Here is a 144,179-nt window from a genome sequence, read left to right on the forward strand (position 1 = left end):
GTTTACATAATTAGCATACAGCCATTTAGCTGTGACAAAGGCCCCAGACATGGAGAAGAAGTCAACATTCAGGGACAATTGGTGCATTAACATGTTTATCACAATCTAAACTGCAATTAGGAATACATTCAGACGTGTTATACTTCTATGCGATATGCTGTCAGAGGCAATTAAATCTCTCTTGACGCCAGCCCAAATTTAAACTCATGCTCTGTCAAACTCAGTTCCCAACACAATACAGAAATACAGTAAACACACCGGTATCTTAAGAGTTAAATATTTCACTACATACATACAGTATAACAAATGAAATCCTGAATAGACTATGGTAGGACACCAAATACATAGCAGCTTCCTTTGCAGCAGTAATAAATGCATTCAGATCATATTTCTGTGGGACTGAACAAATAACTGTAGAGGTTGTGCGAGTTCTCCGTCCAGGAAAACTGTCTGACTTCCTCAAACTGTCCATGGCAGCCTGAAGAAAGTATAATGTTGATGAAGATGTCAGATTAGAGTTTGATGAGTTCTTAGAAAAGGACAATAGAAAATGATAGCGTTATACATTCCATGTCCTATTTCAGAGCATGAGAGATCCCTCTCTACACGTTTCCTTGGGCGCGTTTTCCCCTCCCTCTCTGTACGTGTTCGTGAGAAGACGGTGCAACAGAAAGTTGTCAGGGCAGAGCCGCCACACGAGATATACTCTTCTATAACAATAACACTATGGCAGCTCCTCTTACCTCTGTAAACCTTGATGTGTGACTGACATAGAAACGTGTAAGTAGGCCAATCAACGGAGCCAGGAAAGGCACACATTCAAACACAACAATATATCACAGTATTCTATGACATAGTGAAGAGAGGATAGACGTTAGACGTTATAATTTATGACACATTTACTTTTGCATTTTGCATAATGCTATTTCCCCCACACTAAAAAATGCAAACAAACACAAAAAAGGCTTCCTTTTGAATCACTTGAAATGTTGATACATAAAGATATTATAAGACATTATAAAGTCTCATACAGTACATGCTTATAATAAATTATACTCCTAATAGCCAAGTATTTCTTACGTGTATTCCTGTCTTTAGAAATGAACTGAAGAGTGCGGGTCTGGTTCTGTTGTGAGGGGTGTGTTTGTAAATGTGTACGTGTTAGCGTGTTAGCGTGAGAGAGTCGGGAGATTAGAGAGCCCCCCATGTGTGTTTATCCCGCTGCGACCTTGCCATTCCAGTTTGCCGTGTTCTATTCAGCTGGACACAAAATCCATTTCCTGGTTACATAAACGAATGTAAACTACAAGGAATGTAATGAGCCCTACTGTAACAAAGGCACCGTCACATTCTACAGAGCACAATACTTTTATCAATGGAAACACCCCTAACCCCTAACCCTAACCTTAAACCTAAGTCTAACCCTAACCCCAAAGCCATAAAACTATATCAAATCCTAACTCTTAACCCTAACCCTAACCGTAACCCCTAACCTTATTGTAACCCTAATTGTAACCCTAACCCTAAAATAGCATTTTTCCTTGTGTGTCCGGCAAATTGGTCCCACCAGTGGAGACTGCTCCTCAGAGGAAGAAAATGACCATCCTCCTCAGTGAATTTTTATAAAAATAAAAATAGTGAATAATTAAAAAAATTATTATTTTTAGTTAAAACTATACTAAATATATTCACTCTATTAAATAATTGATTAAAACAATGGAGGTCTACAGTAGTCTCAACAGCACTCTGTAGGGTCGCACCATGGTGTTGACTTCAATACAAAACAGCGTGTTTTCATCCCTTTTCATAGACTTACACAGTAATCATGACAACTTCCAGAGGATGTCCTCCAACCTATCAGAGCTCTTGCAGCATGAACTGACATGTTATCCACCCAATCAAAGGATCAGTGATTGAATCTAGTACTGAAAGCTTAAGCTACAGCTAGCTAGCACTGCAGTGCATAAAATGTGTTGAGAAGTTGACTCAGAGAAAGAAAGACAACAGTTGAACAGTTTTGAACAAATGAATTACTTATAAAAAGGAAGGAGAAGCAAGAGCTCTCTCTCTCGCCATGTGTCACCTCAAAATGATCTTGACCTGTGTGCGCCTATGTTGCAAACTTCCATTCATAGGCCAGGTTGTAGCAACCTCATGATGTTTGTTACAGGGAAAATGTGAGTATCATGTAGTAGACTGCTACGGCATCTTGTTAATCCAAGATGGCGTAGCAGTCGGTCGTATGTTTGTCTTTTTCAAACATAAATTTGCATCCTGTAGAACAAATTCCAAAAGTTTTGGGACACTGTAAAGTCCATGGAGAGTAAGAGCACCTCCTCCCAGCTGCCCACTGCACTGAGGCTAGGGAACACTGTCACCACCGATAAATCCACGATAGTCGAGAATTTCAATTAGCATTTTTCTACGGCTGGCCATGCTTTCCACCTGTCTCCCACTAACCCGGCCAACAGCTCTGCACCCCCCGCAGCAACTTGCCCCCCGCTTCTCCTTCACCCAAATCCAGATAGCTGATGTTCTGAAAGAGCTACAAAATCTGGACCCCTACAAATCAGCTGGGATAGGGAATCTGGACCCTCTATTTCTAAAATGATCCGCCGCAATTGTTGCAACCCCTATTACTAGCCTGTTCAACCTTTCTTTCGTATCGTCTGAGATCCCCAAAGATTGGAAAGCTGCCGTGTTCTCCCCCCTCTTCTAAGGGGGAGACACTCTAGTCCCAAACTGCTACAGACCTATATCCATCCTGCCCTGGCTTTCTAAAGTCTTCGGAAGCCAAGTTAACAAACAGATCACCTACCATTTCAAATCCCACTGTACCTTCTCCGCTATGCAATCTGGTTTCCGAGCTGGTCATGGGTGCACCTCAGCCACGCTCAAGGTCCTACACGATATCACAACCGCCATCGATAAAAGACAGTACTGTGCAGCCGTCTTCATCGACATGGCCAAGGCTTTTGACTTTGTCAATCGCTGCATTCTTATCAGCAGACTCAACAGCCCTGGTTTCTCAAATCACTGCCTCGCCTGGTTCACCAACTACTTCTCAGATAGAGTTCAGTGTGTTAAATTGGAGGGCCTGTTGTCCAGACCTCTGGCAGTCTCTATGGGGGTGCCACAGGGTTCAATTCTTGGGTTGAATCTTTTCTCTGTATATATCAATGATGTCGCTCTTGCTGCTGGTGATTCTCGAATCCCCCTCTACGCAGACGACACCATTCTGTATACATCTGGCTCTTCTTTGGACACTGTTAACTTACCTCCAGACGAGCTTCAATGCCATACAACACTCCTTCCGTGGCCTACAGCTGTTCTTAAATGCAAGTAAAACTAAATGCATTGCTCTTCAACTGTTCTCTGCCCGCACCCGCCCGCCCGACATGCATCACTACTCTGGACGGGTCTGACTACAAATACCTAGGTGTCTGGTTAGACTGCAAATTCTCTTTCCAGACTCACATTAAGCATCTCCAATCCAAAATGAAATCTAGAATCGGCTTCCTATTTCGCAACAAAGCATCCTTCACTCATGCTGCTAAACATACCCTCGTAAAACTGACTATCCTACTGATCCTTGACTTTGGCAATGTCATTTTCAAAATAGCCTCCAACACGCTACTCATCCATTTTGTCACCAAAGCCCCATATACTACCCACCACTGCGATCTATATGCTCTCGTTGGCTGGCCCTCACTTCATATTCATCCCCAAACCCACTGGCTCCAGGTCATCTATAAGTCTTAGCAAGGTAAAGCCCCGCCTTAACTCAGCTCACTGGTCACCATAGCAACACCCACCCGTAGCACGCGCTCCAGCAGGTATATTTCACTGGTCATCCCCAAAGCCAACTCATCCTTTGGCCGCCTTTCCTTCCAGTTCTCTGCTGCCAATGAACGGAACGAATTGCAAAAATCACTGAAGCTGGAGACTTATATCCCCCTTACTAACTTTAAGAATCAGCTGTCAGAGCAGCTTACCAATCACTGCACCTGTACATAGCCCATCTGTAAATAGCCCACCCAACTACCTCATCCCCATATTGTTATTTATTTTTGCTCCTTTGCACCCCAGTATCTCTACTTGCACATCATCATCTGCAGATGTATCACTCCAGTGTTAATGCTAAATTGTAATTATTTTGCCACTATGGTCTATTTATTGCCTTACCTACCTAATCGTACTACATTTTCACACACTGTATATATATGTTCCTATTGTGTTATTGACTGTATGTTTGTTTATTCCATGTGTAACTCTGTGTTGTTGTTTTTGTCGCACTGCTTTGCTTTATCTTGTTCCAGGTTGCAGTTGTAAATGAGAACTTGTTCTCAACTGGCCTACCTGGTTAAATAAAGGTTAAATAAAACAAATATATAAAAAAGTAGCCTAACCCTATTGATGTTAAATTGAACTGGGTGAATGCAATATGAATGACAGTCACTACCAGGACTTCTGGTACTCACAAGGATAGTTAAACAAACAAACAAACAAACAAACAAAAAAACACACACACACACACACACACAGCAATGTCTTACTATATTTTAGGACTTTTTGTGGACCAACAATTAATTCCCATTCAAAATTATATTTTCCCTAAACCTAACCCTAAACCTAACACTAATCCCAATACCAACACTAATTCCTCACTTCTCTTTATTTTAGTAGGTTTACTATTCTTGTAAGGACTTCTTACTTGTAAGGACTTCTTCATACTCAAAAGTATAGTAAAAACATGCACACACACAACTGCTCTTCTCTTTCCCTCTCTCTGCTACAGATAGGAGCCAATCTAAACACTCGGGGAGGAAGCCTGTGTTCCACAGCATGTAAATGTTGTCTGCTGCTGTCACCATACATCAAAGCTTGTTTAGACAGAAGTGATCCCGACTAACAGGCCAGCCCTTACCTCCACGCTAGAGTACCAAAGCCATGACAGCCTCTTTATTTTAACTATGAGAAACAAAACAATCCCAGCAGCACAATCCTTCCTGGCACAACTCTACACACCTTGTTAACTTCTTAGTAACCGCCACAGCAGTGCTCCAAACACTGAAAGAGAGCATCCATGGTTCTCAAGGATGTGCAAAAAAGTGTGTGAAGCTCTAATCTCAATCCTAGAAATGAATAGATATTAAATGTAACATAAAACCCTCTATGCTCATCCTTTTCCAGTTCGGGCCTGTTTAAAGTAGACAGAAATTGAGGGTTTCCAATTTGTCCCTGGAGCTAGAGCAGTGAAGGTGGATTTTGACGAGGTACATTAGGGGTGTATTGGGGAGTAATGGGTGAGTGTTTGTGGAGGGTCGTGTGAAGGTGCTCCCTCTCCCTTTGATTGTGGCCATGCGAGGGCAGCTGTGTTTCTTCCGTGCACCCTATTCTATCGACCCTTCTGTCATTCCAGGGGAGAGTGAGGGAGAGACCAAACAAAGAAGAAGTTTCATACGTTTTCATTAGATACGGTACCGAGATGGCACCGAGTCCGGTACCGAGATGGCAGGAAGCGATGTACTGGGCCTGTCATGACAAATAATGTCCCCCGGCCAAATAGTGCACCCCTCATAATCACAATGGGATTCGATATACTATTAGCATCCGTTACTATATCAACACCGTGATGACCTAATGATTAGAATTTTGGAGATCATTACGGCCTAAATTACGTTCTTTTCATCATCGCTGTGCAAACAAGGCTGATTTTTGCGGCAATTTCGCTATTTAAACAAGTTTTGTTTAGCTAATAAAATGAAAACATGAATTCAAACTACTTTTGGGTAACCTTGTTAACATTACAACGTGAAATCCATGTCTTAAACATTGCTACGTTTCGGAAATGGTAAAGAAAACGTGTAATCTGCCTGAAACATTAAAGTTACTTACCTTACAGATCAGGAAGTCAGCTAATTTCCACCCCATTAATGTGCAAATCCATTTGATTCATACACTGGCTTGTCTGGCTGTCATGTTTAATTTGAACCTGCCCTTCCCTTATCTACACTGAGATAATGTCATTTCAGTAGTACTCTATTATGATAAAAAATATATATATATAATATATATATATAACTCACATAGCTCATTAGTACACCCTTGGGGTTGAATATATATGTATCTATTGTAGGTCCTAGGATACAACAATTAATAATGTAGAGAAAATAAATACAATCAAAGGAGAACTTACAACAATAAACACCTTGTGAAACAGCAGTGAAAACCAACCTGGCAATATTTAAGATTATAATACATCAACTTTGATAGTCTTTGGTACAATTGTGTTGTACACTCACATGGCAATCATAGACCAAAATACTGAATTCAGGTGGAATATAGAGGAGGCAGTTGCGAGGTTCTGCCAGTCACTTGTTCTCAACAGACAGCCAGTCTCAGAAGGGGGACTTGAAGAGGAGACTGCAAAGTCTAGGCAATGCTGCTCCCTTTGTTCTGAGTGTTCACAATGCTGCTGTTGTTAGTTAATCTGTGTATCTCACATATTATGTGCCTGGTATGACAAAGCAAGAAAACCTTCTTAGCAGATCATGACAACATGACACAACAGTAGCTGTAGATGATGTAATGAAAAGTTGGAGGGGGGTTGGTAATGGAGGACATCAGGTGGATCCACGTCTGGGTGTTGGGCAGAACCCCTAGGTCCTGAAGAACAGGAGCAGAGTTAAAGGGAACAGGGTAGGAGACAGAGACGCAAACAAGCAAACACACTTTACTGTGAGAGCGTTTGATGGATTAGTGCAGTGTTATAAATTGGAGATATGTACTTTTCAACCCTTTTTGGTTCCAAGCACCCTTTTTAATGGGTTTCAGAAGGGAATTTAGATTTAAGCACATACTCTTCCTTTACTGACCTTAATGGGTATTGCTTCCACCCACTTGGTAGTGATCGGTCGCCGTCAGACACCAGCTGTTGCCATTCCTGAATTTCGTGACGAGGTCCACCCCAACATTTAATTAAAGTGTTAGAGAGATTACTTTATTCTTACCCGTATCTGTGTCATACAGTATGCAGATTTTCATATTTGTAAGGATACTGACACACACATCCTATAATATTGAACTCTGCTGTGGTCAAATGAAGAAACCATTACAAAACAACTTATCAGGGCATAATTTGAATTGGGACACTTAGTGATCATGTTCCATAGTGAAAAAACTTTGACGGGCTTCAACTCCGGCTCCACAGCCTTCGCCATCTCAAACTTCTGGCAGGCTAGACAGGGCACTGACCTTTAAGCACAAAGTGACAAATTGAAACATTGTGTGCTCTCTGATATGACATTCATTGAAATTATAATAATTTCAGATATAATAGAATGTGATTGATCAACAAAAGGTTATTTCACTTGCCCAGCTGTCCACCTCCTTGACAATTCCCCGTCAGATGAAGCATAGGTTGATTAAGGCAATCATGCGCTTCACTCCGAAATGGCCAGCATGCATCTCGGTCAGCACGGCCTCCTTCTCCTCCTTAGTAAAAATCACCCTCCTGTGTGGCTAGCCATCCTTCCCCCGTAGGTAGATATGATTGCCTAACAAGTTGGAATAGAAGAGTTGTTGAAATACTCAAGTATAAGTATATTTGCACTGCTGCCTTTCTCTCTCTGTTTCTCTCTCTCCATCTGTCTCCCTGTCTGTCTTCTACTCTCTTCCCACCTCTCTCTCTCTCTCTCTCTCTCTCTCTCTCTCTCTCTCTCTCTCTCTCTCTCTCTCTCTCTCTCTCTCTCTCTCTCTCTCTCTCTCTCTCTCTCTCTCTCTCTCTCTCTCTCTCTCTCTCTCTCTCTCTCTCTCTCTCTCTCTCTCTCTCTCTCTCTCACTTCACCCCCCCCCCCCTGTGTCTGTCTAGAGAAGACACCTAGTTAAGGGCATTTGGAATTACCATCATTGCTTACACCTGTCCATTTGATTGATCAGGTTTAACTTATAGCTAGACACCTCAATATGGCAGACATAACCATATCAGTGGAGGCTGCTGAGGGGAGGACGGCTCATAATAATGTCTGGAATGGAGTCAATTGAATGGTATCATGTTTGATACCATTCCATTTAATCCATGTTATGAGCCATCCTCCCCTCAGCAGCCTACACTGAACTATATGTATAGCTAGCAACTAGCTAACGTTAGATGGAAAATGGTTGTTGAAAAATAGTTGGACATAGCTAAATCCGTCCAGTTATCCAATTGAAGTTAACTGCTTAACGTTACCCTGAATTGTGAATTTCTCTGAATGTTGTGCCTCTTGTCGAGATCAGTGGTGTCTTCATAGTATTTTGCCTGGTTGGAAAGATAGAAGAAAATTATGCTGTGAAATAGAACTAGAACTGCCCGCATCCTCCTTCCTTCGTGACTGCTATGAGGTAAAATAGAGCCAAGCAACCAGCATAGCATGGTCACTTTGGTTCATTACGTAATCTGGTCAGAATGTTGTAAGTTCTAGCAACAGCCCTAGCAACAGAAGTTAGAACTCATCGAATCCCATTGTGACGTATAGGGGGACACTATTTGGCATGACAGGCCATACGCACTACCCTCTGTAGCGCCTTGCGGTAAGATGCAGAGCATTTGCCATACCAAGTGGTGAGGCAACAAGTCAGGATGCCCTCGATGGTACAGCTGTAGAACTTTGAGGATCTGAGGACCTGTGCTCGGCCCTCCTTTTCCTATAATCCATGATCAGTTCACGTTGAGGGAGAGGTTGTTGTCCTGGAACAACACTGCCAGGTCTCTGACATCCTCCCTATAGGCTCTCGTCGTTGTCAGTGATCAGGCCTACCATTGTTGTGTCATCGGCAAACTTAATGATGGTGTTGGAGTCGTGGGTGGCCACGTAGTCGTGGGTGAACAGGGAGTACAGGAGGAGCCTAAGCACACACCCCTGAGAGGCCCCCATGTTGAGGATCAGCGTGGCAGACGTGTTGTTTCCTACCCTTACCACCTGGGGGGGGCCCGTCAGGATGTCCAGGATCCAGTTGCAGAGGAAGGTTTTGAGTCCCATGGTCATTGGCTTAGCAATGAGCTTTGAGGGCACTATGGTGTTGAACGCTGAGATGTAGTCAATGAACAGCATTCTAGCGTTTCTGGGATGATGGTGTTGATGTGAGCCATGATCTGCCTTTCAAAGCACTTCGTTGCTACAGATTTGAGTGCTATGGGCGGAAGTCATTTAGGCAGGTTACCTTTGCATTCTCGGGCACAGGGACTATGGTGGTCGGCTTGAAACATGTAGGTATTACAGATTCGGTCAGGGAGAGGTTGAAAATGTCAGTGAAGACAATTGGTCAGCGCATGCTCTGAGTATGCGTCCTGGTAATCCGTCTGTTCCTGCGGCCTTATGGAGGGCGTGATCACAGTCATAAGCATATGAACTGTGCGGTTTGCCATGCCAAATTTGACTTGGTATACGCCTGTTTCCTGGTCATGAGAGCATTTAAGATTCCCTTTCACATATACAACTACATCTTAACGAGTCATAACAGCACAACTGGGCTGAACGTTGCGCACAACAAATTACATCATGGTTTTGAATGAAAGCTCGCTGTGCCAGTAAAACGTGTTAACAGTCCGTGACCTTGCTGAAAATGTTTAACATTGCACCCTAATTACCTCAAGTCATGAGATGCTCATCGGGAGTCGGCTTGGACAACACACAGGTAACTGGCAAAATAAAGGAAACACCAACATAAAGTGTCTTCATTTGTTCACCACCAACCACCAGAACAGATTCAATGCGCCTTGGCATAGATTCTACAAGTGTCTGGAACTCTATTGGAGGGATGTGGCACCATTCTTCCAAAAGAAATTCCACCATTTGGTGTTTTGTTGATGGTGGTGGGAAACGCTGTCTCAGGCACCACTCCAGGATCTCCCAGAAGTGTTCCATTGGGGTTTCACCATAGGTTGAAGGTGCTCACTCAGAATGGCTGTGTATTTATTGCCATTTACCTTACCCTCTTAGGTAAGGTAAATCTAAACCATGCCAGGTAAATGCACCCCACACCATAACAGAGCCTCTAGAACCCTCATTCCTTCAACTGTTTCCATTATTTCGGCAGTTGGTGTAACGTGTATGCTAAGAATCGGGAAGCAAGTACAGGGAGTGAATTTAATAAATAACAGAACGTGATATGAAACACAAAAGCAGAGTCAATAACGCCTCGGGAAGGAACCAACGGAAGTGACAGATATAGGAGAGGTAATCAGGAAGGTGATGGAGTCCACGTGAGTCTCATGAGGCTCACACGAACACTTTTAGCAGTTTTTTTTGCATTGGCTGTAGTGCAATCCACTGCATCCACTGCATCCACTGCATCCACTGTATCCACTGCATCCACTGCATCCACCGCTTTAAGTCATTCGCCTGTTCGATGGACAGGTGCTTCCCAAAGTCAGTTTTTTTCAGACATGAGAGGATGCCAAAAAGTACATTTTCACTAAATCCTCTTTAAAGTCCGAATAGTTTGAGCTAGCAATAGTTTGGACCCGAGAATTGAAAGCTGAGACTCTCACGAGTCTAATAGCAGTAATGCCAAATTCAATATTTCATCAAATAATTTTTTACAAATGGATACCTACAGTGGTCCTAAAAATTCAAAATCAAGGCTCAGACTCACAAGGGTTTTAATGAATGGCTTTTACATTTGTTCATTCATAACGTTCCTACCCCTCTCTAGCTTTCCTCCTCTCATTGGACTAGCCCCACTGGGGCCCTCTAGTATTACTGTCGGGAGTGAGGAGTCTCTTGGCGAATGGGGACGTGGGTGGAAGGGAAGTGCCTTGTTTTCCACTGTGAAAGCTGGGGTATACAGAGGTGAGGTGGCACAATGATGGGGTGTGTGGGTGTGGGTGTGTGTGTGTTTCCATGCACTTGTGCATGTAGAGGTGGGGGTCATCGTCTGGCATTTTTTTTTCTGCAGCTCCAAAAGTCACACAGCTTCCTTCCTGTAGGGAACAGGCATGGCTAGCTGATCCATATTGTTGATATCAACATCCTACTGATCTAGGTCCACATTAAATGAATGAAAAATAGACCCCTCCTTTGCTCCTCCAGTCCATGAATGCAACAAGAGCAGGACAACAACCACAACAACGTACTCTGACTGCAAGTCACCTCTGAAGAAGTCTCCCAGGTCTGCTATTGACCCCTTGCCAAACGGAAGTTTGACCTCAACAATAGGTTTAAGACCAGAGACACTCGGTAAACCACTAAATCTGTCCAAATCTGCCACCACCTGATCAACTCTGACTGCCTTATCAGCAGCAACTAACAGCTCAGAGGAAGTATCAATCCCGCTGCCTTAGTGGAACAATAAGCTGAGAAAATGCAGTGCCTGAATGGAGACTGGCTGTCAACAGGGAGCTCTCTCTCCAAGGGGGGAATTTCTCTCCATTCCTCCTGGGGTCCAAACTCGTTGGCAAGGTGACTTCACATACAAGCACGAAACTCATGTGAGTCATGAATGATTCTATAAGTCAGGGAACAGACTAGAACCCTTCTGCTTCTGGTCTTTTGGACGCTAAGGAGGTATTTTAGAAATGATGACAACAAGGTTTAATGCAAAAGAAGCACTGTTAGCCTCCCGAGTGGCGCAGCGGTCTAAGGCACTGCATCGCAGCGTTTGAGGCGTCACTACAGCCCCTGGTTTGATCTCAAGTTGTGTCACAGTCGGCTGTGGCCGGGAGACCCATGAGGCGGTGCACAATTGGCCCAGCATTTTTAGATGGATGGTTTGGCCGGCCGGAATTTCCTTGTCCCTTCGCGCTCTATGAATCCTGATTGTCAAAGGCTCTCAGTCGGTTGGTGCATTCTCCTCAACCAGTACAACAAGAGGATTAACAATGAATCAGTCGACTCTGATCTTTCATTTAAAATAGACCCAATCCCCCAAAAAGTCAGTAAACAGCTGAGACACCAGAGAACAGATCATGTATTGTTCCAGGGTCGTCGTCTGTATTTTTTTATAGGGAGTTGTATAAAGTTATCTTAATGTTCTGAGAACATAACTTTAAATAGAACCATGAGGAAACCTGCAGAAAACATTATGTTGAAGTACTGATGCTCCCACAGAAGAACGTTATTTAATAACATTCTCAGAACAATGAGAACATTACTTTAAATGGAACCATGAGGAAACCTTATGCTGAAGTACTGAAATTCCCATCTCAGAAACATATGCTTCTCAGAACGTTGTGGGTTGTATGCAAAAATAACCATAGGACACTCAAACGCAACTCTGTGTTTTTCCATTGTTCCCCTCTAAATCAGAGACCGATTTAGACCTGGGACACCAGACAGGTGCAATTAGTTATCAGGTAGAACAGAAAACCAGCAGGCTCTGGACCTCGTTGGGTAAGTTGAATACCACTGCCATAGGACAACCACGATCTCACTATGCTCTAAGAAGCATATGGTTCTCAGAACGTTATATGCTAGCTGGGATAAGACTCATCTCGAGAACACTTCAGATTGTGCAACAGACAAGATGACTCAGGTACCTTGCTTGACTTCACCTCTGCAGGCTGTGGCCAATCGTGCGTGACTGTCTGACTGACTGACATCATTACCTGCTTGTAAAAACACCAAAGATGGGCTCAGGGAGGGGGTAGAGGGGAGGCTAAGCTCCCCTTTATAGTGATTATTCACCTCTGACCTCTCACATGGGGAGATAGATAAACAGAAGAGGGAGACCACTAGGCTACAATAACTGACTCGGTTAGGGTTAGAATAGCATCATCGTCATCATGCAGAGGCTAGATAAGATTAGGGCTCATCAGGCATGGTAACAAGCCTCTCAGTTGCTGCAGAACTATTTTATCTGTGTGCACAAGTGTTAACATTTTACTGCAGTGGGCTAAATCAGGGTAACAGAGTGATTCTTGGTAGTCTTAAATCTACTTTGTAACAAAAGTACAGACAGTTATGAGCTTAAAAAAAGAAGACACCCGTACCATGACAGATAGTTTTAATGTATTTAATTTTGAGTTTGCATCCCAATATTAAACATCACAGAAGACTGTAATATAACAACCATTTGACAAAGAAATACAATATTTGTCAGTTTTTTTGTAAATAGTCTAATTATGATTAATAACATTCCACATGTGGCCAAAGAGGGCATTCTTGGTCATTGACTGCAGGAAAGGGCTACAGAGTAACCTGCTATCACATAGAAAGTCTGAGATTCCACTTCAAATGGAGGCAGGGGATCAGCTTTCAGAACAGATCTACTGAAAACAGTCAAGGGCCAAACTAAGATCATGTGACTTGTAAGTGCTTCCTGAAGGAAGCAACCATTTGAAAAAGAAAAACATTCCTTTCTGATTGTTTTGTGCAAATAAAGTAGTGCCAATCCTCCATTTTAATGTCCTTTTTCTGACTTGCCTACTGGTTTACAAGTCACGCTTCAATCTAGAAGGACAGCTCAAAACAGAAACAATCTACCTTTACTTAACCTGTATGATATGCACAAAATATGTGTCTGAGACCAGGCAAAAATGATAAATCTTGCTAAATTGCCTCAGACTGGTTTATACTTAGCCTGAATATTTATTTTCGTAATCAGTTCACGAAGTACATTTACAAACAAAGTAGTTCTGGTCTCATTAAGAGCTCTCTTCCATGAATTTCTCTACATAGATCTTGTCAGTGTTTTCTATTAGGACAATGACCCGTGGCCACAGCGAAAGAAGGACAAGCGATGACAGCTACACCCCCTGATGTCAAAGAAAGGCCATAAAGTTCATCAAGGACAACAACCACCCGAGCCACTGCCTGTTCACCCCGCTATCATCCAGAAGGCGAGGTCAGTACAGGTGCATCAAAGCAGGGACCTCCAGTTCACTTTAATAATGGACATTTATGGAAATGTATGTAAAAAATCTATCACAATCCACTTTAAACAATGCCACTTAATATAATGTTTACATACCCTACATTACTCATCTCATAGGTATATGTATATACTGTACTCTATATTATCATACCCTGATGAAGACAGCTTGGCTGTCAAAATAGTTGGTAATTAAATGTTTGCATCTGAGCTCCTAGAGTGTGTGGCTCTCTTTTATTTTCAAGTTTTCTACTCCGCTAGCCAGCACCTCGCCTAAATAGGTGTGTGTTTCTTTTTCTTCTAGATTATACTGTACTCTATATCATCTACTGCATCTTTATGTAATACATGTATCACTAGCCACTTAAAACTATGCCACTTTTATGTTTACATACCCTACATTACTCATCTCATATGTATATACTGTCCTCGATACCATCTACTGCATCTTGCCTATGCCATTCTGTACCATCACTCATTCATATATCTTTATGTACATATTCTTTATCCCTTTACACTTGTGTGTATAAGGTAGTAAGTAGTTGTGGAATTGTTAGGTTAGATTGCTCGTTGGTTATTACTGCATTGTCGGAATTAGAAGCACAAGCATTTCGCTACACTCGCATTAACATCTGCTTATCATGTGTATGTGACAAATAAAATTTGATTTGATTTGAGTTTGTTTCCTGGCAACGACCACAAGGGCGTTTCAAAGAGCTGTCAGTCAAGGCGATTTCATGAATACCAACTCAGCCCATTCATTCAGGCTTCCTGATAGTTAGAGATGAGAGAAAAGGTACAATTTCCTTTCATTCTGAGCATTTTAATAGCGTAGAAATATTGATTTATGTTTTGGTCATTCAAAGTCTATTTTTTACATGGGAAATAAGATGACTGTGCGGGATCAACAGTTACAAAGTTATTGCATGGATGCTTGAAATCCGGTTATGTTCAAACCCGGTCTCTGTCATGTATTGCAGGCCTATATTATCAGGCCTCAATAAGGGAATAAAACAATGGACTATCAGCTTATAATTATAATTAAAAAAAATGTATGGTTATTATTCATAATTATGACCATTATCATGTTTGTATAGCCTAGAATATTAATGATTAATAATACAATTATAATTATAAATTAATACTGACATATTTTACTTGTTGAAAATTGTAGGCTATATTCCTGTATAATAAGAAATAAAACGACAAGAAAAACCCAGTCAGTGTTTTTGTTCTATTCATGAGTATGATCCTCTGTAGCCTATATGTAGGCTAAACACATTAGGACCCTTTTTTTATTCATAGCATATGAAAAATACATGTTCTTAGATCCATTTGAAACTCGCATTTAGCTCAACTGTAAATGACACAAATTCGTTTGAAATCCTTAATAAATTACAATATCAGATCATTTGAAAGAATGGATGAGTAGGCCCCTACACCCAAGCTTTATTTACGTAAATTCAACACCGTTCAAATTAAATAAGTCCTCTCTCATTTGCTGCATGTTAAGATATTGAATTTGAATAAACAATAGCTTTCATCAGACACTAACTATCATTTAAAAAAAATAATGATATTTCATTATGGTTGTGGATCATCAACTACATTCAGCAGCGGGACGATTTTTTTCTTGAGCGGATGGTCAGGTGGCCGGGACATAATTACAAATCATTTGTAGACTGAAATTTGACAGCAAGAATCCCAAAGAGATATCATATTTGACTAAACCATAATCATTTCAAACCTTGCATACGTTTGTAAATGTTCACTTGTTTCTCTCTAGTATGTGTGGGAATCCTTGAGAACAGATTTCCAAAATTAAAATTACTTGAGCTGATTTCCTGGTGTTTTTTTTTTTTTACAGTATTTTATGTTAAACAATTCTTTTTGTTATATGTTCTTAATCAAAAATATTTATTTTAGCTCAGAAAACTTTGGGGGACAAAGCCTCCCGCGGGCCAAATTCGCCCACCCGGCTGCCAGTTGGAGAACACTGGACTTGGTGGGTCGGAGAGACAGACAGAGAGGGAGAGAGAGAGGGGAGAGTAAGGGGGAGGGAGGGGAGCTGACAGCTCTACAACAAACCACGACTCAGACGCTGACGAGCTATGATGCTATTTGACACTTCTGTTTAAGATAAATCATAACTTGGGACAACAGAAGGCTATTCACATGTGGAGAGTGGAAGGTCTGGAACTGCACGATAATATAAATAAAGTTACTGGACATAATAACTGCATTTATTTTTCTGTCTATTGCGCAGGTTTTGCGGATTTCATTCTTCAATAATTCGTACTTTCAAGCAGGATCAGCTATATAAATAAGTGACACCTAATGAGCGCGCTTCTTGTGCTTACATTAAAACGTAGCCTTACAATCTGTATCGACGGGATAGGAGCTTATTCATCCAAACATTAGTAACAGACAAACTACAATTAACATCAGGCTGTTATTTTCTTAGAAGAAGCAACAAACGAACTGCAAGGTGGTGTTTATTTATTCCCGGTATTTTGTGCCATATTTTGCTCTGTAATAATATTTCCGCTAGACTATATTTGTGTCTCAAAATAATGATTTTTGGATTTACGTGTATTTTGCCCTATAATCAATTAATGATTTTTTTTATAGAACTAACTTATTGCTTTCTCTAGGCTCCATAATGGACTTGCAAGTCATATTCGAAGAGATGACTCGGCCAATGCCAAGGAGTATCGGCCTGCTATTGGCGTCTTTGACTTTTCTCTTTGCCATGCTCCTGTGGCGCAGGATCAGGCGGAGCTGGGAAGTACACAGCCCGCCTGGACCGTTCGCTTGGCCGGTCATTGGGAACGCAGTAGAGCTTGGCAACACTCCTCACCTCTATTTCTCTCGCATGTCACGGAAATATGGGGATGTCTTTCAAATCAAACTCGGCTGCCGGGACGTTGTGGTACTGAATTGCGACGCAATCAGGCAGGCGCTCATCAAAAAGGGATTTGATTTCGCAGGCAGACCTGACTTTGCCTCGTTTCAATATGTTTCCAATGGCGATGGCATTGCTTTTGGTACGTTTAGCGAATGGTGGAAAGTGCATCGAAAAGTGGCCCAATCTACTGTTCGGATGTTTTCTACCGGCAACATGCACACCAAAAAGGCCTTCGAAAACCATGTTGTCTGCGAAGTAAGGGAGCTGCTCCATATTTTCCTGGTAAAAACTAAAGAGCACCAATATTTCCAGCCGATGACATACTTGGTGGTATCAACCGCTAACGTAATGACCGCCGTGTGCTTTGGAAAGAGGTATTCATACGACGACGAAGAGTTTGCGCAAGTGGTGGGACGAAACTATCAATTCACCCAAACAGTGGGAGCTGGAAGCATCGTGGATGTTATGCCTTGGCTCCAGTATTTCCCCAACCCAATAAAAAACATATTTGAAAACTTTAAAGAGCTCAACCAGGAGTTCAGTAAATTTATCCTTAATAAAGTTGTCGAGCACCGAAAGACCATTCAGTCAAGCACCATCCGGGACATGACAGATGCTTTCATCATGGCATTGGACCATCCCAAGGACAGCTCACCAAGGGTCTCACCAGGCAAAGATTATGTGCCACCCACTATCGGTGATATTTTTGGAGCAAGCCAAGACACACTATCTACTGCTCTTCAGTGGATAATCCTGATACTTGTGAGGTAATACATATTAATTTTGAATCAGCTAAAGTGAAATGAAAGTACTATTTTTCTCACATGATATGTTCTGTTAACAATCACCTATGTGTAAAATTGAGAAAGCCCAACATGTAAAGTGAATAATTTATATGCGTAAAGTGGAGAAAACCTATGCCTAAAGTGGAGAAAGCTATTTTTTACTGGGACAATTACTTAACCTCCTAGTATGCCACCATCTCACAATCAACATAAAAAAAACGAAAGAGCACTTATGCTCTGCTCTTTCATTGTTGGTAGGGTCGATTCCTCATTGCTAGCTGGGTATAAAGTAAGGGATAAGAACGTTGCCAGCCAGTATGGAAATGAAACATTCAGAACTAACGACTGGGTCACGTCCATAAATACGGAGCAAAAAGACTGAACAACTGGGTCCCGTCTATGGCAACCAAACCAATAGAACAAATGACTAGCCGGCTTGGGTAGCAACACCAGATTAGTGTTGGGACAACATATAATGGAATGATGAAATAGTATGAATAAATTCATCAAAACAAAGTTTTTAATGAAAATATCTCAATCATTATCTGAATATGTTGGTAACCCATGTTTAAAAGTGATAATGCGATCGAATGTATCATTGGAGGATATATTGGCACGGTTTGCCGGCTCTTGACATCGTCTAGGGCCTAACAACAGCCATGCAAATATATCCTCAAAACACCGGGTTCTCTGCAATTACAGTGCATTCGGAAAGTATACAGACCCCTTGACTTTTTCCACATTTTGTTACGTTACAGCCTTATTCTAAAATTGATGAAATTGTTTTTTTTTACTCATCAATCTACACACAATACCCCATAATGTCAAAGCAAAATAAATTAAAAAACAACCGAAATATGACATTTACAGAAGTATTCAGACCCTTTACTCAGGAGTTTGTTGAAGCACTTTTGGCAGCGATTACGGTCTAGAGTCTTTTTGGGTAGAAAGCTACAAGCTTGGCACATCTGTATTTGGGGAGTTTCTCACATTGTTCTGTACAGATCCTCTCAAGCTCTGTCAGTTTGGATGGGGAGCGTCGCTGCACAGGTATTTTCAGGTTTCTCCAGAGATGTTTGATTGGGTTCAAGTCCGGGCCCTGGCGGGGCAACTCAAGGACATTCAGAGACTTGTCCCGAAGCGACTCCTGTATTGTATTGGCTGTATGCTTAGGGTCATTGTCCTGTTGGAAGGTGAACCTTTGCCACAGTCTGAGGTCCTGAGAGCTCTGGAGCAGGTTTTCATCAAGGATATCTTTGTACTTTGCTCTGTTCATCTTTCCCTCGATCCTGACTAGTCTCCCAGTCCCTGCCCCTGAAAACCATCCCCACAGCATGATGCTGCCATTACCATGCTTCACTGTAGGGATGGTGCCAGGTTTCCTCCAGAAGTGACGCTTGGCATTCAGGCCAAAGAGTTAAATCTAGGTTTCATCAGACCAGAGAATGTTGGTTGTTCAAAACTTCTTCCATTTAAGTATGATGGAGGCCACTGTGTTCAAGGGAGCTTTCAATGCAGCAGAATTATTTTGGTATCCTTCCCCAGATCTGTGCCTCGACATAATCCTGTCTCGGAGCTCTACAAACAATTCCTTCGACCTCATGACTTGGTTTTTGCTCTGACATGCACTGTCAATTGTGGGACCTTATGTAGACAATTGTGTGTATTTCCAAATCATGTCCAATCAATTGAATTTACCACAGGTTGACTCGAATGAAGCTGTAGAAACATCTCAAGGATGATCAATTGAAACAGGATGCACCTGAACTCAGTTTCGAGTGTTATAGCAAATGGTCTGAATACTTATGTAAATAAGGTATTTTTTAGATTTTGTTTATTGTTTTTGTTTATTTTTTATTTTAGGGGATAGATCCGTTTTAGTAGTGCAGATATATTGTAGATTCCATCAATGTAATTGTCTGCTTCATTTCGAATCCCGCATACATTTTTTTGTAAATATAGAAACATATCTTTTTGAAATATATTTTCCTTTCTTTTCCTCCCCTAACCCTACCACCCCTCAACTAATTTGAGTAAACTAATAAACAACACCACTTAGGCTTCTACTTCCAGCTTATACATACTATATACATTTTACAGACACAATTTATTTTACAATAGTTATATTTTGTTTGTTTTTAATTCCATCCTTCAGCTACCATCAACCCCTCCCATCTATGTCTGAAGCCCATCCAGTTTAATTTATATTTTGCCATGTATTTTTAACTGTGCTGTTTCACAAAAGTTTTGAACGTATATACATCTCTTAACACCATCCATTTTTATTTGTATTTGCCATATATTTTTCAACTGTGCTGTGATGTTTCACAAAAGTTCCAAACCTTTGTATTCTCATAGTTTCTACAGATTGTAAATTAAAGATAAACATTTTTGCTAAAAGTAGTATTATATTATTGATTGATTGATTATAACTTTTCAAATACCCCAGGAGTGCTATCTGCAGAGTTAGCTCCAGGTAAATGTTGCACTTCTTCAACCATTCATGGACCTGCGACCAAAAACAAGCTACATATGGACAGTACCAAAACAAATCATCTCTTCGCACCAAAATCTGCAGAGCTGGGATGGTTGTATCCCCCATATATATAACGTTCTATTGGTTACAATAATTTTGTATAATAATTTAAATAGATAAATTCAAAGTTTTGAATCTGGTGTTGTTTTGCATATCAGTTCATAAACTATGTGCCATGGAATCGGTACATCGAAAATCTCTTCCCAACTATTTTGCATTCTACAGTTTGTAGCACCTCTGCCAATTTTATGGTCCTTAAATGAAACTGGTATACTTTTTTATTTATCACAAATTTCTTTGAAAATCTTTAATGCAGGACTAACAGACAAGTTCCTTACTTTTTCCCGCTTCCACTTGCCTCTTCCATTTTTGTGGCAATGCTGCAATTAGTTGGTTGTAATTTTGGGTAGCACAGACATTTCCATATATTTTTGTTAGCTGCATGTGTGACATAACTCCACCAGTCCTATTTATGATAAAATTTACAAAGATTATACCTTTAAAAAAATAAATTTGTTGAAAAATAATGTTTTTTTGAATCAATTAGTTTAACCACAATATTTGCTGTATTATTTGTTCTGTCTTTTCTGACGGAGTGCTATATAAAAGGGAAGTAATCAGGGAGGTGATGAAGTCCAGGTGTGCCTAATGAGGCAATAATAATAATAATAATAATGCCAGGACCGGTGGTTACTAGACCGGCGATGTCGAGTGCTGAACAAGGGGAGCAGGAGTGGACGAAGAGGACAACGCTGGCCAGGAAGACGGCCCCAAGGACGAAGAGCGGGCCGGTCTGGACGGTGAAGGTGGAAATCTCTGATGAATTTGGGGTCTAGAATGTCGTCCACCGGAACCCAAAACCGCTCCTCTGGACTGTACCCCTCCCAGTCCACCAGGTACTGTAACCTACCTCCACGACATCTGGCGTTCAGGAGGGAACTGGCGGCATACGTGGGACTACCCTTGATGTCCAGGGGAGGCGGAGGGGTGGGAGACGGCATCAGCGAGGGGACCAGGAACCACCGGCCTGAGGAGGGAAACATGAAAAGAGGGTGAGATCCGGTAGTCATTGGGAAGCTGTAATTGGTAAGTTACCTCATTGACCCTCTGGAGGACCGGAACCACTCATCCATCGCAGGGGCTTTGGTTTGGCTCAAGGTCCACGGCGCCAGGCTGGTGCCCCAGGATGCACTGGAAGGTAGACAACCCCGTGGAGGAGTGAGAAAGTGAGTTCTGGGCGTACTCTGCCCAGGGAAGATACCGGGCCCACTTCCTCTGTGGGTCATGACTGTGACTCCTCAGCAACCTCCCCAGCACCTGGTTGGTCCTTTCCACCTGTATGTTGGACTGAGGCCGTTACCCGGATGTGATGCTCAATGTGACCCCCAGCTTCTCCATGAAGGCTCTCCATATATGTGATGTGAATTGGGGACCACGGGTGGCGACAAAGTCCTCCAGAAGGCCATAGTGCTGGTGTTTTGCAGGTACTATTTAATGAAGCTGCCAGTTGAGGAGATATGAGGTGTCTGTTTCTCAAACTAGACACTGTAATGTACTTGTCCTCTTGCTCAGTTGTGCACCGGGGCCTCCTACTCCTCTTTCTATTCTGGTTAGGGCCAGTTTGCGCTGTTCTGTGAAGGGAGTATTACACAGCGTTGTACGAGATCTTCAGTTTCTTGGCAATTTCTCACATGGAATATCCCTCATTTCTCAGAACAAGTATAGACTGACGAGTTTCAGAAGAAAGATATTTGTTTCTAGCCATTTTGAGCCTGTAATCGAACCCACAAATGCTGATGCTCCAGATACTCAACCTGTCTGAAGAAAGCCATTTTTATTGCTTCTTTAATCAGGACAACAGTTTTCAGCTGTGCTAACATAATTGCAAAAGGGTTTTCTGATAATGGGCATCTGTAGGCCTATGTAGATATTCCATTTTAAAAAATCTGCCATTTCTAGCAACAATAGTCATTTACAACATTAACAATGTCTACACTGTATTTCTGATCAATTTTATGTTATTTTAATGGACCAACAATTTGCTTTCCTTTAAAAAACAAGGACATTTCTATGTGACCCCAAACTTTTGAACGGTAGTGTAGGTCAACTGGAATATGACTAAAGAGTTTGTAGATCATCTATGAGGCTGTGGAGGGATCCAAATTATGGTTTAAAAAAAGCATGAATCATCAGCATACAATGACAACTTTGTTTTTAAGCCATTGATTTCTAACCCCTTGATATTATTGTTGAATCTGATTTTAATAGCTAACATTTAGATGGCCATAATAAATAGATATGGCGATAGTGGACAACCTTGTTTTACTCCTCTTGACAGTTTAATACTTTCAGAGAAGTAGACATTGTTTACTATTTTACACCTAGGGTTACTATTCATATTCATATTCATACTATTATTTATTTAACTAGGCAAGTCAGTTAAGAAAAAAATCTTATTTACAATGATGGCCTGCCCCTGCCAAACCCGGACGATGCTGGACCAATTGTGCTCCGAAATATTCCAGGCATACATTCCAGGCATCCCAGTCTTACTTTATCAAAAGCCTTTTCAGTGTCAGCTATGAAAACCAGGCCTGGTTTCCCATGTTTTTCATAATATTCTATTGTTTCCAGGACTTATATTATATTATCTCCAATGTATCGTCCATGTAAAAAACCTGTTTGATTACGATAAACAATATCTGACAATACCTTTTACATTTTATGCGCTATGGATTTGGAAGAATATTTGCATTACAACACTGAAGGGGCCTCCATTTTTTTTAAATGTACCGGATTTTCAGTAATAATGAAGTTAGATATTCTTGTTGAGCATTTTTTTAGGAGTGGTTAAAACATGCTAATAACAGTCCTCTGAGTATAACAAAACATGTTTATGTTATGTTTACGGGTATAACATCCAACCCTGGAGTTTTCCCAGGTTTTAAATGATTTAATTGCATCAAGAAGTTCCTCCTCTGTAATTTGGCCTTCACATGAGTCTTTCTGTATAGCTGTTAATTTTACATTATTAAAATAAATAAAATCCATACAGTTATCTTCGGTTGGTGGAGATGGAGGAGACTGAAATGAAAATGTGCTTAAAGTACTTTGATTCGTCTTTCAAAGTATTGTTTGGTAAATCATGGGTGACTCCATTTTTCACAAGTTTCAGTAAAACAAATTTGGTAGCATTTCTATGTTGAAGATTAAAAAATGTTTTGTTGATTTTTATCCCATGTTCCATCCAGTTCGCTTTATTTTTATAATATATTACAGTTGATCTTTCTTGAATAAGTTCCTCCGTTTCTTTTTGTTGTTCCTCTAACTTATTCTGTGCCTCTATAGTACAGTTTTATTGCTACTGTATCGATGTGTACTATTAGTTCTTCCATTTCCTTAATTAATATGGCTTCTTTTGACCAAAATTGCTTTTGTTTTAGATACAAGTACTGAATTGCATGGCCTCTAAAGGCACATTTAAAAGTGTCCCATACAATAAGGGGATCTGGTGTACCTATGTTATGTCCGGAAAAGTCTGTTATCATCCAATAAGCTTTGATTACATTTCCAATTTCCTCGCCCACGTGGATATTTTGTAAGAGTAATATATATCGCAATTATTTGATGGTCCGACTGCATTTTGTCCCCTATCAACACATTTTAAACTTTTGGTGCCAGTAAGAAGGACATAAGAAAGTAGTCAAGATGACAAGCTTGATTGAGCCTCCGCCATGTACAGTTGAAGTCGGAAGTTTACATACACCTTAGCCAAATACATTTAAACTCAATTTTTCACAATTCCTGACATTTAATTCTAGTAAAAATTCCCTGTCTTAGGTCAGTTAGGATCACCACTTTATTTTAAGAATGTGAAAGGTCAGAATAATAGTAGAGAGAGTTATTTATTTCAGCTTTTATTTCTTTCATCACATTCCCAATGGGTCAGAAGTTTACATACACTCAATTAGTATTTGGTAGCATTGTCTTTAAATTGCTTAACTTGGGTCAAAATTTTCAGGTAGCCTTCCAAAAGCTATCCACAATAAACCAAGATGGCGTAGCAGTGCAGATGTGGTTTGTCATCCTCTCGTTTACTTTTTGTATATATTTCAATTTATTTTTCAATCTTCTTTCCATTTTTAAATTAAATATACCTTCCGGTAACCTGCCTCACTCAATGTGACACGGATCCGCTATTTGTTTTAGACCTTATAGCCAGAACCTCCATCAGAAGCTAACCAGCTAATTAGCTACTAGCTATTTAGTCATTGTTAGCCACTGCTAGCAGCCTTTACCTTCTGCACAGGCACCAGCCGTTTTTTTAGCCAATTTTTTATTTCATTTTAGATAATACCTGCCAGCCTCGGACTGTTTTTCTCCACTACAATGCCGGATTCCTGCCGTAAACCCTGGACCATTACTCCTGATCATTGCCGCTAGCTAGCTGCCACAGAGTGACCCAGCCCCGAAGCTAGCCCTGAGCCAGGCCCCCCTCCCGGCCTACTCTGTGATCAACCGGCTACTCAGTTGTTGCCTCCTGGACTCTACCGCCAACACGGCTAGAATCCACTACTCCACCGGATACTTGCCGTAAGCTCTGGACCTTTGCATCGGATCATCGCTGCTAGCTAGCTGCTACCGAGTGGCTATAGTGGCTAACGCCCCTGCCCCGATGCTAGCACCAGGCTAAAGCCCCTGCCCGCGAGCCAGGCGCATCTCCCGGCTTCCAAAATAAATTACTACAACTACAATACCCCTTTCGCCATCTGGCCCAGACCCTTTGTCGACACAACGCCCCGCCGTACCACCACGACTGGTCTGCAGACGCAATTCCATCTGCTGTGCCCTCAACCGACCTTTGCCGGACATCGGAGCAGATGCTTCTACTTACCCGGGCCTGCTAACTTTAAACGCTGTGTCTCCCGCGTGCTAGCATGTTAACGACTACCCCGCGGCTTCCCTGTTCCATCTATTGCTGTTCACTGGACCCTATGATCGCTTGGCTACATAGCTGATGCCTGCTGGGCTGTTCATTAATCACGGTACTCCACTTTGTTTATTTTTTGTTTATCTGTCGGCCCTAGCCCCAAACTCAGACCCTGCGGGTAGTTAACCAACCCGCTCTGCCGATTCATTGCCACTTTACCTGTTGTTGTTGTCTTAGCTGATTAGCTGTTGTTGTCTTACACGTTGTTGTCTTAGTTAGCTCTCCCAATCAACACCTGTGATTGCTTTATGCCTCACTTTATGTCTCTCTCAAATGTCAATATGCCTTGTATACTGTTGTTGAGGATAGTTATCATTGTTTTAGTTTACTGCGGAGCCCCTAGTCCCACAACATGCCTCAGATACCTCCTTTGGCCAATCTCCCACACAGGCGGTGACCTCACCCAGCATAACCAGCGTGTCCAGAGATGCAACCTCTCTTATCATCTCTCAGTGCCTGTGCTTACCTCCACTGTATCTGCACCCCACCATACCCGTCTGCACATTATGCCCTGAATCTAATCTACCACGCCCAGAAATCTACTCTTTTTAATCTCTGTCCCCAATGCACTAGACGACCAGTTTTGATAGCCTTTAGCCGTACACTCATCCTACTCCTCCTCTGTTCCTCGGGTGACGTGGAGGTTAACCCAGGCCCTGCGTGTCCCCAGGCACTCTCATTTGTTGACTTCTGTAAACGAAAAAGCCTTGGTATCAGAAGCCTCCTCCCTAAGTTGGTTTTACTCACTGCTTTAGCACACTCCGCCAACCCTGATGTCCTTGCCATGTCTGAATCCTGGCTTAGGAAGGCCACCAAAAATTCTGAGATACCCAACTACAACATTTTCCATCAAGACAGAACTGCCAAAGGGGAAGGAGTTGCAATCTACAGCAGAGATAGCTTGCAAAGTTGTGTCATACTTTCCAGATCTATGCCCAAACAGTTCGAGCTTCAAATTTTAAAAATGAATCTCTCCAGAAATAAGTCTCTCACTGTTGCCACCTGTTATAGACCCCCCTCAGCTCCCAGCTGTGCCCTGGACATCATATGTGAATTGATTGCCCCTCATCTATCTTCAGCGTTTGTTCTGTAAGGTGACCTAAACTGGGATATGCTACAATTCGGCAGTCCTACAATCTAAGCTAGATGCCATCAATCTCACACATATTATCACGGAACCCACCAGGTAATACCCTGAATCCGTAAACATGGGCACCTTCATAGATATTATCCTGACCAACTTGCCCTCCAAATACACCTAAGCTGTTTTCAACCAGGATCTCAGCGATCACTGCCTCATTGCCTGCATACGCTATGGGTCCGCGGTCAAACGACCACCCCTCATCACTGTCAAATGCTCCCTAAAACACTTCAGCGAGCATGCCTTTCTAATTGACCTGGCCCGGGTATCCTGGAAAGATATTGACCTCATCCCATCAGTCCATGCCTGGTCGTTCTTTAAAAGTCTTCACTATCTTAAGCAAAAAATGTAGAACTAAGAACAGATGCTTTTGAGCCAATCAGTTGTGACAATTTTTATTTAACCAGGCAAGTCAGTTAAGAACAAATTCTTATTTTCAATGATGGCCTAGGAACAGTGGGTGCCTGTTCAGGGGCAGAACGACAGATTTGTACTGTGTCAGCTCGGGGGTTTGAACTTGCAACCTTCCGGTTACTAGTCCAACGCGCTAACCACTAGGCTACCCTGCCGCCCCACAATGTAGAGGTGGTATACAGAAGATAGCCCTATTTGTTAAAAGACCATAAAGTCCATATTATGTCAAGAACAGCTCAAATAAGCAAAGAAAAATTACAATCCATCATTACTTTCTTCAAGTAGGAACAGAAACAGATATAGCCCTTGGTTCACTCCAGACCTGACTGCCCTTGACCAGCACAAAAACATCATGTGGCGGACTGCACTAGCATCAAATAGTCCCCGCGATATGCAACTGTTCAGGGAAGTCAGGAAAAAAAATACATGCATTCAGTCAGGAAAGCAAAGGCTAGCTATTTCAAACAGAAATGTGCATCCTGTATCTCTAACTCCAAAAAGTTTTGGGACACTGTAAAGTCCATAGAGAACAAGAGCACCTCCTCCCAGCTGCCCACTGCACTGAGACTGAGACCAGCCATAAATCCATGATAATCGAAAATTTCAATAAGCATTTCTCTATGGCTGGCCATGCTTTCCTCCTGGCTACCCCGACACTGGCCAACAGCTCCACAACCCCCGCAGCTACTTTCCCGAGCCTCCCCAGCTTCTCCTTCACCCAAATCCAGATAGCAGATGTTCTGAAAGAGCTGCAAAACCTGCACCTGTACAAATCAGCATGGCTAGACAATCTGGACCCTCTCTTTCTAAAATTATCCGCCGCCATTGTTGCAACCCCTATTACCAGTCTGTTCAACCTCTCTTTCGTATCGTCCGAGATCCCTAAAGATTGGAAACCTGCCGCGGTCATTCCCCTCTTCAAAGGGGGTGACACTTTGAACAGTTGCATATCGCGGGGACAATTCGATGCTAGTGCAGTCCGCCACATTATGTTTTTGTGCTGGTCAAGGGCAGTTAAGTCTGGAGTGAACCAAAGGCTATATCTGTTCCTGTTCCCAAACTGTTATAGACCTATATCCATCCTGCCCTGCCTTTCTAAAGTCTTCGAAAGCCAAGATAATAAACAGATCACGAATCTCACTGTACCTTCTCCGGTGTTTCCGAGCTGGTCACGGGTGCACCTCAGCCATGCTCAAGTCACTAAACTATATCATAACCGCCATTGATAAAAGACAGTACTGTGCAGCCGTCTTCATCGACCTGGCAAAAGCTTTCGACTCTGTCAATCACCGTATTCTTATCGGCAGACTCAATAGCTTTGGTTTCTCAAATGACTGCCTCGCCTGGTTCACCAACTACTTCGCAGACAGAGTTCAGTGTGTCAAATCGGAGGGCCTGTTGTCCGGACCTCTGGCAGTCTCTATGAGGGTGCCACAAGGTTCAATTCTCGGGCCGACTCTTTTCTCTGTATATATCAACAATGTCGCTCTTGCTGCGGGTGATTCCCTGATCCACCTCTACACAGACGACACCATTCTGTATACATCTGGCCCTTCTTTGGACTATGTGTTAACAAACCTCCAAATGAACTTCAATGCCATACAACTCTCCTTCCATGGCCTCCAACTGCTCTTAAATGCAAGTAAAACTAAATTCATGCTCTTCAACCGATCGCTGCCCACACCTGCCCGCCCGTCCAGCATCACTACTCTGGACGGTTCTGACTTAGAATATATGGACAACTACAAATACCTAGGTGTCTGGTTAGACTGTAAACTCTCCTTCCAGACTCACATTAAGCATCTTCAATCCAAAATGAAATGTGGAATCGGCTTCCTATTTCGCAACAAAGCATCCTTCACTCATGCTGCCAAACATACCCTCGTAAAACGGACTATCCTACCGATCCTTGACTTTGGCGATGTCATTTACAAAATAGCCTCCAACACTCTACTCAGCAAATTGGATGCAGTCTATCACAGTGCCATCCATTTTGTCACCATATGTCACAAAAGCACCATATACTACCCAACACTGTGACCTGTATGCTCTTGTTGGCTGGCCCTCGCTTCATATTTGTTGCCAAACCCACTGGCTCCAGGTCATCTATAAGTCTTTCCTAGGTAAAGCCCCGCCTTATCTCAGCTCACTTGTCACCATAGCAGCACCCACCCGTAGCACATTCTCCAGCAGGTATATCACACTGGTCACCCCCAAAGCCAATTCTTCCTTTGGCTCCTTTCCATCCAGTTCTCTGCTGCCAATGACTGGAACGAACTGCAAAAATCACTGAAGCTGGAGACTCATATCTCCCTCACTAGCTTTAAGCACCACCTGTTAGAGCAGCTCACAGATCACTGCACCTGTACATAGCCCATCTGTAAATAACCCATCCAACTACCTCATCCCTCATACTGTGATTTTTTTTTTCTTCTCCTTTGCACCCCAGTATCTCTACTTGCACATTCATCTTCTGCACATCTATCACTCCAATGTTTAATTGCTATATTGTAATTATTTTGCCACTACAGCCTATTTATTGTCTTACCTCCCTCATCCTACCTCATTTGCACACACTGTATATATACTTTTTCTATTGTATTATTGACTGCATGTTTGATTATTTCATTTGTAACTCTGCGTTGTTGTTTGTGTCAAACTGCTTTGCTTTATGTTGGCCAGGTCGAAGATGTAAATGAGAACTTGTTCTCAACTAGCCTACCTGGTTAAATAAAGGTGAAATATATGTATATTTTTAATTATTAAACAAAAAGTGCAATTGCAAAAACTATCAAGCGCTATGATGAAACTGGCTCTCATGAGGACCGCCACAGGAAAGCAAGACCCAGAGTAATCTCTGCTGCAGAGGATAAGTTCACTAGAGTTACCAGCCTCACAAATTGCAGCCAAAATAAATGTTTGCCAGAGTTCAAGTAACAGACACATCTCGACATCAACTGAAGACTTTGTGAATCAAACCTTCATGGTCAAATTGCTGCAAAGAAACCACTACTAAAGGACACCAATAATAAGAAGAGACTTGCTTGGGCCAAGAAACACGAGCAATGGACATTAGACCAGTCCTTTGGTTTGATGAGTCCAAATTTTCAAGATATGGATCCAAACACCAGGGCTATTTGACCAAGAAGGAGAGTGGTGGAGTGCTGCATCAGATGACCTGGCCTCCACAATCACCCGACCTCAACCCAATTGAGATGGTTTGGGATTTGTTGGACCGCAGAGGGAAGGAAAAGCAGCCAACAAGTGCTCAGCATATGTGGGAACTCTTTCAAGACTGTTGGAAAAGCATTCCAGGTGGTTGAGAGAATTCCGAGAGTGTGCAAAACTTTCATCAACGCAAAGGATGGCTACTTTGAAGAATCTAAAATCTAAAATATATTTTGATTTGTTTAACACTTTGATTACTACATGATTCCATATGTGCTATTTCATAGTTTTGATCTCTTCACTATTATTCTACAATATACAAAATAGTAATAATAAAGAATAACCGTTAAATGAGTAGGTGTATCCAAACTTTTGACTGGTACTGTATATTTTCAAAGAAGCATGTTTCATCGTTATTTGGACCATATAGATTAATGAGCTGTATCTGTTTATGGTCCAATAACATACTTAAAATCATCCATCTACCTTGCAGATCTGTTTGGACAATTTGCACATTTGGATAAAAATTCTTGTTTATAAATTTAATCACCCATTTTGTGTTTCTTTGCACATGGGAGAAATCCTTTTTCCACACAACTTCATCTAAAATTGTTGCGAGTTTCCTGTAAACAGTAGATATTATTTTCCTTGTCTTTTAGCCAGGTAAATACTGATCGTCTTTTCTTATTATCTGCTAAGCCATTACAATTATAGCTGGCTATACTTATTTCACCATTTACCATACTGAGATACAAACTTAAATTCTATTTATCATTATATACAGTGCCTTGCGAAAGTATTCGGCCCCCTTGAACTTTTCGACCTTTTGCCACATTTCAGGCTTCCAACATAAAGATATAAAACTGTATTTTTTTGTGAAGAATCAACAACAAGTGGGATACAATCATGAAGTGGAACGACATTTATTGGATATTTCAAACTTTTTTAACAAATCAAAAACTGAAAAATTGGGCGTGCAAAATTATTCAGCCCCCTTAAGTTAATATTTTGTAGCGCCACCTTTTGCTGCGATTACAGCTGTAAGTCGCTTGGGGTATGTCTCTATCAGATTTGCACATCGAGAGACTGACATTTTTTCCCATTCCTCCTTGCAAAACAGCTCGAGCTCAGTGAGGTTGGATGGAGAGCATTTGTGAACAGCAGTTTTCAGTTCTTTCCACAGATTCTCGATTGGATTCAGGTCTGGACTTTGACTTGGCCATTCTAACACCTGGATATGTTTATTTTTGAACCATTCCATTGTAGATTTTGCTTTATGTTTTGGATCATTGTCTTGTTGGAAGACAAATCTCCGTCCCAGTCTCAGGTCTTTTGCAGACTCCATCAGGTTTTCTTCCAGAATGGTCCTGTATTTGGCTCCATCCATCTTCCCATCAATTTTAACCATCTTCCCTGTCCCTGCTGAAGAAAAGCAGGCCCAAACCATGATGCTGCCACCACCATGTTTGACAGTGGGGATGGTGTGTTCAGGGTGATGAGCTGTGTTGCTTTTACGCCAAACATAACGTTTTGCATTGTTGCCAAAAAGTTCAATTTTGGTTTCATCTGACCAGAGCACCTTCTTCCACATGTTTGGTGTGTCTCCCAGGTGGCTTGTGGCAAACTTTAAACGACACTTTTTATGGATATCTTTAAGAAATGGCTTTCTTCTTGCCACTCTTCCATAAAGGCCAGATTTGTGCAATATACGACTGATTGTTGTCCTATGGACAGAGTCTCCCACCTCAGCTGTAGATCTCTGCAGTTCATCCAGAGTGATCATGGGCCTCTTGGCTGCATCTCTGATCAGTCTTGGATACCTGGATATGTTTATTTTTGAACCATTCCATTGTAGATTTTGCAAAGTTCAAGGGGGCCGAATACTTTCGCAAGGCACTGTATGTTGGTAAACTTACTATTAAAAAATGCCATAGTAATTGAGTGTCCATATAGCTGTACCATGATATTTGCATTGCTACTAAGTAAACCTTCAATTTTCATCCACTATTCCACCCGCTAGACCCCCCCACCCCCCATCGGCAGACCATCTATGTCCCCCCGGATCCCAGGGCCCCGAGAGACCGGGACCCATCCTTCGAAAGAACACAGTACCACTCACAGAACAGAAGTAGATCAACCCCCAAAAACATTTCCAATGCCCTCACCTCGATTTGTATTATATATAGTTATCAATATAAATATTTATATTTATTTATATATATAAATAAAAATGAACTCCCCATGGGTTACTGCAGCTATTGTTGCCAGCATTGCCACTACCTGGGTGGAGGCACCCCGCCGGAATCCCCACCGGCTAGGTACAAGGTCGTCAAGTTTCTCATTAGCAGCTTTGAGAAATTCCTTGTATATTATACTCGCCCATCAGGGGGCTTTGGCTTTGTAAGACCCACTCTGCCAGGCAGGCCCAGAATCTTGAGGGGTTGGTACTGCTTTAGTGGGTCCATAAAACAGATAAGGCCTTCTCCTTATGGGTCGTATGGGTCGTTCAGGTGTGTGTCTAGGGTATAGGGTTGGGGACCGTTCCATCATGATAGAACAGTAAATAACTCAACTATATTAATCATTTATTAAAAAAAAAATGTATATCCAATATCTGCACAAAATTGAAAGCTCTCTCTTACAACCCCTGCTCACAGACACACATGGGCTTAGGTATTCGCTCCCATTTTCCAAACACAAAAACACACACCCCACCTTGCATCACAATACACCCACACATACCCACATACTGTGCTTTCTACAGTGCCTTGCGAAAGTATTCGGCCCCCTTGAACTTTTCGACCTTTTGCCACATTTCAGGCTTCCAACATAAAGATATAAAACTGTATTTTTTTGTGAAGAATCAACAACAAGTGGGATACAATCATGAAGTGGAACGACATTTATTGGATATTTCAAACTTTTTTAACAAATCAAAAACTGAAAAATTGGGCGTGCAAAATTATTCAGCCCCCTTAAGTTAATATTTTGTAGCGCCACCTTTTGCTGCGATTACAGCTGTAAGTCGCTTGGGGTATGTCTCTATCAGATTTGCACATCGAGAGACTGACATTTTTTCCCATTCCTCCTTGCAAAACAGCTCGAGCTCAGTGAGGTTGGATGGAGAGCATTTGTGAACAGCAGTTTTCAGTTCTTTCCACAGATTCTCGATTGGATTCAGGTCTGGACTTTGACTTGGCCATTCTAACACCTGGATATGTTTATTTTTGAACCATTCCATTGTAGATTTTGCTTTATGTTTTGGATCATTGTCTTGTTGGAAGACAAATCTCCGTCCCAGTCTCAGGTCTTTTGCAGACTCCATCAGGTTTTCTTCCAGAATGGTCCTGTATTTGGCTCCATCCATCTTCCCATCAATTTTAACCATCTTCCCTGTCCCTGCTGAAGAAAAGCAGGCCCAAACCATGATGCTGCCACCACCATGTTTGACAGTGGGGATGGTGTGTTCAGGGTGATGAGCTGTGTTGCTTTTACGCCAAACATAACGTTTTGCATTGTTGCCAAAAAGTTCAATTTTGGTTTCATCTGACCAGAGCACCTTCTTCCACATGTTTGGTGTGTCTCCCAGGTGGCTTGTGGCAAACTTTAAACGACACTTTTTATGGATATCTTTAAGAAATGGCTTTCTTCTTGCCACTCTTCCATAAAGGCCAGATTTGTGCAATATACGACTGATTGTTGTCCTATGGACAGAGTCTCCCACCTCAGCTGTAGATCTCTGCAGTTCATCCAGAGTGATCATGGGCCTCTTGGCTGCATCTCTGATCAGTCTTGGATACCTGGATATGTTTATTTTTGAACCATTCCATTGTAGATTTTGCAAAGTTCAAGGGGGCCGAATACTTTCGCAAGGCACTGTATGTTGGTAAACTTACTATTAAAAAATGCCATAGTAATTGAGTGTCCATATAGCTGTACCATGATATTTGCATTGCTACTAAGTAAACCTTCAATTTTCATCCACTATTCCACCCGCTAGACCCCCCCACCCCCCATCGGCAGACCATCTATGTCCCCCCGGATCCCAGGGCCCCGAGAGACCGGGACCCATCCTTCGAAAGAACACAGTACCACTCACAGAACAGAAGTAGATCAACCCCCAAAAACATTTCCAATGCCCTCACCTCGATTTGTATTATATATAGTTATCAATATAAATATTTATATTTATTTATATATATAAATAAAAATGAACTCCCCATGGGTTACTGCAGCTATTGTTGCCAGCATTGCCACTACCTGGGTGGAGGCACCCCGCCGGAATCCCCACCGGCTAGGTACAAGGTCGTCAAGTTTCTCATTAGCAGCTTTGAGAAATTCCTTGTATATTATACTCGCCCATCAGGGGGCTTTGGCTTTGTAAGACCCACTCTGCCAGGCAGGCCCAGAATCTTGAGGGGTTGGTACTGCTTTAGTGGGTCCATAAAACAGATAAGGCCTTCTCCTTATGGGTCGTATGGGTCGTTCAGGTGTGTGTCTAGGGTATAGGGTTGGGGACCGTTCCATCATGATAGAACAGTAAATAACTCAACTATATTAATCATTTATTTAAAAAAAAATGTATATCCCATATCTGCACAAAATTGAAAGCTCTCTCTTACAACCCCTGCTCACAGACACACATGGGCTTAGGTATTCGCTCCCATTTTCCAAACACAAAAACACACACCCCACCTTGCATCACAATACACCCACACATACCCACATACTGTGCTTTCTACAGTGCCTTGCGAAAGTATTCGGCCCCCTTGAACTTTGCGACCTTTTGCCACATTTCAGGCTTCAAACATAAAGATATAAAACTGTATTTTTTTTGTGAAGAATCAACAACAAGTGGGACACAATCATGAAGTGGAATGACATTTATTGGATATTTCAAACTTTTTTAACAAATCAAAAACTGAAAAATTGGGCGTGCAAAATTATTCAGCCCCTTTACTTTCAGTGCAGCAAACTCTCTCCAGAAGTTCAGTGAGGATCTCTGAATGATCCAATGTTGACGTAAATGACTAATGATGATAAATACAATCCACCTGTGTGTAATCAAGTCTCCGTATAAATGCACCTGCACTGGGATAGTCTCAGAGGTCCGTTAAAAGCGCAGAGAGCATCATGAAGAACAAGGAACACACCAGGCAGGTCCGAGATACTGTTGTGAAGAAGTTTAAAGCCGGATTTGGATACAAAAAGCTTTCCCAAGCTTTAACCTGTCTACGATACTGGTTCCCAATTGGGAATCAACCCTCCCACGTTCAGCTGAAACGGTGGCGCATGGAACGCAAAAATATTCTTAAAAATATTTAACCTCCACACATTAACAAGTCCAATAGCTCAAATGAAAGATAAACACCTTGTTCATCTAGCCAGCAAGTCAGATTTCTAAAATGTTTTACGGCGAAAACATAGCACATATATATGTAAAACCACCACCAGACACAGCTCATTTGAATAGCCAAAACATGCAATCAACAAACGCAGGATTAAAAAATAAATCGCTCACTAACCTTTTGAAAATCTTCATCAGATGACAGTAATATGACATGTTACACAGTACATTTTTTTTTTTTCAATAATATGCCATTTATATCCATAAATGTCCATTTACAGTGAGTTCACGTTCAGAAATTACTCAAAAATGCCCGCAGGAAATCTATGTAGCGCGGCAAGATAACGTAAATAGACATCATAAACTTTGACTAAATATACATGTTCTACATATAGTTAGAAAGATACACTGCTTCTTTATGCAACCGCTGTGTTAGATTTATTTTTAACGTTACAGAAATCGCACACTATTCCATATGCTGAGACAGCGCTCAGTTCCAAGCTACATTTCTACGTAATGTTGGAGTCAACAGAAACACAGATTTAAGCATAAATATTCCCTTACCTTCGATGGTCTTCGTTCAGAATGTTCTGGAAGGCTTCATACTTACCCAATACATCGTTTGGTTTCAAGTCTTGCGTCTTTGTATTAGCTACTGCTAATAACATCAGCTCAAATGCACCCAAAACGTCCTCTGGTCCGGAAAAGTTGCGCATCAAAACTTCAAAATTACATATTATATGTCGACTAAACAGGTCAAACTAAGTGCAGAAGCAAGCTTTATGATGTTTTAGACACGCAAAACAAACTTCAATTCAATCGGCCATCGTCTGCCCTTCTCCTGAGTGCTGGAACAAAGGAATGGCTGGGACCAATTCGCGTCCATACGCACAGCCTATTCTCTCGTGGCACGCACTAATTTCACTCCCATAGGGTCAATTCTCGCGCGATTTGAACGATTCAAAGCTCTACTGAAAGAGGACATCTAGCGGAAGAGATAGAAAGTGTCCCCAGAATCATAACTGGTTGGGAAGGGTGGGGGCCATGACGTCAAAGTTGCTCCAACTTTCATGGCCACAAAAACTAGTTTGGAAGAATGCCTGCCCTGTGAGTTCTGCTATACTTACAGACACAATTCCAACGGTTTTAGAATCTTTAGAGTGTTTTCTATCCAATAATAATTTTTATTTGCATATATTAGCAATTTTTGACAGATTTTTTTTCCAGTTTACTAGGGGTACCCAATCTCTCCAAAGGGGGCGTATGTCTGCCATATCCTTATCCCAAGGAGCACTGTGCAAGCGATAATATTGAAATGGAAGGAGTATCAGACCACTGCAAATCTACCAAGACCTGGCCGTCCCTCTAAACTTTCAGCTCATACAAGGAGAAGACTGATCAGAGATGCAGCCAAGAGGCCCATGATCACTCTGGATGAACTGCAGAGATCTACAGCTGAGGTGGGAGACTCTGTCCATAGGACAACAATCAGTCGTATATTGCACAAATCTGGCCTTTATGGAAGAGTGGCAAGAAGAAAGCCATTTCTTAAAGATATCCATAAAAAGTGTCGTTTAAAGTTTGCCACAAGCCACCTGGGAGACACACCAAACATGTGGAAGAAGGTGCTCTGATCAGATGAAACCAAAATTGAACTTTTTGGCAACAATGCAAAACGTTATGTTTGGCGTAAAAGCAACACAGCTCATCACCCTGAACACACCATCCCCACTGTCAAACATGGTGGTGGCAGCATCATGGTTTGGGCCTGCTTTTCTTCAGCAGGGACAGGGAAGATGGTTAAAATTGATGGGAAGATGGATGGAGCCAAATACAGGACCATTCTGGAAGAAAACCTGATGGAGTCTGCAAAAGACCTGAGACTGGGACGGAGATTTGTCTTCCAACAAGACAATGATCCAAAACATAAAGCAAAATCTACAATGGAATGGTTCAAAAATAAACATATCCAGGTGTTAGAATGGCCAAGTCAAAGTCCAGACCTGAATCCAATCGAGAATCTGTGGACAGAACTGAAAACTGCTGTTCACAAATGCTCTCCATCCAACCTCACTGAGCTCGAGCTGTTTTGCAAGGAGGAATGGGAAAAAAATGTCAGTCTCTCGATGTGCAAAACTGATAGAGACATACCCCAAGCGACTTACAGCTGTAATCGCAGCAAAAGGTGGCGCTACAAAGTATTAACTTAAGGGGGCTGAATAATTTTGCACGCCCAATTTTTCAGTTTTTGATTTGTTAAAAAAGTTTGAAATATCCAATAAATGTCGTTCTACTTCATGATTGTATCCCACTTGTTGTTGATTCTTCACAAAAAAATACAGTTTTATATCTTTATGTTGGAAGCCTGAAATGTGGCAAAAGGTCGCAAAGTTCAAGGGGGCCGAATACTTTCGCAAGGCACTGTATGTCCTCTGTTTGCTGTGTTTTCATCCCTACCATGTTGATTCTGAGTACTTTTTTTATTTGCAAAAATGTTTAAAAAAATGTTTTCGCTTTATTGTTATGGGGTATTGTTTGCAGATTAATGCGGCCATTTTTTGTATTTAATCCATTTTAGAATAAAGCTGTAATGTCACAAAATGTGGAAATAACCTGTAACCTGCAGCCCATAGTTACCCACCAAAAAGTATTTATCACTACTGTATTGAGAATGCCCTCAGTGTTGAAATAGAGGTTAGCTTCTCAATAGGAAATTATTTAGGAAATTATTGAATTACCTGTGATCTGAGTGTTCACCTTTGACCTTTTCCTATATAGGTTTCCTCATATTCAGCTGCGTCTCCAGGAGGAAGTAGACAAAGTGGTCGACCGGAGCCATCTGCCCATCATCGAGGACCTGTCCCAGTTGCCTTACGTGATGGCCTTCATCTACGAAATGATGCGCTTTACCAGCTTCGTGCCGCTCACCATCCCCCACAGCACCATCACTGACACCACCATCATGGGCTACACCATCCCCAAGGACACAGTGATCTTCATCAACCAGTGGTCCAGCAACCACGACCCCACCAAGTGGACACACCCGGAGACCTTTGACCCTCTGCGCTTCCTGGATCAGGACGGCTCACTGAACAAAGACCTGGCCAGCAGCGTGCTCATCTTCTCCTTGGGAAAGCGGCGGTGCATCGGAGAGGAACTGTCAAAGATGCATCTGTTCCTATTTACAGCATTGCTGGTGCACCAGGCCCACTTTAGTCCCGACCCAGACAAGCCGCCCACCATTGACTACACCTACGGACTAACCCTGAAGCCCAATAACTTCTCCATAGCAGTCAGTCTACGGGACAGCATGGAAGTCCTGGAGAAGGCTAGTCAAAAGCCCCTCTATGGGGGGACTCAGGAGGACACAGTCAACTCCAGATCAGACTGAGAATAGAGTCACTAAATTAAGCTTGAAAGAAAAAAACTCTGAAGAAGATTAATGAGCTGCAGTTCATCCTCATGTGCCATCAGATATCAGCTACTATATAGTTATTATAAATGTATTTATGATCTGAATGTAACGGATGTCACCAGGGACGGACCTGGACGTTCTGCTGCCCTAAGCGAGACAAAAATCTGCCGCCCCCTTGCTATCCCCGCTAAACTATGTACAGCAGTGGTCGGCAAAAGGTTATGCCTTGGGCAACAAAAAAAATGTCTCACCTGAAAGTCGGAGGAACAGAACATAATAGCAGCCCAATTCATAGGGCTACACTACAAATTAAATAAAAATGTTAACACATCTAGTTAGTAGGCAATATAATGAGTTCAATGTCATTAACATAGCCTAATATGATTTCATTGATAAAATCACCAATGTCTCTATTCAATTCGTTTGTCATATTTCTGTGTGCTTTGATTGGGGAAAAACATATTGCAATCAAAAGAAAGTAGTGAAAATATAGTGAATAGTGAAATATAGTGAAAATATAAGTTTCAGGGAAGAATGGACAGAGAAATAGGCTATCTTACCTTACTTATTCTTAATGTCAAACAGCTGTTTGCAAATAATTAAATCTTAGACATCCTTATGAATCTAAGCATGGCACTTTCAAAAGTTACCTTTCCATGCAGCTCTACCTACGCAGAAAAATATAGGCTTCAACTGTTGGCTACTCCTCCATTGCGTAACCCAAGAACAGAAGTGCTTCCCTAAAAGCTGCCTGGGTTACAACAAACATATATTTTCAGAGAGTGAAAATGACAATTAATAGGGACAGACTTTAGGGACAGAATAGCAACGTCAATGTGTTTGTCTCCTTGAATATTATAGGCTGCAGCTCCGCTTCAGAATGTCATAGAGAGGAATCAATATATCCCAATATGCATCGGAGTCATGTCTTTCGCGGGCATTTTAAAGCTTGTTTCTACCATAAGGCCTCACAGAGTTAAGCATCGTTATAGAACCCTTTATATAATCTGGATACTTTTTATTCATATATTTCAAAACATAAAGCAAACAACATATATCCTTTTTGCCATTTTCTTTAACAAATGGTATGGGATACCCTCACTCAATTTGAGCCCAAACACACAAACACACCAAGCCACACCCAGACACGTTATTTAAGGAGTTATTTAAGGAGTGCATGCGTATTGGAGGATTTGGCTATACCGACATCTATGCATAGCATAATTGTGTTAGGTCGGCCTATCACGTTTTTGAATAGGACGAAATAGGCTCCAATTATATATGTAATTCTATGATTAGGGCCATAAAAAATGTTGGTGGGCGCGTGCACATATATGAGGTCCCTTACCGGGTAGAAAGGACTTTTACTTTAACCCCTGCATCGGAGAGTTACAATGTTGCAATCACTATGCAGCCAGCTGCCTATAGGAGAAAACCGAGTTTCTTACTAATAATTTGCCACCTCTTATCACACATGGCACGACCCCACAATTGTTACAATTAGAATAAAAATAACACTTTTATTTAACATATTTAACATATCATTTAATATTACTGTAGAACTGTAAAAAGAGAGATCGTTTGAGCTCTTCATAAATGCATGGTGGGCCTCGTTTCGCTGGAGCAGTGTAAAATAAGCTTTCTGTCACTGACCCAGCTGTGACAAATTTTGTTTATTTACATATCGGATTTGATTGTCCAACATCAGTTTAAACATTTCTTCATTTTGTGGCCCGCCTAGAATGGCCTCTGCTGCATTGCAGTAAGTGATATTTTCTCTGGGCAGCTGTCCATGGTTCTGAAATCAAATCAAAGCTACACAGAATTTCCACAAACTTCAGAAAGTTGCCATTATTTGGCTCGTTCAGCCTGCCGGTGGTCCCACGTAGCGCAATGTTCTGGGTGGCCAATATGCGTATCAAGGCCTCTGCAGCACCTGTAGGGCTTGGGCATTAATAGTTTGCTTGAACACCAGACTGATCTCCAGCTCGTTCCACCTCTGAAAAATATCTAGGCGGTCATGCGACTTCTCGGGCGAGCTGAGGAGGTGGCACAGATTCTTCCAGTCCCTGGTTCCATCCCTGACCAGTGTAGATTTGTACTCGTGCGAGAAAAAAAACAGAAAGCTGCATTGTTTTTGCTTGGAATAAAAGAGCCATGGTCTCGCCCCTCTCTCCCCGTTCGCCATTATCCTATCGTATTGTGCCCCCGAAAATATTCGTTGCCCCTCATCTCTTTGGAAATTCCACTCCTTATCTTGATGTGGCCCAGCCTGCACTAACATATCCCGTAAATATGTTTTTTGTTGTTGTCTGGGAGTCGGATTTAGCATCACTGTCATCCGAGACATGGCGCGACAAATCTGAGTTGGGGTCCCACATAGTTGAGTCTCCGCTGACATTGTTTGGAGGTTTGGCTAGACTGGTGCGACAATCTGTTCTTGTCCACCCAGAGAGCTGTCATCATCGGTGGAAGTGGATGGCTCTGACTCCTCCGGCTCGCCTTCTTCTCTGCTAGAACCAGAGAACGGGGGCTCGTCTGTCTCTGTGAATTTATGGCCTGTCCTTGGAGGTTTGCAGTGTGGGTGCAATAATTGAATAACATGGATTTCTACATTTATTTTGCGACGCTCGCGACGTGTCCGGTCTGGTCAGCAGTGAGTTTCACACATCCCCATGTACTACATGAACACTATTTTCATACATCTATATTTTCTTTGTTTTACGGGATATCACGCAAATAACTATGGATCATATTTTTTTAAATCAAAATTGCACAAGTATTGGCATATATTTTACTGGAACCTGACATAACATACAGTAGCTTGCAGTGGGGGAAATGGTCTGTTCTTACACACAGCCAATTGGCCACTTCAGTAACTATATTTTCTGACATACTGACTGGAGTTGATTCAGTCTCTTCACTTGCATCCACCATCTCAACAAGTACCTTGTGTACCTTTTATGTCCCGAATATATCTCTAAATAAGGTCAATATGATACATTTTAATTTGCATATTTGGCACTAGCCCCAAAAAAACCAGGAAATTCAAATGCGCAGCCCTTTCCTAAATTTGACATGCATTATGCACTAAAGTTTTACAGCAAACTCAGCTTATTATACCTGCTACTGCTATTGATATGCATACGGTGTAAAACATTTGAAGTTGAATAAACGTTTAAAAAATCAAGGCAACCAGCTGCAACACGATTATAATATGATATTAAACAAAAAACACATTTTGGTAGTAATAACTTTTGTAACAATATTAACAAAAATATGTGATTTGACCAAGGAGAGTTCAATTTCTTTCCTCAACTGTGCTATAACAACACTGATTGGATGGACCAAGTAAGTGGTCAGACTTTACTTTGCTTAGGCCTTATACCTGAGTAACTAATTACCAATGTAACTATCTTGTACTTACTAGTACTTACTAACAGGCTAGTAAGTACTAGTAGTTACATGTAGTTATGCAGTACTACGTTATCCTGTTTCCTTTTGAAAAACAGAATTTGCAATAGTAAGTAGACTACTTGCAAACCTGTACTTACATACATATCTAAACGTATTTCCGTCACAGCTACACTGGAATAAGGCCATAATAGTTATGTGCTTCTGAATGCTGATTAACTTCTATTTTGTTACAGATCCATACTCTGTTCCAATAGGAAAGGCAAGGGTGCACTGTAACAGAAACCTGTAAATTATACAGAAATGTGTTGTATTATCAACAGTCACGTTTTTACTGCAGCATACTGTACATTATGGTGCATTGTGGGAAAATGTTGTGGGCGGGGAAATAATTGCTGTATTTTGAATGATACAGTACTTCTACCCCCCAAAATACAGTACTGTAGCGTATCTTTGGAATGCCAAAAACCGCTAGTGGGCTCCCGAGTGGTGCAGCGGTCTAAGGCACTGCATCTCAGTACTAGAGACTCACTACAGACCCTGGTTTGATTCCAGGCTGTATCACAACCAGCAGTGATTGGGAGTCCCATAGGGCAGCGTCGTCATTGTAAATAAGAATTTGTTCTTAACTGATTTGCCTAGTTAAATAAAGGTTAAATAAATACAAAATAGTGGGTGCATGGTATTGTTGTTTCTTGGGTATTAACATATTTTGAGGCGTGCCTTGTAAGATGCTATATATGATGTACCTGTGAGTGAGAATGCTGTACCAACGTAACTCCTATGTGGTTATAGTGACCCATCAATTTAAAATGTATTGGGGACAGATTGAAGTGGCAGAAATTCTTAAACTTTAAATGGTTTGGTCCCTTTTGCCCTGTAGTAGCTGCCAGTTTGGAAGAATTTGTTAAGGCCACTAGATGTGCAAGCGATATAAAGAACCAAATATCAATTAATATGCTGTAATGTTTGTAAAAACTTTACCTAGCAGCCAACCTGCTTGCACCAATTCCTTGTAATTACAGTAAAACACTGTACAATACAAAGTACTCCCCTCAATTAATTTCATTAATTCATGAATCTATTCATTTTTTACAATATAATACAGTACATTTTCTGGTATTACTGTGTGTCATTACATAGTACTTCCTTTTAAACCATATTTATATTGCAGAAGGTGTACTGTAATATGAAATAATGAACTTTACTTGCCACAAGCTGCTTGTAAACTACTGTCAATTTCACAGTAACACCTTTACAGTGTTACTAAGTGTACATTGTTTGCAAATGTAGCCTGTGTCTGTGAATTGCTGTAACATAAAGTACCAGTCAAAAGTTTGGACACACCTACTTAATTCAGGGTTTTTCTTTATTTGTACTATTTACTACATTGTAGAATAATAGTGAAGACATCAAAACTATGAAATAACACATATGGAATCATGTAGTAACCAAAAAAGTGTTAAACAAATCAAAATATATGTTATATTCTTCAAAGTAGCCACCCTTTGCCTTGGAATTCTCTCAACCAGCTTCATGAGGTAGTCACCAATCAGTTGTGTTGTGTTGGTTGGTGTACAGAAGATTGCCCTATTTGGCAAAAGACCAAGTCCATATTATGGCAAGAACAGCTCAAATAAGCAAAGAGAAACAACGAATGATGGACTGTCATTTATCTTTGCATATTTGAGCTGTTCTTGCCATAATATGGACTTGGTCTTTTACAAAATAGGGCTATCTTCTCTATACCACCCCTACCTTGTCACAACACAACTGATTGGCTCAAACGCATTAAGAAGGAAATGTCACGATTGTCGTCGGGAGAAGGAGAGGAGGACCAAAGTGCAGCGTGGTACGTATCCATAATACTTTTAATCCAGAATGAATACACAAACAAAAACAACAAAACGATAAACGAACAGTTCTGACAGGTGCAACAAACACTAACCAGAAAATAATCACCCACAACTCAAAATGGGAAAACAGGCTACCTAAGTATGGCTCTCAATCAGAGACAACAATAGACAGCTGCCTCTGATTGAGAACCATACCAGGCCAAACACATAGAAAACAAAAACCTAGACCTACAACATAGAATACCCACCCACATCACACCCTGACCAAACTAAAAATAGAAACATACAAAGCAATCTACGGTCAGGGCGTGACAGGAAAGAAGCTGATTGAGAGAATGCCAACAGTGTGCAAAGTTGTCATCAAGGCAAAGGGTGGCTACTTTGAAGAATCTCCAATGTAATATATATTTTTATTTGTTTAACACTTTTTTTGTTTACTACATAATTCCATATGTGTTATTTCATAGTTTTGATGTCTTCACTATTATTCTACAATGTAGAAAATAGTAAAATTAAGAAAAATCGTTGATTGAGTAGGTGTCCACATTTTTGACAGGTAGAGAAAGTATTCACACCCCTGAGTTTGTATATTTGGTATGGTGTTTTAGATTATTGTCCTACTGAAAGGTAAATTAATCTCCCAGCGGAGTCCACCAAGCTTAGGTCCATAATTTCTTCTCCTGAAAAACTCCCCCGTCCTTAAGAGCATACCCATAACATGATGCAGCCAGCAAAACACATGAAAATATGGAGAGTGGTACTCAGTAATGAGTTGCATTGGACATGCCCCAAACATAACACTTTGTATTCAGGGCAAAAAGTTAATTGCTTTGCCAATTTTTTTGCAGTATACTTTAATTCCTTGTTGCAAACAGGACGCATGTTTTGAAATATTTTTATTATGTACAGCCTTCCTTCTTTTCCCTCTGTCATTTGGGTTAGTATTGTTGAATAACTACAACGTTCATCCATCCTCAGTTTTTTTCTATCACAGCCATTAAGCTCTGTAATTGTTTTAAAATCACAATTGGCCTCTGTGAAATCCCTGAGCGGTTTCCTTCCTCTCACGCAACTGAGTTCGGAAGGACGCCTGTGTCTTTGTAGTGACTGGGTGTATTGATATACCATCCAAAATGTAAATAATAACTTTGCCATGTTCAAAGGAGTATTCAATGTCTGCTCTCTTTTTACCCATTTACAAATAGATGCCCTTCTTTGCGAGGCATTGGAAAACCTCTCTGGTCTTTGGGGTTGAATCTGTGTTTGAAATTCACTGCTCGACCGTGGGATCTTACATATAATTCTGTGTGTTGGGCACAGAGATGAGGTAGTCATTCAAGAATCATCTCTATTATTACACACATAGTGAATCCTTGCAACATATGTGACTCAAGGTCCTTTTTTACTCCAGAACTTATTTAGGCTTGCCATAACAAAGGGGTTGAATACTTATTGAGTCAAGACATTTCAGCTTTTCCTTTTTAATTGTGTGTAAACCAGTGACACAAAATCAAAATGTAATCCATTTTAAACTGTAATACAACAAAATGTGGAAAAAGTTAAAGGGGTGTGAATACTTTATGAAGGCACTGTGTATCTAACCAGCTCTTTAGTAAGTAGGGGTTCATTCTAACCAAAGAAAAAGTATAGTGTCAGAATAAAAAATAGAATGTATATTCCTAAACACTGCAGTATCAGCAAAGGTATTTTTAAAAGTGACAACACTCTCTCAAATTGACTATGGCTGAGATTTCATATTTTTAAATAACAGGTTGAATTGTTTCAGAATATAAAGGTTGCCCTATTTTCTGAAATAGCATCATTCTATGAATACAGTGTCTGATACTTTGCATGACTTTCTAATTTCAGCAAGCGAAGGTATTGTATTATGGGCACATAGCCATGTAATGTTGGAACAAAGGGGAAGTGTTTTGGTGAGTCCTTTCTCTGTGTTATGTTTTATATCGCCCAGAAGATCCTGTACTTGATCAGTGAGAGGTTTGCAGCCAGACAGCCAGCTTGGAGTGCGTGACAAATTCAGATAAAGCCAGATGATCGCTGATAAGCCACTTCTCAGGCTCTCCCCTTCACTGAATAGAAAAGGAGGAGAGTCAAAGAAAAATATTGGCCTCAGATCTCAGAGCTAGCGGGAAAGAAAAGTGTGGAAAGATAAGACTCAGGGAATTGGGGGGGGGGGGGTAGATTTTATGGAAAGACTTTTCAAAACAAACAAGCCATATTCCAACATACAGCAGCACTATGGATGCATGGTTCAAAGCTCTTATCAGTCCTCATCCTGTACACATGACCCAGTTGGAATATGACTATCAATGGTCGTGGACATGTTGAATGCACTGTAAACATCATAGTGCAGGCAGACAACATTTGGCATTGAATGTTAACCCTGACAATGTCAGCCTCAGGGTTATTACTACAGCACAATACAGCCTCTGCTAAGCCTCTCCTACTACTGCACACATTATTACCCACACAAGCCAGGAGAGAGTAATGAGTGTCCGGCCTTGCATCTGCAAAGGAAAGAAGAAGCCGTATAACTCTGAAAATCCAAGCCACTGCCTGAAATGATCACAAACATCTGTGATGAGGGTGGGAGTCATACAAATCTAGAGAGCAGGCGGGTTGGGTGTGTGGGGGATGGGGCACATAGAGGTTTGGTGGAATAGAAAACAGTTCTTCAACATGATATGTCCACATCCCCACTACCCAACTCCAACCAGTAGAAAAAGACTGACCATATGTACAGTTTACAGGCACACCTTGATCTTGATTGAGGTAAAAGGCCTATTAAGTTTATCTCCTAACCAGTCACCTTCAGTTAAAATAGCATTGTGATCATGGGTGCCAGTGATTCATATTTGGGGCATTTTAGGTCTAAAATACAAAATAAAATACCACAATTAAAAACAAAAACTACAGTAATCCTGATATGACTTATGAGCAATGGTGTAAAGTACTTAACATTACTACTTAAGTAGGTTTTTTTGGAGTATATGTACTTTACTTTACTATTTTTGACAACTTTTACTTTTCTACAGAAAATTAAAGACAATTATATACTTTTTACTCCATATATTTTCCATGCCTAAAAGTACTCGTTACATTTTGAATGCTTAGCAAGACAGGAACATGGTCAAATTCACACACTTATCAAGAGAACATCCATGGTCATCCCTATTGTTTCTGATCTGGCGGACTCACTGAACACACATGCTTTGTTTGTAAATTATGTTTGAGTGTTGGAGCGTGCCCCTGGCTATCCGTAAATAAATAAAAACAAGAAAAAAGTGCAGACTGGTTTTCTTAATTTAAGGACTTAAATATGATTTATACTTTTACTTTTGATACTTAAGTACAGTGCCTTGCGAAAGTATTCGGCCCCCTTGAACTTTGCGACCTTTTGCCACATTTCAGGCTTCAAACATAAAGATATAAAACTGTATTTTTTTGTGAAGAATCAACAACAAGTGGGACACAATCATGAAGTGGAACGACATTTATTGGATATTTCAAACTTTTTTAACAAATCAAAAACTGAAAAATTGGTCATGCAAAATTATTCAGCCCCTTTACTTTCAGTGCAGCAAACTCTCTCCAGAAGTTCAGTGAGGATCTCTGAATGATCCAATGTTGACCTAAATGACTAATGATGATAAATACAATCCACCTGTGTGTAATCAAGTCTCCGTATAAATGCACCTGCACTGTGATAGTCTCAGAGGTCCGTTAAAAGCGCAGAGAGCATCATGAAGAACAAGGAACACACCAGGCAGATCCGAGATACTGTTGTGAAGAAGTTTAAAGCCGGATTTGGATACAAAAAGATTTCCCAAGCTTTAAACATCCCAAGGAGCACTGTGCAAGCGATAATATTGAAATGGAAGGAGTATCAGACCACTGCAAATCTACCAAGACCTGGCCGTCCCTCTAAACTTTCAGCTCATACAAGGAGAAGACTGATCAGAGATGCAGCCAAGAGGCCCATGATCACTCTGGATGAACTGCAGAGATCTACAGCTGAGGTGGGAGACTCTGTCCATAGGACAACAATCAGTCGTATATTGCACAAATCTGGCCTTTATGGAAGAGTGGCAAGAAGAAAGCCATTTCTTAAAGATATCCATAAAAAGTGTTGTTTAAAGTTTGCCACAAGCCACCTGGGAGACACACCAAACATGTGGAAGAAGGTGCTCTGGTCAGATGAAACCAAAATTGAACTTTTTGGCAACAATGCAAAACGTTATGTTTGGCGTAAAAGCAACACAGCTCATCACCCTGAACACACCATGCCCACTGTCAAACATGGTGGTGGCAGCATCATGGTTTGGGCCTGCTTTTCTTCAGCAGGGACAGGGAAGATGGTTAAAATTGATGGGAAGATGGATGGAGCCAAATACAGGACCATTCTGGAAGAAAACCTGATGGAGTCTGCAAAAGACATGAGACTGGGACGGAGATTTGTCTTCCAACAAGACAATGATCCAAAACATAAAGCAAAATCTACAATGGAATGGTTCAAAAATAAACATATCCAGGTGTTAGAATGGCCAAGTCAAAGTCCATACCTGAATCCAATTGAGAATCTGTGGAAAGAACTGAAAACTGCTGTTCACAAATGCTGTCCATCCAACCTCACTGAGCTCGAGCTGTTTTGCAAGGAGGAATGGGAAAAAATGTCAGTCTCTCATGTGCAAAACTGATAGACATACCCCAAGCGACTTACAGCTGTAATCGCAGCAAAAGGTGGCGCTACAAAGTATTAACTTAAGGGGGCTGAATAATTTTGCACGCCCAATTTTTCAGTTTTTGATTTGTTAAAAAAGTTTGAAATATCCAATAAATGTCGTTCCACTTCATGATTGTGTCCCACTTGTTGTTGATTCTTCACAAAAAAATACAGTTTTATCTTTATGTTTGAAGCCTGAAATGTGGCAAAAGGTCGCAAAGTTCAAGGGGGCCGAATACTTTCGCAAGGCACTGTATATTTTAGCAATTAAATGTACTTTTGATATGTAAGTATATTTAAAACCAAATACTTTTATACTTACTCAAGTAGGATTTTACCGAGTACTTTTACTTGAGTCATTATCTATTAAGGTATCTTTACTTTTACTAAAGTATGACAATGGTGCACCACTGCTTATTCTTGATAGCGTGACAGATTACATTTTGGTTACATCACATTACATCACAATTTCCTAGTAGCCAAAAAGACTGACAGTCAAGTCCCTGATGGCCCAATATTTTTTTCCATGACAGTTCGTCACAAGTAGAATATAGGTGTCAACCTCCCACAGACCAGCAATGTGCACATTAGCAGACGTTTGCCAGTAAACCCTACTTTCAACTACCGTAAAGAACATTTCCAGTTAGGATATTATCATAATTTGGTGCTACATTACTACCGAGTGTTTGCCAGATGTTAATAACCCTTAAAGCGCAACTGAAGGTAATAAACAACGTCTCTGATATCAATCGGCCTATGTGGCATCGATATTAGTCAGAAACATTTATTCTAATGTCAAAATTGACTAGAAAGTGTTCATAGGATAATTTTGGTCATAAAGTCAGTCTCGTCCAAAGCAGAGTTTTGAAATGACTTACTTGAGGGTTGCGTTTTGATTTCGAAAACGTTCACTTACCCACTACATGGGATACACAGCTGGGGTGATTGGTGGACGGCAGGTAGCCAAGTGGTTGGGGCGTTAGGCGTGTCAACGAAAAGTTGCTGGTTTGAATACCCGAGCCGTTAAGGTAAAACATCTGTCGATGTGTCCTTGGACAAGGCACTTGACCCTACTTTGCTCCAGGGGCGCTGTACTATGGCTGACCCTGTAAAACAACACATTTCACTGCACCTATGCGGTGTATGTGACAAAATGTTTTTTTTTATTGCGTTCGATGCAGTCTTACTGCAGAACACAGACAGTGAGACCGACCTGCCCAGCAGAGTAGCGTACTTTGTTTACGTAAGACAATACCTCGCAATGTTTTTTTACTTGAGAAATACTGCACCAAACAGCTTAGCTATATGTGAAATGTATTGTATAGCTCTCATATTTAGCCTCACATTTAAGTGTTTTACCATTTTATTAATGAAAAACAATTTGACATGAAGTTGCATTCATGACTTTTATTGACTAATGTTAATTAAAAAATGAGGTCCACTAAACAAAATCCCAACATTCATTTAAATGCATTTTGTGCTGATAGTACAGGAAATGTTGGCTCAGCTAGTCAGTGACAACTGTGTTGAATGTAGAGTTTGTGACAGCCACTATGAGTTTATTACAGACACTATGTCCTGGGCTAAGGGACAATCACAATGCAATAATTCTGTATCCTCTTCTATGTAGAGTTCTAACGAGACCCCAGATTGGGACAAACATCAGTTTTTTTTCCTGAATTCAAATGAAATGCACCCCAACTGTGGTATGCAGTCACTGATGTTTGTCCCAAGGCTCCCAGGGAAAGGGTGGGAGCACCAAAGGAAGGTCAGTTACTTCCCCCCCAAACTAGTCATGTTCCAGACCAATTGGCACCTCCTCATCTGAGCAGTAAGCTCTGTAATTTCTCCCTGTTCCAGGTGTCACCTGAACATTTCGTAACCCACAACAGTCCCCAGTCTATTACTCCATCTGCAGTCTCATCTTCAAGACAAGCATGCAGACATCACGGTCAGAGATAGCGTTATAGCCACTTCTCTGACACAAATCTGGTTTCAGCCACAGAATGCAACACTGCGATTAAAACACATGAAAATCAACTTGTCAGTCCAATATGAAAATTAGGAAGCATTTGGTCAGAAGTTGCAACAGGATTACTTTCACTGACATGGAATACTGTAGTTCCTTGCTGTGTTGAGGCAAATTCCATTAAATTTGGTTCAAATCATCAGGCTAAACCATCTTTCCCAGGATTTCTTTTGAGTTGTTATAATACTGAATAGTGTTCCTTCGGGAGGTAGCTATTTAGAGTGAGTCTGTGCCATGGCAATACCCTAAAACATGACCAGACTAGAGGGAAGTAGGCCTGAATATGATCCAGTGACAAATTCCAAATGGCTCTGGCACAAACTGTAGTCTGCACAAAAAGGGGAAGGGGAGCGGGCCTTACAAAAAAAACAACACTACCGATGACAGTCAGGTCAGAACTTGCTTACATACCTTGCTTTTCCATTATCTTTGGACTGAGAGATGGGTAAATATTTGGTTGATAATATAATTAAAATATCCCCATTACATATTAATAAAGTAAAAATAGTTGTGTGCATGAATTGCAGCAGCAGGAACATCATCTCTCACACAAGCATGCACATAAACAGTAGGCACATACTCAGAACTTGGGACTCAGAACTTGGGGCACATATCAAGATTGCACATATTTATTAACTAATGGCAGACTCAAATACCATTGATCAGTGGTGTCTATATAATGTTTAATGTATTTCATTTACAATATAATTTACTTCACTGCAATGTGCACCACCCTAGATAAAACTAAAGCATACATTCATATTGCTGGAATATAGAAAAACTTATTAGGCAAAAACAAAAACAAGTACCATTCTTGTAGTTCACCTGTTGGATAAAGTACACACCAGTTAATGGTTTCCAGAAGACTAAAATTATACTTAAGAGAAATAATAAAGAACCACAGATTCTTATAGCCCATACTTTCCTCCCAATAATCCCAAAAAGAAACCATACAAATGAAAAATACTGAAAGTATAAAAATCCATCTCACCATTTGCATTTTTTTAACACACAAAAAAAATGAATAGAACAGCATTCAAAATTCTGTAAAAGCTATCGCCTACGATATAAAATCTCTGACGTGTACATTGCCCATGGACTATTAGGCTACAAGATCTAATCTCAAATGACATTCTATGCTCAAAAATGTCCTCTAGCTAGCTGGAATGTAATGAGCAGAACCCCGACCTTGTGTGAATGTGAGGACCCAAGGAGCCGTTTAGGGGTCACGTTTCCTTCCTTATTTTTTTATTTTACCTTTATTTAACTAGGCAAGTCAGTTAAGAACAAATTCTTATTTTCAATGACGGCCTAGGAACAGTGGGTTAACTGCCTGTTCAGGGGCAGAACGACAGATTTGTATCTTGTCAGCTTGGGGATTCGAACTTGCAACATTATGGTTAGTAGTCCAACGCTCTAACCACTAGGCTACCCAGCAAAAATGAATACATGTTTTTATTATTGTGAATTTTCATTGTTGGACATTAAAGACTAAATACACCAGGACATCAGCTTCAAGTGATTTTGATTTAGAAAATCTGTTCCCAAGTATTCCCACGCATTATAGAGATAATGTGATTGTATACAAATGTAAGCAAGGTTTGAAATTATTATGTTTTTGTTTTGGATATATCTGTTTGGGTTGATACAGGTGATCAATCGTATTGAAAACAACTTCAGTATAATTATTAAAATCTTCATAAAATGTATTGCCTGGTCCCCTACACTTAATTGCTGACTGTATTGATGTGAGGTGGAAGATAATGTATATCCCATTGGGACCAACACCATTGATTGACTTAGGTCCAACTGTCCATTTTACCACAATCTCTTTAGCGAACAGATGTCAAAGCACTATGCATTCATAAGACATCATGACATGTCTGTGATAAGTTTGTTCTCCAGAACACTGTTCCCTAGTATGCACAGCCGATCCAGTCATCTCCAATCCCAGAGAGCACGAGGAAGATACTGTCCCAACAGTAATCAAGGAAGACATGGATTGGCTTCCCTTCATAGTGTGTTTTCCAGTGAAGAGGATCCTGGGTTCCTCCCTAGCAATAGGATGGAGCCATTCCACAATATCCTCAATTAACACCTAGAGCAGAGAGAAGGGTGTCCAGCTCCTTCTGTGCCTCCTCATCCTTGGGGGGGAGAGAAAGATGAATTCATCTCTTTTTTTAACCACAACAATTACAAATGTGATAAAACTAAGACTTTAGAGCACAAGCGTAAGCCAGTGACATTACAGTCAGTACCTACCTCTTTGGAAATGGTTTCCATTGAAGTAGCAGCATCACACATCTTCCTGGCCTGACTTTTTTGCCCCAGGTCTCTGTAGCACTGACCAATCAAAATCACATTCCTCATCATAATCAACATCATCACTGGTGCACATAAAAAGCCATTTGATTACGGGATATAAATAGATATATATATATGTCGATTATTATAAACTGCTTGGTTCGAGCCCTGAATGCTGATTGGCTGACAGCCGTGGTATATCAGACCGTATTCCACGGGTATGACAAAACATTTATTTGTACTGCTCTAATTACATTGATAACCAGTTTATAATAGCAATAAGGCACCTTGGGGGTTTGTTGGGTCGTGCCTAAGAACAACCCTTAGCTGTGGTATATTGGCCATATACCACACCTACAGATGCCGTATTGCTTAAATATAAGATGCACACATAACAAGAACAATGGCAGCCCAACTTACCTTGGCTAAAAACACATAGTTTAATTTGGAGTACTTGGGACTGATCTCCTCCACCTGTGGAAAATTATGAAAATATAAGGTAAACTTGAGAACACTGCACATGCTTAGAATCAACTCTTCCTCGAGTTAAGCTTCCCGAGGATGGGAAAAAAATGGATTCTCCTTGTCCAGAATCTCTGTAATGTGTCAGCCCTAAAGGGATTCATCCCTGATTCCAGTATGAAGCGGAGGTGATTTGGAATCAAACCCTCGTGAAAAGGTAGCCCAGTCTGAGACTTGGAGGCACAAACATCATCCCTCGGACACGACGATGACGAAGTTAAGTGTTACCATAAAGCTAGAAAACACGGTTGTATTCTTCCATTGGACCTGCACCAAAAACACACCACTGACAAAAACACTGACAGTTTATGTTCTAAATGCATCAAATCAGTCCAGGACAGGTATGACGTTGGTACAGGATTTGGGCAAATGAGTGCAACTGAACATAGAACTTGCTCAGCACATGCAATCATAGACAGGACTAACCATAGCATTGTCGTACCTCTAGCAATTGATATGTAGACACAAATGAATATGTCTATGTACTGTATATTTCACTTGACTCAACCTTTTATTCTGACCCTATGTAGCCTTAGCATTAATCATACAGTGAAAAGAGTGCTACGACAACACCTGGGCACTAGCCACTGTTTGTGCACTTGGCTGTTGCGGCACATGTTGCATAACTCAGCAGGATGTGTTTATTGAAGCTAGACAGCCTCTACCAGAGTCCTTGCGGCTAGGAGCAACAAGTTACAACAGAGACCACTTAAATCAAATTGATGGGTGAGATACACAAGACAGGAGGAAGAAGCATGCAGCAGGCCAGGAGCAATCCCGGCCAGGAGCGATTTCATTTCTCTTTATATAAACATGTGAAAAGTGTTAACACAGATTACGCCTCTTTAAATACTTGGGGTTTGGTCTTTAAATCTGGGTGCAGAAGCGACCTCTGGGCAAATTCTGATTTAACACAAAACAAATAGGCTGCAAATGTTTTAATGGTTTGGAGAGAGAGCATGAAAGACAGTAGAGCCTATGGCTTTGCAAGATAAGTTAAAGCAAGGACTTAGAAAGACTGCGTGATTATAACAGGCTAAAGTACAGCAGAACCATAAAAGTAACAGAAACAGGGTACCCGTCCACATTCAGAACCAGTTGTTTGGGTAAATGAGAAATGTACTGGTGAAGTTACATTTGCAAGGCCTGACACGCTTTACGCCATCAAACACACGTCATATAGCACGACGATTCCGCCTGCACTGATCTGTCTCGTATCTCGCAAAGGGTAATGGGATAGATCAAAAGGAGTCCGGCTCAATGGGCTGTCATAACATTGGAAAATACTGTATTGCATAGGTGACTTTGCCAAATGAACCCAATTTCACCGTCAAAAAGTCAGAATGAATAAACTCAGCTAAAATAGAAACGTCCTCTCACTGTCAACTGCGTTTATTTTCAGCAAACTTAACATGTGTAGATATTTGTATGAACACAACAAGATTCAACAACTGAGACATAAACTGAATAAGTTCCACAGACATGTGACTAACAGAACTGGAATAATGTGTCCCTGAACAAAGGGTGGGTCAAAATAAGTAACAGTCAGTATCTGGTGTGGCCACCAGCTGCATTAAGTACTGCAGTCCATCTCCTCCTCATGGACTGCACCAGATTTGCCAGTTCGTGCTGTGAGATGTTACCCCACTCTTCCACCAAGGCACTAGCCCTCACCCTCCGATCTAACAGGTCCCAGACATGCTCAATAGGATTGAGATCCGGGCTCTTCTCTGGCCATGGCAGAACACTGACATTCCTGCCTTGCAGGAAATCACGCACAGATCGAGCAGTATGGCTGGTGGCATTGTCATGCTGGAGGGTCATGTCAGGATGAGCCTGCAGGAAGGGTACCACATGAGGGAGGATGTCTTCCCTGTAACGCACAGCGTTTAGATTGCCTGCAATGATAACAAGCTCAATCTGATGATGCGGTGACACACCGCCTCAGACCAGGACGGACCCTCTACCTCCAAATCGATCCCGCTCCAGGGTACAGGCCTCGGTGTAAAGCCCATTCCTTCGACGATAAACGTGAATCTGACCATCACCAATGGTGAGACACAACCGCAACTCGTCAGTGAAGAGCACTTTTTGTCAGTCATGTCTGGTCCAGCGACAGTGGGTTTGTTCGGTGATGTCTGGTGAGGACCTGCCTTACAACAGGCCTACAAGTCCTCAGTCCAGCCTCTCTCAGCCTATTGTGGACAGTCTGAGCACCGATGGAGGGATTGTGCGTTCCTGGTGTAACTCGGGCAGTTGTTGTTGCCATGCTGTACCCGTCCCGTAGGTGTGATGTTCAGATGTACCGATCCTGTGCAGGTGTTGTTACACGTGGTCTGCCACTGCAAGGACGATCAGCTGTCCGTCCTGTCTCCCTGTAGCACTGTCTTAGGCGTCTCACAGTACGGACACTGACATTTATTGCACTGGCCACATCTGCAGTCCTCATGCCCGCTTGCAGCATGCCTAAGGCACGTTCACGCAGATGAGCAGGGACCCTGTGCATCTTTCTTTTGGTGTTTTTCAGAGTCAGTAGAAAGGCCTCTTTAGTGTAATAAGTTTTCATAACTGTGACCTTAATTGCCTATCGTCTGTAAAGCTGTTAGTGTCTTAATGATCGTTCCACAGGTGCATGTTCATTCATTGTTTATGGTTCACTGAACGAGCATGGGAAACAGTATTTAAACCCTTTACAATGAAGATCTGTGAAGTTATTTGGATTTTTACAAATTATCTTTGAAAGACAGGGTCCTGAAAAAGGGACGTTTCTTTTTTTGCTGAGTTGTTAAGCTAAAACGATAAATCAGGTAATTTACTTTTTTTCTTAGTTGCTCAATTTTACATCTAGCTAAGAAGTTTGGTGCTTGAAGGAGCAGTAATTCCGGAATTTGACAATGTGCACGACAACTAACTTAATCTAGTGCACACACTCAATGCTGAACACCAAATGCTTCCTCTATAAGATCAAGCTACTCTAGCAATATTATTTTATCACAATGAGTGATTTGATTTATTAGGTTAATTAGGTTTATAAGCCAATACTAACGGCGACATCTTACTGGGGTCCGACACATAACGAAAAAGACATTACAGACAAAAGATTGTACAATTTACATAAATTTAAAAACATTAACACGTAGTGTGTGTGTTTATCTGTCAGTTACGCATGTGTCAGTACATTTTACAAGAATTGAATTTGTTCTGGACCTGGAGACTGTGAAAAGACTCCCGGTGTCATGTCTGGTGGGGTAAGTGTGTGTGTCAGTGCTGTGTAAGTTGACTATGCAAACAAGTTGAAGAAGAAGTGTTTTTTTTAAATTTAATTTTACCCCTTTTTTCTCCCCAATTTCGTGGTATCCAATTGTTGTAGTTGTCTCATTGCTACAACTCCCGTACGGCCTCCGATACACAACCCAACCAGCCGTACTGCTTCTTAACACAGTGCGCATCCAACCCGGAAGCCAGCCGCACCAATGTGTCAGAGGCTACACCGTGCACCTGGCAACCTTGGCTAGCGCGCACTGCGCCCGGCCCGCCACAGGAGTCGCTGGTGCGCGATGAGACAAGGAGATCCCTACCGACCAATCCCTCCCTAACCCGGACGACGCTAGGCCAATTGTGCGTCGCCCCACGGACCTCCCGGTCGCGGCCGGTTACGACAGAGCCTGGGCGCGAACCCAGGGACTCTGATGGCACAGCTGGCGCTGCAGTACAGCGCCCTTAACCACTGCGCCACCCGGGAGGCCTGAAGAAGAAGTGTTTACTCAACTCTTGGTCAAGAGTAACTGGCATGCATCGTATTAATATTAGCCCTCTGATTACAATGAAAAGCAAGATGTGCCACTCTGTTTTTGGGCCAGCTGCAGCTTAACTTGGTCTTTCTTTGCAGCTCTTGACCCTATGGCTGGACAATAATCAGGATAAGCTCAAACTAGAGCCTGCAGGACTTGCATTGTGGAGTGTGGTATCAAAAAAGCAGAGCATCCCTTTATTACGGACAGACCTCTCCCCGTCTTTACAACCACTGAATCAATATGTTTGGACCGTGACAGATTACAATCTAAGGTAACGCCAAGTGATTTAGTCGCCTCAACTTGTTCAACAGCAACACCATTCATTAACAGATTCAGCTGAGGTCTAGAACTTAGGGAATGACTTGTACCAAATACAAGATATTCTGGACGAGTTTTGAAGAAGCAGCTAGCTGCTGCGAGTCAGTGCAGTAAACCTCCAGTCAGCTGCTGCTGCGCTCAGCTGATCCAGACATTAGTAGGAATCGCGGAGAAGCATACTGATCTACGGACTGATTTTTGATAATGGTTTAGGGAAGAGCAATCAATACATACTGGGTCAAACGCTTATGCTCGACACTGCACTCCATGGTAGCGTGGAGAATAACAATACCTTGAGGAAGTTCTTCAGACCATCTTGGACCGTGGCACTCGGAGGCTCTCCAAACAATGTAGCAGCAACTTTCCTTTCAATCCACGACAGCTGAGCCACCTGAACAGAACCAATGTATAAAGCCGTTTCAGAACATGGCAAATCAGATAAGCATTTCAACATGGTGGGTAAAAGTAGAATTTAAACATGGTGGGTAAAGTAGAATTTAAACATGGTGGGTAAAGTAGAATTTAAACATGGTGGGTAAAGTAGAATTTAAACATGGTGGGTAAAGTAGAATTTAAACATGGTGGGTAAAGTAGCATTTAAATCTGTGCTAGTAGTATTTACAATGCATTCGATAAGCATTCAGACCCCTTGACTTTTTACACATTTTGTTACGTTTTGTATTTTGTAACAGCATTATTTTTAAAACAATTAAATTACCTGTTTCCCTCATCAATCTACACACAATACCTGATAATGACAAAGCCAAAACAGAAATACCTTATTTATGTACACTACCATTCAAAAGTTTGGGGTCACTTAGAAATGTCCTTGTTTTTGAAAGAAAATTACATTTCATATCCATTAAAATAACAACAAATTGATCAGAAATAAAGTGTAGACATTGTCAATGTTGTAAATGACTGTTGTAGGTGGAAACGGCAGATTTTTAATGGAATATCTACGTACATAGGCGTACAGAGGCCCATTATCAGCAACCATCACTCCTGTGTTCTAACGGCACGTTGTGTTAGCTAATCCAAGTTTATCATTTTAAAAGGCTAATTGATCATTAGAAAACCCCTTTGCAATTATGTCTGCACAGCTGAAAACTGTTGTGCTGATTAAAGAAGTAGACTAGGTGAGTATCTGGAGCATCAGCATTTGTTGGTTCGATTACAGGCTAAATATGGCCAGAAACAAAGAACTTTCTTCTGAAACTCAGTCTATTCTTGTTCTGAGAAATGAAGGCTATTCCATGCAAGAAATTACCAAGAGCTGAAGATTGGCCCGTCTGAGATATGGCTTTTTCTTTGCAACTCTGCCTAGAAGGCCAGCATCCCGGAGTCACCTCTTCACTTTTGAAGTTGAGTCTGGTGTTTTGCGGGGAATATCAAGGGATATGTCAGGGGAGTAAAGGTGCATTTTTCATTGTACAAAGAATCTTCCAAAATACTGCTGCCAAGGCCCTGTCGCTCATGATTTGGAGACAATATAATCTACCATAAAAGCAGTTTCTAATCTTAACACACACCATCCCATCATGACAAACAGTGAGAATTAGAGATGTGCATCTTTCCCTTTCAAGACGATTCGATATAAGTGCTCCGATACGATACAGGAACGATACGTTTTACTTTGAAATGACTCAGTGCGATTCAGTTTGTTTAGAGAACAAATCGATGCGATTTAATTAGATGCACTACAATTCGATGCACTAACATTTGCAGCATAAAGACAGCCATTTTAAATTCTAAATTAAAATCTGCTGCTGATGGAGGTCATGAGCTGGGCCTCTCGGGGCTGACTTCTCTCTCTCTGTGTGTGTGTGTGTGTGTGTGTGTGTGTGTGTGTGTGTAAATTATGTACAGTGTCTTCAGAAAGTATTTATACCCCTTGACTTATTCCACATTTTGATGTGTAACAGCCTGAATTCGAAATTGATTAAATCAACAAAAGAATTCACACCCATTTACACACAATAACCCATAATAAGAAAGCAAATGTATTGAAAATAAAATACAGAAATACTATATTTACATAAGTCAATACTTTGTAGAAGCACTTTTGGCAGCATTAACATCGGAGTCTCTCTGGGTCTCTAAGAGTATTGCACGCATGGATTGTGCAACATTTCCCCATTATTATTTTCAAAATTCTTCAAGCTCTGTCACATTGGTTGTTGATCATTTCTAGACAATCATTTTCAGGTCTTGTCATAGATTTTCAAGTAGATTTAAATAAAAACGGGAACTCTGACAATGTTTTGCAGAAGAAAGTAATATGAGCAAAAGGGTATATGGAGGGTGTGTGTGTGTGTGTGTGTGTGTGTGTGTGTGTGTGTGTGTGTGTTGACCGCCGCCATTGTTCTATAGGCTAATGACGCCCGTTTAATTTTCTAAACTGACCCCTTTTCAGGGAGTGTATTCCTCACTGTATGGTTGACTTGGGTTAGAGTGGGTGTGTGTGTCACATACAGCATAGCACCAGCGGCCGAGCAGGTAGTAAGACATAGGATCTTGTGGTTTCAGCTCAATGGCCTTATCCAAATGATCCTGAAAGGAAGAGAGGGAGGAAACAGAAGAGTACAGCATTCATTCATTAGACCAGACATTCTCCTATGACCTGATCGGCCCTACTCCACGTACCCAACCACCCACAACTATTTCACAAATCTCTCACACACACACTTACATGAATGTATAAAAAGCTCCTATTTGTCATGCAACCCTCTCCTTTTCCCCTCCCCCTGTTCCATTTCCACTCTATCGCAAAATCAGTCTCTTTCGCTCTCTCTCTCCTCTTGCTCACTTGGTCTCCCTCCAACTCTCCTCCCCCTCTCTCTTTCTCTCCATACACTGCATGTTCATCATGTCCGCCCCCCTCTCCCTCCACACCATTCAAGGCTTTGCAGGTAAACAGAGTTTGTGAAGCAACTCACAGATAAGATAAATGCTGCGTGCGGTTGTCTCAGTCTCTGCTGTTATGCAACCCTTACATCTGAGAGTTAGTGAGGGGAGTTTCCTGCCAATAAGGCTAAGACATGTATAGCAGTCAATGTATAGAGGCGCTGTCCACAACTGTGTGTATAGGAACACTTTTTTACGTTTCATTTGAACAACACCTGACCTAAATAACACAGAGGGTGATTCTGGCTGTCAACTTGTGGTGATGGGAGGACCCTCTAGACACAGATAAGACTCAACACTGATAGACACAGACTACAGGGGAGGTTCTGGAAAAGTACAAGCCCTGACCTCAGTTACTCTCTCTTATTATGATTAATTCCACCAATCAATCTGTGTGCCTGCTATCACCTCAGGTGCTACTAATGTACAATGCCTTCAGAAAGTATTCAAACCCCTCGACTTACTCCACATCTTGTTGTGTTACAGCCTGAATTCAACATGAATTCAATATTAATATTTGTTCACCAATTTACACACAATACCCCATCATGACAAAGTGAAAACATGTTTTTTGACATTTTTGCATATTTCTTGAAAATGAAATACAGACATATCTCATTTACATAAGTATTCACACCCCTGAGTCAATACATATTAGAATCAACTTAGACAGCGATTACAGCTGTGAATCTTTCTGGGTAAGTCTCTAAGAGCTTTGCACACCTGGATTGTACAATATTACAATTCTTCAAGCTCTGTCAAGTTATTTTATTATTATAATTAAAACATACAATATACTTGCAGTGAAGCCGCAAGTACATCACATTAGTAATCTAACAGCCTCCCATCCAGAGCAACACACAGAAGCAACCAGGGTCAACGCCCTGCTCAAGGGCACGTCGACAGATCTCCCACCAGCCCTCCAAGATCCCCCCCCCCCCCCCCCCCCACAGTTCCCCAAGAGCTGCCCCTCAACCATCCAAGACCCCCCCCCCCCCCCAGAAAAAATGAATTAAATGTTCTGTCAAGCTAGTTGTTGATCATTGCTAGAAAGCCATTTTCAAGTCTTGCCATAGATTTAAGTCAAAACTGCAAACAGGATGCATGTTTTGGAATATGTTTATTCGGTACAGGCTTCCTTCTTTTACTCTGTTATTTAGGTTAGTATTGTTGAATAACTACAATGTTTATCCATCTTCAGTTTTTTCCTATCACAGCCATTAGCTCTAACTGTTTTAAAGTCACCATTGGGCCTCATGGTGAAATCCCTGAGCGGTTTCCTTCCTCTCCGGCAAATGAGTTTGGAAGGACACCTGTACGTTTGTAGTGACTGGGTGTATTGATACACCATCCAGTGTAATTAATAACTTTACCATGCTCAATGGGATATTCAATGTCTGCTTTTTTAAAATGTATTTATTTTCTACCAATAGGTGCCCTTCTTTGCGAGGCACTGGAAAACCACTCTGGTATTTGTGCTTGAATCTGTGTTTGAAATTCAGTGCTCGACTGAGGGACCTTACAGAAAATTGTGTTTGGGGTACAGAGATGAGGTAGTTATTCAAAAATCATGCAACTTATGTGACTTGTTAAGCACATGTTTACCCCTAAAGCTTATTTAGGCTTGCCATAACAAGGGGTTTGAATTCTTATCAACTCCAGACATTTCAGATTTTCATTTTTAATGAATTCGTAAAAATGTAAACAAACATAATTCCACTCTGACATGATGGGGTATGGTGTGTAGGCCAGTGACACAAAATCTTAATGTAATCCAAATTAAATTCAGGCTGTAACAAGAGCATGTGGAAAAAGTCAAGGGGTGTGAATACTTTCTGAAGGCATAGTAGGTAACGTCTGACATGGTTCAAGTACACAAAACAAACACTTGAAATCGGTGACCACATGAAAATATAGCTTTGTGTGTAGACGGTGTCAGAAAATCACTTACTTTGAAGATGTAGCCATTCTTTATCCTGTTCTGCACAGTCTCATACTCTGTCATGATGCCACACATTATGGCGTACCTAGAAAATAGGGATGTGCATGGTTATTCAAACATCCGAACAGAGGTTAGTATTCAAATACTTGTGTGAGTAGGCTATTCATTTTTGCGAGGCCAAAAAACTATAGGCCTAACACCGAAATGGCTTTTTCTAAATGTAATTAAAATATCCATGTGACATTGTTGCATACTACAAGGATAATGTACCATATTTCTAATTATTAATTTAATAAAACAACAAACTTTTTAATGTAGTTTTTATGAGGTGTGCCCCATAAAAAGACTGGCAGTTGTGTGTAGCTTGTTGCCTATGTTGGCCAATCAAAGCGGAAAAGAGGCTCAATGTGTAGCAAGTGCAGTGAGCGTTCACTAATGCAATGCAAGACGTAATAAAATGACAGAATTAAAAGGTTTGCAAAATGAGGAGTAGGCATAGGCTAAAACGAGCAACAAACAGGTAACGTTAGTTGTTTTATCTGAATGGGGTTGGGGAGGTGGCGCTGCATGTAGCCTCAATTAGCCTAGCTAGCTATTGTTGGCTAGCTAGCTACTCTAGGCTACTACAGTCAAGACAGGTACTATTATATGAGATGATAAATAACATTGTGGCTGCTACAAGTTAGCTAGTCTTGGCTGTAGCCGAATTGGCTTGACTACTGTTACTTTGTCTGGTTCTCTCCCCCTCTGTCTGCCCTCTGTCGCTCCCATCTCTCACACACAGCCCACTCCTGCAGCAATAAAGCGCCAGCCTATGTCCCTCGTGCAACAGTGCTCAGGTATAAAAATAAAAAATAATAATTAATTATATATATTAAAAAAAATATATATTGGTAATATTTAAAAAAAAATATTTGTATATCAGACAACAAGAAAAAAGATACTATTTGAAGTGAAATTATTTCAAACCCCAAATCCCTACTAGAGACAAATAATTGAGAGAAGTGTTCAAAACATTTTGCTTTGTAAATTTGTCATGCCAATAAAGCCTTTTGAATTTGAAAGAAACAGATCACGGAGAGATGGCTATAAAGAAGAGACAGGTGGAGAGAGAGAGAGAGAAATATTGAGGAGGGTTTGTATAGGGGTCCTTCAGTTCAGTCTTAATAATAAAAACTACAATACTGTATGTTGAAATGTTAACTAAATCGATAAAGCACGCCCAGGCAACTTTCTCCAACAGGAGTCAGGCATGATGCAGAGTAGGGATGTGTTGGGGTGGTTGCTTGACTTACACCACCCATTTCCTGGATCACTAGCCACATCTCAACCCAGAAGGCGCTGGAAGCCAACAACACTCATGTCACGTCCTGACCATAGAGAGCCCTTATTTTCTATGGTAGAGTAGGTCAGGGCGTGACTGGGGGTTAGAGGCTAGACTTATGTGGGGTTCTAGTATTGTTTTTCTATGTTGGTGATTTTGTATGATTCCCAATTAGAGGCAGCAGGTAATCGTTGTCTCTAATTGGGGATCATATTTAAGTAGCATTTTTCTCTATTGTGTTTTGTCGGATATTGTTTATGGGTAGTTGTATGTCAGCACTCCATTGTCGTCACGTTTCATTATTCTTTATTGTTTTGTGTGTTTCACAAAATAAAGATGTGGAACCCAGATCACGCTGCGCCTTGGTCCGTCTCTACAAACATACGTGACAACTCAACCTCCCAGACAAGCTCCTCACTAAGCAACTTGGAGGAGAGATAAGATATGCAGCTCTGACTCTTTTCCCTTGTTCTCACTCCCAATTAAAGCTACAGTCTAAGCTTTAGGAAGCTGTTCAACAGTAATTTCAATTATAGATGTGTACCCAGTGTATAGCGTCAAAATATGGTTCAAGCGATCACTTGGACATCATGGATTGTCAGTCCAAAACAAGTGGAGGGGCTGGTGTTCTGTTTTCAGAATCCCAGAATGTGGCTTTATTATACAGGGAACAAGGAAGAGGCTAAATGAAACAGTTCGGTCCGTACAGTGGAAGACTGGAGTAAAAACAGTCTGTAGCCTGAGGCTGTGGGTTTGGAGAGAAGAAGAATGAGGTGATCAAAGTCCTTTCACCACAAGGTCTCTAATCCTGCTGGTTACTCACAGCGGGACACAAACACTACAAAGAATCAAGGGGGTGAAAAGGTCTCCTGACAGTGAAGAGGTTGGTACTGATGGTAGATGGGGATGTGTGCGTGTTAGTGAGCGGTGTCTGGTAGCCTGTGAAAGCCTTTTTTGGCAGGCCATGAAATAGAGACTCTCTCTTGCTGGGCTTTAATCCGATAAAATGATGCAGGCATAGCGTACTACTTCACCGGATTGCAGCTCCTAACGAAAACAGTGAAAAACTTACCGGGTTATCTAGTGTGTTGTGCCAACTGCCAATGTTAAATTATGTTGCCTGATTAGCAGGAAACTAGAAGGATTTTGTGTATGATCTGTGTAGGTACCAATATAATATGCTCCTTGTGATTTATACATGTGCAGTGCATTCGGAAAGTATTCAGACCCCTTGACTTTCAACATTGTTACTTTACAGCCTTATTCTAAAATTGATTTAAAGAAATACCCCATAATGAAAGCAAAAACAGGTTTTTAGAAATGTTTGCAAATTCATTACAAATAAAAACAGAAATAACTTATAGTATTCAGACCCTTTGCTATGAGACTCGAAACAGAGGTCAGGTACATCCTGTTTCCATTGATCATCCTTGAGATGTTTCTACAACCTGATTGGAGTTCACCTGTGGTAAATGCAATTGACTGGACATGATTTGGAAAGGCACACACCTGTCTATATAAGGCCCCACAGTTGATAGTGCATGTCAGAGCAAAAAGCAAGCCATTAGGTGGAAGGAATTGTCCGTAAAGCTCAGAGACAGGTTTGTGTCAAGGCACAAATCTGAAGAAGGTTAGAACACAGCAGCCTCCATCATTCTTAAACGGAAGAAGTTTGGAACCACCAAGACTCGTCCTAGAGCTGGCGGCCCAGCCAAACTAAGCAATCGGGGGGCATTGGACAGGGAGGTGACCAAGAACCTGATGGTCACGTCTGGATGAAACCTGGCACCATCCCTACGGTGAAGCATGGTGGTGGCAGCATCATGCTGTGGAGATGTTTTTCAGCATAAGGGACTGGGAGACTAGTCAGGATCGAGGGAAATATGAATGGAGCAATGTACAGAGCGATCCTTGATGAAAACCTGATCCAGCACTCAGGACCTCAGACTGGGACGAAGGTTCACCTTCTAACAGGACAACAACCCTAAGGCACACAGCCAAAACAACACAGGAGTGGCTTTGGGACAAGTCTGAATGTCCATGATTGGCACAGCCAGAGCCCGGACTTGAGCCCGACCTGAAAATAGCTGTCCAACCTGACAGAGCTTGAGAGGATCTGCAGAGAAGAATGGGAGAAACTCCCCAAATATAGGTGTGCCAAGCTTGTTGTGTCATACCCAAGAAGACTCAAGGCTGTAATCTCTGCCAAAGGTGATTCAACAAAGTACTGAGTAAAGGGTCTGAATAGTGTGGAAGGACCACCAGAGGGCAGGCTGGGCTCATGGATAGTAGCCCAACAAGGCATGGGAGACAAGGTAACCAGAGGCAATTAAGCACAGCTGACGGTACTAATGACATACTCTCCTTCCCCTATAAGAGAGAGAATGGAACCAGCAGAGAGAGGGAAAAACTATCTCTGGAAGATGGCCACCGAGAGAGAGGAGCTATCCAGGAAGAACCACTAAGACGGTGACAATCCCGGGACTTTTTGTTGTAGTTTAAAGATAATCCTATTATGTTCTTGTTTCATCTGGAGAAGAAGATGTATGTTTTTCCTGGGAAGATTTTCATTGATCATGTTGGAGTGTTTGTGTTGACCCAATGCCCTCAATAGAGAACTGTGTTCAATCAAGAAAACTTACTCCTGACTCGTTTATTCCACCTTCCCGCTTTAGAGTGACGCCCAATTACTTGGTCCGCTCACATTGGTGGAGGATGCGGGCATTAGGTGGACGAGTGACACAAGGATAAGTGAGTAAATCAAGATTCTTCCAGTAGACCCGGAGGAACCATTCAAGAACGATGGATAACGCCCTACTACAACAATTGATCACGGCACAGCAGACAACCATAGAACTCCTGCAACAACAGCTGAGCCGACGAGAAGAACCTAGAGTTAAGCCAAGAGCGGCTGCTCACGCCATCTTACATCCCACAGAATGGGCGAGCGCATTAGCCCCTCTTTTGACCGGGGTGGCTCAGGAAGCCTATTTTGACCTGGATTCCCGCGAAGCTGCGGACTATGGGCGACTAAAAACCGAGATCCTGTCCCGGTACCAGCTGACTGCCAGAGATAGGGCTGTAAAATTCCATCAATGGACCTATACAGCTGATCAACCCGTCCGTGCCCAGATCTTCGCAATAATACGACTGACGAAACAGTGGCTAGAACCTGGAAAGGGAGTAGGACATGTGATAGACTCTCGTAGTGGACAAGATATTGAGAGAATTACCCAGTGACTTAAAAAGGGTTGTGGGGCAAGCCAACCCGTTGTCAGCCGACGACATAGCCCAGGCGGTGGAAACATATCGGTCTACAGGGGAGTTGTTAAAAAGTGACAAGGAGGAACGGAATGAGTCTTCTAATCCCGTACCACGACTCACCCCGGCGCGCCCGCCACTGAAACGTCCAAACCCCCCCCGGAGGTGGGAGAAGTCAGCCACCACACAGCAGGGTCGGTGTTATAAATGTCAGTCTCCCAACCATTATGCCCCACAATGTCCTAGCAAGGATGAGCCCATGGTCACGGAGTCATTACTGCCTATCCCCACACATCCCATTTTGAGGGGGCAGGATCAACACTGTTGGTTAGCAGAGATAGCCCCAGCCTCAGAGATTCCGGTGCGAGTCGAAGGACAAGATGTGGTAGCTATTCTCGACTCGGGAAGTATGGTTACGTTAGTAGAGGAGCGGATGGTGACCTCCGCAACACTGCTACCAGACAAAGTAGCCGTATCCTGTATCCATGGAGACACCCACTATTACCCCACTGTGAATCTGCCTATTCTCACTCCAAAAGGAAGGTGTACAGTCAGCAGGGAAAGTGCCCCAGCTGAAGGTGCCATTATTGATCGGGAGAGACTGTCCCCTATATAAGGAGCTTCGGCAGATGACGTTATGTACGGGAAGAAGGGGGACAGGAAAGAAGAGAAAATCCAAGCCCAAGGTAGTAGTCCTTACAAGGAGACGTAGCCGCGTCCTCGTCCTCTGCAGCAGAGGAAGAAATAGCGACCCAACGTTTACGACAGATATTCCAGGAAACCACAGATGAAGACACATGTGAAGGGTTATACACAACGCAGGAAGAAAGGAGCAACCAGGCGCTAAGGGATATATTTGAAGCTCCATCCGAGGAGGGAACCTGGAAGGGATTCTCCTCGGTCACCCCTGATGGGGATGTGGAACATCCTCCACATCCCTCTACCGAGGTCGACCTGCCCCAGGAATTAAAGGGACAGTTCGGCACCTCGCAGCATAGAGACCCAGACCTAAGGGAGGCCATGAGGAAGGTGAAGGTGATCGACGGGGGGAACGTCGACGGATCAGGTGAGCCCCCTCTTCCTTACTATGCAATCAGGCGGGGTCTCTTATACTGGGTCGTACGACGAAGGGGGGGGAAACCAGGAATTACTAATGGTGCCTAGGCCATAAAGGGATACAGTTCTACAGTTAGCCCATTCCCACGTCCTAGGAGGACACCTGGCACGAGACAAGACTATTGACAGAATCATGCAGAGATTCTATTGGCCCCGGGTCACCCGGGATGTGGCCAGGTATTGTAGGACGTGTGATCAATGTCAACGTACAGCCCCACGGCCACACCTACGTAACCCTTTGATTCCTCTCCCCATCATAGAGACTCCCTTTGAACGCATAGCTATGGACCTCGCAGGACCCCTCCCAAAATCCGCCAGAGGACACGAGTACATCCTAGTGGTTATAGATTACGCTACCAAGTTCTCGGAGGCCATACCCCTGCGTAACATGTCGTCAAAGGGAATTGCCAAGGAGTTATTCCTGATAGTCTTGGGGAGGCCCACACGAGAGAACATCTTAACCGATCAAGGAACCCCGTTCATGTCCCGGTTGATGAAGGACTTGTGTCGGTTATATCAGGTTCAGATACGTACAAGCATATTCCATCCTCAAACAGACGGGTTGTGTGAACGCTTGAACAAAACGATTAAAAGCATGTTGAGAAGAGTGGTGTCCCGAGACGGGAAAAACTGGGACATGCTTCTCCCACACTTAATGTTTGCCCTGCGAGAAGTACCCCAGGCATCCACTGGATTCTCTCCGTTTGAATTGCTCTATGGCAGACCCTGTCGAGGGATCTTCGACTTAGCCAAGGAGACCTGGGAGACCCAACCATGCCCCTTTCGATCCACAATAGAACACGTTACCCTGATGAGAGACCGCCTGTCAGCAGTGTGGCCCATAGTCAAGGAGCATATGGAGAAGGCCCAAAGGACCCAAGGCCGGGCCTATGATAAGTCCGCGACCCCCCCGTGGGTTCACCGTGGGAGAGAAAGTGATGGTGCTTGTGCCCACGGCCGAACATCGCTTGCTGGCGCAGTGGAGGGGGCCCTACGAGGTAATGAAAAGGGTCTCACCGGTCAATTACCTCATCAAGCAACCTGACAGGAGGAAGAAGGTCCAACTATCACATAAACCTGCTGAAGACGTACCATGGACGAGAGGAGGAGGTGGCTTTGATGGCCCTGGAGGGCAAAGGAAAAGAGGAGGCTCTACCACAGGTGCGCCGTGGCCAAACTCTCCTACCGGAGCAGTCAAGACAGCTAGACAAGCTGATTATGAACTTCGGTCGAATATTCTCTCCATTCCCAGGACAAACAGATGTCCTGTTCCACCATATCCACACTGAACCCGGCAAGAAGGTGCATATCCGCCCTTACAGGATTCCTGAGGCTCGCCGAGTCATCGCTAAGAAAGAGGTGAGGGAAATGTTGAGGATGGGCGTGATCGAGCCCTCGACGAGTGAGTGGTCCAGTCCCATAGTCCTGGTCCCCAAATCCGATGGTAGTATGAGACTCTGCAACGACTTTAGGGGCGTGAATGCCATCTCTACATTCGATGCATATCCCATGGCCCGCGTGGATGAACTTTTGGAGCGCTTAGGAAAGGCCAAGTTCCTCACTACCCTGGATTTGACGAAGGGATATTGGCAAGTGCCGGTGGCTCCGGAGGATCGCCCAAAGACTGCCTTCGCCACCCCAGAGGGGCTTTTCCAGTATGTGAGGATGCCCTTCGGACTGCACGGTGCCGCTGCAACTTTCCAACGCCTCATGGATGCCATTCTACGGCCCCATCAAGAGTATGCAGCGGCGTACATAGACAATGTGGTCATCCACAGCGAGGACTGGGATAGTCACCTCCTGCGATTACGGGCGGTGCTTGTGAGTTTGGAAGCCACAGGGTTGACAGCCAATCTAAATAAATGCTGCCTGGGCCTGTCCGAAGCAGAATACCTGGGGTACACCGTGGGGAATGGGAAAATACGCCCACAGGCAGAGAAGACAAGGGCAATTCGTGACTGGCCTCGACCCCGGACCAAGCGAGATGTTCGGGCCTGTTCACAAACCTCATCAGGAAAAACCTGCCAGGTAGAGTGGAAAGACGAGACGGAAGAGGCCTTTCAATTGCTAAAAGATGGCCTGTGTTCTGATCCCGTTCTACAGGCTCCGGACTTCTCACAAGAGTTCATTGTGCAGGTCGACGCCTCGGATACAGGGCTCGGGGCCGTACTAGCTCAGGGTAAAGGTGAAGAAGAGAAGCCGATTCTCTTCATTAGTAGGAAGCTCAGCGATCGGCAACAGAGGTATGCGACCGTAGAGAAAGAGGCCTTAGCCATCAAGTGGGCCCTCGATTATCTCCGGTACTACCTACTGGGTCGGAGGTTTGCATTAGTTACTGACCATGCGCCCCTCACGTGGATGGCTGGTAAGAGAAACAATAACAACAGAATAGGCAGATGGTTTTTGTCTTTACAACCGTTCTCTTTCCATGTCATCCACAGGGCCGGATCGAGGAACGGGAATGCAGACGCGCTGTCCCGACGCGACCAAGACGGTGCGTCTGGCGCCCGACCCTCCGGTTCGGTTCTGGGGGGGAAGGTATGTGGAAGGACCACCAGAGGGCAGGCTGGGCTCATGGATAGTAGCCCAACAAGGCATGGGAGACAAGGTAACCAGAGGCAATTAAGCACAGCTGACGGTACTAATGACATACTCTCCTTCCCCTATAAGAGAGAGAATGGAACCAGCAGAGAGAGGGAAAAACTATCTCTGGAAGATGGCCATCGAGAGAGAGGAGCTATCCAGGAAGAACCACTAAGACGGTGACAATCCCGTGACTTTTTGTTGTAGTTTAAAGATAATCCTATTATGTTCTTGTTTCATCTGGAGAAGAAGATGTATGTTTTTCCTGGGAAGATTTTCATTGATCATGTTGGAGTGTTTGTGTTGACCCAATGCCCTCAATAGAGAACTGTGTTCAATCAAGAAAACTTACTCCTGACTCGTTTATTCCACCTTCCCGCTTTAGAGTGACGCCCAATTACTTGGTCCGCTCACAATACTTATGTAAATGTGATATCCGTTTTTTTATTTAATAGATTTGCAAATGTTTCTAAAAACCTGTTTTTGCTTTGCCATTATGGGTGTTGTGTGTAGATTGAGAGAAAAAACAATTGTATTCATTCTAGAATGAGGCTGTAACGTAACAAAATGTGGAAAAAGTCAAGGGGTCTGAATACTTTCTATAAGCCACCTATTCAAATAAGACAAAGAGAAGTCAAGTGCCACCCACACCACACTCAAGAGAACCTTTGTCTATTCTCTGCCAAAGCATTGGTGGGCAAGTTGTATATAACTGTAACAAAAAGGTGCTTGTTTATGGTCTAATGGTAGTGCAAGGTGCGGCCACACCACTGCTGGTTGGCGCTCGATGAGTGGGGAGCTCCACAATACCACAGGAGCAGAGATCCTATCTCCAGCTTTTAGCCGACTGGTTTCCAATGAAAACATTCTGCTGTGTGATTATGAGCTTTAGCAAGTTATGCACCACCGACCGGCTAGCTACCTCTTATGAAGAAACACGTCAGTGGATTGATGATAACTGGGTTGTTCCGACTTCCAACATGGTGTGAACTATTACATGTAACTGGAATTGAATGAACAGTGACCACAGCTGGACTAAGTGAGACCATTAAAAATAATGGCCTGATGATTCTGTTATGACTGGAGGAGTCAAGCGCAGAGAGCAGGTAGTTCCGTACGTGGATATTTTATTCCAATGACAGCGGAAAAACGGACATGCAAAACACAAGGGCGCATGAAACAACCCGTCCAAATAAACAGGACTAAAACTGTCCGGAAAAATAGAGATCACAATAATCAACCAACACCATAAAACAGAGAACAAGCCCGCTCAATAACTAGCGGGCCTAGTGCCCTTAAATAGCCTACAAACAAAACTAAACTCAAAACAGGTGTAACCAATTAGACCCAACTAACAGAAACAAAAGGAAAGGGAATCGATGGCAGCTAGTAGGCCGGCGACGACGACCTGAAGAAGGTAGTGTGTGAGCCCACCGAATCAATTTATCACGGACACCAAGCGGCACGTACCTAAGACCAGTCGGACACTGAAGGCGCAGGTTCAACCCTCAACGCCCGCTCGATGTCCGCGTCCACCTCCCATACCACCGGGGACACCAGCCGAGAGGCTGGAAGGATAGGAGTGGGATTGATGGACCGGTCCTCGGTGTCAGAGACGGGACAGCGCGTCGGCCTTAGTGTTAAGGGAACCTGGTCTATAAGAGATCGTAAATCTAAAGCGTGTAAAAAACATGGCCCACCTAGCCTGACGCGGATTCAGTCTCCTCGCTGCTCGAATATACTCCAGATTGTGGTGGTCAGTCCAGATGAGGAAAGGGTGTTTAGCCCCCTCTAGCCAGTGTCTCCACACCTTCGGGGCTTTTACCATAGATAGTAACTCCCGGTCCCCCACATCATAGTTCCGCTCCGCCGGACCCAGCTTCTTGGAAAAGAAAGCGCAGGGACGGAGCTTCGGTGGCGTGCCCGATTGCTGTGACAGCACAGCTCCAACCCCAGCCTCGGACGCATCCACCTCCACTATGAATGCTAACGAAGGGTCCGGATGCGCACTCTAACAGCCTCCACTCTTCAGGGATGGCTTTCCACTAGATGTTGGAACATTGCTGAGGGGGTTTGCTTCCATTCAGCCAAAAGAGCTTTAGTGAGGTCGGGCACTGATGTTGGGCAATTAGGTGTTCCAATTCATCCCAATGGTGATTGATGGAGTTGAGGTCAGGGCTCTGTGCAGGCCAGTCACGTTCCACACCGACCTCGACAAACCATCTCTGTATGGACCTCGCTCTGTGCACAGGGGCATTGTCATGCTGAAACAGGAAAGGGCCTTCCCCAAACTGTTGCCACAAAGATGGAAGCAAAATGTCACGCCCTGACCTTAGAGATCCTTATTATTCTCTATGTTTGGTTAGGTCAGGGTGTGACTCGGGTGGGAAAGTCTGTTTGCTATTTCTTTGTTTTTGGCCGAGTGTGGTTCCCAATCAGAGGCAGCTGTCTATCTTTGTCTCTGTTTTCTGTTTAGTGTTTCTGTCTGACAGAACTGTGCGCTTTCGTTTTCACGTTTGTTATTTTGTTTGAGTGTTTTTTTTTAAATAAAAGAATAATGAACACTTTCCACGCTGCGCTTTGGTCCACTCTTCCTACCACCAACGAGAGTAGTTACAGAAGATCCCACCAAAAACGGACCAAGCAGCGTGGCCAGGAGTGGACATGGGAAGAAATCCTGGATGGAGAAGGACCCTGGACAAGGGCCGGAGAGTATCGCCGTCCAAGGGAGCAGATGGAGGCAGGGAGAGCAGAACGGCGACGATACGAGGAGTTAGATCAACCTCGACGCAAGCACGAGAGGCAGCCCACACAGGGAGATTGGCGGAGTCAGGGTTTAGACCTGAGCTAACTCCCCGTACTTACCGTGGGGAGCGTGTGACCGGTCAGGCACCGTGTTATGCAGTGATGTGCACGGTGTCTTCAGTGCGCATTCACAGCCCGGTGCGCTCTGTTCCAGCTCCCCGCATTTGCCATGCTAGAGTGGGCATCCAGCCAGGATGGATGGTGCCGGCTCAGCGGTCATGGTCTCCAGTGCGTCTCCTCCGGTGAGACCTGTTCCAGCTCCACGTACGAAGCCTCCAGTGATGATCCATAGCACGAAGCCTCCAGTGATGATCCATGGCACGAAGCCTCCAGTGATGATCCATGGCACGAAGCATCCAGTGATGATCCATGATCCTAGACGTTTCCACTTTACAATAACAGCCCTTACAGTTGACCGGGGCAGTTCTAGCAAGGCAGAAATGGACTTGTTGGAAAGGTGGCATCCTATGACGGTGCCACGGTGAAAATCGCTGAGCTCTTCAGTAATGCCATTTTACTGCCAATGTTTTTCTCTGGAGATTGCATGGCTGTGTGCTCGATTTTATACACCTGTCAGTCAACGGCATGGCTGAAATAGACAAATCCACTAATTTGAAGGGGTGTCCACATACTTTAATTTATACACAGTTCATTCAGAAAGTATTCAGGCCCCTTCCTTTTTCCACATTTTGTTAAGTTAAAGACTTATTATAAATGGATTACATTTTAAACCATTTCTCAATCTACACACAATACCCTATAATGACAAAGCAAAATACTGTTTTTAGAAATGTTAACACAAAAAAAACACATACCTTATTAATATAAATATTCAGAGCCTTTGCTATGAGACTCGAAATTGAGCTCAGGTGCATCCGGTTTCCATTGCTCATCCTTGAGATGTTTCTACAACTTGATTAGAGTCCACCTGTCGTAAATTAAATTGATTGGACATGATTTGGAAAGGCACACACCTGTCTATATAAGGTCCCACAGCTGACAGTGTATGTCGGAGCAAAAACCAAGCCATGTAGGTTTACATTATTGTTGTCTGGCTCTAATCAAATCAAATCAAATCAAATTTTATTTGTCACATACACATGGTTAGCAGATGTTAATGCGAGTGTAGCGAAATGCGGATACAATGGATACAATGTAAATGTGATCTATACAAGCCCTGTTTTTACGAAACCTGTTCTGCTCATCTTCAAGTAAACCTGACATTTCTAAATACTGAGTCAACCTGTTGTTTAAGATACAAGAGAATAACGTGTAGACTGCTAAAAGGCTGACACCTCTGTAATTTAATGGAACCTGTGGATCATTCTTTGATGACTTTGGGATTGGTTAAATGATAGACATGTACCAAGTTGAAGGGACGATACCATTTTCAAAACAGCTCCTCCATTCCTGTTGCTTTTGTCGTTTTTGCTTTATCAACAGCATTCAGGAATGAGTTGAGGTGTATCGAGCCCTATTCTTCTCAATTTTCAACCCATTCTTTAAGTTGGGTCATTTCATCATCAAACACAGATGGTATATTGTTGCCTGAAAATAGGTTAGCAAAAATATTTCCCAGTTATTTAATACACAATTCTTCTTAATGTTTGAGTTGATTCAGACGCACACATATCATACCTCGAAGACATGTTAACCTCTCACCATTACAATAAGAGAGGAGGTTAGCATTTTTGGGGGTTATGATATTAGTGCGTCTATCTTTCTCACTCATCATTATTCACAATTCATTTTTTATTTCACCTTTATTTAACCAGGTAGGCCAGTTGAGAACAAGTTCTCATTTGCAACTGCGACCTGGCAAGATAAAGCAAAGCAGTGTGACACAGACAACAACACAGAGTTACACATGGAGTAAACAATAAACAAGCCAATAACACAATAAACAAGTCAATGACACAGTACAAAAAAGAAAGTCTATATACAGTGTGTGCAAAAGGCATGAGGAGGTAGGCAATAAATAGGCCATAGGAGCAAATAATTACAATTTAGCAGATTAACACTGAAGTGGTAAATGAGCAGATGATGTGCAAGTAGAGATACTGGTGTGCAAAAGAGCAGAAAAGTAAATAAAATAAAAACAGTATGGGGATGAGGTAGGTAGATTGGGTGGGCTATTTACAGATGGACTATGTACAGCTGCAGCAATCGGATAGCTGCTCAGATAGTTGATGTTTAAAGTTGGTGAGGGAAATAAAAGTCTCCAACTTCAGCGATTTTTGCAATTCGTTCCAGTCACTGGCAGCAGAGAACTGGAAGGAAAGGTGGCCAAATGAGGTGATGGCTTTGGGGATGATCAGTGAGATATACCTGCTGGAACGTGTGCTACGGGTGGGTGTTGTTATCGTGACCAGTGAACTGAGATAAGGCGGAGCTTTACCTAGCATAGACTTATAGGTGACCTGGAGCCAGTGGGTCTGGCGACGAATAGGTAGCGAGGGCCAGCCGACTAGAGCATACAGGTCGCAGTGGTGGTTGGTATAAGGTGATTTGGTAACAAAACGGATGGCACTGTGATAGACTGCATCCAGTTTGCTGAGTAGAGTATTGGAAGCTATTTTGTAGATGACATCGCCGAAGTCGAGGATCGGTAGGATAGTCAGTTTTACTAGGGTAGGGCATTCAGGATTATCCGTAATCATGGTAGCATCCACATTAATGTAGAAGTGTTTAAAAACATATTTTTTACTTACAATGAAAGTGACTCCAAAAGGACACAATACATTATTTAACATGAATTTCTATTGGGCACAAAACAAATTGGAAATAACCCCCAAAAACAACAAATGCATCCAACAAATATGTAGAGTCACAAGCTTGATATCGTCACTTCGTGCTACGAATATGGGACCAAATACTACACTTTTGATTACTTTAATACACAAGTGAATTTGTCCCAATAATTTTGGACTATGTACAAAACGTGCTGCAATTTCTACACGGTTCAACCGATATGGATGTAAATACCCAAAAATGAAAGCTGGCAGTCTGCACTTAAACTGTTGTATAAAAAAGTACTGGAGTACAGAGCCAAAACAACAAATGTGTCACTGTCCCAATACTTTGAGCTCACTGTATGCCTTCACATTTTGTGTCACAGCCAGAATTCAAAATTGATTAACTATATTTTTTGTCTCACCCATCGACACACAATACCCCATAATGACAAAGTGAAAACATGTTCTAAGACATGTTTTGAAATACAGAAATATCTCATCTACATAAGTATTCACACTCCTGAGTCAATACATGTTAGAATCACCTTTGGCAGCGATTATAGCTGTAAGTCTTTCTGGATAAGTCTATTAGCTTTGCACACCTGGATTGTACAATATTTGCACATTATTCTTTAAATTATTCAAGCCCTGTCAAGTTGGTTGTTGATTATTGCTAAACAGCCATTTTCAAGTTTCGATTTAAGTCAAAACTGGAACTAGGCCACTCAGAAACATTCAATGTCATCTTGGTTAACAACTCTAGTGTATATTTGGCCTTGTGTTTTAGGTAATTGTCCTGCTGAAAGGTGTCTCCAAGTGTTTGTTGGAAAGCAGACTGAAGCAGGTTTCTTTCTAGGATTTTGCCCTTTGCTTAGCTCTATTCCATGTATTTTTATCCCCCCCAAAATCCGTAGTTCTTGCCGATGACAAGCATACTAATAACATGATGAAGCCACCATGATTGAAAATATTAAGAGTGGTACTCAGTGATGTTTGCCCCAAACATAACACTTTGTATTCAGGACATGAAGTTAATTTCTTTGCCACGTTTTGCAGTTTTACTATTGTGCCTTATTGCAAACAGGATGCATGTTTTGAATATTTGTATTCTGTACAGGCTTTCTTCATTTCACTCTGTCATTTAGGTTTGTGTTGTGGAGTAACTACAATGTTGATCCATCCTCAGTTCTCTCCTAGCACAGCCATTCAAATAACTGTTTTAAAGTCACCATTGGCCTCATGGTGAAATCTCTAAGTGGTTTCCTTCCTCTGCGGCAACTGAGTTAGGATGGAAGCCTGTATTTTTGTAGTGACTGGGTTATTGCTACACCATCCAAAGTGTAATTCAGGCTGTAACAACAAGATGTGGAAAAAGTCAAGGGGTGTGAATACTTTCTGAAGTCACTGTTGGTTATCATCAAGATTAGTTCACACAGACAATCTCCTGCCATGGCCTTGTGTGCTTTGGCAGCATAACGAGGACACACACAATCTTAAATCAAATCAATATGTAGTACCTGAGAATTTTCCTGAGTGGTTCCTTTTGAATCAGTAGAGTGATGATTGGCCTTGTCCTATTTTACCTGGCAGGGATTGCAAGGCACTCTAAAACTAGATGCTTGTAAGGACAACATTCCAACCACACACTGCAGCCCAAGAAGGCATGAGTCACTGTTCTAGGGACAGCTGCAGGGCTACTCTGTCACTCACCCAAAACCAGAGGCTTCTGAACCTCTATCATGGGCAAGTCCTATTGCAAGTTTCAGGCCTTGTACTAACTAAAGATATTCATTGGATATAAATTCATCCATGACTGATTTGGGGGGGGGGGGGTTGTATCATTTGATTTACACAACATGCCCACCACTTTGACGATGCAAAATATATATTTTTTTATTGTGAAACAAATAAGAAATAAGACCAAAAAAACTCAACTTGAGTGTGCATAACTACTCACCCCCCCCAAAGTCAATACTTTGTAGATGCACTTTTTGCCGCAATTACAACTGCAAGTCTCTTGGGGTGTGTCTCTATAAGCTTGGCACATCTAGCCACTGGGGTTTTTGCCCATTCTTCAAGGCAAAACTGCTCCAGCTACTTCAAGTTGGATGTGTTCCGCTGGTGTACAGCAATCTTTAAGTCACCCCACAGATTCTCAATTGGATTGAGGTCTGGGCTTTGACTAGGCCATTCCAAGACATTTAAATGTTTCTCCTTAAACCACTCGAGTGTTGCTTTAGCAGTATGCTTAGGGTCATTGTCCTGCTGGAAGGTGAACCTCCGTCCTAGTCTTAAATCTCTGGAAGACAAACAGTTCTCCCTCAAGAATTTCCCTGTATTTAGCACCATTCATCAATCCTTAAATTCTGACCAGTCCCTGCCGACGAAAAACATCCACACAGCATGATGCTGCCACCACCATGCTTCACTGTGGGGATGGCTTTCTTGGGGTAATGAGAGGTGTTGGGTTTGTGCCAGACATAGCATTTTCCTTGATGGCCAAAAAGCTACATTTTAGTTTCATTTGACCAGAGTACCTTCTTTCATAAGTTTGGCGAGTCTCCCACATGCCTTTTGGCGAAAATGACAAACCTAAAAAGTAACTTCTATTGCCATTTCCAACTATGTAATAATAGCCCATAGAGCCAACAAATAAAACAATTGCAGCCTGCAGGTAGAATAAAACATAAATAAAATAATATCCTAGAAATCATTCTAGAAATCATTTTTTTTTGTTAAATTATTTTATTTAACTAGGCAAGTCAGTTAAGAACAAATTCTTACCTACAATGACGGCCTACCCCAGCTAAACGCGGACGACGCTGGGCCAATTGTGTGGCGCCCTATGGCTATGCATGGCCTGTCTGCAACTTGAAACATTGTATCAACTATTAACTTTGGTCTGGCCCAAAGCTGTGCTAGCAAACTTGCAACATTGTATAAAATATTCTGCCGCTCAGAGTTTCCAGCACCAGTGAGCTCCGGGACAGACACAGCTGTAGGCTATTTGAGCAAGGGATAAGAAGTAATCATTTTTTGATGTTTCCACTGGATAAGAGCATGACATTTTTCCCCTTCACACTAAGTGCTTATCGAAAAGGAGAGCTGGAAAGGTTTTTCAAATACATAGAGGAACTATTGTCATTTTCGGTGGATGTAAAAACAGACTTCGTTTGCTTGCTGTTTGTGGTGAAAAAAGAAGCTCCACAGCTTATTAGTGGTGGTGCGTGAAGCCAATCAGAAATACTATCAGATCCACAAATGGGCACATTTATATGCCTACATTTGCATGCAGGCCTAGTAGCATGTAGGCCCTACTTCTATGTGGGCATCCTTACTCAACATTGACAGGAGCACTCCAAACAAATGACTAAATTGACAAAACTCGTAAATGGAACTAAAACGTGTTTTTCACAAGTGTAGCATAGGTTGTGGCTCTGCAAACAACGTGTCCACTCCGAAAATTAGAATGGTAAAAGACTGAAATAAATATTCATATATTGAATACAATTTTAACCTTAACCCTAAACATCCTAGAAATAGCATTTGACCTTGTGGGGACTAACAAAATGTCAGTTTACTAATCTTCTGGGGACTTCAAGGTCCCGACAAGTATAGTTAAAACACACACACACCTCAAATAGGTTTTAACACTAGCCTCTGTTTACCTAGTTCATTTCAATGTGCTTGTACATGTCTGGAAATGTGGGTGTGTGCATAGTGCACACTACACAGCCAATGTGCTCATAGATGGGTGTTGGAGGAAGAGTGACTCACTAACCGGCTGAGTCAAATGTACTTATGCTAACAACAATGAGGCTAAAATATATGCAATCAATGGAGTGGACATGCAAGGAGAGGTAACAACATTTCACTCTTTTGGGATCTGAGTGGATATTACCAAGCCATAAGTTACATAACTTTAGGGTTACAAACTAATCGAGTTTCCCATCTAGGATTGGAACATAGGTTTAAGACGATGTATGTGTAGTGTATGGCTAGAGTGAAAAAGACTCACCACTGATGACTTTCGGCACACATAGGGTTCAGTTTTACAGCTTCCTCTCCAACTTTCTTCCCTGAGGGGAGAGAATGAGGAAATTAACAAAGCTACTGCAGGATAACACGAGCTCAGTATACACAATACCGGAAGCACGTTTGTTCACGTCATATACAGTATATACAAATGTATTAGGCATATATACAGTGCCTTCGGGAAAGTATTCAGACTATTTACACATTTTGTTACGTCAGAGCATTATTCTAAAATTGATAAAATTGTATTTGTGGAGTTTCTCCCATTCTTTTCTGTAGATCCTCTCAAGCGGTCAGGTTGGAAGGGGAGCATTGCTGCACAGCTATTTTCAGGTCTCTCTAGAGATGTTCGATCGGGTTCAAGTCCGGGCCACTCAAGGACATTCCGAGACTTGTCCCGAAGCCACTCCTGTGTTGTCTTGGGTGTGTGCTTAGGGTTATTGTCCTGTTGGAAGGTGAACCTTTGCCAAAGTCTGAGGTCCTGAGCACTCTGGATAATGTTTTCATCAAGTATCTCTCTGTACTTTGCTCCGTTCATCTTTGCCTCGATCCCGACTTGTCTCCCAGTCCATGCCGCTGAAAAGAATCTCCTCAGGATGATGCTGCCACCACCATGCTTTACCGTAGGGATGGTGCAAGGTTCCTCCAGACGTGACGCTTGGCACTTAGGACAAAGAGTTTAATCTAGGTTTCATCAGACCAGAGAATCTTGCTTCTCATAGTCAGAGTCCTTTAGGTGCCTTTTGGCAAACTCCAAGCAGGCTGTCATGCGCCTTTTACTGAGGAGAGGCTTCCATCTGGTCACTTTACCATAAAGGCCTGATTTGTGGAGTGCTGCAGAGATGGGAGAACATTCTGAAAGGACAACCATCAATTGAATTTACCACAGGTGGACTCCAAATCAAGTTGTAGAAACATCATAAGGACGATCAATGGAAACAGGATGTACCTGAGCTCAATTTTGAGTCTCATAGCAAAGGGTCTGAATACTTGTTTTTATTTTATTCTTTACGCTTCTAAAAACCTGTTTTTGCTTTGTCATTATGGAGTAGTGTGTGTAGATTGAGTAGTAAAAATGTGTATTTAAAAAAATTGTATAGGGGCCTCCTGGGTGGCACAGTGGTTAAGGGCGCTGTACTGCAGCGCCAGCTGTGCCACCGGAGATTCTGGGTTCGCACCCAGGCTCTGTCGTAACCGGCCGCGACCGGGAGGTCCGTGGGGCGACGCACAATTGGCCTAGCGGGCTTGGCCGGTAGGGATATCCTTGTCTCATCGCGCACCAGCGACTCCCGTGGCGGGCCGGGCGCAGTGCGCGCTAACCAAGGTTGCCAGGTGCACAGTGTTTCCTCCGACACATTGGTGGCTTCCGGGTTGGCTTCCTGATTGGATGCGCGCTGTGTTAAGAAGCAGTGCGGCTTGGTTGGGTTGTGTATCGGAGGACGCATGACTTTCAACCTTCGTCTCCCAAACCCGTACGGGAGTTGTAGCGATGAGACAAGATAGTAGCTACTAAAAAACAATTGGATACCACGAAATTGGGGAGAAAAACGGGTAAAAAAAAAGTGTATATAATTCCCGAATCCACTGTATGAGCACAGGAAAAAAGATCATGCTGCAGGCAGCATAGAGAAGAACTGATAATTGATTGTATGGCGCAAGAACAAATGCAAATTTATGTTATTGAGAAATCTTTGTAGAACCAAAACATGCACACAGCCTTTGCTCAACGAACTCTAACACAAATCACTTGGGTTGCTGCAGTTTGCGAATGTGCTTATCACCCTCACACCAGTCAAGCAATGCATTCCACCAAGAGTCGTTCACAATGTAGTCCGGTTGCGGCCATAACTAGACCTCGGTTCAAATGTATCAATAAATAAATCTGATTTGTATGCCTAGCAATGAACAAAATCTACATTGTTTAAAGCATACTTTTACAAGTCTTAGTCAGAAATGACAGCTTCACCAAGCCCCTCTCCGCCCTAACAAATGGGAGTCGTTGTCCCAAAAGCGTCAAAGCAGGCAACAAGCTTAGGTCCAAAATAAGCCCATAGAAAGGCATTGGATATATTTTAGACAGATTTTGTTGAGAGTCAAACCTTTCACTTCGCCTCTTCCTTTCTGCTCATGGTGAACAACATGAAAAAGAGGCTTGTAGAATAATGACTCTTTTGAGTTTTAAGTTAATCGTTCGTTGGTAGGGGGTCCTGCGTGCTCTGGACTAAAATAACGAAATTAGTAAAAATATTTATTTTGACTGAACGAGTCGAAAAGTCACTAACAAGAGCCAAACTTCCCATCACTAGAAGCCAGGGGAAGTTCAATGGCAGAAATCAGCTAGAGGGGTGGAAACCCAGTGACGCCTCGCAACACGTCAAACAAATCACATGCTTTGCTTGGGCGGAGCTCCAAGGGTGCTCACCAGACAAGTGCCGTAGCAGCAACAGTGCGCGCGGACTAAAAATGTTAACCAAATAAGCGCTGGTGAGAAAACCAATGTGCTGCAACTGTTCTAATATGTTTTTGCAGCAAAGCTGCAGCAAGAGGGGAGAAATGGTATACAATGCTGGAGTGATTATTTGGCTGTGCAGGCTACCATGAGGGACAAGAAGTAGCTAGCCACAATGAAGTTCTTTTTGAGAAAAGTCAGATAACCTTGTATGATACATTAGTTTTACCAAACTCATCAAAAAAAGAAACGTCCCTTTTTCACAACCCTGTCTTTCAAAGATAATTCGTAAAAATCCAAATAACTTCACAGATCTTGATTGCAAAGGGTTTAAACACTTTCCCATGCTTGTTCAATGAACCGTAAATAATTAATGAACATGCACCTGAGGAACGATTGTTAAGACACTAACAGCTTAACAGACGATAGGCAATTAAGGTCACAGTTATGAAAACTTAGGACACTAAAGAGGCCTTTCTACTGACTTTGAAAAACACCAAAAGAAAGATGCCCAGGGTCCCTGCTCATCTGCGTGAACGTGCCTTAGGCATGCTGCAAGGGGGCATGAGGACTGCAGATGTGGCCAGGGCAATAATTGCAATGTCTGTAACTGTGAGACACCTAAGACAGCGCTACAGGGAGACAGGACGGACAGCTGATCGTCCTTGCAGTGGCAGACCACATGCAACAACTCCTGCACAGGATCGGTACATCTGAACATCACACCTGCGGGACAGGTACAGGATGGCAACAAGAACTACCCGAGTTACACCAGGAACGCACAATCCCTCCATCAGTGCTCAGACTGTCCGCAATAGGCTGAGAGGCTGGACTGAGGGCTTGTAGGCCTGTTCTAAAGGCAGGTCCTCACAAGACATCACCGGCAACAACATCGCCTATGGGCACAAACCTAACGTCGCTGGACCAGACAGGACTGGCAAAAAGTGCTCTTCGCGGTTTTGACTCACCAGGGGTGATGATCGGATTCGCGTTTATCGTCGAAGGAATGAGCGTTACACCGAGGCCTGTACTCTGGAGCGGGATCGATTTGGAGGTGGAGGGTCCATCATGGTCCTCCTCCCTCATGTGGTACCCTTCCTTGAGATGTTGCTTCAATATATTCACATGGTATTATGAGGAAATAAAATTATCTATTTTGTGAAGTGCACCAGTCCCTCCTGCAGCAAAGCACCCCCACAACATAATGCTGCCACCCCCGTGCTTCACAGTTGGGATGGTGTTCCTCGGCTTGCAAGCTTACCCCTTTTTCCTACAAACATAACGATGGTCATTATGGCCAAACAGTTGTATTTTTGTTTCATCAGCCCAGACGACATTTCTCAAAAAAATACAATCTTTGTCCCCATGTGCAGTTGCAAACCACACTCTGGCTTTTTAATGGCGGTTTTGGAGCAGTGGCTTCTTCCTTGCTGAGCGGCCTTTCAGGTTATGTCGATATAGGACTAATTTTACTGTGGATATAGATACTTTTGTACCCGTTTCCTCAAGCATCTTCACAAGGTCCTTTGCTGTTGTTCTGGGATTGATTTGCACATTTCGCACCAAAGTACGTTCATCTCTAGGAGACAGAACGTGTCTCCTTCCTGAGCGGTATGACGGCTGCGTGGTCCCATGGTGTTTATACTTGCGTACTATTGTTTGGACAGATGTACGTGGTACCTTCAGACGTTTGGAAATTGCTCACAAGGATGAACCAGACTTGTGGTCTACAATTGTCTTTCTGGAGGTCTTGGCTGATTTCTTTTGAATTTCCCATGATGTCAAGCAAAGAGGCACTGAGTTTGAAGGTAGGCCTTGAAATACATCCACAGGTACACCTCCAATTGACTCAAATTATGTCAATTAGCCTATCAGAAGCTTCTAAAGCCATGACATGATTAAAAAAAAATAGAAAAAATCCAAGCTGTTTAAAAGGCACAGTCAACTTCGTGTATGTAAACTTCTGACCCACTGGAATTGTGATACAGTGAATTATAAGTGAAATAATCTGCCTGTAAACAATTGTTGGAAAAATTACTTGTCATGCACAAAGTAGACCAACTTGCTAAAACTATAGTTTTTTTTTTAAACAAAGTTGTGGAGTGGTTAAATGACTCTGACCTAAGTGTACGTAAACTTCCGACTTCAACTGTATATAGATGATGTCGCCATAGTCTAGGAACGTTGACTGAATAATCGGCTTTCTACTATTTAGCGAGAGGCAGGACCTATTTCTATAGAAGTACAATAAACTTTTTAAAAAGACAGCTTTTCATCTATTCAGATGCCCAGATATTTGTAAGCCTCTTCCACATTTTGTTACGTTACAGCCTTATTCAAAAATAGATTAAATAAAACATTTCCTCAATCTACACACAATACCTCATAATGACGAAGCGAAAACAAGTTTAGAAATTTTTGCAAATCTATTACAACTAAAAAATACCTTGTTTTTTAACTTTACATAAGTGTTCAGACCCTTTGCTATGAGACTCGGAATTGAGCTCAGGTGCATCCTGTTTCCATTGATCATCATCATTGAGATGGTAAATTCAATTGATTGGACATGATTTGGAAAGGCACACACCTGTCTATATAAGGTCCCACAGTTGACAGTTCATGTCGGAGCAAAAACGAAGCCATGAGGTCGAAGGAATTGTTCGTAGAGCTCCGAGACAGGATTGTGTTGAGGCAAAGATCTGAGGAAGGGTACCAAAAAAAATGTCTGCAGCATTGAAGGTTCCCAAGAACACAATGGCCTCCATCATTCTTAAATGGTAGAAGGTTGGAACCATCAAGACTCATCCTAGCACTGGCCACCCAGCCAAACTGAGTAATCGGGGAAGAATTGCCTTGTTCAGGGAGGTGACCAAGAACCAATGGTCACTGACAAAGCACCAGAGTTTCTCTGTGGAAATGGGAGAACCTTCCAGAAGGACAACGATCTCTGCAGCACTCCGCCAATCATGCCTTTATGGTAGAGTGGCCAGACAGAAGCCACTTCTCAGTAAAAGGCACATGACAGCCTGCTTGGAGTTTGCCAAAAGGCACCTAAAGGACTCTCAGAACATGAGAAAATTTTGAAACCAAAATTGAACTCTTTAACCTGAATGCCAAGCATCACGTGTTGAGGAAACCAGACACCGCTCATCACCTGACCAATACCATCCCTATGGTGAAGCATGGTGGTGGCAGCATCATGCTGTGGAGATGTTTTTCAGAGGCAGGGACTGGGAGACTAGTCAGGATTGAAGGAAAGTAGAACGGCGCAAAGTATAGAGAGATCCTTGATGAAAACCTGCTCCAGAGCGGTCAGGACCTCAGACTGGGGTGAAGGTTTACCTTCCAACAGGACAACAACCCTAAGCACACAGCCAAGATAACGCAGGAGGGGCTTCGGGACAAGTCTCAATGTCCCTGAGTGGCCCAGCCAGAGCCCGAACTTGAACCACTATCTAACATCTCTGGAGAGACCTGAAAATAGCTGTGCATTGACACTCCCCATCCAACCTGACAGAGTTTAAGGGGATCTGCAGAGAAGAAAGGGGAGAAACTCCCCAAATACAGGCGTGTCAAGCGTCATACACAAGATTCGAGGCTGTAATCTCTGCCAACTGTGCGTCAACAAAGTACTGAGTACAGGGTCTGAACACTTATGTAAATGTGATTTCAGTTTATTTTTTTAATACATTTGCAAAAAAGTCTAAAATCCTGTTTTTGCTTTGTCATTGTGGGGTATTGTGTGTAGATTGAGGATTTTTAAAAATCAATTTTAGAATAAGGCTGTAACGTACCAAAATGTGGAAAAAGTGAAGGAGTCTGAATACTTTCCGAACGCACTGTTCATATGCTTAAATCAGTTATTTTTATGGACTCTAGAGAACATACTTAGTTTTACCTACATTCAATACTAATTTCAGGTCAATAAAGTTTTTCTGTAATACAATGAAGGCAAACTGTTCCTAAGTTTGTACACTCAGTGTTTATGCCATATGATAAGCTGCCAAATTCATTGAGACAGCTGATACACAGACAACGACAATTAAATTAAACATATTGGAGATAATATTTAGAAGAGAAATATTCAACCTGAAATAGGATACTGGCCATTGGCCCAGTTTTATTGGAAGGCATTCTAATTGGTCAACCACAGGCTAGGGCTGGGTTATAAACTACATCCTGTCCCTTTGTTCACTGGCGAGAATCACAGGAGAGAATCCCTGAGGACAGGGGAGAAACATCCATCTACCATAACATCTATGATTTATCCTCTTTGAATAAACCTCTTTCCTCCTCCTGATTTGCTTTGGGGTCTGTGTTAAAGAATAACATCAACTAGATCTTACAACTAGACAAAAATGACATTTTAATTTGAGAATACAACACAGAAACAAAGACAGAACCACTTCCCCTCTTTATTGCAGGATTGTGATAGATTAACATTGACATTTTTAATAATAGTTGAACTAACAAAACAAGTTTAAACATTTCACTACAAAATGTACAAATAAGCTATCTCGTATGTATGTAAGGATTAGACATCTTAGTCTAAACAATAGATAATTGAGTAGTAATAAGTAGGCAATTATAACTAAAGCATCATTTAGGGTTAACAAAATAACTCCATACCAGCGGTGGCCAACCTTGCTCCACTGATCCACTTGGTGAGCAGACTTCTGTTCCAGCCCAACAATAGCACACTTGATTATTAACTCATTACTGATGGGCTGAAACAGAACCCTGCACACCCAGCAGACCTCCAACAAGGGTTGGACTTCTCCAATTATAAAATCGGTTTATACATTGCTTGTGTGATGTTTTAACTGTATTTTTGTATACAACATGTGCTAATTTAGGTCGGCCTACACATACTACCCATGTTAGCAAATGTTCTATACAAAAATACTGCTGGTATACACAGTTGCTTTGTGAGGTGTTCAGGTTCACAGTTAGCCATTGTTATGGAAATGCAAGATGAAAAGTACCAGTGGCCCTGCTTTGGCCCCAAGTGAGAGTAGGTCTGCCGGAGCCATGGCCCAGTGAGACACGGGTGCCGGCAAGTGTAGATGGAAACCGAAAAGTCTGAGCCTTTTGAGTAAAACACTGTATGGATATGCGCCATTACTCTCTTGGGACATTCATTGGGATTTCTCGCTTCATCTGCAAACACAGGCTTTCACAGTGCTCCATATTTGAGGACAGAAAACATAAAAAAGAAAACAGGCTTCATTATACATCACTGAATATTAAGTTGGTATTACAGTATCTCTGTCCTAAAAGTTTTACTCTAGTACAGTAACTGAATCTGTAAACTTTTCATAATGTCCTCCCACAAAGTTACCTGCCCTATCCAGTTGCCTAAGCTCTCCCTTCACGGAGCTACAATTTCACCCTCTTCCATGGATGTTATCTACAAATGCATTTGGAGACTGTAAATTTAAAACAATGAGTATGTCAAGATAGCTAGGTAATAGAACATTAGCTAGCTGCTGACATTTAATTTAACTTAGCTAAACAGTGTGTAAAGTTTTCTAGCTAGCAGCTCAGTTGAGTTACCCTACTTTTCCAAATGTATTTACTTACTTGAATAAGTCCTCCCACCGCCTGTTTTTTGGGTCCTTACAAAAAATGTAAAAAATGGGCAGGATTTTTTCGGTGGCAGCAAAGCGCAGCCATGTGGATGAATGGAGACGAGGCAAAAAGTGTGTGTCACCAGAGCAGTTTAGAACGTGTTGTGACGTTTGACTTTAAACAGCGTAATCCACTTTCAATAAATATAAAATCGCAGACAGTTAGCCACACTTGATAACTTGAAAACTAGCACATGTAACAAATCTACAAACGGTGTCCTACGGAAAATAGTGACGCACATAACGCACAGCACCTCTTCTACGGGCATGTGGGGGAGGGTTCTTGAAATGTAACATCCAATTAAAATCTTGCTGCTGGGAGCCAGTGGACTATTCAAACCATTTTTGCAATACAACAAATCTCAGAGGGAGGCATGACAATATGATTTTGGTGGTACGGCAATGAGAGACTAGTTAGTGTAACACAAGACATGCAAAGAGCGCTGAGATGTGTAACTTTGCTAACAAGCAATGCAGGGATGGAGTATTTGGCAAAGGCAGGGAAAAAAGAAAAGCATGCAAACATAACGCATTAAACATTTTTTGGGGGGAGGGAACACCTCTGTTCACTTGGAAGTGGTGCATGATATCACAGCTGTATAGTACAAACATTATGGTTGTGTGTTTAAAGAGAATACATACTTTTTTATTGCCTTTTATAGAAGCTATGTTAGAGAGGTTTCTGTTTTGACAACAGCATTACGTCATACTATTCTGCACATCTGAAAAGCGTGAAAAGATCACGGTTATATGTAGTGTTGTTTTGGCCAAACTAAGAATGAGAACATGCTGGATGGATTGCATGGGGGGGGGGGAATAAGCCCCCCCCACACACACACACAACTGTCCTATTCCTTAAGATAATTTAATATGGAGGAATAGACCCTGTCAATTGTTCATCGTGCATTATTGGTGATGCACATGTAGTTGTGAGTACTTCATTATAAGCCTTCGGATGACAGAAGACATGTGCTCAAAAACATAGCCAAAACTCAGACCCTTTCAATTGGCTCTGTGGCCAGATCTCAAACTGGCTGACTGAGGTCATAGTATGGTTACTAGAGGTTCATGTCAACTGGGTTAGTTTTCCAGGTGTCATTCAGTTCAGGACTACTTTCAGGCCACTCCGAGAAGTGGACAATGCCAACAAGTGGGTGGCCTGCAGAACCAGCTGTAAAAATGACCTTACATGGCTCCAATACCAGGAGCTGCTAGGAGCTCTGTTTTGGATGCACATTTCTGGACACTAACCTCGGAATTGGGAGATTTCTGAAAACCTTCGGATTTTTGGGAAATAAAAACCTGGGCATTTCTGAAAAGCTTCTGGAATTGTATAATCCTAATCTTTGGTAAATGGTGTGAATGCTAAGGATCAGTATGTGGTTTATTACCAGTTTCTGCTTGGGTCTTCTTTTGCTCTAGGTTGGTAGTGATGTCATGAACATCCACGTAGGCCCGAACTAGTCGCCATAAGAACGTAGTGTTCTGTCCAAACTGAAGAAAAGAGGTGTTCGTGTCAAACTTCATATTTTTGACATTTATTTGGAGGCAGGCTTCACCTAGGCGCTCTTCTGCGCCACCCTGGATTCAAATAGTATTTGCTTTCTTTCAAATACTGTAAGCACCTTTGGATTAGGCCTGTCTACAGTGCCAGATGAACAAGATTTGCTCTTTTGGAACTATTCAATTTGTTGCATTGCATCAAGCAAACCCAAGCAAAGCTCAATCAAGCGCATGGGACATTTTTTGAAAGAAAGCAAATACTATGTGAACCCATGTCTGCTACTGCTGTGATTTTTAAGAAATACAGATATCTACTAGCCCTAGGACATCCGAACTCAAGACTTGGAAAGTTGGTTGATGTGGCCCACCTGCTCCCGCTTATCCAGCATGGTGCGGAGGCACTCCCTCTTGTCTCCATCACTGCCTTCGTGTAGAGCGTCCACCCTCTCCAGAAGGGCTGAGAACTCCTTCAGAGGCTCGATCACAGTCACTTCATACAGATTCTGACCCTCAGCCTCAATCTGCTCTTCTTCCTCAGAGTCGGTTAAAGCTGTTATGTACCTGAAACATAAAAAGCATTCATTAGCACCACAGCCTACACCTTCCTAATATTGAGTTGCACCCCCCTTTGCACTCAAAACAGCCTCAATTTATCAGGTAATTGTTAGAGGAATTTTGTTCCTACGTGTTCATTAACCAATTCCATTAAAACACTCTGTCCATTTATAAGAATTTGAATGGTTCTCATTTACATAAAATACAGAGACCAGTCATCAACATTACCCAATAGTGTTTATTCTCGAGAGCTCTGCTCATAATACCATGTACATTGGTTTATATACCTCACATTGTCATAAATGTCCCTCCTCTCAGATACAATGGCAATATGGTTCAAGCCTTCTCACATTGTCTAACACCTGTTAAACGATCTACTACAAGCCCAAGGTCTCTCCCCTCCCTGAGTGGGGACAGAATGTCCTGTAAGAAACACAGTATTCCAGCCGTCTGACAATAGCTCCATTCGTTTCTAACAAGGAACAGAAAGTCTTTGTTCCAATTCTTGACTAAAACTACACACATTATATTCCGTGTTTTGATTATAATAAGATTCATACATTCATAGTGACAGGGTAGTATTTTGTTTAGTTATAGTTCTACGTTAAATGTATACCATTCTTGAGACACATGGGAAACGTGTGAAAAACCCAGCAGCGTTTCAGTTCTTGACACACCCAAACCAGGTGTGCGTGGCACTTACTACCATACTCTGTTCAAAGGCACTTCCATCTTTTGTTCTGCCCATTCATCCTCAGAATGGCCTCAGAATGGAACACAGTTGGTTGTCTCAAGGTTTAAAAAAATCCTTATTTAACCTGTCTCCTCCCCTTCATCTACACTGATCGAAGTGGATGTAACAAGTGACATCAATAAGGGATCATAGCTTTCACCTGGATAGTCTCATGGAAAGAGCACTGTTCCTAATGTTTTGTACAATCAGTGTATATTCTCAGTTCCCTTGGAATGTGTTTTCATAGTAAACATAGGTGTGAGGAAGATGAACTGAATGAAGGTGGTTCAAACTAGGGTTGAAGATTTTCATACCGTTCCTGTACGGCAGTGCACACAATGTAATTACGCACAAAACCAATTTAGGCAGTAGGGATCTTGATCCAGGAGGGGATTGGTTATTGTAACCGAGAAGCTCAATCTTGCAAGCTAGTACGTTAGCAAACCAAATGCATAGCTGGGAGTCCTGAGCTGGAGATCATTCTCTAATTTACTGTTAGTGGAGCATTCCTAAAAATGTAGACCAGCATTGTAAATAATAATTTGTTCTAGGCAAGTCAGTTAAGAACAAATTCTTATTTACAATGACAGCCTAGGAACAGTGGGTTAACTGCGTTCAGGGGCAGAAAGACAGCTCAGGGATTCGATCTAGCAACCTTTCGGTTACTGGCCCAACGCTCTAACCACTAGGCTACCTGCCGCCCCTAAATAAAGGTGAAATAAAACGTAAAGTGAAGGGTGAAAGTATCTCCAGAAAGGGAGCTTCAGTTAGAGTTATTTTTTTACCCCCTCTCTGCCAGACACTTCCAATAACGGATTAACATTCACTGCATATTTACACGCAAACAGCGACATGCTTGTTTACACAAGTGGGTCACTTAATTTTGTCACTAGCAGTTAAAAAGTCTGACAGACACTTGAAGGGTTTCCCGTGCCAAACACAGGGAGACTGGTCTCTGTCATGGCACTCAGTGTCGGACACTTGTCTCGGTCATTGTGAGGCATACAATGTGCCCGCATTAGGCCTTCGAAAAAGGTCCCCTTTCCATTACTGTAGCTAAGGATGTACTTACACCCACAGCTAACACTTGAGTAGGGGAAGGGAAAAAGCTGACAGTCAGGTAGAAATAAAAAGACATGGAGGACTGAAAGTGAAAAAGTTCAAACATGAAAGGCCTCCATTAAAGGTCCGGCAACAGCTGCGTGTGCGTCATCTGTGGTTCTGGGAAAGTTTTTGTCTGGGAGCGATGGTTCTGGGGGAGGTGTGTTGGAGTGGGCTACTGACAGGTGCATCTTGGGCCCACAACTGGAGGCCCCATCTTAGATCCCTCTCACCCCACATACCTCACCTCAGGCCCGAATAGCTGATTACTTAAATCAGTGCCTTTGAGACAAAAGTATGTGTTTGCAGGAAAACTGCAACACTGCTTCTCTGCAGGGCAGGCAGCAAAATTCAATGACGTAAGAACCTGGCAAGCCAATGTTGGAATTCTATTTTCACAAAAAAAAAAATATAGGCCTATTTTGACAATGAAAAGGCTTGGTATAAATTGAAATAAAAGTATCTATGTGACATTGCTATATAGCCTACAACGATAGACCATTACATTCAAAACATGACTGTTTTTATGAGTGTGCCCCATAAAAAAAAGGGGGGAAAAAGACATGGTGCTTATTGTTGCTGTCGGCCAATCAAAGTGGCTACAGCCAGAGGCTCCATGTGTAGCAATGAAGTGGGGGATTTCTTATCAAAGCAAAAAGGAATTAAAATTAAAGAATTAAGGCTAAACGAGGAGTTGGCTACAATGATCAACCAACCGTTAGGCTGTTGTTTCATATGAATGGAGTTGTTGGGGAGCACAGCAAAATAGCCAGCTAGCTAAAGTAGCAAGGCTAATTGAGGCTAACTTAGCTGGCTAGCTTCTTTCGCTACAACGATGATGCAGTGAGGACAGGCTACCAGATGGAATGATAGAAAAACGGGTTGCTGCCATAAGTTCTAACTAGAGCGAGTCAGTTTGGCTAGTCTTTCTCCCTCCGTGCCACACACAGACTGTCACACACACCAACCCCTGCTCCAAACTCACCCCTCCCCTCCCTACTGCTGAAACAAACCCAGGTTCCTAAACCCCTCTCTGCACAGTGACCTCGGAGTAAGCTCCAAACCTGTAGGCTAGTGCTGAACTCATTTATTTTATTTCAAATATATATTATTTTTTTTCAGTTAAATCAGCCAATACAACAGGACTTAAAATTATGAATGGACTTGCTTGTTTGAGCTGCGATGACCATTCTCCAAATTGTGGTGTATTTATTTTTTGCGCTTGCACACAATGTACTTGTACATTGAGTGATTCACAGTATTTATCCAGATCCCTAGCGGAGACCTCCCCAGTTGCATGCTCTCCATCATGCCTTACCGATTCATTCACTTGTCCAGTCATTCCTTTGTTCTTTCGTTCATGCAGTCCTCTCTTTCCCTCTCGCGCTTGTTTACTCAATGAAAGATGGTGAGAGGCAGCAATGCTGAGCACTGAATGCATTCCTGTCACACCATTCCACGGCCATTGAATCACTAGAGTCGAGACAGAAAAAAAGCCCAGGATGTAGGGCTGTGGAGGTCATGAAATTGTCAGCCGGTGATTGTCAAGCAAATAACTGCCGGCCTCACGGTAATTGACCGTTAATTAACAAAACACATTTAGCATCTCCTGGCTTCTACGCATAGCCTACAAGCCACTGATGCAGACCTTTGGAACAATCTACATTTTAAAAACTCAAATCCATGTAATATAGCCTACAACATCACAATAAATCCATTATTTTAGACTGGTCTATAGAAAGACTACATTTACTTCATATCATCTATTTCAGAAGAACAGAATAGCATACTCAGAGTTGTCATTATGTTAAGCCCTGATTTGGCTATGCTATAAGGCTGTTGGCTACACTAGCCAAGATTTGCTTAGAATTCTGTGGTATTGTTTTATAGTATGATGAATACAACTGAACATAGCTGAATAGAGAGGATTTTTTCTCAAAAGGATGATGGAGTGCACATACATGCGGCTATTCTGTGTTGAGCGCTTAAAAGAAAAAGTGTCCCTTATTACGCTTAATTTAGAGTTATTTATGCAACTTTAGTTGTAATACAAACATTGGGCTTCATGTTTTAACTTTTAATACATTCTAAGGCTGCATGATGCAACTAACGATTTGAAAAAAAAGTTGCATGAAAAGGCATGCAAAGCAGAGCTCTGCTTTGTTTTTTGCTCAGGCTGCACACATCAGTCTCTCATTCACAATTTTACAAGCACTGGATAATGCCTTGAATTTCCCGGCAGCACTCCCTTTGTGTGGTCATAATGCTGGTGGTCTGCTTGAAACATGTAGGTTTTAAAGACTTGGTCAGGGAGAGGTTGAAAATGTCAGTGAATACACTTGCCAGTTGGTCCGCGCATGCTCTTACACGTCCTGGTAATCCGTCTGGCTCCGTGGCCAAGTGAACACTGACCTTTTAAAAAAAGGTCTTGCTCACATCGGGTAAGGAAAGCATGATGACAGAGTCATCCGGAACAGCTGGTGCTCTCATGCATGCTTCAGTGTAGGCTCGCGTCACTGGGAAGCTCGTGGCTGGGTTTCCTTTGTAGTCCGTAATTGTTTGCAAGCCCTACCACATCCAACGAGTGTCAGAGCCGGTGTAGTAGGCTTCAATCTTAGGCCTGTATTGACACTTTTTTTTCAGTGGTGGAAAAAGTACCCACTGTCATAATTGAGTAAAAGTAAAGATGCCTTAATAGAAAATGACAAGTAAAAGTCACCCAGTAAAATTCTACTTGAGTAAAAGTATTTGGTTTAAAATATATTTAAGTATCAAGTACTTTAAAGTATTTTTACACCACTGGCCTGTTTGATGGTTCGTCTGAGGACATAGCGGGATTTCTTAAAAGCGTCCGGATTAGTGTCTCGCTCCTTGAAAGCGGCAGCTCTAGCCTTTAGCTCGGTGCAGATGCACTTATTGATGAAGCCAATGACTGAGGTGGTATACTACTCAATACCATTGGATGAATCCCAGAACACATTCCAATCTGTGTTAGCAACACATCCTGTAGCGTAGCATCCACGTCATCTGACCACTTCCGCATTGAGCAAGTCACTGGTACTTCCTGCTTTAGTTTTTGCTTGTAAGCAGAATCAGGATTATAGAATTCTAGTCAGACTTGCCAAAATGGGGAGGGCGAGCTATGTATGCATCTCTGTGTGTGGAGTAAAGGTGGTCTAGAGTTTTTTTCCCTCTGGTTGCACGTGACATGCTGGTAGAAATGAGGTAAAACTGATTTAAGTTGGCCTGCATTAAAGTCTCCGGCCACTAGGAGCGCTGCTTCTGGAGCGTTTTCTTGTTTGCTTATGGCCTTATACAGCTCTGAGTGCGGTCTTAGTGCCAGAATCGGTTTGTGGTGGTAAATAGACGGCTACAAATAATATAGCTGAAAACTCTTGGTTGATAGTGTGGTCTACATCTCATCATGAGGTACTCTACCACAGGCGAGGAATACTTTGAGACTTCTTTAATATTAGACATCGCGCACCAGGTGTTTTTGACAAAATAGACACACCCCCACCACTCGCCTTACCAGACGTAGCTGCTCTGTCCTGTCGATGCACGGAAAACTCAGCCAGCTCTATACTACCCATTTCGTCATTCAGCCATGACTCCGTGAAACAAAAGATATTACAGTTATTTGTCTCGTTGGTAGGATAGTCTCAACCGTAGATCATTCAGTTTGTTTTCCAGTGATTACATGTTGGCAGATAGAAGTGATGGTGGTGGTGATTCACTCACTTGCCTATGACTCCTCACAAGGCACTCCAACCTCAGTATTTTCTTCACGCGAATGACAGGGATTTGGACCTGTTCTCCAGGAAGCAGTACATCTTTCACGTCGGACTCATTAACCTCTTAAAGAAAAAATATTGGTCCAGTTCGAGGCAAGTAAATCGCTGTTCTGTTCTCCAGAAGCTCTTTCCAGACATAAGAGTCCATAACTTGGTTCTCTCACACAATTGCATTGCCTATAAAACATTTAAGTGTTTGATTAGGTTTTTAATAAAGTTTGCATTGATGTCAGAGTGATTAGAGGGACAATAGAGTGCTGAGTACAAGGCAGCTAGCAAGTTTGGTAGGTTACTAATGACCATTACAGCTTGGAGAAGCCTAATTACTGTGACGTAATGGTCACGTGGAATTTGACTGCCGTCATGACTAGTGACCACCAGTGTGGCGGTAATATGGTCATCATAACATCCCTACCAGGATGCATTTGTGTGTTGTTTGTGCTTCCTCCATTTACAGATGGGGAACAATCATCACAGGGCCCGCGGTGCTGTTTCAACACTAAACAAAAACACACATAGCCATCTTTAACTTGACTGTGTTCCGTACCAGTTCGATTTAGGTCTAGTTAGGGGACAAGGCGAAAGGGTAAAGAGAGTGGAGGCCTACTACAGTGGCAGCAGGTGCCTTATAAAAGGTTGAGAAGGATGATGAACATTTTGAGAGAGAAAAAAAAAGTACAGGTACTACGTACACCATTTTACACTTGTCTTGAAGGCTCATATTTGGGTTAGCATTTCTTACTGTAATACAACACTGCTTAAAACATCAAAAGGGCCAATGGGACATGTTCAGCACTGGCTCTGTGGATTGCTACTCTCCCTTAATACATAGAGCGTTCCAGTAATGTTGTCGCGGAGCATATTTTCAAAAGCTTAATAGAGATGAAGGATGAAAGAAATTCCCTCCAGCTGCTTTGATGACACAATGACAGTGCTTAACACCTTTAAGGCCAATCATCACCTATCCTTTTGGGTGCAATGTTTTAACCGCACTGTGTGTAGAGCACACACTAATTAGTGTACAGGACTAAACATGATACAAATAGTTGCCCTGTACTTTGATGTAGTGCTACTTTAACCTTGGCACCAAATGAATGGGTTTGTAAATGCCATATTAAAGTCTTAAGATCTAATGCTAGTTCTACACAGACAACATTCTCTCAGTGAGAGGGATTGTACATTTAACATTCAGACGGAGAATCCAGTTTGGAGTGTTCCAAGGGAGCTTAAGCAGCAGTGGTCACCATGGTAAAGTGTAAAAACCAACATGAAGAGTTTAAACTCCCAACATCCTCTGATCTAGCACCACTTGGCATTCAAGCCAAAGGACTCAATCTTGGTTTCATCAGACCAGAGAATCTTGTTTCTCATGGTCTGAGAGTCCTTTAGGGGCCCTTTGGCAAACTCCAAGCGAGCTGTCATGTGCCTTTTACTCAGGAGTGGCTTCCTTCTGGCCACTCTACCATAAAAGGCCTGCTTGGTAGAGTGCTGCAGAGATGGGAGAACCTTCCAGAAGGACAACCATCTACACAGAGGAACTCTGGAGCTCTGTCAGAGTGACCATTGGGTTCTTGGTCACCTCCCTGACCAAGGCCCTTCTCCCTCGTTTGGCAGGGGGCCAGCTCTAGGAAGAGTCTTGGTGGTTACAAACTTCTTCCATTTAAGAATGATGGAGGCCAGTGTTCTTGGGGACCTTCAATGCTGCAGGGCTCCCGAGTGGCGCAGCAGTCAGGCACTGCATCTTAGTGCTAGAGGCTTCACTACAGGCCCTGGTTCGATTCCAGGCTGTATCACAACCGCCTTGATTGGGAGTCCCATAGGGCAATGCACAATTGGCCCAGCTTCGTCCAGGTTAGGGTTTGGCCGGGGTAGGCTGTCATTGTAAAATAATAAATTATTCTTAACCGACTTGCCTTAATTAAATAAATAAAAATGATCTGTGCCTCAACACAATCCGGTCTCGGAGCTCTACGGACAATACCTTCATCCTCATGACTTGGTTTTTGCTCTGACATGCACGGTCAACTGTGGGACCGTTTATATAGAGGTGCCTTTCCAAATCATGTCCAATCAATTGAATGTACGACAGGTGGACTCCAATCAAGTTGAAGAAACATCAAGGATGATCAATGGAAACAGGACGCACCTGAGCTCATTTTCAAGTCTCATAGGAGAGGGTCTGAATAGTTATGTAAAGAAGGTATAAAAATAAAAAAAACATGTAATACATTTGCATACATTTCTAAAAAAACAGTTTTTGTTGTCATTATGGGTTATTGTGTATAGGTTGAGAAGGGGAAAAAAATGTTTAATCCATTTTAGAATAAGGCTGAAAAGTAACAAAATGTGAAAAAATTAGTGGGGTCTGAATACTTTCTGAATGGACTGTATCGTGTAAATCAGTGCCTTTCGTGAAGTTCCGAATGCAAGAGATGGAGACAAAATGCATCCGACATAATGCTTTAAAACGAGGCCTTTGACAGCTCGGCATACAGACTGGGAGATTGATGGGCCTGCTCAGTTGAGGTGGTAAGTTCAAGGAAGCTATGACAGATGACTGATTGAGCTTTCCTCCTTGCAAATGTCTAAACTGAGCAAATGCACTCCTTAACCTGCTAAATAATTAAACCTCCTTCCTTGTCACACGTCTGTGCAGCACAGAGTACAGTCTGTTCCCAGTAATAGGCACTTCGTGTTTTTGCAAGACCAAGCACAATCTGTAATACCTCAACACTGGTCACGATCTGCATATCTTTGCAAACACACCAGAAAAAGCCAATTGTAGGTTTCACAACACAAGACTGAAAAAGGGCAATAAAAAAAATGAGGGCTGACAGCGTCGGAAAGAGAAGTATGGGCATCTTCACAGGAATAATGTATTTCTAGTTACTGTATTGTGCTAAAATAACTTTTTTTAAAGTTCAAAAGAGGTTACACTGCTCTCATGTGCTTTACTTGGGTGATGCTCCAGCATTTCTTTAAGGCAAGATCAAGGATAACAACCAAAGACATTGTTTTTACCAGGCCCCTTTTACCCTGTCCTTCTGCTACTGAATAATCCCAAAATGACATGGCCTAAAATAAAAAAGTGTCTCTCTGGGCCACACGTTATGCACCCATGCCTCTAAACAATCATTACATTATTTATCAATTCATTGCACATTTTGCCAGATTTATTATCTCCAGACAATGACAATTAGGCCTAACAAGAAAACTAGCTATGTTAATTAGATGTCGACCGATTAGTCGGCATGGCCAAAATATTTGGGCCGATTTCAAGTGTTCAGAACAAAATCGGTCATCAGCATTTTTGGACACCGATTATGGCCGATTACATTGCACTCCACGAGGAGACTGCGTGGCAGGTTGACTACCTGTTATGCGAGTGCAGAAAGGAGCCAAGGTAAGTTGCTAGCTAGCATTAAACCTATCTTAACATAATCACTAGTTAACTACACATGGTTGATGATATTACTAGTTTTTCTAGCTTGTCCTGCGTTGCATATAATCGATGCGGTGCCTGTTCATTTCTCATCGAATCACAGCCTACTTCGCCAAACGGGTGATGATTTAACAAGCACATTCGCGAAAAAAAGCACTGTTGTAGCACCAATGTGTACCTAACCATAAACATCAATGCCTTTCTTAAAATCAATTCACAAGTATATATTTTTAAACCTGCATATTTAGTTAATCTTACCTGCTAACATGAATTTATTTTAACTAGGGAAATTGTGTCACCTCTCTTGCGTTCCGTGCAAGCAGAGTCACGGTATTGCAGCAGTTTGGGCCGCCTGGCTCGTTGCGAACTGTGTGAAGACCATTTCTTCCTAACAAAGACCGTAATTAATTTGCCAGAATTGTACACAATTATAACACAACATTGATGGTTGTGCAATGTAAGAGCAATTTTTAGACTTAGGGTTGCCATCCGTTAGTTAAAATACGGAACGGTTCCGTTTTGTTTTCGAAATGATAATTTCCGGATTTTACCATATTAATGACCTAAGGCTCGTATTCCTGTGTGTTATTATAATTAAGTCTATGATTTGATATTGGATAGAGCAGTCTGAGCGGTGGTAGGTAGCAGCAGGCTCATAAGCATTCATTCAAACAGCACTTTCCTGCATTTGCCAGGAGCTCTTCACTCTGCTTCAAGCATTGCGCGGTTTATGACTTCAAGCCTATCAACTCCCGAAGTTAGGCTGGCAATACAAAAGTACCTATTAGAACATCCAATAGTCAAAGGTATATGAAATACAAATGATATAGAGAGAAATAGTCCTATAATAACTACAACTTAAAACTTCTTACCTGAGAATATTGAAGACTCATGTTAAAAGGAACCACCAGCTTTCAGCTTTCATATGGTCTCATGTTCTGAGCAAGGAACTTAAACGTTAGCTTTTTTACATGGCACATATTGCAATTTTACTTTCTTCTCCAACACTTTGTTTTTGCATTATTTATACCAAACATGTTTCATTATTTGAGACTAAATTGATTTTATTTATTATATCAAGTTAAAATAAGTGTTCATTCAGTATTGTTGTAATTGTCATTATTACAAATACAGTGGGGAGAACAAGTATTTGATAACCTGCAAAATCGGCAGTGTTTCCTACTTACAAAGCATGTAGAGGTCTGTCATTTTTATCATAGGTACACTTCAACTGTGAGAGACGGAATCTAAAACAAAAATCCAGAAAATCACATTGTATGATTTTTAAGTAATTAATTTGCATTTTATTGCATGACATAAGTATTTGATACATCAGAAAAGCAAAACGTAATATTTGGTACAGAAACCTTTGTTTGCAATTACAGAGATCATACGTTTCCTGTAGTTCTTGACCAGGTTTGCACACACTGCAGCAGGGATTTTGGCCCACTCCTCCATGCAGACCCTCTCCAGATCCTTCAGGTTTTGGGGATGTCGCTGGGCAATACGGACTTTCAGCTCCCGCCAAAGATTTTCTATTGGGTTCAGGTCTGGAGACTGGCTAGGCCACTCCAGGACCTTGAGATGCTTCTTACGGAGCCACTCAGTTGCCCTGGCTGTGTGTTCCAGGTCGTTGTCATGCTGGAAGACCCAGCCACGACCCATCTTCAATGCTCTTACTGAGGGAAGGAGGTTGTTGGCCAATATCTCACGAAACATGGCCCCATCCATCTTCCCCTCAATACGGTGCAGTCGTCCTGTCCCCTTTACAGAAAAGCATCCCCAAAGAATGATGTTTCCACCTCCATGCTTCACGGTTGGGATGGTGTTCTTGGGGTTGTACTCATCCTTCTTCTTCCTCCAAACACGAGGATTTTAATCCATGACGGCGTAGTGTGTTACTAATGGTTCTCTTTGAGACAGTGCTCCCAGCTCTCTTCAGGTCATTGACCAGGTCCTGCCGTGTAGTTCTGGGCTGATCCCTCACCTTCCTCATGATCATTGATGCCCCACGAAGTGAGATCTTGCATGGAACCCCAGACCGAGGGTGATTGACCATCATCTTGAATTTCTTCCATTTTCTAATAATTGCGCCAACAGTTGTTGCCTTCTCACCAAGCTGCTTGCCTATTGTCCTGTCCTCTACTGTATATATAAAAATCGGCATCGGCTTTTTTTGGTCCTCCAATAATCTTATCGGTGTCAAAAAATCATAGTCGGTCGACCTCTCATGTCAATGCTTCCCGGAGACGGTTTCTGACAGTTTGTGCAGAAATGTTTCAGTTGTGCAAACCCACAATTTCATCAGCTGTCCAGGTGGCTGATCTCAGACAATCCCGCAGGTGAAGAAGCCGAATGTTGAGGTCCTTGGCTGGCACGGTTACATGTGGTCTGCGGTTGTGAGGCACATTGGACGTACTGCAAAATTCTCTAAAACAACATTGACAGCTTATGGTAGTGAAATAAACATAAAATTTTTGGCAACAACTCTGTTGGTCATTCCTGCAGTCAGCATGCCAATTGCATGCTCCCTCAAAACTTCAGACATCTGTGGCATGGTGTTGTGACAAAACTGCACATTTTAGAGTGGCCTGTTGATCAGTACAATAAAATAAGTCCCAACAGGAACGAAACCACTTGTTTTTCATCCGTAGCTCCATGAAATCAGCCAAAACAAGCCCAATAACTCAATGCAATAACTTTATTGCAAATAGGCCTAGGCGACATCTTGATTTACCCAGTTTATCAATAGATTAGAAATGTATCATTCAAATAAATGATTATCATGTTATGTAGATGTTTTTATTTTGTTGTTGACCAAAGTCAAATTGATTGTATGATTCTATAACTGACTAATTAATACATACATAAAAAAAAACTTAAAAGTAATGATATATGAACTCAAAAGACCTGTCTGGATCAAGTGCCATTCTGTGACTTTGGCTAATACACCTTTTTATGCCATGGTATCAATGTGGTATCGGAGTCAAAATTCTGGTATCATGACAACACTAGTTTACCCTCGTCCCTGATGGAGAGGCAAACTCCATTGATTACAAAAGGTAACAGAAATTCCCCAATATGACTGGGTCTTCATCATGTGATATAGTACAGTGCCTTGCGAAAGTATTCGGCCCCCTTGAACTTTGCGACCTTTTGCCACATTTCAGGCTTCAAACATAAAGATATAAAACTGTATTTTTTTGTGAAGAATCAACAACAAGTGGGACACAATCATGAAGTGGAACGACATTTATTGGATATTTCAAACTTTTTTAACAAATCAAAAACTGAAAGATTGGGCGTGCAAAATTATTCAGCCCCCTTAAGTTAATACTTTGTAGCGCCACCTTTTGCTGCGATTACAGCTGTAAGTCGCTTGGGGTATGTCTCTATCAGTTTTGCACATCGAGAGATGTTTTTTCCCATTCCTCCTGGCAAAACAGCTCGAGCTCAATGAGGTTGGATGGAGAGCATTTGTGAACAGCAGTTTTCAGTTCTTTCCACAGATTCTCGATTGGATTCAGGTCTGGACTTTGACTTGGCCATTCTAACACCTGGATATGTTTATTTTTGAACCATTCCATTGTAGATTTTGCTTTAGGTTTTGGATCATTGTCTTGTTGGAAGACAAATCTCCGTCCCAGTCTCAGGTCTTTTGCAGACTCCATCAGATTTTCTTCCAGAATGGTCCTGTATTTGGCTCCATCCATCTTCCCATCAATTTTAACCATCTTCCCTGTCCCTGCTGAAGAAAAGCAGGCCCAAACCATGATGCTGCCACCACCATGTTTGACAGTGGGGATGGTGTGTTCAGCTGTGTTGCTTTTACGCCAAACATAACGTTTTGCTTTGTTGCCAAAAAGTTCAATTTTGGTTTCATCTGACCAGAGCACCTTCTTCCACATGTTTGGTGTCTCCCAGGTGGCTTGTGGCAAACTTTATCCATAAAGTGTTGTTTATCTTTAAGAAATGGCTTTCTTCTTGCCACTCTTCCATAAAGGCCAGATTTGTGCAATATACGACTGATTGTTGTCCTATGGACAGAGTCTCCCACCTCAGCTGTAGATCTCTGCAGTTCATCCAGAGTGATCATGGGCCTCTCGGCTGCATCTCTGATCAGTCTTCTCCTTGTATGAGCTGAAAGTTTAGAGGAACGGCCAGGTCTTGGTAGATTTGCAGTGGTCTGATACTCCTTCCATTTCAATATTATCGCTTGCGCAGTGCTCCTTGGGATGTTTAAAGCTTGGGAAATATTTTTGTATCCAAATCCGGCTTTAAACTTCTTCACAACAGTATCTCGGACCTGCCTGGTGTGTTCCTTGTTCTTCGTGATGCTCTCTGCGCTTTTAACGGACCTCTGAGACTATCACAGTGTAGGTGCATTTATACGGAGACTTGATTACACACAGGTGGATTGTATTTATCCTCATTAGTCATTTAGGTCAACATTGGATCATTCAGAGATCCTCACTGAACTTCTGGAGAGAGTTTGCTGCACTGAAAGTAAAGGGGCTGAATAATTTTGCACGCCCAATTCTTCAGTTTTTGATTTGTTAAAAAAGTTTGAAATATCCAATAAATTTTGTTCCACTTCATGATTGTGTCCCACTTGTTGTTGATTCTTCACCAAAAAATACAGTTTTATTTCTTTATGTTTGAAGCCTGAAATGTGGCAAAAGGTCGCAAAGTTCAAGGGGGCCGAATACTTTCGCAAGGCACTGTATATGATCTATTTTTTGTATTACACTTCCATTCTATTAGATTTAAAGTAGACTATCTGATTATTATTTTGGTTCCTATCACACCAAACTATATCACTCAAGTATGGACCGGTTCCACCAGTCTGAACCATACACCCTGTAGTAACTGATGGCCTGAGTAACAGTGAATAGGCCCTCAAAGTCTAAACGAGGAAGTGCGAGGCACAGCCACAGACAGACTGAACTAAGACACCAAAACAACAATGATTAACTACCCAGAGTACGCTGGCTGGCTGTTGGCCTGCTTGTTATGTTGTTACAGCAAGAATTGCTCCAGGCGACTGCTGCCAGAGCTCTGCCAGGAGATAAATCTGGAGCTAACCTAATGATTCATGATGAGCTAATGATTCAGTTTGATTAAGCAGTATTTGACGGTCTTTTTAAGCTGACCGGATCTGCTCACTCACTGCTAATATGTGCTGGCTTCTTGCTCCCACCACAACCCCAGCCTCCACTTGTTAGGTTCTGTGTTCCTGTCGGGAGATGGCTGGCTGCAAGTAGGACCTTCAACAGGTCTCTATTGTGTAAGTATTTCACCTAAATACAGAGAAATTAAATGTTTGTTTAAATGAATGTTTCAAAACCCATTATTTCTCCCCAGTAGGATTCAATAGCGAGTCAGGACCAAGAGTGTGATCCGCCCTTGATAGCCCACCTTTTCTCTAACAAGGGTAAAACATCTGGTGTCCTGAGCAATCATAAAATTATTAGTACATGTAACAGCTTATAAAATCGGTGCATTTGATCCGCCTATGTGCCGGCTCCAGTAACGCAAGACTCCCTCTTACGAGCAAGTGAAGTGAGTTTTGGAAAAACTTAAAAGTACGCATCCTAGAAATAGTTCACATACAAACTAGAGGTCGACCGATTATGATTTTTCAACGCCGATACCGATTATTGGAGGACCAACAAAAGCCTATACCAATTAAATCGGCTGATTTATATTATATTTATAATAATGACAATTACAACCATACTGAATGAACACTTATTTTAACTTTATATAATACATAAATAATAATCAGATGGTCTACTTTAAAGCTAATAGAATGGAAGTGTAATACAAAAATAGATCATATACTATATCACATGATGAAGACCGAGTCATATTGGGTCATTTTAGTCTCAAATAAATAATGAAAAATTCAATTTGGTTTCAATAATGCAAAAACAAAGTGTTGGAGAAGAAAGTAAAAGTGCAATATGTGCCATGTAAAAAAGCTAACGTTTAAGTTCCTTGCTCAGAACATGAGAAAATATGAAAGCTGGTGGTTCCTTTTAACATGAGTCTTCAATATTCCCAAGTAGGATGTTTTAGGTTGTAGTTATTATAGGACTATTTATCTCTATATCATTTGTATTTCATATACCTTTGACTATTGGATTTTCTTACAGGCACTATAGTATTGCCAGTGTAACAGTATAGCTTCCGTCCCTCTCCTCGCCCCTACCTGGGTTCGAACCAGGGACACATCGACAACAGCCACCCTCAAAGCATTGTTACCATCGCTCCACAAAAGCAGCGGCCCTTCTATAGCAAGGGGAACAACTACTTCCAAGCCTCAGAGCGAGTGACGTCACCAAATGAAAACGCTATTAGCGCGCACCCCGCTAACAAGCTAGCCATTTCACATCGGTTACACCAGCCTAATCTCAGGAGTTGATAGGCTTGAAGTCAAAAACAGCACAATGCTTGAAGCATAGCGAAGAGCTACTGGCAAATGCAGGAAAGTGCTGTTTGAATGAATGCTTACGAGCCTGCTGCTGCCTACCACCGCTCAGTCAGACTGCTCTATCAAATCATAGACTTAATTATAACATAATAACACACAGAAATACGAGCCTTAGGTCATTAATATGGTCAAATCCGGAAACTATCATTTCGAAAACAAAACGTTTATTCTTTCAATGAAATTTGGAACCGTTCAGTATTTTAACGGGTGGCATCCCTAAGTCTAAATATTGCTGTTACATTGCACAACCTTCAATGTTATTCCATAGTACAATTCTGACAAATTAATTACGGTCTTGTTAGGAAGAAATGGTCTTCACACAGTTCGCAAGGAGCCAGGCGGACCAAACTGCTGCATATACTGACTCTGCTTGCACGGAACGCAAGAGAAGTGACACAATTTCCCTAGTTAAAAGAAATTCATGTTCGCAGGCAATATTAACTAAATATGCAGGTTTAAAAATATATACTTGTGTATTGATTTTAATAACGGCATTGATGTTTATGGTTAGGTACACATTGGTGCAACGACAGTCTTTTTCGCGAATGCTTTTTTAGCGAATGCGCTTGTTAAATCACCCGTTTGGCGAAGTAGGCTGTGATTCGATGAGAAATTAACAGGCACCACATCGATTATATGCAACGCAGGACAAGCTAGATAAACTAGTAATATCATCAACCATGTGTAGTCAACTAGTGATTGTTAAGATTTTATGTTTTTTATAAGATAGGTTTAATGCTAGCTAGCAACTTACTTTGGCTCCTTGCTGCACTCGTGTAACATGTAGTTAGCCTGCCACGCAGTCTCCTCGTGGAGTGCAATGTAACCGCCCACAATCGGTCGACCTCTAATAGAAACCTTGTATGTCTGAACTCAATCAAATAGTCTTCACAAAAATAACAGTCGCTGTGGCAGAACGTTTATTTTGATTTGACGATTTCCTGCGTTTATCAAAAGTCCCATCAGTAGCCTTATTTCAGATGTGTCCATGTGCTTCTTAGGCTTATTAGGGAAATCATTCTTGCAAAGCATGTACATGTTTTAAATTAAATGCATTCAACTGTGCTCACTGATCAAGTACAGGTGGGTTAAGGTGGTGCAGCTGGCAGAGGAAACCAGCATTTGAGTATAAAATGCATGGTGGATGCTTTGATAGAGGAGATGACATAGCCTACTGCAATCATATATTAATATCAGTGAATATTATGTATTGTAGGAAATGTAAAAGGAGCTTGAGCCATTGAACATAAAATAGTACTGAGTCATTAACCAAAATGTCTGTTGTTTTTCATTTTTTAAACAACTAATTGACCGACGTCGGTTCAATTATTTGAATTCCATTTCTTTCAGTTTTTTTTAGAGAGAGATATAGATAATAGATGATAGATGATAGATGAATAGATGAATAGATTAATAGATATTTTTTTAGATAGAAAGCAGTTGCTTCGTGAGCCTTAAAACACATGATCTAAGTGATTGATAGGTGATATTCAGCAGTCATAAAAGTATGCCGTATTTCCTCAAATTGTGATTTTTGTCAGACATCATAGGCAGCAGCTCTTTTTTTTTTAGCCCTTTTTCCTCCCCAATATCCAATTTGTAGTAACAGTCTTGTCTCGTCGCTGTAACTCCCGTACAGACTCGGGAGAGGTGAAGGTCGGGAGCCGTGCGTCCTCCAAAACACAACTCAACCAAGCCGCACGCACTGCTTCTTGACACAATGCCCACTTAACCCGGAAGCCAGTCGCGCCAATGTCTCAGAGGAAACACCATTGCACTGCGCCCGGCCCTCAACAGGAGTCGCTAGTGCTGGCGACACCCTCCCCTAACCCGGACGACGCTGGGCAATTGTGCGCCACCCCATGGGTCTCCCGGTCGTGGCTGGCTGCAATAGAGCCTGGACTCGAACCTAGAATCTCTAGTGGTACAGCTAGCACTGCGATGCAGTGCCTTAGACCACTGCGCCACTCTGCCTTAGGCAGCAGCTCTATAGAGATGAGTTGATGACTTGGAATAAAATAAAACAAAAATGTTATTAAAGTAATGTGAATAAATTATGATTATTCAATCAAACCCAAAATCCGTGATACAATCGATCCGAAACGATCTCAAAGCACTAATCGCTCAGCACTAGCATAGAAATAAAGGCATGTGAAATACTATGAACAGTGCCTTGTTTTTTTTATGAAATCATACTGATGGGTGGATTTCCCCCCTGTATCTGAACCAAACATGTGAATATCCCAGATATTGGGATGGGACTCACCCTCCTTCACTCTCAGCCTCCTCTTCAGAGCTTTGGCCTCCAGCTCTGGCCACTCCCCCTGCAACTTTCCTCCTGCGTGTGGGTGTAGTTCGGTTTGGTGGGCCTGCCCTTACGCGCGCCACAGCCCCCTCAGCCCGGCCGCTGCGTCCTCTCAGCTCATCCCTGACGTGATCCTGCAGCTTTGGGATGGCACTCTTTAGGGCCCGTACCTCATCCTTCAGCTCTGACACACACTGGATCAGCGCTGCAAGACGATCAGAAACCTCAGCCTGACCCGGCATTTCCCTGACCACCATACTGGCTCCAGCCACCCGCTGGTCATTACTGCTGAGGTACAGCTTACTGTGCACACCATGTCCACTCGTTGGCACGGCCCTCCTACTGTTGTACAACACCACAGTGCCCAGGCTGAGGCCAGCCGCTCCAGCCAACACACCCAGGACCAGAGCCTTGTCTGACAGGGCCATCCTGCCGGCCTGGAGAGAAAGGGGAGAAATGAGAAAGACACATTAATAATGAATGTTTTGTTGTGCAGGAACAACTTCTGATTTTAAGAATCCTTTAGGCTACTTGAATATTCGGCACAGAGAAATTAGGTTAACATACATATCAGCAAAGGTCCAAGATCTGGGTACAGCAGAGTTGACTGAGCAAGGAGCGGAGTTAGCCAGCCCTCAGCTCTTGTAGTCTTTTACCTGTGATGTAAATGCCTAACCCAATCCGCACCTCCATTCTAACCTAATTCCATTCTACCAGTCTGTATCCAAATGGATTTGATAGCTTCTGTCAGATGAGCAGGTATAATCTCAGTGCCTCTAAAATAATACCATTTAGGGTATTTGTCTAAGCTCTTAGCAGTTTCTACTAACACTGAGGTGAGACCTACGGATAAATTGCCCTCAAGCCAATTAAGGTCACTGTTAATCAACAGACAGGTCATTGTTCAGGGCAGTATTGTAATTGGAATGGTCAGCTACCTGTCAAAATGTGGAGTGCCTCACTTGAAAGGTCAAGCAAGCTAGTTTGGGATATAAAAATGTAGCTACTGTAACTAGTAAGACACGAAACTTCTGCAACCCAGCAACCATACAGTGACAGCAAAGATGAGTTTGAGAAAGTGACCTTCTTAGCTAGCTAGTAGCTAGCTGTCAAGCTACAGCTGGCGACGACCTCCTGGGGAGAAATAAGTCACTCTCCTGTAATGTCCTCGCATTCACCTCAATGTTAGACTAGCTAGCTACGTTTGCGCAACGGGTTAACGTTAACAGGATTAGCACGCTAGCTAATACTCAAACTAGTTTATCTAGTCAATTCGCGAGCCAGAATAATGTTAAAGAAAAAGGCATGCCATGGCATGGACAGTCACCTAGCTTGCCAACTTAACGTTAGTGCCAAACATGAGTGTTAACTATATGTGGTGTCTGCTAGCTATAAGCACACAGATAAAATTGCTAACTAAACATAAAAATCTGTTACTTTCATTAACCTATTAAATAATATCAAACAATTCTATATATTTTTATCTCCAAAAAGTTTGAAATTGTGTCTGTCAGTGACCTTACTGCGGAGAAGCGATCAGTCTTTCTTCTATATCTCCCGTTTGAGAAGTTCTTCTTCTTGTGGGTTTTATGGCAGACTACACCCAAAAAGGTGTATTGCCGCCACCAACTGGACGGTTTGAAACCCCCCCCCCCTCCCCCAAAATACAATTAAATAATAAATCCATAAGTAATAGTGAACCTTAATCCACCCTAATATAATTGTACATTGCCGAAACAAACAAAACTCCCACTTTTTCCTTCTTTCAATTCAACATGTGTCCCTTCTCAGGCTCTAAGACCTGAGAAGGAGGTACGGCTTGCGCCAATATTCCATGTAAATATTTCGCTGAGAAATCTTTCAACCCCAGCAACCGCTCTGAGGTGCATCCACAATGAATTTGATCTTCCTGGACATTCTCTCCACCTATGCAGTTGCCATTAATTACCATAGCAATAAAGGCCAAAAAGTCCACCTTCTTAACCTTTAAAATGTCAGGATCCTGCTGGTGAAAGGTAACCCCTGCAGCCTGCAATGCAGGCCTATCCACCACCATGGACTCTTCTGGTGCACCATTCAAACCCTCAACCCTTTTCACAGCTGCTGCATATGAAATGCTCTGCACAGCCCTGACTTTGGCCACCTCATTCTCGTTCACAATTGTGGAGCATTCAAAAGACATGGCTTCATGGTTCCCACCACAATTGCAACATTCATTACTTTTATAAACACATATGGTTTTTTCCACAACTTGGACATCTCGGCTTCTCTCATCTGCAAACACTTGATACATGACCAAAAGCTTCACAGTGATCACACTGCATTGGTCTTGGGATAAATGCTCTGACTCTGTAGTTATACCCTAACTGCACTTGAGTAGGGAGAGACTCCATTTTTAAAACAAACACAGACTCCTCACTTTTTCACCAATCACTACACGATTCATCCGACGTGCTTCAAGTCACCCCAGGAATATTTGTAATCTCTTCAAAATCGACCACAAGACGCCAAATATAACCCCCTTGAGGGGTGCCCTGTTCCAAAGAGACACACACTACACTTCAAACAGATCAAATCGGTTCAGACACAACACACGTTCCTTCTGATCCGCGGAAGCAAAAAAAATATAAACAGGGCCACCTCTCGTGATCCTCACAGCCTTCACTTTACCCAGCACTCTCTCCACCAGTTTGGATAACAAATGGTTTCTTCAAGATTGGTACTCTGCTCAGTTGCTCATTCATTAACAAACTGTACTCCTACTAGATATGATGGGTCCTTCTCATCACTGTACACTACTTTACTCCATTTTCTATTATTTTGGACAATACTCCAATTCTCCTTGATTCTACCGCCATTGTGTTCAGAATCCACTTCATCATCCGCTTCCGCCATCTTTCCAACGTCACTCTTCCTATCTTTAGACAAGTTCTTCTTCTTCTTCGTATTTGTTGGTATTATGGCGGTCGGCAAACAAATGTTATAGGTGAATGCTGCCACCTACAGTATTGGCTGTGTATTATCAGCCTACAATTTTGTAGTATGAATTCATTACACTTTGTGAAAAATTGCCCTATCAATTAACCCTGTGTAACATGTCTTGCATTTCATGTTGTATAATTACACCAAATCTGAATAGTTCACATGCCTGATATTACTGTACATTCCTTTTGTTGTTGTAAGTGCCCTTTTTAATGTCGCACACTTCCTTCTCCCTGTGTACTGTCTCCATGTGGAAGAGGTAGGTTACTGAAAAATGTCCCATAAAAATATGTTAAGATTTATGAACTTTTTGCATTTATGAACTTTTAATCTGTTGATTTGTGAATGCTGTACATGCCCGCTAAGCTACAGTAGATGTTGTCATTGCGTCATGTCCCCTGTTGTTATTTTGTACTTTACAGAGGAGTTGGTGCATAAGGGCAGCACAACATTTAATTTATGGATGTTTATTTCTTTATCAGGTATGCCATGTGTTTTTGTTTGTAATGATATGTTGACTATATTTTTCTGCTAGTTTGCAAAATCATGTACTAACGGTACATAACGCATGGCTGTAATTTATGAAAATTGGCTAGCCCCATACGATAAACATACATTATAGAGTTAACGTCGGAAGTTCACATACACTTAGGTTGGAGTCATTAAAAATCATTTTTCAACCACTCCACCAATGTCTTGTTGACTAAATATAGTTTTAGCAAGTCGGTTAGGACATCTACTTTGTGCATGACAGATTATTTCACTTATAATTCACTGTATCACAATTCTAGTGAGTCAGAAGTTTACATACACTAAGTTGACTGTACCTTTAAACAGATTGGAAAATTCCAGAAAATTATGTCATGGCTTTAGAAGCTTCTGATAGGCTAATTGACATCATTTGAGTCAATAGGAGGTGTACCTGTGGATGTATTTCAAGGCCTACCTTCAAACTCAGTGCCTCTTTGTTTGGCATCATGGGAAAATCTAAATAAATCAGCCAAGACCTCAGAAAAACAATTGTAGACCTCCGCAAGTCTGGTTAATCCTTGGGAGCAATTTCCAAACGCCTGAAGGTACCATGTTCATCTGTACAAACATAGTATGCAAGTATAAACACCATGGGACCACGCAGCCGTCATACCGCTCAGGAAGGAGACACGTTCTGTCTCCTCGAGATGAACGTGCGAAAAGTGCAAATCAATCCCAGAACAACAGTAAAGGACCTTGTGAAGATGCCGGAGGAAACAGGTTCAAAAGTATCTATATTCACAGTAAAACAAGTCCAATATCGACATAACCTGAAAGACTGCTCAGCAAGAAAGAAGCCACTGCTCCAAAACCGCCATAAAAAATGCCAGACTACGGTTTGCAACTGCACATGGAGACAAAGATCGTACTTTTTGGAGAAATGTCCTCTGGTCTGATGAAACAAAAATAGAACTGTTTGGCCATAATGACCATCATTATGTTTGGAGGAAAAGGGGGAAGGCTTGCAAGCCAAAGAACCCCATCATGTTGTGTGGGTGCTTTGCTGCAGGAGGGACTGGTGCGCTTCACAAAATAGATGGCTTCATGAGGTAGGAAAATTATGTGGATATATTGAAGCAACATCTCAAGACATCAGTCTTGAGTTAAAGATTGGTTGCAAATGGGTCTTCCAAATGGACAATGACACCAAGCATACTTCCAAAGTTGTGGCCAAATGGCTTAAGGACAACACAGTCAAGGCACTGGAGTGGCCATCAGAAAGCCCTGACCTCAATCCCATAGAAAATTTGTGGGCAGAACTGAGAAAGCGTGTGCGAGCAAGGAGGCCTACAAACCTGACTCAGTTACACCAGCTCTGTCAGGAGGAGTTGACCAATATGCACCCAACTTATTGTGGGAAGCTTGTGGAAGGCTAACCGAAACATTTGACCCAAATAAACAATTTAAAGGCAATGCTACCAAATACTAATTGAGTGTATGTAAACTTCTGACCCACTGGGAATGTGATGAAAGAAATAAAAGCTGAAATAAATCATTCTCTCTACTATTTTTCTGACATATCACATTCTTTAAATAAAGTGGTGATATAACTGACCTAAGACAGGGATTTTTACTAGGATTAAATGTCAGGAATTGAGTTTAATGTCAGGAACTGAGTTTAAATGTATTTGGCTAAGGTGTATGTAAACTTCCAACTTCAACTTTATGTGTGTCTTTCGGAGGTGTTGGGATAAACCTTGTGCACAATTGATAAAGTGATCTTAACCTTCAGTATCACTTATCTGCCATGTAATGGAGGTATTCATTTTGCCAAGGATTTGCCATCCAGGTGTTCGGGTGGAAAGCATGCTCACACTCATTCCATTGATGTCTATCTCAATCTCAATGACCTTAGCCTTACTTTCAATATTCTTGTTGGGCACAGAGAAAACATTACCAGAACAAGAATCAGCAAAACTCCTTGCTTGTATATGTTACACTTGACTTCCGGCGCCGACAGAGATGGCCGCCCCCGCTTCGCATTCGTAGGAAACTGTGCAGTATTTTGTATATCAACTCAATCATCAAGTTTTGCAGACGACACTACAGCGGTAGGCTTGATTACCAACAACGACGAGATGGCCTACAGGGAGGAGGTGAGGGCCCTCGGAGTGTGGTGTCAGGAAAATACCCTCACCCTCAATGTCAACAAAACAAAGGAGATCCACATCATCAGGACAGTAGTGGAGAGGGTGGAAAGTTTTAAGTTCCTCTGCGTACACATCACGGAAAAACTGAAATGGTCCACCCACACAGACAGCGGGATGAAGAAGGCGCAGCAGCGCATAACCGTAAGGCTCTCCAGAGGGTAGTGAGGTCTGCACAACGCATCACCGGGGGCAAACTACCTGCCCTCCAGGACACCTACATCACCCGATGTCATGGGAAGGCCAAAAAGATCATCAAGGACCACAACCACCCGAGCCACTGCCTGTTCACCCCGCTATCATCCAGAAGGACAGCGTTGCCTAGTTGTTAGAGCATTGGACTAGTAACTGAATGGTTGCAAGATCGAATCCCCAAGCGGACAAGGTACAAATCTGTCGTTCTGCCCCTGAACAGGCAGTTAACCCACTGTTCCTAGGCCTTCAAGAGTTTGTTCTTAACTGATTTGCCTAGTAAAATAAAGGTAAAAAAAAAAGGCGAGGTCAGTACAGGTGCATCAAAGCTGGGACCGAGAGACTGAAAAACAGCTTCTATCTCAAGGCCATCAGAATGTTAAACAGCCATCACTAACATTGAGTGGCTGCTGCCAACATACTGACTCAACTCTAGCCACTTTAATAATAGAAAAATTTATGTAATAAATGTATCACTAGCCACTTTAAACAATGCCACTTTATGTAATGTTTACCTACCCTACATTACTCATCTCAAATGTATATACTGTACTCTATACCATCTACTGCATCTTGCCATCTTGATGTAATATATGTATCACTAGCCACTTTAAACAATGCCACTTTATATAATGTTTACATACCCTACATTACTAATCTCATATGTGTATACTGTACTCTATACTATCTACTGCATCTTGCCTATGCTGTTCGGCCATCACTCATTCATATATTTTTATGTACATATTCTTATCCCTTCCTTTACACTTGTGTGTATAAGGTAGTTTTTGTGAAATTGTTAGGTTAGATTACTTGTTAGATATTACTGCATGGTCGGAACTAGAAGCGCAAGCAATTCGCGACACTCGCATTAACACCTGCTAACCATGTGTATGTGTCAAAAACAAATTTGATGTACCCAAGCAGCAGAAGCATCTCCAAGGCAGAGGAGGTGACAGTTTAAGCATTACTTTTACATGTGATAGTCTATTAATGGATGGGTCTGTGATTTACACACTCCTTTTAAGTGCACCAAAAACATGATTGAGCATAATTATGAATGTAAAAAGGAATCAACCAGTCCTCTGTTATGTCAAAAAAAATATCCATGGGCACAGTGGGTTACTATGTTACTGTCTTGCCAAATCCCAGTCCAGCCATGGGCCCTCAACCAGCTTGTTCTAATTGTTAATCGTGACCAAGATACACATGAAACTGTAGTTTCTTTGATTGTTAGATCTTACCTATGGCAAAAGGCATGGTTTTCTTGGACATGCCATCAACTTTTTTCATATAGATTCAGAAGTTCACCCCCATTATTATAGCTGGTGCTGGTGGTTGTGTTGGATGGTTGTCGAAACTGTTGCTGAGAAAACAAAGGTAGGTTGACATAAAAATACATCCCAAGATGTACACCCATGGGTCGAGAGATGACTGCATATATCAGGGGCCCTGTCTCTGTGTGTCACATGACCAAATTAATACTACGTTCATTAGCTATCTCTCCATTACCGGGGCAACATCACGCGTGTAATCCCGGCCCTCTCGCCCACTGCATAGCTTGGCATGGCAGGTCACCCCTGCCTACGCTGTTATGACCCGTGCAGCACAGGCTGTGCTTTGTCAGACTTTTGCAGCCCCCGAGTGTCACAGGGCTGCATGTTGTATTACTCAAGTATCAACTTCTGGAACACTGTTAGCTTCTATTATCAAGGACTACATGTCTATTATCAAAATAACTACATGTCAATCAAACTATAGACCATCATGCCGTGTCAGTAACTTAGGTCCAACATGATAAGACAGGAATAGCAAGTTCAGAAGTAAATTCCTCTGACAGCTCCTGACAGGTGTTTGATGATAACTCTGGGATGCCCTGAGAAAGCAGATTCAAACCTGTGAACTAAGACAACACTGCCCCTCTCTATTGCATATATGTCTCTCGCTCGCTCTGTCTCACGCACACACGCACACGCACACGCACACACACACACGCACACACACACACACACACACACACACACACACACACACACACACACACACACACACACACACACAGCTTTATTTTAACACTACCTTAATTACTGCCAGTCTCCTGCTTTCTCTTGCCAGACATTTCCTGTTAACCCATGTGGCAGACGGAGGAGATGCAACGAAAAGGAAAAGGCTAATTTGTTATCATGCAGATGGAGAGGCTGACAGAGAAATAGAGGTTTACACTATCTACTCCTCTCACACTGCCTGCCAACAAATGTTAAAAATGTAACTCTGGAAATCTCATCATGAAACGCTAAGGTGACACATTTCTTTATTTGAGCACTAGCTGCTTAGAGTCATATATTGTAACTTTACCGGGCACACCGTTGTCATCTATTGGTATTTGTAGCAATACTGTTAATTCAAGTTCCAAATGAATGGTGGCTAATTAAAGGCAGCCAAACTGTGACCTTTACCTGTTACCTAGTGGCCTTACACTGACATCACTAGACAAGGGACTGAATCCCGTTGGCACCTGAGATTAGGATTTTCATTCCCTTTCACTTCCTCTCCAGTGGGTCTGGGACGATATGTCAGTCATGGCAGTGGCATTGCATTCCTTCTACAGCAGTTAAACATCACTTACGCCACACATTTGCTGATTTTGAGAGAGAGAGAGAGAGAGAGAGAGGTGCTTTTTTACATTTTTTTTTTTTTTTACATAATTATTAGAGATTTTCTTTAATATAATCTTCCATGCTAAAAACCTTCCTAGCCTAGAACTTTGTTCTTAGCCACAGCAATTTGCGCAACCATATAACCATTTTGACTGGCTCTTTGGACCATCCAGAGAAGGCTCTATCATTCATTTCCAAATGAATATGGACTTTAGCCCCAGAACACTTTCCAGCATTTTGCTAAAGAATCTTCTTTAAATTGCAGAATCTTATAAAACAATCTTATGAGGATCCTTGAATGCTTTCCTAGTTGACTGCTAATTTCATTTTTTGTCTTAGCTGATCTGTAGAAGAATTTCTGTTGGAATGATCTTCTCACAGTTCCTCAGAAATAGTCATATTCAAGATGATTTCAGCCAAAGTTTTTCAAGATACTCACGAAACAAACTGGAGACCGAAGGCAAGTCGAGTTGACATAAGGTGCTTTTCGTTGTAGTCCAAACTTTCCCACCAGGTGGCGCCTAAAGAACTAACTTTAAACAGCTCACCTGTTGGGACTATGGGACCACTAGTGTAGGACACATTAGAGGAGTAAACCAATGAAATGAGGGATGTTGCAAATATATATATATATATATATATATTTTGTTGTAATGTGTATGTCTTTCAAAAGATCAACATTTTGTGGTCACCATTTCTCAGATCAGCCCCTTATTTGACACCATTGCACCATTGTCTGGGTGCAAGGTAAGACAACAATTATGGTAATCTGATATTACACACAACGCAGATATGCTGACTGTACCTAATGAGTTGCCCATCGTTCTTGGTATCTCAGTATTGTGTCTCATTTTGGTACAAAATGAGCAATGTCTGTATGTCTGTGTGGGTTAAGAAGGCCTGAGTCATCTCACAGGTTTGTTATGTCTCCACTTATCAGGTAGCTAGGATTTAATTAGACATTACAAAACACCAGCGTCATATTCAACTGGCAACAAACAGAAGAAAATGAACTAAAACTGGGAGGGACTATCTGCACCTGTCCAATTGCAAATGCACATTTCTGTTGCACAATGTTTTAATGGTGTGCCTTGATGAATACGACCCAGACAAGGCCTTGGCTGAAGGGAGGAGAAGGGGCTGTCATAAACACTTTGAGCAGCTTTGCATCAGCATAACTCATTAACCTCTGTGGAACACCTGACATCGGAGGTGAAGTCATGTCTACTCGCTACCCAAACTGCTCCACATGGCGTTGTGAAGTTAAAACAAAAATATGATGAATTATGTTTAGCTAATTGTCTATGACAGAGCATCCTCCAAATAACAGCATGAAGTGTCAACAGCTCAAAGTGGCCCAGTACCTGCCTGTGTATTTAATGTGAATAGTGAAAATAATGTTATTTCGGGAAATTAGTGCTGTTACGACTCCTTCTTTCACTGAGAAGAAGATTATAAACACAAGCAATAAATACAGTACCGTTCCACAACCCTCTCTCCTCTTCATGTTTTTCTCTCACACTCTCTATTTATGTGGTTGCTGAGTAGAACTACCACAGTGGCAGCGAGGCCCGGAATAGCAGATGGTGGGGAAGGGCTGTATTCTTGCATGTGGGCCGCCGACTAGGTGCTCTTTAGTGCTCCTCAACCATACTCCGTCCAGCGGAATGGAGTCTGCTGCTTCCTTATACATGCCAGTGGTCAGGGCCCGGCCTGCACGCCCTCAGCTATTTCTGTCTCTCCCTCTCCCTCCAAGTCCAGCTGCACTCACTCCACACAGATAAAGAACTGGGAAGAGAGAGAGAGAGAGAGAGAGAGAGAGAGAGAGAGAGAGAGGTGTAGAGAGCGAGAGAAGAGGGGGAGGAGAGGAGAGAAAGAGGGAACACAAAGAGTAATGAGAGGGTCATGGAAAATTAGAAATGTCGTGTCTTCGTGACATGAACATTTCTCACATCCTTAAATGGCAACATAATTAGAGAGAAATTCATGAAACATATGACAAAGACATTCCACGGATGCTAATATTCCTGATAGCACAATCATATAAAGTAAGACTACTTCTTACTAATAAGTCTCCAGGAAGAACAGAGTAGAGTGCCACATCACTTCAGAGTTTGTTTAAACGTGGAAGTGGCTCATTGAATTCAACCAAATGGAACACATAAATTCACAATCCGGCAAAGAGAGAAGATTGCTAAGTTCTTGAACTCTGCACAGAGCAGTTTTGTTAGAAGAGGAACCTAAGAAGCATTTGTGTAACATTGTATAGCCTTCCTGAGTGAGTTAAATGTGTTGTACGGTTCCGAAAAGAACGGAGAGAACGTTTGGGTGAATGTTTCTGCTTTGTGTACACTCAGATAAACTCCAGATATCCAATGACGCACACACACACACACACACACACAGGCACACACGATATACAGGTATGCATCTATAGTATGTACACACTTTGTGCGAATGTCTTTGTTAAGGGGAGTAAGACTGTGTGTGTATGTTTCAGTCTATGCCCTCTCTGTATAAAATGTATTTACAGAGATCCCTTTCTTTGTGTCAGTGGTGGTTGACTGACAGCTTCTCTTAGCTCCGGAATTGCAGATAACCAGGCCCAGATGGAGCTGGTTGGATGTTTCTGCACCACTGATTTACTCCAATACCTGGGACAGGACAGAGCGAAGGGACCAAACCGGCACCCATATCGCCCTCCCCCCAACCCCCAGCCCAGGACAAATCCTAACCACATGGATGGGAGAGGTGTAGATGTCCTTTCGATCTGTCCTGCAGGAGAATCAGGATATCCCGTTTAGGGGTTCTCTCCCTGCCCTGGCCGTGGCACATTCTACAATATGACCAGTTAGGTTTTGAGGTTGTGATAGTTTACACTGTAACGAACCCATAATGGGACTAACAGAAATGAATAAAACAGATGAAAATGAGTCATGGATGACCGGCCATTGTATAAGGCACCTCTGCACATGGACTGTAGCTGAATGACTACCAATGTCACGCCCTGATCTGTTTCACCTGTCCTTGTGCTTGTCTCCAACCCCTCCAGGTGTCGCCCATCTTCCCCACTTATCCTCTAGGTATTTATACCTGTGTTTACTGTCTGTCTGTGCCAGTTCATCTTGTTTGTCAAGCTTACCATCATTCGTCCTGTCAGCTCCTGTCTTTTCCCAGCCTCTCTTTTTCTCGTCATCCTGGTTTTTGACCCTTGCCTGTCCTGACCCTGTACACCCCGACCACTCTACCCGTCCCTGAGCCTGCCTGCCATCCTGTATTTTTGCCTCTGGATTACTGAACTCTGCCTGTCCCTGACCCTGAGCCTGCCTGCTGTGCCGTACCTTAGCTCCTAATCTGGATTATCGACCCCTGCCTGCCTTGACCTGTCGTTTTCCTGCCCCTGTGGTTACAATAAACATTGTTTACTTCACACAGTCTGTACTTGGGTATTACCTTGATTCCTGATAAACAAAGTATTCAGATAGCAGCTGACTGACTTACAAAGTATTAAATTCCACCACATGGGTGTGTAAACACTTTTAAATAAATAAATTCATGCATAGGTCAAGGAAGATGACTTATCACACTGTGTATTGCACAACAATTTACCAAAGAATATATTTGAAACTATGTCTAGTTTCTTTCTCTTCTCTTAGTCCTATCGGTTACTGTTGAAATGCTTAAATTACTTCTCTGTAAACAAGTCCATTGTAGACCTTGCACATACTGTACCACACAACCTTTCAAATGTGACCTTTCCAAAAACAGCCATCGATCTCTCTCTGGCCATTCGTACATTATGTAGTCCTACACACACTGTTAATCATGAATCATAATCAAATCATCTATATTCTAATAATAGAACTCAATGAACGGGTCTAATTATAGAATTTAGATAGTGAAGATAAGAATGTATTTGTCTCTCGATTATTAGACAGACTTGCTATCAATGCCTTCTTTCAAGCCCCGCGTTGATGACATACGCTAATGCCTCTACCCATCAAATGCCCTTCCTTGTGCATGATCAGTTCCTTTGTATACCCTCTCAGTACCCCTGTCCTTTGCACACGCTCAGTTTCACCGCACGCGCTCAGTGTCTCTGTTCTTCTGCACACGCTCACTGGCTCTGAATACAATAAAGGTTAAAGTATCTGTGGCATGTGGCTGGTAGCCCCCAACTCAGCAGCTCAGATTGCCTCTGACAGACACTGAAGCTGCTGAGTAAAATACTTGCATTAAACCTTTACACTTCTGCTTCTGTCCTAGTCTGTATTGGGTAAAAATGACATACTTTATGAATAAGTTAAGATCATTGATAAATTACAATAGTTCTTGTATCTATGCCTATCGACTTATAATAAATCTGAAAGATAGTATCTGTCTCTTCATGTCCCGGACGTGTCCACAATCTTTTTGTGCTTCATAAGGTGTGTCTGCTCCCTCATGCTTTATACCCAAAATGCCCCCACTCTGGGGTATTTTTCAGCAGGGCACTGTGGAATGACTCCAGATAACCTGAGTTTTTACAAAATTACTAAATTGATTACATGGTCTAGAAGGTACTCTATGGTCCTGAGTCTACCTCTAACCACCTGTAACCCCATAACACAAACGCAAACCATACAAATACTACCCAATTCATGTTTATACCATGCTTACTGTAAATTAAATCTTGGCTGTCATCTTGTAAATATTTTGGCCAACTTACCTTCAACTTGTGCAGAACTAGGGGTTGGAAGTGCATGTTGATGGAATCCGATTATGTGGCACCTGCAACAAAATACACAATACAAAAAAATACCCCCCCAAAATACCTAGTGCCATGAATACCTAGTGCCATTATTCAAGTTTGTGGGTATGCCCCCTCTACCTAGTGGCAATATCAGCATTCGCTATGAATGCCGGAATTTGTGGTTCACTATGAGCAGACCAATATACAGGGTGTTGAATCAGCCCAATTCTAGCAGTGAAATGTAAATGTGCTAGTTCAAGCTTATGGTAAAATGTAATGCTGTTAATATGGAAATGACTATGTGCCGTGGCAGAGCCAGAGTGAAATTTCCCTTTAAGCTAACGATATCAGTGGTGGAAGAGGGCCGAGCTACAGGTGTTTGTCAGACTATGAGACATCCCGAAAATGGGTCTTCTCACGGAAATGTCTGTAGCGTCTGAACCATTTGGCCTACATTTGCTCTAGCCCGCTACCAGTTAAAACATTTTTATGGAAGTATACACTGAGTCTATAAAACCTGTTCTTTCCATGACATAGACTGACCAGGTGAATCCAATTGAAAGATATGATCCCTTATTGATGCCACTTGTTAAATCCCCTTCAATCAGTGTAGATGAAGGGGAGGAAACAGCCTCTTTGGGCTGAAATCCCGTTAACGGGATAATATGACAACAGCCAGTGAAAGTGCAGGGCGCCAAATTCAAAACAACAGAAATCTCATAATTAAAATTCCTCAAACATCTTATACCGTTTTAAAGGTATTCTTGTTGTTAATCCCACCACAGTGTCCGATTTCAAATTTGATTTACGGCGAAAGCACCACAAACGATTATGTTAGGTCACCACAAAGCCACAGAAAAACAGCCATTTTCCCAGCCAAAGAGAGGAGTCACAAAAAGCACAAATAGAGATAAAATGAATCACTAACCTTTGATGATCTTCATCAGATGACACTCATAGGACTTTGATAAAGTTCATATTTATATCAAGAAATCTGAGTTTACATTGGCGCGTTACATTCACTAGTTCCAAAAACATCCAGTGATTTTGCATAGCCACATCGATTCAACAGACATACTCATCATATGTAGATGATAATACAAGTTATACACAATATAGATATAGATGGAATTATAGATATACCTGTCCTTAATGCAACCGCTGTATCAGATTTTTTTTTTTTTTACTTTACTGAAAAAGCAAACCATGCAATAATCTGAGACGGCGCTCAGAACAATCAAGTCAAAATAGCCCCCATGTTGTAGTCAACATAAACCATAAATGACATGCTAAATATTCCCTTACCTTTGATGATCTTCATCAGAATGCACTCCAAGGAATCCCAGGTCCACAATAAATGCTTGATTTGTTCGATAATGTCCGTTATTTCTGTCCAATTAGCTACTTTTGTTAGCGCGTTTGGTATACATATCCAAACGCTCGTTCTGGTCAGCGTTATGTCGGACAAAAACTTCAAAAAGTTATATTACAGGTTGAAGAAACATTTCAAACTAAGTGCAGAATCAATCATTAGGATGTTTTTAACATTAATCTTCAATAAAGTTCCAACCGGAGTATTCCTTTGTGTCTTCAGAAGCCATGGAACGCAGGTCGCTATCATGTGCAATGCGCGTGACCAGAAAATGGCTGACTGCCAGACACCTGATTCATTCTGCTGTCATTCAATCCCACAACACAGTAGAAGCCTCATTCAAATGTCTATAGGCAGTTGACATCTAGTGGAAGCCCTAGGAAGTGCAACATCATTAATATCTCAAGCGGATTTCAGTGGGAACTGTGTTGAGTACATACCAGCCTCAGATTTCTCACTTCCTGTTTTGATTTCTCCTCAGGTTTTTGCCTGCCATATGAGTTCTGTTATACTCACAGACATCATTCAAACAGTTTTAGAAACTTCAGAGTGTTTTCTATCCAATATTACTAATAATATGCAAAAATTAGCAACTGAGACTGAGGAGCAGGCCGTTTACTTTGGGCACCTTATTCATCCAAGCTACTCAATACTGCCCCCCAGTCATAATAAGTTTTAAAGAATGATTTTTAAGCCTTGGAACAATTGAGACATGGATTGTGTATGTGTGCCATTCAGAGGGTGAATGGACAAGACAAAATATTTAAGTGCCTTTGAATGGGGAATGGTAGTAGTTGTATCAAGAATGATCCACCACCCAAAGGACATCCAGCCAACTTGACAATTGTGGGACGCGTTCGAGTCACATGGGCCAGCATCCCTTTGGAACGCTTTCGACACCTTGTAGAGTCCATGCCCAACAAATTTAGGCTGTTCTGGTGGCAAAAGAGGATGCAACTGAATATTAGGAAGTTGTTCCTAATGTTTTTTACACTCAGTGTATATGGAAGTAGTTTAATGCCAAAAGAAAGAAAGAAAGAAAGAAAGAAAGAAAGAAAGAAAGAAAGAAAGAAAGAAAGAAAGAAAGAAAGAAAGAAAGAAAGAAAGAGAAAATGTATGATCTTGTCTCATCGCTGCAACTCCCCAACGGGCTCGGGGAGTTGAAGGTCAAGTCATGCATTCTCTGAAACATAACCTCCTCCTGTGCGCTTGCCACACTGCTTCTTAACACGCTGCTTGCCTAACCTGGAAGCCACCAATATGTCAGAGGAAACAGTGTTCAACTGACGACTGAGGTCAGCTTGCAGGAGCCCGGCACAAGGAGTTGCTAGAGCGAGGAAATCCCCCCAGCCAAACCCTCCCTTAACCCGGACGACACTGGGCCAATTGTGCGCTGCCCTATGGGGCTCCCGGTCATGGCCGGGCTATGAAACAGCCTGGGATTGAACCGAGGCTGTAGTGGCACCTCAGCACTGTGATGCAGTGCTTTAGACTGCTGCGCCACTCTGGAGGCCCTGGGATGTACTTTCTACCATTTAATTTGCTCTTCCGACTGTCAACTCCTGGCTGAACAGCCTCTATCAATGCACATGTCTGGAACCTTTACAAGTGTAAGGTGGCAGGAGAGAGTGGTTTCGATTTATAACCAGTGATCTAAAAAAAAAAGATAGATTCCAAACAAAAGCCTTCATAAATGTATGAAACTATATTTAAATACATTTAGAAATGTATTATACTTTATGAAAAATTATATTTTCAAGCCTTATTCATACACTTTTGTTGAATAGGAAACAGTGCATTTGGAAAGTATTCAGACCCTTCCCTTGTTGAACATTTTGTTACGTTACAGACTCATCCTAAAATTAATTAAATAAACACTTTCCTCATCAATCTACACACAATACCCCATAATGACATCACAATACCCCATAATGACATCACAATACCCCATAATGACATCACAATACCCCATAATGACAAAGTGAAAACAGGTTTTTAGAACTTTTTGCAAATTTATTACAAATAAAAAACAGATACCTTATTTACGTAAGTATTCAAACCCTTTGCTATGAGACTCGAAATTGAGCTCAGATCCATCCTGTTTCCATGGATCATACTTGAAATGTTACTACAATTTGATTGGAGTCCACATGTGTTAAATTAATTTGATTGGACATGATTTGGAAACGCACACACCTGGCTATACAAGGTCCCATTGTTGACAGTGCATGTCAGAGCAAATTAGGTCAAAGGAATTGTACGTAGAGCTCCGAGACAGGATTGTGTCGAGGCACAGATCTGGGGAAGGGTACAAAAACATTTCTGCAGCATTGAAGGTCCCCAAGAACACAGTGGCTTCCATCATTCTTAAATGGAAGAAGTTGGGAACCACCAAGACTCTTCCTAGAGCTGGCCACCAGGAAAAACTGATGGCCACACTGACAGAGCTCCAGAGTTTCTCTGTGGAGATGGAAGAACCTTCCAGAAGAACAACCATCTCTGCAGTACTCCATCAATCAGCCCTTTATGGTAGAGGCCAGACTGAAGCCACTTTTTAGTAAAAGGCACATGAAAGCCTGCTTGAATTTAGCCAAAAGGCACCTAAAGACTCTCAGTCCATGAGAAACAAGATTCTCTGGTCTGATGAAACCAAGATTAAACTCTTTGGCCTGAATGCCAAGCGTTACGTCTGGAGGAAACCTGGCACCATCCCTAGCATGGTGGTGGCAGCATCATTCTGTGGGGATGTTTTTCAGCGGCAGGGACTGGGAGACTAGTCAGGATCAAGGGAAAGATGAACGGAGCAAAGTACAGAGCGATCCTTGATGAAAACCTGCTCCAGAGCGGTGAACATTTCTAAAACCCGGTTTTTGCTTTGTCATTGTCAGGTATTATGTATAGATTGATGAGGGAAAAATGATTGAATCTATTGTAGAATAAGGTTGTAACGTAACAAAATACTTACCAAGACATGAAATGTTCCTGAGTGGCCTACTTACAGTTTTGACTGAAGTCTTATTGAAAGTCTATGGCAATGCTTGAAAATGACTGTCTAGCAATGATCGACAATCAACTTGACAGATCTTGAAGAATTATTTAATGAATAATGGGCAAATATTGTACAATCCAGGTGTGCAAAGCTCATAGACAAAGAAGACTCAACATTGGCCAATGCTACCCCAGAAAACAGTAAAGATTCCTACAACGTTAGATTACGTTCCGATGGAGCCCGAAATTGGTTTCACAGGGCCTTGGATTAGCCTTACTGTGACACTAGCTTGAAGTCTCACTCAGCCTACTGTACTGTCACCACTCTACCATACATACAAGAGTATCCTGATAATTATCATGGCAAAATAGCAGTAAAAGGCTGGTACTACCAGACTACTACAGTCTGATTACAAGTCAACGGCCTGTGGTGAACCTCATGGAATTCCTATGGGATGGCTCACTCCTTCGTTTCACAGATCAATACCGTACAATTTTCTATTTTCTATTGTGGATATGTGCCAGACATATGTGCCAGGCGTCACTATGCCATCTTACCTTAGTAGCATTTAGCATAGTAATTGACATGAGTCAGAAAGCTGAGAAAAATGTTTTCCTTCTCAACTTTAAGACACCAGCTGCCACTGACAGCTATGATCACAGTAAATCAAAACTGTAACTACTGTACTACTGCGCAGGGAACTCTTCTATCTTCTTTTGAACAGTAGCTAGAACACTAGTAGACAGATATAGGTCACGATGTGTGGTCTATTGACCTGTCATCTGTAAGATGCCAGATCACCATGCAAATCAGTTTGGGGTACTGCCGCAACGCAAGATGGTGTTTAAACTTCCCACAATGCCTCCCTTTCTCCACACACACTTACAACTCTTTGCTCCTCCGTGCTCACTTTTAGAGAATTAACCAATAGTTAGTCCCTCCCTAAGTACATTGAAAAAAATTGTGAAATGTTTACTGTCAGCCTGAGAATAAATGTGCACATTAGGACTTAGAGTAAAGTAGGCCGGGAGCAGAGCTGATTACTGATAAGAGTGCTAATGGAATCATTATTAACTGGCCTCTCAACATCTGGCCTCAAGCCTATATACATGTACAGTCTGTACAGAGAGGACACATTGCACATTTAAAATGAATCTTAACTTATTCAGGATGTCATCATAATTCTTAGTATGGGGGATAGTATATCTTCATGAAAACATATTTGCTGTTACTCCTGCCAGAACCCCCAGAGAGTAGAGATTGTGGTGGAATGCTTTATAAGGCTTAATCTCGTGACGTTTCTGCATTATTTAAAGTTGCTCTCTTATAAGAAGATCTATCCTCAAAACCTGGCACTTTTAACTGGGGCCCGTTCAAAGTACCATGCTAGAAATGCTGATGTAGGATCAGTTTTGCATTTAAGATAATACGATCATATTGCCAGTTGGACCTGATTCTAGATCAACCCTCCTACTGTACTCTGAGATGCTTTTTTAATGCAGGCTCAGGCTCTTTGGTATTATTTCTAATGCCTTGCTTTCCATCTTTCCATCTTTAGCACAGTGTGATACTATGTGCTAACACTCATGCAGGTGTAAAAGGTGTGACAGCATCCGGAGGGGGAAGGTGGGAGAGGGGCAGGGACGTGTTAATTGATTCTATGAGAGGGTGCCAGAAAGCTTGATAAAAATGTGGATGATGTCACCGTCAGGATATTGACTAACTAATGCTATTTCCTATTTGTATATAGCAACAAACTGCAGGAGAAATAGAAAAGGGGAACATACAAAGAAAGAACAGGGAAATAGAGAAATTTTTAGAGCATTGTCAAAACGGTGGCAGGTAATGTTTTACACGATGAAAACAATATTGGACATTTCAGTTGAGGCAAAGAGGTTATGTTTATACCAGCCCAGGGTACAGTTTGTGAGGTGGAAAGTGACCTCAGTTGGGCTATTCAGTCAGGACACACAATGTTGTCTGGGGAGAGAAAAACCACACGTAGGACTACTTACTACATAGGTCCTTCTTGTTAAAGAAGCAAGTATGTGCCAAAGTAAATGGATCCTAATGACTGAGTTGGAGTCATTCCTCCCAAAACACAAAACACAACACATGATGGAAGTATATTCCTGGCAAACACTTCAAATGTTTTCAATGGAATTGGAATTTGCCTGGCTTTTTGGATTTGAATGTTGTTGCTGTTACTCCTACTGAGATTCAACGGTAGAGTAGCAGAGAGAACGGCAGTGGGACAATCCCACCCCTCCTTTGAAAACACTGTCTTAGTGTAACATAACGTCAGCCAGGACACTGCAAATCACTTCACACACTGCGACCAAACTGCTTTCCCTCCGCATTTTACTTCCCAAACAAACATGTTTTTATAATTTGGTCATTTATATGAACCGTCAAGTACGAACACTTGGGACTAACAGAATAACATTTTCCCATATCTCACTAAAAGCTATAAAAGACATGAATCTGGCAAGTCAGGACACATGACACATTTCAGTTTGAGATGAGCCTCCTCAGTAGATTAGTTTATCTAAATGTCATTTGTAATTACATGAGCGCAGAAGAGTTCATCATTGTAGTCTGCACTGATTGTGTATCTTCTGGGAAAAGTTATTTTTAGTTGGTTGGTGCTCTCTTCCTCCTCAGATCATGTGCTGACCACATGTACGCCTCAGTGACATCACTCTGAGCTAGTCTGGGTACCAGTCTTTTTAGCTAACATGCCACTACTTGCCAATCCTGTCATTTGCCAAAGATACTTGTATTTTTGGCAATCTCAACATTCAATCCACCTCATTTTCGAAAGCTTTTAAGACACGGCAGCCAAACTTGGGAACTATGGATACAACTTACTCTGCGCCCACACATTATCATAATTCATTACCATGTTTTTGTTAGCCGATACATCCTGAAAAAATATACCATATTACTGGTCTGCTGATGTGCCTGGACCTTGTAGGCTAAACTGCAGTGAAAAAAATCCATAACTGATCCAAATGGTAGCCCAATCAGGCAGACTAGATGCAGTTATTTTGAAATTAATATGCATTCAAAAGGCCAGGCTTTTAAAACCTCTTGGGGATAGGGGGCAGAATTTTCACTTTTGGATAAATAGCGTGCCCAATTTCAACATCCTCCTACTCATGCCAAGAATATAACATATGCATATTATTCATAGGTTTGGATAGAAAACACTCTGAAGTTTCTAAAACTGTTTGAATCATGTCTGTGAGTATAACAGAACTTATGTAGCAGGCAAAACCCAGAGGACTAACTGTTTAGATTTTTTTTTTCCCTCTCTCTTTTCCCTGAGTGGTCATTGCCCAGGGATATTTCTTAGGAACCTGTTTTCAGTTCCTACCTCTTCCACTGGATGTCACCAGTCTTTGGAATTTGGTTGAGGTTATTCCTTTGTGCAATGAAGAAGTAGGCCAACTAGGAACTGGGTACACTGTTGAGAGTTGCGCAAGAAGTAAAAAGTATCGCTGGTTTGTTTTCGTTCCTGTATTGAACACAGAAAGACCCGTCTACAATTTGATCAATTATTAACGTTTAAAAATACCTAAAGTTGAATTACAAAAGTAGTTTGAAATATTTTGGCAAAGTTTATAGGCAACTTTTGAAATATTTTGTAGTGACGTTGCGTTTTTTGTAAGCTGTTTTTTCTGGATCAAACGCGCTTTAAATTAAAAATATAAATTGACATTTTGGATATATATGGACGGAATTAATCGAACAAAAGGACCAATTATGATGTTTATGGGACATATTGGAGTGCCAACAAAAGAAGCTCGTCAAAGGTAATGCATGTTTTATATTTTATTTCAGTGTTTTGTGTAGCGCCTGCAGGGTTGAAATATGCTAACCCCTTTGTTTACTGCTGGTGCTATCATCAGATAATAGCTTCTGATGCTTTCGCCGAAAAGCATTTAAAAAATATGACATGTTGGCTGGATTCACAACGAGTATAGCTTTAATTGAGTATCTTACATGTGTGATTTAATGAAAGTTTGAATTTTATAGTATTTTATTTGAATCTGGCGCTCTGCATTTTCCCTGGCAATTGGCCAGTTGAGACATTTGCGTCCCGCCTATCCCAAAGAGGTTTTAAGCGGTTATTCAAATGATATAGGCTATTCACTGCATATCACAGCCTAGACTACAGTTTTGTACTTGTGAAACAGTAGTAACATTCTTCATTACATTGTGTTGTTGTAGCCAAAGTAGGACACAATTCTTGTCCCTAAAAAACTGAAACAATAGGGTAGCTTTTCGAGCTGGTACCCAGGAACTGGGAGGGATATATAGTCTTCTGTACACTATATATACAAAAGTATGTGGACACCCCTTCAAATTCGGCTATTTCAACCACACCCGTTGCTGAGGACCCTCCACTGCTCCACTGGCATCTCCACTGGCTTATCTCTCTTCCATCATCTCTCTATTCATCTCAATAGCTCTTGAACCTATAGCCTAGCCCAATGCGTGTCCCAGAAGTAGCAATATATTTTGAACAATGAAAAAAAATATATAGGCTATATAATCACATTGGCTGGTGGTAAAAATGTAATAAACGGAAATCCTCTTGTTCTCCCCGCGCCCAATGTTTATGTTTATAATTAAATGTATTATGTCAGAATGCCCAATGTTAGAATGTTTACAATCAAATTTATCAATTAAGTTCTAACTTTTTCCAAATGGTCTAATTTGCATAAACATTGTGATTGGAGGATAGCTGTGAGAATCAAATCATCTAATCTCCTCAAGCTCATTAATGATAGTGTTCATATTTGAAGATTGCAGAAAGGCCACTCTCTTTGGCATTGTCAAGGAGTGGCAAGGAGTGGAATGTTAGCTTAAGAGACTGGTATGCAGGTTGTCTAAACATCAGGCTGTGGTTAGGATACCATGGTTACCATGGTAAGGATACTCCATGGATATCAGTCTGAAAGAAGTGCTGTAAAAAAGATGCAAGTGTCTCGACAAGCCAGAATGTTGAATACAGTGTTTTACCGGTTTCCCGCACTCTTGGTCCTTTTGATGATAGGAAGTGTACTGTACTATACCACTACCCTGTGGATATTTTGTCTCAATTTACCTCCTATATATGGACAAAATCAGCAGACAACAGGTAAAGTTCTTTCAAATTAAGTTTATTCAACAGTCTGACTTGTGATGGGTCTGTTCACAAAAGGTGAACCTACATGTTAGAGACCAGAGAGGAGTCTTCCACTCTTGGATTTGTAGAGGCTATAGTATTCAGTCTAACCCTGAGCCACATCACCAATCTATTCACAAGTGCTGTTTAAACAGTGTCAAATGATGTCTTTTCAACTTAAATAGACGTTGGCTCAACAACTGTAAGCTGTCTACAACAGAATCAACCCCTGCAATCATTTCAGTAACATAGCATGGATAATGCATCATCAACAGCTGGTTATTACTGGCCCAATCTATCACATAAGACATCATTGTATGCTTGAAATGGATTAGGGAGAGTGAGTTATCTATGTCAAATCTACTTGAGCAGAGGAGTGGGAATTTTGTGCTCTGTCCTACATCCAACATGACAGGACTACTTTTAGCGTACAATTAGGACGTGTGAGGACACACTCCTTTCCCCCAAAGCAAAAACACACATGGGGAAACGCATTTGCTGGAGAAGGCTTTCACCTCCTCTCTATCCCCCCTCTCTCCCTTCTCCTTGTTCTCTCTCTCTACCTTTATATATACAATCTATGCTCTCAACACCCCACCTCCCTTCTCTGACTCACTATCAAGCAGCAGTGGTTACCAAGGTGACAGGTTTTTTGTGTGCAAAAATAGCAACACAGTTCATCAGCTTACAGTGTATCAATGAAACTCAGATAATGAGTGGAATATATTGTTATATACAACCCAGGTATTGTTACACCCTGATCTGCTTCACCTGTCCTTGTGATTGTCTCCACCCCCATCCAGGTGTCGCCCATCTTCCCCATTATCCCTTGTGTATTTATACCCGTGTTCTCTGTTTGTCCATTGCCAGTTCATCTTGTTTGTCAAGTCAACCAGCGTTTTTGTTCTCAGCTCCTGCTTTCCTCACCCTCCTGGTTTTGCCTGTCCTGACTCTAAGCCCGTCTGCCTGACCACTCTGCCTGACCCTGAGCCTGCCTGCCAACCTGTACCTTTGCCACACCTCTGGATTGTTAACCTCTGCTTATAGTGACCCTGAGCGTGCCTGCCGTCCTGTACCGTTGCCCCACCTCTAGTTTACTGACCCCTGCCTGCCTTGACCTGTCTATTTCGTTCCACTGTTGGAACATTAAACCATTGTCAAATTGACTTGTCTGCATCTGGGTCTTACCTTGATTTCTGATAGTACGAAATGGCCACAACTGACTTAGCAGTCCTGGGCCAGCTGAGCAACACCATCTACACCCAGGGAGCCACCATCGGTAGGCACGAGGACGGCTGAACGCCATGACCGGGCGTGGGACAGTTTGCTGGAGCAATTCCACGGGTTGTTTGGGAGGCCGCCTACCACGGTGGTAACCCCACAGCTACTCATCTGCTAGCAGCGCCGTCTCATTGGTAATTCCACCTTCTCGGGAGCCCTGCTTACCTCCTCCGGGAACGCTTAAATGGAGAGCCGAGCACCTGTTGGGCATTCCTAGCTCAGTATGCCCTCGTCTTCGAGCTTCAGCCTTCCTCCTTCCCCTCGGATCGCTCCAAGATAGCCTACCTCATCATGCTGCTGTCCGGGAGGGCTCTCACCTGGGCAACTGATGTGTGGGAACAACAACTGGCCATATGCACTAGTCTGGAGGGGTTCGTGGGAGAAGTGAGGAAGCTTTTTGATGCCCAGTTCTCTGGGCGAGAGGCCACCCGGAAGCTAGCCAGCTTCAGCAGGACTCCCCAGTGTAGCTCATTATGCGGTGGATTTCCACACGTTGGCAGCGGAGAGTGCTTGGAATCAAGAGGCACCGTTCAATATGTTCCTGCACGGCGTCTCGGAGGAGGTCAAGGACGAGCTTGCAACGCGGGAGTTACCTACGGAGCTCGATTCCCTCATCACTTTTACCATCGATGGACGATTACGGGAACTAGAGGAGGAGAAGAAATTGGATTTCTCTCGCACGCCCAGGGATCCCACCTTGCCTCTGAGTCATCCTGGAAGCTCCCGACGGTCTCGTTCCCGAGGCATCCAGAAATGCCCGAGGGCTGCTGAAGACAGCTGAGTCAACACATACTGAGCCTATGCCACTAAGCAGAGCTGGGCTGTTGCCAGCAGAACGGCAATACAGGATCGACACGAAGAGTAATCTGTATTGCGGGACTCTTGGTCAAATTGTTTCCTCTTGTCCTTAAAAAATACCTGGCTCACCGGTAGATGCGAGTAATCTGGTGGGCCTATATGGAGAACGTTCCTGTTTCCCTCACCCCTTTTCATGCTCTTCTGCTGTGGGGAGACCAGTCTAAATCTCTTTGGGTTCTCATTGACTCTGGAGCTGACGAGAGCTTTTTGGATGCTACCCCTGGCGTCCGAGCTGAACATCCCCACTCAGCCCCTCTCTATTCCCATGGACGTTAGAGCGCTGGACGTGCGCTCTATAGGCCGAGTCACCCACAACACCTCTCCCATCAACCTACGTGTGTCAGGGAACCACAGCGAGGCATTCCAGGTCCTGCTCATCAAGTCCCCTCAGATTCCCGTGGTATTGGGATTATCCTGGCTCCAGCAACACAATCCCATCATTAACTAGTTTACTGGTGCCATCATCAGCTGGAGCCCATTCTGCCACACCCATTGCCTGAAGTCAGCACAACCTGCCCTGGGACGTCTTCATGGGGGCTCGGAAGGTGCCCTGGACCTCTCCATCATTCCTTCGGAGTACCATGACCTCCGGGAGGTGTTCAACAAGGCCCGTGCAACTTCACTCCCACCGCACCGACCTTATGACTGTAGAATTTACCTTCTCCCTAGCACGATTCCGCCCCAGGGATGACTGAACTCTCTGTTGGGACCAGAGACCAGGGTGATGGCGACGTACACTGGGTCTCCCTTGCAGCAGGATTCATCCATCATTCTCCCGCTGGTGCAGAAGAAGATGGACAAGACCCTGCACCCGTGCATTTACTACCGGGGTCTCAATGACATAATGATGAAGAACCACTACCCGCTACCACTCATCTCATCCGCCTTTGAGCCGCTCCAGGGGGCCATTGTGTTTTCCAAGCTGGATCTACAGAACGCCTACCACCTGGTGCTTGTATGGGAAGGGGATGAGTGGAAGACCACCTTCAACAAGGACAACGGTCACTACGAGTATCTGGTCATGCCATTTGGCCTTACCAACACCCCTGCTGTGATTTAAGCTCTGGTCAATGATGTTCTCCGTGACATGTTGAACCGGTTCGTCTTTGTCTACCTAGATCACATCCTCATCTTCTCCAGTTCCACCCAAGAACATGTGCTCCACGTCCAACTGGTTCCCCAACGCCTCCTGGAGAACCAGCTGTTTGTAAAAGCAGAGAAGTACGAGTTCCATCGTTCCACCATCCATTTTCTGGGTTTCATCATCACCGCAGGGAGTGTGCAAATGGATCCTGGGAAGGTGAAAGCGGTGGTGGATTGGCCCCAGCCTACTTCCTTGGTGCAGCTGCAACGCTTCCTGGGGTTTGCCAACTCATATCGCCGCTTTTTCCGGGGTTACAGCACCATGGCTTCCCCTCTGTCCGCACTCACCACGCCTAAGTTTCCATTCACGTGGTCTCCAGCTGCTGACCGGGTATTCCGGGAACTCAAACATCGCTTCACCACAGCTCCCAGCTTGGTTCATCCAGACCCTTCCAGTCAGTTGGTGGTGGAGGCCGATGCTTCTGATGTTGTAGTGGGGGCGGTCCTGTCCCAGCGTTCTGCCCTGGACCTCAAGCTATATCCCTGCGCCTTCTTCTCCCACCACCTCAACGCCATGGAAAGAAACTATGTCGTGGTGAATATGGCGTTGGAGGAATGGAGGCACTGGCTGGAGTGGGCCCATTCCTCCAGGCTTGCCTGCCACCCAGGCTCCCGTCGAACCCTGGCCTTCGTGCAACAATGCTTTTGGTGGCCTATGATTGTTCCGTATGTCACCACGTTTGTCTACTCCTGCACAGTATGAGCTCAGAATAAGACTCCTCGACAAGCTCCGGCTGATCTTCTGCAACCACTGCCTGTCCATCACCGTCCCTGTTCCCACATATCCCTGGATTTCGTCACTGGCCTCCCCCCGTCTGAGGACAACACTGCCACCCTGACTTTGGTCGATCGGTTTTCCAAGGCCGCTCCCTTCATTCCTCTCCCAAAACTACCCTCGGCCAAGGAGAAGGCCCAGATCATGGTGCAGCATGTCTTCCGTATCCATGAACTGCCCATGGACATGGTCTCCGATCAGGGGCCTCAGTTCTCGTCCCGGTTCTGGAAGGTATTCTGCTCCCTCATTGGGTCGTTGGCCAGCTTGTCCTCTGGGTTCCACCCCCAGCCAGTCGAGGCAAGCCAACCAGGATCTTGAGACTGCTCTGTGCTGCCTGGTCCCCTCCAACCCCACCTCCTGGAGCCAGCAGCTGGTGTGGGTGGAGTATACCCGCAACACCCTTCCCTGCTCTGCCACAGGCCTATCTCCGTTTGAGCGTTCCCTGGTGTATCAGTCCCCACACTTCCCCGAGCAGGAGGAAGAGGTCGGTGTACCTTCTGCCCAGATGTTTGTTTGCGGCTGTAGTCGTACCTGGAGGAGAGCCCGGCCGGTCCTCCTCAAGACCACCTCCAGATGTCTACGACAAGCGGATCGCCATCGTCTCGGGCAGAAAATATGGCTTTCCACCCGGGATCTGCTCCTCCGGGTGGAATCCCACAAACTCTTCCCCCGGTTTATCGGCCCATATCCTATCTCCAAGATTATTAGCCCCTCTGCTGTTCGTCTTCTGTTGCCCTGTACCCTTCATATACAGCACATCCCGCCTTTCATGTGTCCAGAGTCAAACCTATGTCTCACCGCCCTTTGTCTCCTATTCCCACCTCTGGATTGTTAACCTCTGCCTAACCTGACCCTGAGCCTGCCTGCCGTCCGGTACCGTTGCCCCACCTCTGGTTTTAGTGACTACTGCTTGCCTTGACCTGTCTATTGCCTGCCCCTTTTGGAACATTGAACCATTGTCAATTCGACGTGTCTGTATCTGTGTTTTAGCTTGATTCCTATTAGGTATTTCAGCAGTGCATAGTACACTACACTATAATTCAAAATGGTAGAACATAGAGTGACTCTTTCCACTTTGTCCTATTGAAGCACTCTAGGCTGATGATGTAGTATTTACAGCCACACTCATATATGATTTGGTTTGTACCTTCCGACATAAATTGATCAAATGTGTTCATTTATGAGGTAAAAATACAAACATGTACAGTGTTCAGCCCTTTATCAAACTATATAAGTTAACTAGACACTACATAATTTTGTTTCAGTAGTTTTTAGCAGTTTGATTAAGTGATGGTTCAATGTATTGATAACAAATTACAAAAAGATCATATCAAAAGTAAAGTGAATGTTGCATTTTGAAAAGCAGATAAAAAGCAGATTGATTGATTACTGTCTGCATCCAAAATGAAAGAGTAATTTGGTGCAGTGGACATGTGACTTTGTGAATTTGTTTGTTGTACTCAGTCAATGGAAATGCCCATTAGAGTTTTGAAACATGAGCCATTTTGATGATCTCAAATCAAATCAAATCAAATGATCTGTTTACATTTTTGTGCATAGAGTTATGAAAATGTACCACATACTTGTGAAAATTGTCCCAAAGCGATTGAAAAAAAAACTGTAATAGCATTATGTCATGTGTTGACTATTAGCCAATTAATAGCTTTCCTCTGGAGCACTGCAGTGCTGCTCAACCCTACAGGAAATAGAGAAATGTGTGGAGGAACATAAAGAGATACGGTACGAAATCAAATCAAATTTTATTTGTCACATGCTTCGTAGACAGCAGGTTGTCACACCCTTACCTTAGAGATCCTTTTTATGTCTCTATTTTGGTTTGGGGGGGGGCATTCTATGTTTTGTGTTCTATGTTTTCTATTTCTGTGTGTTTGGCCGGGTGTGGTTCTCAATCAGAGGCAGCTGTCTATCGTTGTCTCTGATTGAGAACCATACTTAGGCAGCCTTTTCCCACCTGGGTTTTGTGGGTAGTTGCTGTCTGTTTTTGTATCTGCACTAGACAGAACTGTTTCGGTTGTTCTCGTTGTTGTTTTGCTATTCAGTGTTCAGTTCAACTAATAAAAGATGAACACGTACCACGCTGCACCTTGGTCCTCACCTTCTCCTTCCAACAGCCGTTACACAGGTGTAGACTAACAGTGAAATGCTTACTTACGAGTGGGTCCATTTCCAACAATGCAGAGTTACAGATAAGATTCAAAATTAAATAAAAACGATGCAGTATGAAACAGCGAGAATGTGAATTAATATACCGGCATGAATATACTTAAGAGAAATAGTGGGAGAATGAGTGTCTTAATGTGTGTGCTAATAAAATAGACAGGGATAGTTTGTGTAAGAGAGCGAGAGAGAGAGAGAGACCAACCCCCTGAATACAGCAAGCCATGTGTCTGCTTTATGCCCACTAGATTTACAGAGCAGCTTTTATCAGATCAAGGCAGAGAGAGAGTGGAGAGGAGAAGAAAGAAGAGAGAAAGAGAGAACACAGAGCAAGATATTGTAGTTTAAGAGAGGGGGACAGAGAGCAGACAGTTTAAAGAAAAGGACAGACTTCCAGCGCAGCAGCCAGCAGCAGCAGAGGCAGCATACTGATCCTCCACACAGTAACCTAGCTGTCCAGCCTGCCCCCCAGCCTGACCTCTCTCCACCCCAGCAAACAGCTGTCCAGCGACAAGAGAAAGAGGGGGGGCTCGACACACCAGGGAGCAGAAGGAGAGGATCCCACTCGTCCCATCCCACTGCAGCCTGCACTAAAAACGTCTCGAGCTGTGGCTTGGAAAGCAGACAGACAGACAGGCACAGGTGCTGCAGACGGCAGTCATAGGGTAGGAGGAGACTACAGTTCCAGAGAGGAATAGCTAGCTCGAGCTTCAGCCAGCACCAGTGAGTCCGGGAACCACACGCTACACACACCTCTTCAGCAGTCAGCACTAGGACTGAAGACCTTCAGGAGGACAGTGGACACCTCCTTCTGACACGAACCAGGACCTCATCACAGGGATTACAAAAGGTGAGGGAAAAGTGGGTTTTAGACTTTTTAGTTTGTAATGTGTCGGATATCTCTGGCATTGTATCATGTACAGTGATTTGGTACATTCTGGTAAAACCTTCAATGGGACTAAGTATTCAAAGGGAGAATGTTGCTGTTAACTTGGTTCACCTTCACTGTTGGACGTCTTGCCTCAGTTTAGCAGTTAAGAGCGTTGGGCCAGTATCTGAAAGATTGCTGGTTTGAATCCCTGAGACCACTAGGTCGGAAAAATCTGTCGATGTGCCATTGAGTAAGGCACTTAACCCTAATTGCTTCTGTAAGTCTGTCTGGATAAGAGCATCTGCTAAATGACTCAAATGGAAATTAATATGTATCATTGAGTTTGTAGTTGATGGGTTAGTGGTCAGGTTCTACTAAATTTTTGAACTGTGATTGGTGGTCAGTTACGGATATGAAGAGTGCAGGGGTAAGTTATGTCCACAAAATGATATTGCACGACACAACAAGGGGTGAGCAGTTAGGGGCAACCTGACACCATCTTTTGTTCCTGGAGGGGACATTTTTAAGCCAGGCAACACATTTCTGACATGTTCTACTGATATGTAGAGCTTTGCTTTGCGTTAATCTCACGAGTGAACAGATTTGGAGAGGTTTCCGCTGTGGTTTTGAAAGGGATTTCAGAATATCTAGCCCCAACAAGACTGCACTCATCGCATTGCCAGTGAGTGGTTGTGTTGACATTCCCTTCATGTCTTTTCTGCTTTGATATGGTTTCCTGCCAGGCCCTGCCAAGTACAACTGAGCAGAGAGCAGAACCCATGCTAGCGGGTGGCACAGGGTAATCGCTGAGGGCTGGTGTGGAGAGGCACAGAGGAGGGGAGAATCAGACAGAACAAACACTATTCTGCATTCTACTACACTCCCACCACAGCCACACCAGGCTCGAAGAGGAACAACTGCCTATAATTGACGTTTCTATATGTAACAAAGCAGTTCAAACCAATTTTCTCTGAGTGTCTTCTAAGGGATACCATTACCATCTGCTGTTGGTTCATCTGCCCTGGTTCTTTTTGTAATCGCGGCCCAAAAAATATATGGTTGTTTGTCTATTCATGGTCATGTCAGAATTTAAGGGGTTAAAGGATAGAATTTAATAAACAGTCCATCATACATACTGTACATCAAAATGTACAACTCATTTTTTCAAAACTCCATGTTCAGTGAAGTAGAAGAAGAAGAAGCAACATCCCTGTAACCCTGAAATCCCAGTAATGCTATTATTAGACAAACATTTGCTTGAAGGATGGAAGGTGATGGTTTTGTTTTTTTAAAGAAGGGCAGTGGGGTAAATAGGTCAAAATGTGTGCCGAAGTGTGAGCAGCCTCAATGCTTAACCGTAGGCCTCTCTAGCTCCGCCACCCATGTGATGCATTTCTGTGTACAGTGAGACCAAACTGCACAGTGTCATGATAGGCACTTGTCTAGACCAGGCCTGGGCAACTCCAGTCCTCAGCAGTCTGATTGGTGTCACACTTTTGCCCCAGCTATCACACCTGACTACAATAATCAACTAATCATGATCTTCAGTTAAAAACGCAATTTGTTTAAATCAGGTGTGTTTGCTAGGGATGGGGGGGAAAGTATGACACCTATCAGGCCGACAAAGATTGGAATTGCCGAGGTCTGGTCTAGACTACAGCACGTTTACACAAGCTCTAATAATAAGATGACCCAGATAGTCACATGACTTCATTGGCGGTCTACATCTCCGAAACAGACTGTCGTGAGGAGACGAGAGACAGGACCCCACTGCCCTCACCCCCCCAAAATCATCTGCCCATTACCCAGAACCCTCTGCGCTTCCCTAGTCTACTGCAACCTTCTCTGCTTACAATAGCTAACACCGCTAAACTGGGCCTTACATTGCATTCCCCATCATGTCTGTAATGAACCCAAACCAGTTCTAATAGGCTGGAGCTGCTCCAGCTCCCCATCCTGCCTACACAGATACAGACAGCTGACCCAATGACACCAAAGCTTTATTTGCCACTCTCGATGATTTGGACCGGTGCTCAGCGACCACTTGTGAGGAAGTCGCCAGCAGACCCCCCCCCCCCCCCCCCCTTCCCCAGAGTTGTAAATGAAAACCCACGACCGCATTCTGCAGTGGCGTCGCGGGGGGCCCGAGGGTGGCAACGTGCACGTGCCGCACTCATTGCTCCCTTTTGGGCCCTGTTCCAAAAGTAGAGTGTGAATCTGGCTCTTGGGGGTTAGGAGTTAGACCAGTATGCACCTGCTCAACTTCTAACACCCCGCCAGAGACAAAGATGTATTCCTGGGGTCAGCAGGCCAAGCGGTTGCTCATTGGCCCTGTAGTCTGATTTCCTCTTTACCTACCGCTGGACCTCAGCCTACTGTGGCTAATCACGGGAAAACTGTGAGTGAAGCAAGAGAATGTGTTCTCACTTGCTTGATTGAAAAGCTTGATTGACAAAATGGAATCGCAGAAGTTTGACACATTCAGGAGAGCATTGCAGATTTATTTCCCACCCGCGGAGTTGTCATCTCCTTCAGTTTGTTTGTACCAGCCTTGTTGTAAATTAGGACAATTTCACAACCAGTGAAAATTTTGTTTAAATATTTATAGCAGATATTTTTTGCTTTTATACAGCTTGAGTCCTCGATTGGTTATCCTCTCTGGAAAAACAGAGTTGACTGACTGAGCTGAATGCCACTTCCTTTTTAATTTACTAGTGACCTCTGGCCTTCCAATAATGACTGCCAAATACAGCCAAACTCCACTCCACCGCGAGGATGACCAGTTTGAAGGTCCTCCGCTTTCCCTATACCAGCTGACACCTTCATTTAGATGAATATCGGATGTCTCTCTATGCTATACTGTCAATAGTCTAACTCTGTAGAAATATACTGCCAAGACATATTCCCCCTTGGCCAGCAATGAGAAATGTGGCTTTGCGGAGGATTTCTACAGAGGTATACTACTGATTCCAAAACAACATGATCATCCATCATAAAACATCAGCAATGCATTTCCCATGACACTTGAGAAAAGCAGATCTGCATTCCATCTGCACAGACCCAGCAGGTGGTCTGGCTTTGGGCAGTCCAATGATCAATAAGTATAGGCAGACTGTAGTTGCCTCAGCCAGTGACCTTCTTCTGCAGTGTGGGACTCTAATTTAAGGCAGATAACGTGGCTGGTAGCTGCAATCACAGCGCAGAGCACAGACATTGGACCGAACCCATGAGAGGAAGGGTTTAGGATTTGGAGGTTTGCCTGTGCTTTTCTCTGACTTCCTATTGGAACCCAATTCCCAGCTGCAGTGAGCTTTCAAGGTCCAATGGGAAAAGAGCAGTATGGAGAGATGGAGGGAAAATGAGGGAGGGAAAGGTAGTCAGATGCTATGCGAGGCAGGGGATCTTTGTTTTTTCTTTTCTGTTCCTTCAAAGAAACACTGCAGGAGTGTTTTTCTGACAGTCTGCTATTCATCTTTCTCTGTCTGTCTTTCTTTCTCACTCGCTCCCAGTCAGTCGCACAGTAAACAAACACACTCTCCTTCTCGCGAATGGAGCTTTTTCAAATCTGCTTGCTCTCTCTCCTGAGTCTAGTCAAGCAAACACTGGCACTCGCTCCAACACTCACTTGCACACGGCTCTTAAGAGAGCAGTGCTGCCGTACAGACCCACTCACAGATATTCTGCATCCTTCCACCCTGCTTGTCATGTCTAAATATAGAGCCACAGTGGCAAGTTTATTTGTGTTGCAATGCCCCCCCCCCCCCCCCCCCCAGTGAGATCATTCTCTGAACCACTTCACATAGCCTACCATACTGTATGTTCAGTTTTTGGGCCCTTTTGTGTTGTTTGAGTAAGTAATGCATGGCCATTGTTGTATTAACAGGAAGTAAAACTACATTTAGTACAAAAAACATTGATGTTATCACTTAGATGAGCAATGGTGGATCCTCATTTATTTAGTCTCGTGCACCAAGTGGCTGCTGTTGAAAGAGACTGTTGTATCTGTTGTCGTCAATGTTATACTGGCATCTGGTCTACAATCCAGATTCAAACACCATGCCAGGTGTCCACGGCTGTCCCCACTAAACATCTACAATGGATAAATGTAGCTAGCTTACTTGGTGAGCCTCTGATAAGGATTGTGCCTTTCTGTTGGATGCAGTGTGTCCCATTGGGGTCTGCTGCACACAGCGGGAATGTGGATGCTTTCTCAGTCAAACATTTCTTGGGTGGACTTGGCCGCCCAGGCACTTGTGTGCAGCGGTGCACTCTGTCAGTGAGGGTCACTGCCGACAGACCTCTCACAAGTAAATATGTCTATAAATGGGCAAGCACTCTCTCACTCTATCTACTCTCTACTCTGTATTGCTCCCTCTTCTCCCTACCCCCTTCATCTTAGCCGCTTCCCCTCCTCCTCCTCCGTGTATTTTTCACTTTCTTTGTGAATGCTAGATTCTGTCAAGTGCCACAAAGTTTTCCCCTTGATCAATTCCTCCTCAATATGTGTTACTGTAAGTACAGCAAAATCATGTGCGAACATTGCAACACATTAAACTTCTAAGCAAACAATGGTCAAGAGGTAGTACTGTAGATTGTTTTTCAATTATGATTATCCTGATGCTTTGCAGGCTTATCGCACAGGCTGGCTGAATCAACATTGTGTCCATGTACACATGCATACACACACTCGCATTCAAATGCACACACAGTCACATACACACATGTAAATAGTGCCAGACAGCCACACAAATGCATACAGTAAGCCTTGCTGTTTTGATTTGTGTTGTCCTTGATGTCTTGTTTTTGCATCGTTGTTTTCTGTTGTTGCTTTCCTTTGTTTTTGTCTTTTTTTCCATCTTGTTATTTTTTTGTCTGTTGGCCCATTGGGTCGGTGGTGGTTTTAGAATGCCAGCATCCCGGAGTCGCCTCTTCACTATTGACATTGAGACTGGTGTTTTGTGGGTACTATTTCATGAAGCTGCCAGTTGAGGACTTGTGAGACACTCTAATGTACTTGTCCTCTTACTCAGTTGTGCATCAGGGCCTCCCACTCCTCTTTCTATTCTGGTTAGAGACAGTTTGCGCTGTTCTGTGAAGGAAGTAGTACACAGCTTTGTACGAGATCTTCAGTATCTTGGCAATTTCTCACATGGAATAGCCTTCTTTTCTCAGAACAAGAATAGACTGATGAGTTTCAGAAGAAAGTTATTTGTTTCTGGCCATTTTGAGCCTATAATCGAACCCACAAAGGCTGATGCTCCAGATGCTCAACTAGTCTAAAGAAGGCCAGTTTTTTTGCTTCTTTAATCAGAACAACAGTTTTCAGCTATGGTAACATAATTGCAAAGGGTTTTCTAATGATCAATTAACCTTTTAAAATGTTAAACTTGGATTAGCTAGCACAACGTGCCATTGGAGCACAGAAGTGATGGTTGCTGATATAATGGGCATGCAGCCATTTCCACCTACAGTAGTCATTTACAACATTAACAATGTCTACACTGTATTTCTGATCAATTTGACGTTATTTTAATGGACAAAAAATGTGCTCTTCTTTCAAAAACAACAACATTTCTAAGTGACACCAAACTTTTGAACGGTAGTGTATATATACAGTGGGGAGAACAAATATTTGATACACTGACGATTTGGCAGGTTTTCCTACTTAGAAAGCATGTAGAGGTCTGTAATTTTTTATCATAGGTACATTTCAACTGTGAGAGACGGAATCTAAAACAAAAATCCAGAAAATCACATTGTTTGATTTTTAAGTAATTCATTTGCATTTTATTGTATGACATAAGTATTTGATCACCTCCCAACCAGTAAGAATTCCGGCTCTCACAGACATGTTAGTTTTTCTTTAAGAAGCCCTCCTGTTCTCTACTCATTACCTGTATTAACCTCACCTGTTTGAACTTGTTACCTGTATAAAAGACACCTGTCTACACACTCAATCAAACAGACTCCAACCTTTCCACAATGGCCAAGACCAGAGAGCTGTGTAAGGACATCAGGGATAAAATTGTAGACCTGCACA

At 42.4% G+C, this 144,179-nt stretch overlaps 3 protein-coding genes across 9 annotated transcripts in view; 2 read left to right on the forward strand and 1 right to left on the reverse strand.

Moving 5' to 3' along the window:
• The first annotated feature begins 16,513 nt into the window (after positions 1-16,513).
• LOC110502297 (cytochrome P450 1B1) lies at positions 16,514-43,365 on the forward strand. The gene is made up of 2 exons (XM_021580220.2): positions 16,514-17,529; positions 37,922-43,365. Exons 1-2 carry the CDS (start codon positions 16,517-16,519, stop codon positions 38,532-38,534), a joined length of 1,626 nt encoding a protein of 541 aa, XP_021435895.2. The 5' UTR covers positions 16,514-16,516; the 3' UTR covers positions 38,535-43,365.
• A 6,599-nt stretch (positions 43,366-49,964) lies between these two features.
• Positions 49,965-111,177, reverse strand: LOC110502298 (regulator of microtubule dynamics protein 2). 6 transcript variants are annotated; one of them, XM_021580225.2, is made up of 11 exons: positions 109,779-111,177; positions 108,217-108,684; positions 90,198-90,390; positions 89,718-89,820; positions 80,231-80,291; positions 62,398-62,473; positions 60,015-60,092; positions 57,832-57,930; positions 53,326-53,379; positions 52,864-52,944; positions 49,965-52,745 (listed from the first exon to the last, which is right to left on the reverse strand). In XM_021580225.2, the coding sequence occupies exons 2-11, from the start codon at positions 108,681-108,683 to the stop codon at positions 52,689-52,691; spliced, it is 1,269 nt and encodes a 422-aa protein (XP_021435900.2). In that variant the 5' UTR covers position 108,684; positions 109,779-111,177; the 3' UTR covers positions 49,965-52,688. The 6 variants fall into 6 exon arrangements, with proteins under 6 accessions (XP_021435900.2, XP_021435898.2, XP_036815785.1 ...); XM_021580223.2 differs by having other exon boundaries at positions 108,217-108,692; XM_036959890.1 differs by having other exon boundaries at positions 109,774-111,177.
• A 26,030-nt stretch (positions 111,178-137,207) lies between these two features.
• cdc42ep3 (CDC42 effector protein (Rho GTPase binding) 3) overlaps positions 137,208-144,179 on the forward strand; it is a 10,836-nt gene continuing 3,864 nt past the window's right edge. The window contains exon 1 of one of the 2 annotated variants that reach the window (XM_036960167.1): positions 137,208-138,118. The gene's annotated coding sequence lies outside the window, so the exon portion shown is untranslated. The remainder of the gene's footprint in view (positions 138,119-144,179) is intronic. The other variant, XM_021580227.2, reaches the window with a different exon arrangement.

This window comes from Oncorhynchus mykiss, chromosome 23 (assembly GCF_013265735.2).
Source record: "Oncorhynchus mykiss isolate Arlee chromosome 23, USDA_OmykA_1.1, whole genome shotgun sequence".
Classification (NCBI taxonomy): domain Eukaryota; kingdom Metazoa; phylum Chordata; class Actinopteri; order Salmoniformes; family Salmonidae; genus Oncorhynchus; species Oncorhynchus mykiss.

Excerpts from the sequence above, each read along its gene's own strand:
- LOC110502297 (XM_021580220.2), top strand. The coding sequence starts at position 16,517 with ATGGACTTGCAAGTCATATTCGAAGAGATGACTCGGCCAATGCCAAGG. Across the intron at positions 17,530-37,921 it reads ATAATCCTGATACTTGTGAG|GTTTCCTCATATTCAGCTGC; the intron begins GTAATACATATT and ends TTTCCTATATAG.
- LOC110502298 (XM_021580225.2), bottom strand. The coding sequence starts at position 108,683 with ATGGCCCTGTCAGACAAGGCTCTGGTCCTGGGTGTGTTGGCTGGAGCG. Across the intron at positions 57,931-60,014 it reads TCGGCCGCTGGTGCTATGCT|GTGGCTCAGCTGTCGTGGAT; the intron begins GTATGTGACACA and ends GGTTCTGTTCAG. Across the intron at positions 53,380-57,831 it reads GTCTGAAGAACTTCCTCAAG|GTGGAGGAGATCAGTCCCAA; the intron begins GTATTGTTATTC and ends AATTTTCCACAG.